The sequence below is a fragment of the Heteronotia binoei genome, chromosome 3 (assembly GCF_032191835.1).
Source record: "Heteronotia binoei isolate CCM8104 ecotype False Entrance Well chromosome 3, APGP_CSIRO_Hbin_v1, whole genome shotgun sequence".
NCBI lineage: Eukaryota > Metazoa > Chordata > Lepidosauria > Squamata > Gekkonidae > Heteronotia > Heteronotia binoei.
The window spans coordinates 178120590-178264768 of record NC_083225.1 but is presented as its reverse complement, the minus strand read 5'-3'; positions in this window follow the sequence as shown (position 1 = coordinate 178264768).

Below are 144179 nucleotides of genomic sequence, written 5' to 3'. Positions count from 1 at the left end.
GGCTCTGTATGTGACTTTTGTCGACCTTACCAAAGCTTTCGATACCGTTAGCAGGAAAGGCCGGTGGCAAATCTTGGAACGTTTAGGATGTCCCCCAAGGTTCCTCAGCATGATCATCCAGCTACACGAAGACCAGCGAGGCCAAGTCAGACACTGCAACGACCTCTCGGAGCCCTTCCCAATAGGCACAGGTGTAAAGCAAGGCTGCGTTCTCGCGCCAACTCTCTTTACGATCTTCTTTAGCATGATGCTTCAAAGAGCCACAGTAGATCTAGATGATGACGATGGTGTCTACATCCGCTATCGCACCGATGGCAGCCTGTTCAACCTGAGGCGACTAAAGACCCACTCCAAGACAATGGAAAAACTCATCCGAGAGCTACTGTTTGCTGATGATGCTGCACTCGTCTCCCACTCGGTATCAGCTCTGCAGCATATGACGTCCTGCTTTGCAGAGGCTGCCAAGCTATTCGGCCTAGAAGTTAGTCTGAAGAAGACAGAAGTTCTCCACCAGCCTGCACCCCAGGAAGATTATCACCCTCCCTGCATCACTGTGGGTGAATCAGTTCTGAAGACAGTCCAGCAGTTCAGCTACCTGGGGTGCATCATCTCCTCAGATGCTAAGATCGACAAGGAGATTGACAACAGGCTGGCAAAGGCAAACCGTGCCTTTGGCCGACTGCACAAAAGAGTGTGGAGCAACAAGCATCTGAAAAAAGGCACAAAGATCAATGTTTACAAAGCGGTTGTGATGACAACCCTCATCTACGGCTCTGAATCGTGGGTTTTATACCGTCATCACCTGCGACTCCTTGAGCGCTTTCATCAGCGCTGCCTTCGCACCATCCTCAACATCCACTGGAGTGACTTTGTGACCAACACTGAAGTCCTCAAGCGGGCGGAGGTTACCAGCATCGAGGCACTGCTGTTGAAGACGCAGCTGCGCTGGGCAGGACATATTTTTAGGATGGAAAACCACCGCCTTCCCAAGACTGGCCTGTATGGCGAACTCTCCACCGGCCATCGAAATAGAGGGGCACCAAAGAAGAGGTACAAGGACTCCTTGAAGAAATCCCTTGGCACCTGTTGCATCAACCATCACCAGTGGTCTGACCTAGCCTCAGATCGCAAAGCATGGAGGCACACCATCCACCAGGCTGTCTCTTCTTTTGAAAACGCACGCATAGCTGGTCTTGAGGACAAAAGGAGATTGAGGAAGAATCACACTGCTACAGCACCAACCCTAAATCAGACTTTTCCCTGCAGCCACTGTGGCCGGACCTGCCTGTCCCGCATTGGTCTTGTCAGCCACCAGCGAGCCTGCAGCAGACGTGGACTATTGCACCCTTCTTAAATCTTCGTTCACGAAGCCAAGCCGAGAGGGTATATATATATATATATATATAAAATTCCACATAATGAAGCCAGGGACAGATTGGGAGGAGTTCTTTAAAGGCCTGAAGGAAAGTCTAGTTTGCACACACAAAAAAGTTACAAAGAGAGAGAGAGAGAGGCAGGAAGGTTGTAGCAAAAGCCCAGCAGGAACTCATTTGCATATTAGGTCACACACCCTGACATCACCACTGTTTCACATAGAGCTGTTTCACATAGAGCTTTTTAGCAGAGAAAGCCCAGCAAGAGCTCATTGCATGTTGGGCCACACCCGCTGACACCTAGCCAGCCGGAACTGCGTTCCTGTGCGTTCCTGCTCAAAAAAAAAGCCCTGCATATGGGGATTAAAGCTCTTCAAAACAATAGACACAAGAAAATGGCCAATTAGACCATGTTTTGAGAACTCGGGGTTGTCTTGGAGGTTGCTAGGCAACCACAACAATATTGCCAGCCTTGGTTTCTATAAAGCAATGCTGTGAAGTTGGAAGGGGTGGCCTTGAAGGCCAAAGCAGTCCTACAAAGGTCCCATCCCCCTCCTGATATTCCTTGACTTTGTGGCATAGTGGCATAGTGATTACCAGGGGTCATTTTGTAGAAAAATATATGGTGGAGCTCATCCAGGGATTGTTATGCAGCTGCAATACTATTCAATGGACAAGGGGGTGGAACTCTCAGAAGGAGGCAGTGGAACTCTCAGAAAGGTTCAGGAGCTGTGAGCTCCCACTGAATCTGAGGCCTGGTGATTACAATAATGGACTCAGGTCCAGATCCCCACCCAACCTTCCAAGTTGGTACTTTGTAGGCAGGATTTTAATGATGGCAAGAAGTACTATGGTGAAGTATTGGACTTTGTCCATGATATCTATGGTGTTGTTACATTGGAAACAGCTTCCAGTCCCTCACAAGGGGGAAAGTGCAACGTATAAACATAATAAAGAAATACATTCATGCGTACATACATACATACATGCATGCATGCATGCATATTTAGTTAATTACATTTATATTCTGCCTTCCTACTCCCTTCAGGGCCACCAAGATGCCTTGAAACATAAAGGTAAGGAGAGAAGTGAAGTTTCTTGGTGAACTTCCAGTGGCAGAGGGTTTCAGAGCCTAGGTGCCTTCAAAAATGGCCTGAAGAGGACTGAGCATGCTCATTGCCCTCTAGAAGGCATAGAATGTTGAGGGCAGTTGAGTATCAATTAAAGGCGAAGAAAGAAACTGGAGGAGTAGGTACGAACCACCAAGAGCTTGCAGTACCTTGGAGAGCTAGATTTCAGTTGAGGAACATTTCCCCAATCAGCAATGCCCTCCTGATTGTTCACAGATCCCCCCCCCACTTGTAATGTCCCAGCTTCCTCCAACTCTCAACAAATGTTGGCCATTACCAATTTTGTATGTCAAAATGCATTTGCACATATGTCCAAGAGCTGGTAGACAAGGTTTGTTGAGGCTTGGCTAGGCACTCATGGGCAGGTGACAGGTGGCAGCAGGGGTTACTGAGTGGCAGCGGGTGGCAGGAGCAACTGGTAGACAGCTGGGCAGCAGGTTGATGGAGGAGAGCAGGTGCATCAGACTCCCTCCCCGATGACTGGAAGTTCTTCCCAGCCAGCCTTCATTAAGTGAGCCTTCACTCAATGTTGTTGATGTGTTCCAATTTTTTCTCTGCAATGCTGGGAGCAAGAAAGCTACTCAAATTCTAAGCCCATTGCAGTCAAAAGTTGTAGACAGGTTGAACTCTGAATTGGATTCCACAGTTAATTCTGCAGCAGGCAACAGACTCCAGCAAAGGTGGATTGAGAGGCACAAAGAGCTATGGAAAGCAGCCCTGCCCTGCTCCCCTCTGGTGGAGTGGAGAAGGAAGAAGAGTAGGCTTGTGTACCTGCCTCACACGGGGTGTGGACTGCTGGCTCAGAGTGGTGGTTCACACCCACTTCACATGGGGCTGAGGCCACGGGCTCACCGTGGTAGTTTGCACCTGCCTCCCACAGGGCTGGAGTGCCAGTTCATGGGGCTGAGTTGGGAGCTCCCATCCTTCATACTTGGCCAGAGGGGCCAGCACTGGCAGCTCCCACCTGCCTCACACAGAGCAAGGGCTACTCCTCACTTGGTTCTGGGCAGCTCCCCAGGTCACCACTAGGGCTTTCCCAACTGTTCTTAATGGCCCATCTGTCCTGAGCTCCAGGGATACATGAGCAGGGGTGGAATTCTAGCAGGGGCTCATGTGCATATTAGGCCACACACCCCTGATGTAGCCAATCCTCCTGGCGCTTACAAGGCTCTTTTTTGTAAGCTCTTGGAGGATTGGCTACACCAGGGGAGTGTGACCTAATATGCAAAGGAGCTCCTGCTAGAATACTACCCCTGGACTTGAGTGAATGTTCCTAATTTTCTTTCTTATTATTCTATTTCTATTTTGACAAGTGTGTTAGCTCTCTGCCCTTCCTTGTTGGTTTTATAGATTTATATGTGTTGTATATACATGTTGTATGCTTTCAATACTAAGAATGTAGAGTAGTTATGGTGGAATGTATACAACTAATGCACATATATGTATGTGCAGGGGGGTTTTTGTAGCAGGAACTCCTTTGCATATTAGGCCACACATCCCTGATGTAGCCAGTCCTCTTGGACCTTACAGTAGGCCCTGTACTAAGAGCCCTGTAAGCTCTTGGAGGATTGGCTACATCAGGGCTGTGTTGCCTAATATGCAAAGGAGTTCCTGCTACAACTCACCCCCATGTATATTGTATATCACTGTAATAAATTCTCAAGCTTACTGAAACGTGCATAAATGTAGCCAAGCTTCCAAATTTAATGACTTTTAGGAAAAAAATAATTTTTAATTGTTGTGGAGAGCTGTTTTTTTCAGGAGGTGACCTGTGTCCAATAGGAATCCAAGGCCCTGAACCGACTAGTGCAATGAAATTTGCATTCCCATCAATTGTAGAGACAGTACAAGGGTTGCAATTGGGGGAGAGGTGTCCCAGAGGCGCCTACTTAATTGTGGGGTGCCCCAAGGGGCAGTCCTCTCCCCGATGCTGTTTAACATCTTCATGCACCCCCTTGCCCAGATTGCCCGGAGGTACGGGCTGGGTTGTCACCAGTATGCTGATGACACCCAGCTCTATCTACTGATGGGTGACCGGACTGGAGACGTCCCTGAAAACCTGGACCGAGTGTTGCAAGCCGTGGCAGGATGGATCAAGTTGAGTGGGCTGAAGTTGAATCCAGCGAAGACAGAGGCCCTTTGCATGGGCCGCGGTGGACCAGGGGAGGAGATCTCCCTATCAGCCTTTGACGGTGCGTCACTGATACCAGTGCGCAGGGTCAAGAGCTTGGGAGTGCTACTGGAGCCTCCTTTGACAATGGAGGCACAGATAGCTGCCACTGCCAAAGCCGCCTTTTTCCATCTGAGGAGGGCGAAGGAGTTGGCCCCTTTCCTGGAACATGGTGACCTAGCAACAGTGATCCATGCAACGGTCACCTCGAGGTTGGACTACTGTAATGCCCTCTACATGGGGCTGCCCCTGTACCGAACTCGGAAACTGCAGCTGGTGCAGAATGCAGCGGCCAGGCTGTTAGTGGGACTACCACGGTGGGAGCACGTGCAGCCTAGGCTGCGGGAGCTGCACTGGCTGCCAATTGTGTTCCGAGTTCGTTACAAGGTGCTGGTTATTACCTTTAAAGCCCTATATGGCCGAGGACCTGCCTACCTTAGGGACCGCCTCTCTCTACATATTCCCCAGAGAGCACTGAGATCTAGCTCCCAAAATCTTTTAAAAATCCCTGGACCAAGAGAGGCCAAATTGAAAACAACTCAAGAGCAGGCCTTCTCAGTAACAGCTCCTCACTGGTGGAACCAATTACCAGTGGAGGTTCGAGCCCTGCGGGACTACAATCAGTTCCGCAGGGCCTGTAAAACCACCCTTTTTCAAATGGCCTTTCAAGACTGAATCTTGAAATGACATCCAGCCATCTGACATACATCCGATAGGTTTTGTACTATAGCACCTTAATTGTAAGTGTAATAGTTTTAATTAATTAATTAATTAATTTAATGGATTTTAATGTATTTTACTGTATAATGTATTGTAATCATGGTATTCTCCATGTCTGTGAGCCGCCCTGAGCCTGCTTCGGCGGGGAGGGCGGGATACAAATAAAATTATTATTATTATTATTATTTAGTAATTCTACTGAAAGGAGAAGCACTTCTGGCCAGCAACCTCTCCATCTTATGTGGGCTCAATTTCCATAAGTGAGAAGCAAAATCAAGGGAGAGGGGTGAACCTTCAAGGGTGAGAAGTCCAAACTCTTTTCTGAGTGACACCCTGGACACACTCAAATGACTCTGTTCCCTGTTGTGTGTATATGATCCTCTGCATGATCGGTGATGCATGAAGTATGATATAGTTAAGGAAGAAGAATGTCTTCCATCTACAGGGTGTTAATAAAACCAGCATGGACCATATGGTGGAAAGCCTAATGAAGTATATTAAGAACTGTTGTATGCTTCATGGAGGGGGTGGGGGGGTGGCTGTCTCTTCCTTTGAGAACGCACGCATAGCTGGTCTTGAGGACAAAAGGAGATCGAGGAAGAATCGTACTGCTACAGCACCAACCCCAAATCAGACTTTTCCCTGCAACCACTGTGGCCAGACCTGCCTGTCCTGCATTGGTCTTGTCAGCCACCAGCGAGCCTGCAACAGACATGGACTACTGCACCTTTCTTAAATCTTCGTTCGCAAAGTCAAGCCGAGAGAGATGCTTCATGATTTCTAAGAGCTCCCCCCCCTGCCCCATATGCAGGGGTGGAATTCTAGCAGGAGCTCCTTTGCATATTAGGCTACACACCCCTGATGTAGCCAATCCTCCAAGAGCTTTCAAGGGTCTTTTTTGTAAGCTCTTGGAGGATTGGGTACATCAGGGGTGTGTGGTCTAATATGCAAAGGAGCTGCTACTAAAATTCCACCCCTGCCCATATGATCACATAATTCCAAATCACAGCTGAAGGACTAAGGTGGGGGCTGGAGACAAACTCCATCACACATCTGCAAATATGTTGGTTTAGACCAGAAACAGAATGGGATGGAACTGCATCTGCTGGACACGATGTTTCAATTTCATTCACTCAACAACCCCTTAAACTGTTACAGATGATAAACAAACATCTAATTATGAGCGGGATACAATTTCAGTTCGGCATGCAGTAGTCTTCAGGGGAACTATGCTGTTGCTAAATCCCTGAGCATCATGCCGGACAGGTTATTGAACACTTCCCTGCTAATCAGAAGCACACCCGAGCCTGAAGTTCAAAACTGCAAGAAACAACAGATGCTTGTTTATAATTCCCACTAGCTCCCCCCTTTCCCTCTCCCCACCAGCCACAGGAAAAACTGGAGCATTAGATAATCATCTCTGTCTGTCAGTTTGCTTGTCTCATCATTTCTTGACATGTTTAAATGCCTAAACAGAAGCCAACAAGATGGTTCTCCTCAGTTCAAGCAACGTTGGCAAACGAGGGGACCTCCACTACTCTGGAGGACACATCTGGCCCTCAAACGGAATAGATAAGTACCAGAAGGGGAGCCATATTTGTCTCTGGGAGTCACAACAGCGAAGAATTTTGCAGCACCTTAAAGACTAACATATTTTTTGTGGCTTTAAAAGTTGCCATTATCCAGAGCATCAGAAGCTGAGGTAAAAGGAGCACCCATTTTCCATTCCTTTATGGCCAAGGAATGGCCTGTACATAATGTTTTATTTCTCCTCCACCCTGGTTTTCATTGTGAGAATTTCTAAAATTAATTCTGGAAGTAGAGCACTGCTCTTTGGTAGTTGTTTCCCCCCCCCCACCCCCCGGTGTCAGAATCTATATCCTGAATTTTCAACCCTTGCAGCTTCATGAGGTAGTCCCCAACAATAATACACAAAAATATTCTCTTTGTCCCTCACTTCCTCCCTCCCTGTCTCTCTACTTCTTCTTCTTCTTCAACACTGTGAACCGGTAAACCTGTGTTTATAGACTATGTGACTATATGGATTATTTCATCAAGATTCTTTTAGTGTGTATGTGCATGTGTATCTGTTTTAGTTATGCATACACGCAATCCTGTAAATTGGTAAAACACCACACACACAAAGAATCATGATCCAATTATACAAAAAAATATAATCAAGCTTGTTCCTTTGGGGTGCTTCATTAATGTGCCTGTCCTTACTGGTAATTCAGAAGGCGAAATGATGCCAATAAACTGAAAGAACAGTGGTCCTATGCACACTTACAGTGCTCTGTTCCAAATTCAAAACAAAGGCTTAGCTCTAGAAAAGAGTTTCCAGGACTGCAAGGATTTCCACCTGCAGAGCATGAGTTTACCCCCACCCCTTTCCCACAGCAGCCCCAAATGCCTCTCTACTCTTCTTTTTTAGGAGAGGAGTCCTGCATCCCCTGTTCCTGGCCTGGGGAGTCCTTGGGGAGGCCGAAAAATCATGTACTGTGGGTGGACACTGTTGCATGTATGGAAATGCTAGTCTAGATCCCAGCCAAATTGTTTATTTATTTATTTATAAATAAATAAATAAATAAATAAACCTCTCCTCAAGTGGACTTAGGGCAGCTAACAGTCAGTTCAGACGTTTAATTAAATTAAAAACATTCCATGGTGCTGTACAAACTTCGATATAGGCAGGCGCTTTCTTTCCTGGTAGCGATCCTTTAGTAATTGTAGCTCTTTAGAAATGTCGGGTGGCAGTCCTCTCCCGGTTTAGATGTTAAAGGCCTGTCGAAACAATTCAGTTTTGCAGACCCTACGGAAAGTAGAGAGATCCTGCAGGGCCCTTATGGCCTCCGGGAAGGCATTCCACATTTCGGGTGCTGCCACCGAGAAGGCCCTAGCCCATGCGGAGCGTAGCCTGGCCTCCTTTGGTCCAGGGATGGACAGTAATGGAACAATGACAGTTTCTTCATACATCAGTTTTGCTTTAAGAACAAGATCAGGTAATCTGAATTCTCAGTTCTGCAGGGCCTATAAAACTGCGCTCTTCTGCCAGGCCTTTGACAGTTAAGATCAGAGACTGCCACATTGAAGGAAATGAACTGAACCACCATGAAGCATAGATCCAATCTTATGTCTCCATGGAACGTCTGGATGCAGCAGTTGAAGCTATGAGATCAGATTTGAAAAGACGTGGACGGATTTCCCGCTAGCCTTATGCCGTTCTCACACTCATCTTCTCAGCGGGGCTTCTGTTGGATTTCACACTTTCTGCCCTGGGGCTGCAACTAGCTTCGCCTTTTTCGTGCAGCAAACAGAAACTGTTTTTTAGAAGATCTTGTTTGCTGTGTGAAAGAGGCGGAGCGACTTGCAGCCCCGGGGCAGATAGTGTGAAATCCACGAAAACCCTGCAGAGAAGAGGTGAGAGCAGCACAAGGGTAGTGGGAAATCGGTAATGCTGTCTTTCGCCCTCATTAAAGATACCATCATCTTATTGTCTGATATAGTACCTGTATTGTTTAATACTTTTATTGTGTTATGTTTATATCTGTTTAAAAATTGGTTTTATGTAGTGTTTTATTGATCCGTGAGCCGCCCTGAGCCTGCCTTGGCAGGGAGGGTAGGATATAAATCTAATAAATAAATAAATCTGGGACTCTACAATCTGCAGAGGAGACCAGGAGAACTTCAGAAGCATGTCAATTTGGTGTAGTGGTTAAGTGTGTGGACTCTTATCTGGGAGAACCGGGTTTGATTCCCCACTCCTCCACTTGCAGCTGCTGGAATGGCCGTGGGTCAGCCATAGTGCTTGCAGAGGTTGTCCTTGAAAGGGTAGCTGCTGTGAGAACTCTCTCAGCCCCACGTACCTCACAGGGTGTCTGTTGTGGGGGAGGTAGGTAAAGGAAATTGTAGGCCGCTCTGAGATTCAGAGTGAAGAGCAGGGTATAAATCCAATATCTTCTTCATCTCCTATTTCAAAGCAACGCTCCTTGGCTCCCACTGACCCCAGCAGATTTTACTAGTGGGAAAGTAGCAAATTTTGTCCCCAGCAAGCAATGACAGAGGAGTAGCGGTGGTGTCTCAAAAAACCTCTTATCTCCCAGGAAATTATAATGGGACTGGGCACAGAGACAAGAGAGCGAACAACGTAGGCAGTGATAACTTCATCATGCCATTTTCAGCTCTCTTCCCATTGTCTGCCTTTATCCACAGAGATTCGAATCCTGATATTTTTTTTCTATAGTAGCATCTTGTGGTGGAGGGGAGATGCATTTAGAATAATTATTCTCACATGTGTTCTCATCATACCTGTCTTGTTTTGCCTGGTGGGAGGTGGTGTCTTGCAGCTGTTCTCTGTCGATCCCCCCTGGAGTCGAGGAGCCGAGCGGACTGGCTGCCATTCAAAGGTTTCCTTTAATTTTATTATCGGGTTTGGAGATGTGATAATTGTAAAATCCCATGTCTTTGTCCTCTGCGCAAGCTCTTCTTTGTGATTTCTCAGCGACTTGAGAAACAGAAGCAGTTGCTGCTTGTTCGGCTGCTTATAACACAGCTGGGAGAATATTCGCGGAATGCGGAGGTTAGATCTGCCATAACTGAACTCCCAGGTCTTCTTCTTAAAATTATCCTTTGCAAACCTTGATGGAAAAGTTTTCAGAGATATTAACGGCAGCTGGGCCATTTTAAACTTGACTCTATGGGTCAAAATAAATATGCTGAAAATGAATATTATACCGAAGATTATTTATACTTGACATGAAATTCCTCTCTCTATACCTTGCAGACATAGTCATAAAATTAATACTTTGTTTTGGAAATTTATGTGGGGCTCCTCACCTCCTCGGATTTCTATAAAGAGGATGCAACTTCCGTTCAATAAAGGCAGATTTGATTTGCCCGACTTTATATCATCAAACATACTTGTAGGCTTGGACCAATTATTGAGATCGTTCCTTGGGCTCTTTCGGAGGCCTCTCGTCTGGTGCCCCTCTCTAATGGGAATGCACTAGGGTCTCCTTCTGCTACAATGGATCACATTTCTCCTGCAGTTTCTACAATTAGTGGACCACTGTGAATCATAGAATCATAGAGTTGGAAGGGACCTCCAGGGTCATCTAGTCCAACCCCCTGCACAATGCAGGAAACTCACAAACACCACCCCCTAAATTCACAAAATCTGCATTGCTGTCAGATGGCCATCTAGCCTCTGTTTAAAAACTTCCAAGGAAGAAGAACTCAACACCTCCCAAGGAATGTTCCACTGAGGAAGCGCTCTGTTAGGAAGTTCTTCCTAATGTTGAGCCAGAAACTCTTTTGATTTAATTTCAACACATTGGTTCTGGTCCTACCTTCTGGGGCCACAGAAAACAATTCTGCACCACCCTCTGTATGACAGCCCTTCAAGTACTTGAAGATTTCTCATTCTAAATATGCACCATGGGCCAATCCAGATCTAAAACCTGGGAAGAAGTCTTTTTTTTTTTTGTGGCAAGCTTGGACTGACAAGGAGATTTTTATATTGGGCCATTTGATAGATTCTAGAGATGAGTTTTTTGACATCTTTTCAGCCAACATCTACATATGCCTTGTTACCTCCTGTAGAATGACAGGAGGGTTGTCAGGTCCAACTCAGGAAATACCTGGGGAATCTGGGGGTAGAACCATGAGACTTTCCCATTCCCTAAAAATAAATAAACTACAGCATTGCAGTTCCCCTGAATACAGTCTTCATTTCCTCCTCCTCTTTTTTGCATTCAAAAAAAATGAAAGTGAACTCACACACACATATGCACCACCAGCCAAAATGAACAGTTTGCGTGTCCACACTTTTGTGATCTCCCTGAAGCAATGGTATAGATAGCTTTAAGAACATAAGAGAAGCCATGTTAGATCAGGCCAATGCCCCCCCCAAAAAATTATATATATATATATATATATATATATATATATATATATATATATATATATATATATATATATATATATATATATTACATATATACACACACACTGTGGCTAATAGCCACTGAAGGACCTCTGCTCCATATTTTTATCTAACCCCCTCTTGAAGGTGGCTATGCTTGTGGCCGCCACCACCGCCTGTGACAGTGAATTCCACATGTTAATCACCCTTTGGGTGAAGAAGTACTTCCTTTTATCCGTTTTAACCTGTCTGCTCAGCAATTTCATCGAATGCCCACGAGTTCTTGTATTGTGAGAAAGGGAGAAAAGTACTTCTTTCTCTACTTTCTCCATCCCATCCATTATCTTGTAAACCTCTATCATGTCGCCCCGCAGTTGACGTTTCTCCAAGCTAAAGAGTCCCAAGCGTTTCAACCTTTCTTCATAGGGAAAGTGTTCCAGCCCTTTAATCATTCTAGTTGCCTTTTTCTGGACTTTTTCCAATGCTATAATATCCTTTTTGAGGTGCAGCAACCAGAACTGCACACAGTACTCCAAATGAGACCGCACAATCGATTTATACAGGGGCATTATGATATTGGATGATTTGTTTTCAATTCCCTTCCTAATAATTCCCAGCATGGTGTTGGCCTTTTTTATTGCAAACGCACACTGTCTTGACATTTTCAGTGAGTTATCTACCATGACCCCAAGATCTCTCTCATGGTCAGTCTCTGACTTTCACACCCCATCAACTTGTATTTGTAGCTGGGATTCTTGGCCCCAATGTGCATTACTTTGCACTTGGTCACATTGAACCGCATCTGCCACGTTGACGCCCACTCACCCAGCCTCAACAGATCCCTTTGGAGTTCCTCACAATCCTCTCTGGTTCTCACCACCCTGAACAATTTAGTGTCATCCGCAAACTTGGCCACTTCACTGCTCACTCCCAACTCTAAATCATTTATGAACAAGTTAAAGAGCATGGAACCCAGTACCGAGCCCTGCGGCACCCCACTGCTTACCATCCTCCACTGCAAAGACTGACCATTTATACTCACTCTCTGCTTCCTATTACTCAGCCAGTTTTTTATCCACAAGAGCTTTACGTTGCTGAATGTAACAATCTGCTGTATTTCAACCAACTTACAGACAGAGCGGTCTAGGGAGTGGAGTTTTCCTGTATCCCATTCTCAGGTTCTAATTAATATCCCTTTTACTACACAGCTTCTGAAAGGAATGCAAAATGAACAGAGGAATTTTGGCTTCCTCTCTGTCTCACACACACGGCTCTTCCTGCTTGCCTCTTCCGCCACAGCTTCAGTCTTGCTGAGATTTAAACACACACACACCAAAACAAAAGCAGTTGCAAACTGAACCTGCCTGAGATCTAAAGGCATATCGTGGCTGTTGTGACAGCCCCCCTGCCCCCCACCGGCCAGCTGGCTGGCGGTGAGGAGGAGCCCGCAAAACCAGGGGATCCCCTGTTGGGATCTTAGAACTATATCAGCATTTGAGCACATGGGATATAGATGGCAACTGGATATGGAGTTATTTTTTAGAAATTTGAAAATCATTTATACTTATGCAAAGATCCGTTACCACTTTTGGTATAATTTTGTCTTGTCTTTACGTATTTTTTTTTAAAAAATATATTTTTAAAAAATCTTACTTAGTTGCTGGATTTTAAGGTTTTCTCTCCTTTTTTCTTTTTTTTTAAAAATTACGTTCTATGAATTTTTGTGCTTAGATGTGCAGCCAAGCAAACACACGAACACACCGAATCAGACCCTTGGTCTATCAAAGTCAGTGTCATCTTCTCAATTTGGCAACAGTTCTTCAGGGTCTCAGGCAGAGGTCTTTCACAAACTTCCTGGTCCTTCTAACTGGAGACTGCAGGGATCAAACCTGGGACCTTCTACATGCCAAGCAGATTCTCTACCATGGAGCCACAACCCTTCCCATTCTCTTCCTCACTAAGTTTCTTCTACAACAATCATCTGAAGTTGCCTTGGTAAGATTCAATTTGCCTGAGGTACGCAGGGTCGGCCCCGAGCCCTTCTGGTGTCCAAGGCACCACAGCTCCGCCCCTGCCCCTGAGCCTGCTGCTTACCCATGGCCGCACCTCTCATGAGTAGACCCACGAATCAGCAAGGAAGAGGCAGGACAGGCGAGCAGAGGATGGGGAGGAGGCGGGGTGGGTGGGAGGATGAAGGGAATCGACTGGAAGGAGGCAGAAGTGTTAGGGAAACTGCTCTCAAAATAACTTGGGGGAATTAGACTGAGAGACAGCTAGCCCCAAAAAGGAATCTTTGTTATCAATTGTATACCAGGCTCAACCGTTCAGAGAGTCAATGCTCAATAAGAGACTCTAATTTAGTAAAAATCAATTGTAATTTATTTAGAATAATATTTCTTTCATACAAGGTAAAAATACAAAACACTCACACATTCACACAGGTCTAGGAAATATAGATAGATCAATAGGGGAACATATATGGATAAACAGACAGGGTAATATTTACCATCGTAGTCTTCCAGGAAGGTTTCCAATGGCGACTTAAGAGGACAGGGGAAATGGACCCAACACTGTGGCCAGAATTGGGGATGGATCTAGACAGCGGGTAATAGGGGTTGCTGAATAGAAAGCACACATGAGTGGAGTTGGGTCAGAGGTTAAATAGGCTTCCTCAGACCCTTAGGGACTGGGAGGTCCAAGGGAGGAGAGATGGGAGGTTCAAGAAGGCTGGACATTCCTTACTGACACCTAATTGGATGCCTGCTTTGGCCAATGAACTTCACCTTAGTCCAGTGAACCTGGAAATTTCCAAGCTGCAATGCTGCTTGTGTTGGCCCCAGGGTACTTAGACTGGAGTAAGAATGGGAATGGCTGGATACTTAAGTTTAAATGGGATTAACTAGGAGGGTGACAATAGGTAATCAAATATTGGCCTAGGTACCACCCAAGTTAGACAAAAGACTTGATGACGACAGGAGATGTCCTACCTCTTATCTCATCTTCTGCTGGGCAAGATTTATTGTTCTGGTATTGCTGAGCAATTAGGATCAACAGTTGAGCTATTAATCCATTCTTAAAACAGATGGGTTGCTTGCAGGCTCAGGGTGTGTACGTGTGACTTTCCCACTAAGAAGGAATGAGTTCAGCCTGGCAGGGTAAGCTTGGGTCAGGAAAGCAAGCTGGATTCTGCTGTTGTTAGCTCTAGGTCCATGGAGCCAGGCTGGAAACATGGTGGCTTCTTCCACTGCAGTGGCCAAGACTGGGCACACAAGGAGCAGCTGGAGCATGTCTGTAGTTCTGGCTACCACTCTTCAGAGATGTAGAATGCAAAGCTGCCATATAAGCCTTAGAAAGTGTAAGCAAAGTCCACTTCTTAGAGCAGATGTGTGAGAGTCAAATCTCCAGGCACCCTGGCAACCATGCTGGTGATCATGATGTTCACATGTATGAAAAGTAGGGGGCTTTTCCTCACAGAAGGGGCGAGCGGAGGACGAGCAGAGGCAAGCAAGGAGGAGGGGAACAGGCGGATGGGCAGAGGAATTGGCAAAGTGTTTTGTCTATGGCATGGGGAGCGGGGAGGGCCAAATTTGGCACACCCACCCTGCTGACGCCCTAGGCAACTGCCTAGTTTGCCTAGTGGAAGGGCAAGCCGTGGATATATGGCTTCAGTAAGCATCCAAAGCAGAAGCTTTCCCCCCATATGAGGAAAAGTGTCCCTGTCATAGCTTGACAACACACTGCATTTACGACTTGTAAGTAGTATTCCGGTAACTGCTAGTATACCCGTTCGAAATGCACAAACAATCCCCTATGCATATGTTCCTTCCGAGGCTGCCTCTTGCTGAGTCGTGGCTCCAATTAAATCCTGGAACACATCTCCTGTGTGTGTGTTTTTTTTCTGTGCAGCCATAAAATTCTATCGCTTGCTAGCTAGCTAATGCCTTGAAGCAGTTAGCAGAAAGGAGAATGCCCTGGCCATCATTTGATATGCATCGAAGCAAGAGTTTGGTGGATCGAATTTACGACTGCGTTTTATCCTTGGCAGAAATCGTATGCCCTTTTATATATTCGGAGCAGGCAGAGCAGGGCAGAATGATGTCGCTTTGGACTCTGAGACTTAAAGCTTGGCCAAGAAAGCTTCGGGGAGTCCTTGTTCGGATGACACAGCTGGTAAATCTCTACCATCTCAGTTTCAGGTTGAGCTTGGGCTGGAAAGAGAGGCTTGCAATATACTTTGAACATGTAACCAAGGAAGTAAAAAAGAAGAAGAACTTAGAGGGAGAACATAAATTAATGCAATGGCACCAGTTTCGAGGAAAATGTATTTTAGACATTTAAGAGTAAAGAAATAAGGGGAATATAAACTATGTTAGATCCAGGTGGGTAGTCATGTTGGCCTGAAGCAATAGAATAAAGTTAAGAGTCCAGTGGCACCATTAAAACCAAAACTTAAAGGTGACACTGGACTCTAACTTAGTTCTATAGACTCTGTTATTCCCGACTCAATAAAGGAAGCCTTCAACTTGCACAACCTGAGAAAGGCTGTTTGTGATAGGATGCTTTGGAGGTCATTCCTGGAGCGCCGGGACCTAGCAACGGTGATCCATGCTATGGTCACCTCGAGATTGGATTACTGCAACGTCCTCTACATGGGGCTGCCCCTGTGCCAAATTCAGTGGGTGCAGCTGGTGCAGTACGCGGCAGGTAGGCTGTTATTGGGACTCTCAAGATGGGAGCACATACAGCCGGGGCTGCACGGACTGCACTGGCTGCCAGTAGTGTACCGAGTCCGTTACAAGGTGCTGGTTATTACCTTTAAAGCCCTATATGGCCGAGGACCTGCCTACCTGAGGGACCGTCTCTCCCCATATGAGCCCCAGAGAGCGCTGAGGTCAGCAGGGAAGAACCAGCTGAATATTCCTGGGCCGAGGGAGGCCAGATTGAAGACCACCCGGGATCGGGCCTTCTCAATTGCAGCTCCACTGTTATGGAATCAACTCCCGGAGGAGGTGTGGGCCCTGTGATGCTTAGATCAATTCCACAGGGCCTGTAAGAGCTACCTCTTCAAAATAGCCTTCACCTAATGCTGAGCTAAGAAAGTGTCGCTGGATATGTTTTTAGCCACAGAATGTATCAAAAGATCTAAGTTATAGCACCATAATTAATTTTAATACAATTTGTAAATGGATTTATGTTGATTTTATAATTATAAGTGTAAGTACTATGTATAATTTTATAATTTTATTGTATTGTATTCATATGTTGTGAGCCGCCCTGAGCCTGCCCTTGCGGGGAGGGCGGGATACAAATAAAAAGTATTATTATTATTATTATTATTATTATTATTATTATTATTATTCATCCATAGTCAGGACTGGCCCTCCAACTAGGCAAATTAGGCATTTGCATAGGGCGCCGGGCTGGGGAGAGTGCCAAATTGAGCCCTCCCAGCCCAGTGCCATAGGCAAATGCCCAAATTTTGCCCTGCGAGGGCTCCTGGCCGGCATGCAGTCTCTGTATCGTTCCCTGAGCATAACTCAGGGAGTGATACAGAGGCTGTGCGCTGGCCAGGAGTCCTCCCCACACCGCTCTGATGATTCCAATGATTCTGATCATCAGAGAGGGGCAGGGAGGGCTCTTGTCCAGCATGGTTTCTGTATTGCTCTCTAAGTGTTGAACGATGCTCAAAGAGTGATACATAGATTGTGTGCCAGCCTCCCTGCCCCTTTTTGATAATTCTCATGGCATGGTGCCATGGTACACCATGAACACTAGGGCCAGCCCTGCCCATAGGGTCATCACCAGGGCTTTTGTTGTAGCAGGAACTCCTTTGTGTATTAGGCTACACCCCACTGATGTGGCCAATCCTCCAAAAGCTTACAGCAGGGCCTGTTCTAAGAGCCCTGTAAGCTCTTGGAGGACTGGCTATATCAGGGGGATATAGCCTAATATGCAAAGGAGTTCCTGCTACAAAAAAAAAGCCCTGGTCATCATCATTCAGAAATGACTTGACAGCACACAACTCACACATTCCAGAGGCAGGGTAGGAAGCAACCCAATACTTCTTACCTGAGTCCAGGTCCAGAGGAGAGTTCTCCTCCTGCCAGCCTCCAATTACCATTGGCGGAGCCATCATACATAAATAATTGTCACGGTGAGGGGTCTGGAGACCAAGTCCTATGAGGAAAGATTGAAGGAGCTGAGCCCGTTTAGCCTGGAGAGGAGGCGGCTGAGAGGTGAAATGATCACCATCTTCAAGGACTTGAAGGGCTGCCATATAGAGGATGGTTTGAAATTGTTTTTTGTGGCCCAAGAAGGTAGGACCAGAACCAACAGGTTGAAATTAAATCAAAAGAGTTTCTGGCTCAACACTAGGAAGAACTTCTTGACCGTTAGAGCAGTTCCTCAGTGGAACAGGCTTCCTCGGGAGGTGGTGGGTTCTCCTTCCTTGGAGGTTTTTAAACAGAGGCTAGATGGCCATCTACACCAATGAAGATCCTGTGAATTTAGGGGGAGGTATTTGTGGGTTTCCTGCCTTGTGCAGGGAGTTGCACTAGATGACCCTGGAGGTCCCTTCTATGATTCTACGAAGGTGCAACCAACCAATGGCAAACCCCAGCAGGGCAAATGAGGATTTATATCCTGCCTTTCCCCTCAAGTGGGTTCAGGGCGGGACATCTGATGAAGGTGCATGCTTCATCATGAAAGTTTATACCAAGAATTAAACTTTGTTGGTCTTAAGGGTGCCACTGGACTCAAACTTTGTTCTGTTGCTTCATACCACGTGATGACTACCCACCCGAAAATAGCAAACAGTGATTATGCACTCATGAGGTGCTTTATTTTATCCTCTCCAACATAATGGGGGCATCGTCAACAGGTATGATGAAGATAAGATAAGATTCAAACACAGGTGAGTCAAGTGCCAGTGAAGCTGGAATGTAAGTAGAATTTCACGTAAGCTGCCCTGTTAATTATGAATTGCTCAAGGACTTGGTATTTAAACAGCGCATACATCAAACACCCACCAAAAAAGGTTAAAATAACTGTTCCAAATGAGCATGAGCAAACAATGCAATATTGTCACTCTTAATTACCTAATAGTGTTTTCTTTCGCACTTCCATACGGCTACCAGAAAAGCCGAGGGGTTTGAAATCAAAATCATTTGTACTGTGTTGTGTCCGTGGCATTGAAGCCTCTGGAAATGATCCGCTGATGCCGTGTCAGAGAATGTTCAGTTGTTCCCTGAAATACACAATTCAGTATTTCTGTAAAGGACAGGGTAGTCATCACTCCGTTATGGGTCAGCCTCGGTTAGTACTAGGGGTGGGCAAAAAACATCCGTATCGGGTTCAGGTATAAAGAACCTGAAAAATATCAGTATTTTCTGATATTCTCAAATCCCAGTACTGGTGTGGTATTCAGATTTGGGATTTTTTTTTTGAAATCCCATTTTTTTTTTGCAGCTGCATTATACCTTTGGGGACCATTATAGTTAATGCTTCCCATAGAGTATAATGAAGAATCACTGTGGGGGTATCTGGGGATCGGAGGGTATTTTTTGAGGTAGATTCACCAAATTTGCATCATAGCTGCCAGTACCTTTCCTCAACCCTCCCCCCCGCCAAGTTTCAAAAAGATTGGACCTGGGCGTTCAATTCTATGGCCCCCCAAAGAAGGTGCTCCCCATCCTCCATAGACTAAAGTGGAGAAAGATGTTTAAAGGGATCACAGTCCCTTTAAATGCCTTCTCCAAGCCACAACTCCATAAGTGAACTCCAAAGGCATTTTAAAAGCTTGCAGTCCCTTTAAACAGCTTCTTCAAGTGGTGAGCTCACCCATGAGGAGTTTAAAGAGACTGCAATCCTTGAAACCTTAACATTGTTTATCCAGCAGCCTTGAAAAATCCAAATATTTCATACTGTCTGTATGAGAATTTCTGTTCCGCCTGAGTAGTAGATAGGGGGCCCCTATCATCATCAAACTGGTCGTGCAAAGTAATGCACATCGGAGCCAAGAATCCCAGCTACAAATACAAGTTGATGGGGTGTGAACCGGTAGAGACTGACCGAGAGAGAGATCTTGGGGTCGTGGTAGATAACTCACTGAAAAAATGTCAAGACAGTTTGCAATTGCAATAAAAAAGGCCAACGCCACACTGGAAATTATTAGGAAGGGGATTGAAAACAAAGCAGCCGGCATCATAATGCCCCCCTGTATAAATCGATGGTGCAGACTCATTTGGAATACTGTGTACAGTTCTGGTCACCGCACCTCAAAAAGGGTATTATAGCATTGGAAAAAAGTGTAGAAAAGGGCAACAAGAATGATTAAAGGTTTGGAACACTTTCCCTATGAAAAAAGGTTAAAACGCTTGGGGCTCTTTAGCTCGGAGAAACGTCGACTGCGGGGTGACATGATAGAGGTTTACAAGATTATGCATGGGATGGAGAAAGCAGAGAAAGAAGTACTTTTCTCCCTTTCTCACAATACAAGAACTTGTGGGCATTCAATGAAATTGCTGATCACTCAGGTTAAAACAAATAAAAGGAAGTACTTCTTCACCCAAAGGGTGATTAACATGTGGAATTCACCGCCACAGAAGGTGGTGGAGGCTACAAGCATAGCCAGCTTCAAGGGGGGGGGGGGTTAGATGAAAATATGGAGCAGAGGCTATTAGCCACAATGTGTGTGTGTGTATTGGCCACTGTGTGACACAGAGTGTTGGCCTGATCCAACACGGCTTCTCTTACATTCTTATCATGATCTGCAACTTGTGTCTCACAACTTGGTGCACGCTTAAAGTCACTTGAGCCCTTTTTAAGATTGGCAATGTGTGGTGATTAACACGTGGAATTCACCGCCTCAGGAGGTGGTGGAGGCTACAAGCATAGCCACAGCATTTTATTGGAACAGTCTGGGGCAGTGATGCTCTGTATTCTTGGTACTTGGTGGGGGGGGGCAAAGTAGAAGGGCTTCTAGCCCCACTTGTGAACCTTCTGATGGAACATGGGTTTGGTTTGGTTTTGTTTTTTGCCACTGTGCGACACAGAGTGTTGGATTGGATGGGCCATAGGCCTGATCCAACACGGCTTCTCTTATGTTCTTTTATGTGTGCGTGCGCGTGTGTGGGCGGGGCAGCTGTCCCTTTGATAATGATAGGGGCCTCCTATCTACTACTCGCCTGCTTTTCTCCCTGGTTTGTTTGTTTTTCCTTTGATGATGCCCAACACATACAAAAACAAGTTTCAGATTTATTGAAATATATCTACTGCCTTTCAATGACCTGACGGTAATGGGAGGAGGAGGGGGTTGCCCTCTCTCATTTCAAGTGGGCAGAACTTTCAATCTGCAACACCACGTCCACAAAATATAACACCATCCCCGGCTTTCATACCAGGAATTCAATGATTCAGAGACCGCTGTATGTCAAAGAGAAGAAGTAAAATATTAATGCGACAGAAATGCTGTGTGCATTTCTTCTTTTCTTTTCTTCTCCCTGCGCCTTCCTCTCGCCATGTCCTGCCACCAACAATAGCCCCATAGGCACCCTCTATTAATATTTAAGCCCCAACCTTGGGAAAGTCTCTCTGGGTAGCAAAGTCCTCTTCTTTTTCTCCGAGTGGCTTTGTGGCAGACAACAATCTTCCGCTTCCTAACCCTGCAGGGTTCTTCCTAATTACTCACTGATGGCAGTAGGGTGACTGCACGGTGACTTTGGGTTGGAAAGCGTGCCTAGGATTGCTGCTTTGGTTGCTGTAGGCTAGTAAAAATCCATTGTGGGCTACTGAGGAAAACAGAGGCAGCGCTAAGCTTTGATTATTACAGATACCACAGGAGTGCTCGGAGAGGACCACTGTAATTTTGTTCACACAATCAGCGGCAATTCAAGAGACGTTGGCTTTGGAGTGATTCAAGGGCCTCTGAAGCAATCAGGGTTAAGACGTTTACGAGGCAGATGGAGCCGTGCATGCTCTGTAATGGCCACAAGACACTTGTGGAAGAGAATCACACTAGAAGGCTTATGCAGTGTCACATTCCATGGATCTCTCCTTACAGCTGGTGTGGCACGCATGTGGAAGAACTGGAGGTGGGAGGAACAAGAGCCAGTTTGGTGAAGTGGTTATGTGTGCGGACTCTTACCTGGGAGAACCGGGTTTGATTCCCCACGCCTCCACTTGCACCTGCTGGAATGGCCTTGGGTCAGCCATAGCTATCGCAGGAGTTGTCCTTGAAAGGGCAGCTGCTGTGAGAGCCCTTTCAGCCCCACAAACCTCACAGGGTGTCTGTTGTGGGGGAAGAATAAAGGAGATTGTAAGCCACTCTGAGACTCTGATTCAGAGAGAAGGGCAGGGTATAAATCTATGGTCTTCTTCTTCAGCATTGCACTGACACAGGACATGACTTCTGCCACAAAACCAGAAATGATGTAATTGCATTGCTGTGTCACTCTAGGATTTCCCAAAAACTCTATGGTTAAACCATATGGTTCTGGATTACTCCTAGAGCATCAAGCCACCATGATAATGCCACGTCTGATTTCATGCAGGAAGTGATTTTTTTGTGTGTGAGGGTGTGATGCCAAATCCTTCCCCCATTTTCTTCCATCAGTCTATTCAGTGGGAGGCAGAGAACAGGGGGGCATGCTGGAAAGTCTGCCACTATTGCTGGACCTCCCAACCACAATTACTTTGGCCATTGACCATATAACTGGATCTATGGTTAGGTGACTGGATGCACATGGATCAAAGAAGCCTGCAGAATTTACATCAATGAAGACCTCCAAGCAACCTCCCCCATCTCTGGGTACTTAATGTAAGGTGGGATGGTAGAGAGAGAATCCCATTTGCGGTATGGGAGCTGCAGAAGGCTCTGTAGTTTCTAGGTCTTGCAGTGATGATGTCATCACCTTGCACCATCATTGCCCAATTTTCCAGATGGATGGAGATTGTATCAAGCGATTCGGAGTGTGTCCCGGCCATGCCGGGCCTGCCGCTGGCGCTGCCCACCCCCGCCTTGGGCTGACACAGGGCCCCCAAGCTGCCCACAGGACCCCCAGACCACCCCCACACCTCCAACCCGAGAAAGCCGCCACCCCGGCTGCCCCCACCTACCTGGGGGGCGAAGGAGATGACGTCTGCCACCCCAGCAGCAATCCCAGGCAGCTGGGGCAAAGAATGGCTACATGAAGACACAGCGGCCAGGAGCCACCTCACCGACCGGTGGGCCTGGCCCCAAACATGGGCGCAGCAGTGCCTGGCCTTCCCTGGGGCTCCGCAATCCAGGGAGGATGAGGGAGCATTGGCCCAAGCAGTGCCCTGAAGGACACCCAGCCCCCACTGGCCCCAGCAGCCCCAGGAGAGGGAGAGAGCTTCTGGGCGTCATTGCTTAAGAAAGGGGTGAGGCCTGGGGAGACAGCCACTGGGGAGGGGGCATGGGAACCAGGAGGAGGATAAAAGGGAGGAAGGGTTGTCAGAGGGAGGTCGGTGATGATCTATGGTGCAGAGTGGAGGCCAGCTGAGTTGAGCACAACCAAAAAGAGAGAGAATAAGTGCAAAGGAGACAAGCATGGCCCAAAAAGGCTAGAGGGTGCGGTAACCCGGCCCAGCACCTTACTCTGAGACCTCCTGGCTGCCCAGGGGCAGGGCCCCGGGGTCCGCAGGGTGACAGCAGCCCGAGGGGCGGGGTCCCCAGACAAGATGGAGCATCACAGAGTGGTTTACGGATCAGATTTTGTGGGAAAGTGAGGAGTGTCTAACTTTCTCAGGTTGCACCCCATTCTGGTTCCTCTTTGGAGCTGGCCAGAGCAGCATATCTTGCTAATTATTGATGGGATAGTCCTAACAAAGAAACAAAGCTGATTGCTGGCCAGGAAACTCAAACAGAAAGCAGAGGTGTGATCCCAGTTCTTTTCCTACACCGAGATAATCAGTAAATTCCAGGATATCCTTCAATTCTAACTCCAGATACAAAAACTTGAAGTTTGGTTTTCACCTATCCAAGGGGAGAGAGAGATTCCTATTATGTTTTTCCTCCTAAATTCATTTTAATTTGGATTGTGCCTTCTATCTGCACAGGAGCCAGAGACGTTATAGCAGAACAATATAATTACTCAGCAGATCTCTCTGTGGAACTAAATGTATAATTATGAAGTTCTCCAAAGTATAAGGATTGAAACAACCATTCGGTGTTGGTAGCCAACGGAGAACTTTTTCTTAAATATATCCTCTACGCACTTTTCATAGCATGTACTTTACTCCCTACTTAACTTCCCATAAAGTGTAATTAGGTTCCGGGTAGGGTTGGAAGACACATGGCATATAATATATTAACTGCATTTCTTATTCATAGCGTCACAAAGGCACTGCACCAAGCAAATGCCAACAGTTTCTCTTGGAAATAATACAAATAATTTGTCACTGTTCATTGGGATCGTGTTATTAAAGAATGGCTGGCACTTGAATAAACTTATTTTAAAGAAATACCTGGAAAAGTTGATTAGGAGTTTGGAGCACTGAAATCTTCTCTACCCACCAACACAGTTAATGATCTAGGTACCACATTCAAGCAAGAGAAAAATGAATTGCTTTCATTATTCCAAGGTATCTGAAAAGTAACAAACTGGGGGTGGGGAAGGGACGAAGAGAAATAGTTTGACATGCCAGCAGTCACACAGATGACATCACCATCCTATGGGTCAGAGTGACTTCACATAGGGAAGGGGCCATGGCTCAGTGGTAGAACATCAGTGGTAGAGAGACAGTTTGGTATAGTGGTTAAGTGCATGGGCTCTTACCTGGGAGAACCGGGTTTGATTTCCCACTCCTCCACATGCAGATGCTGGGATGGCCTTGGGTCAGCCATAGCTCTCGTAGGAGCTGTCCTTGAAAGGGCAGCTTCTGTGAGAGTCCTCTCAGCCCCATGCACCTCACAGAGATAAAGAAGATTGTGACTGCTCTGAGACTCTGAATCCACTATCTTCTTCTTCATCATCTACTTGGCCTGCAGAAGGTTCCAGGTTCAATCCCCAGCACATCCAGTTAAAAGGATCAGATAGGAGGTGCTGTGAAAGACCTTCAACTGAGAACCTGCAAAGCTGCAGCCTGTTTGAGTAGATGATACACACCTCAACTGTCTGATTCAGTACAAGGTGGCTTCATGTATTCAAACTGTTTGATGGCTATGCACAAGGACAGAGGGGAAGGGGAGAGAATGCACGATCCAAACATCTTCCTTGTCAACATAGCAACAAACCATGGCTCTCATTCTGTCTGAACTCAGTTCAGACACTCAGTGAGTGAATACAGGGTTTCTTTCAACTGCATTTAGTTTGTGAAACCACAATTCATCTCACAGGTGACCACTCAAATCCTGGTTTGCCAAGACAAAGTATGAGTAAAATGTCTGCAATATGGGATGAGCAGATTTCCTCACTTCTGACAATTTACTACTCCAATTGCTCAGTCTCTGATGTATTCTTCTAAATGCTCTTCTAACTAAGACCGTTTCCAGGACCTTTTTTGGGCAGGAATGCAGTTCCGACTGGCTTGGCATCAGGGGGTGTGGCCTAATATGCAAATAGATTCCCACTGGGCTTCTTCTACCCCCCCCCCCCCAAAAAGCCTTGATGATCTCTACAATTCATTCCTGAAATGAAGCATGAACCCTTTGATGCTGCCAAGGCAGTCTATTGGCATCTAACCCACCCCCATCTGCCTTAATGATGGGCATGTGTACATTAATAAAACAGAAAAGTATTCTTGATACATAGCTTCACGATTCTTTTTACATGGTGTTTTACCAATGCACGCATGCATCCCTACATATTAGTCAAACACCACATCAAAAGCATCTTGGAACAGCTACAGTCACTTTGTAGTTCCTTTTTTGCAATGTTGCACACCCACACATCAGCAAAAAGACACCAAAAAGATAGGCCGTTTTCCCACTGACCTTACCTCGGAGCAACGTCCCTCTTCAACGCGCAGCGTCTGCGCGGATTTCCCACCAAGTGCTGCGCAGAACCAGGAAGTGCCGCGGCTTTTGCGTCGCAGATGTAAACCGCTAAAAACCAGTTTACATCTGCGATGCAAAAGCCGCGGCTCTTCCTGGTTATGCGCAGCTGTTGGTGGGAAATCCGCGCAGACGCTGCACGGTGAAGAGGGACGTCACTCCGGGGTAAGGTCAGTAGGAAAACGGCTATAGTTTTAAAAAGTGTTTTGCAGTGTTTTGTCCAAAAAATGCTGTCAACTTGCAGCTGACTTGTGGTGACCCAGCGGGGTTTTCAGGGCAAGAGACATTTGGAGCTGTTTTGCCATTGCCTTGTCCACATCACAACCCTGGTATTCCTTAGAAGTCTCCCAAGTCTTTGTTTGTAGCAGGAACTCCTCTGCATATTAGGCCACATACCCCTGATGTAGCCAATCATCCTGGAGCTTACAGTAGGCCCTGCAAGAAGAGCCTTGTAAGCTCTTGGAGGATTGGCTACATTAGGGGTGTGTGGCCTAATATGCACAGGAGTTCCCACTATGAAAAAAAAAAACCCAAACCCTGGAAGTCTCCCATCTAAATACTAACCAGCGCCAATTCTCCTTAGCTTCTGAGATCTGATGAGATTAGGCTAGCCTGAGCCATCCAGTTCAGGGCCACAATGTGTTATATCTGTCTGTCTGCCTGCCTGTCTGTTTTAGTGTTACCGGGTCTTCCCTGGCCCCCAGTGCAGAATGAGGGGTAGGACTGCTAGATCCAGGTTGGGAAACCCTTGGAGATCTGAAGCCTGGGGAGGAGTGGGGAACAATGCTATACAGTCCATCCTCCAAAGCATCCATTTTCTTCAGGGGGACTGATCTTTGTAGCCTGGAAATGAGCTGTAATTCTGGGAGATGGAGAACAGGTCTACCAGTGGCTACTAGCCATGGTGACTGAGGGGAACCTCCAGACTCAGAGGCACTAAACCTCCAGGAGGCAACAATGGAGGAGGCCTTGGTCTCTGTCTTGTTGTTGGCCCTCCAGAGGAATTGGGTGGCCACTGTGTGAGGCAGGATGCTGAGCTAGATGGACCATTGGTCTGATGCAGCAGGGCTCTTCTTATGTTCTTATGAAGGCCTTGGCCTCTGTGTCCTGTTGCTGACCATCCAGCTGTGTCCTGTTGCTGATGGATGGTGGCTCAGTGGTAGAGCATCTGCTTGGGAAGCAGAAGGTCCCAGGTTCAATCCCTGGCATCTCCAAAAAAGGGTCCAGGCAAATAGGTATGAAAAACCTCAGCTTGAGACCCTGGAGAGCCGCTGCCAGTCTGAGAAGACAATACTGACTTTGATGGACCAAGGGTCTGATTCAGTAGAAGGCAGCTTCATATGTTCATATGTCCATCCAGAGGAACTGGTTGGCCACTGTGTTAGGCAGGATGCTGGACTAGATGGACCATTGGTCTGATCCAGCAGAGCTCTTTTTATGTCCTTATGAAGGCCTTAGCTTCTATGTCCTGTTGCTGGCCATCCAGAGGAACTGGTTGGCCATTATGTGAAGCAGAATACTGGACTAGATGAACCATTGGTCTGATCCAGCAGGGCTCTTTTATGCGGTTATGAAGGCCTTGGCTTCTATGTCCTGTTGCTGACCACCCAGAGGAACTGGTTGGCCACTGTGAGAGGCAAGATGCTGGAGTAGATGGACCACTAGTCTGATCCAGTGGAACTCTTCCCATGTTCTTATGACTTTCTACTACAAAATAATTGAGAGTTCCTAATACAGCAGCTTCCTTTCGGAAGCAAGACACAATCATTCATAACCCCTGGATCTGGAAAGAAATGTGGACAGGAAGGATTTTCCAAGGCATCCCCTTTGGTAAAACACATGAACTTGGAGTGTGCTAAACACTGTAAAACCGCCCAAGTCAAATGAAGCTTGGCAAGTCTCACTGTCTTCATCCTTCATCATGAACAGAAATCTTCCTACAGTTTTGCACAGGGCTCTTCAGGCACAGCTGTGCTTACTTTGGCAAGAGCTTGTACAGGAAGCTACCCTGGCACTCCTCGCCCATCGGGTGCTGATAAGAAATGATGGATTGGTGCATTTGCACCTCTTAATGGAGTCTCTAATTCACGTTGAGTATATTCATCCCTTTTTGTACCTATTAATCAGATGAATGTGAAGTATAAACATCATCTTCATAGTTAAACATAACCAAGTAAATTTCTCCCTATAACACTCTAATTGGCCATTTTCTGATCAACAGAGCGAGAATAGATTGAAGTAATCCCAAGGACCAAGGGTCTTATTCAGTATAAGGCAGTTCCATGTGTGTCCTGTTTCCCAAAACAGCCAAGCACATGCCTCCAGGATGACCTACAAACAGGACACAGAGGCCAAAGACTCCCAGTTGTTGGTCCAACTAGGGTTGTCAATTTCAGCTCGGGAAATTCCTGGTAGCGAGCCCTGGGGATGGTTGAGTTTAGGGACCAGAGGATGCTCAGCAAGGATGTAATGCAGAATCCACCCTCCAAAGCTGCCATTTCTTCCAGGGGAACTGGTCTCTTTTGTCTGAAGAGCAGTTGATCTCTATAGTCTGGAGATCAGTTGTAATTCCAGGAGATCTCCAGGTCCCACCCGCAGCTCAGTGCCAGAGAATCTGTTGGGTGCGCAGAAGGTCTCAGGTTCAGATAGCCAGTTTGGCGTAGTGGGTTAAGTGCATGGACTCTTATCTGGGAGAACCGGGTTTGATTCCCCACTCCTCCACCTGCACCTGCTGGAATGGCCTTGGATTAGTCATAACTCTGGAAGAAGTTGTCCTTGAAAGGGCAGCTGCTGTGAGAGCCCTCTCAGCCCCACCCACCTCACAGGGTGTCTGTTGTGGGGAGAGAAGATATAGGAGATTGTAAGCCGCTCTGAGTCTCTGATTCAGAGAGAAGGTCAGGGTATAAATCTGCAATTCTTCTTCTTCTTCAATCTGTGGCACAGGTTATGTGATGAGAAGGACCTCCATCTGAAACACTGGAGAGCTACTGCCAGTCTAAATAGGCAATACTGACCTCGATGAGCCAGTAGCCTGATTCAGTATAAGGCCACTTCATATGTAGTTGCGGCCTCTTCATGTTTTAGTTTCTGATTCAGTTTAAGGCCGCCTCATGTGTGTGTTCACCTGGAGGCTGGTGGCCCTAGAGTCAAGGCAGATTGCACAATGAAGACAGTGCAAAAAGAATGTTATAATACATACAACCAGGCCTCAGATTCAGTGGGAGCTCACAAGAGCACAGCTCCTGAACCTTTCTGAGAGTTCCACCTCCTCAATCTGAGAGCTCCACCTCCTTGGCCATTGAATAGTATGTGCAGCTGCATAACAATCCCTGGATGAGCTCCACCACCTATTTTTCTACAAAATGACCACTGCATACAACCAACATTGCAATTAAATTGGATTCCAAATTCAGCAGCAGTACAGAAAACAATCAAGGCAGCATTCATGTAGACTTTCATCCCTTAGCATTCTCGTTTCTTTCATGTATCCCTCATCTCATCCCTCCCCATACAAACTAAATGGGTGATAACAGATGGGCAGTTTGGGGCTGTTGGGAGGCGTCCTGAATTGGGCCGGCTCAAGAAGAGCTATCCTAAAGCCTCCACATGCTCCCCAGTGAAGTGCCTGCATCCCATCTGCCAGGCGGCCGGGCGCCTCCAGACGCGGAGGTGCCTCAGAAGCCGGACCGCTCTTTCTTCCCCCAACAAGTTAAGCGCTCAAGCACTCATGAGCTCAAGAGCTCCCAATAGTTTTTAAGAGGAAAAAAAGGTGGAAGCGGCTTGGAGTGGCTTGGGGCTTTCACAGTCAAGTCACCTCATATCCGCCCTGCTGCTTCCAGACTTTGATGGGGTGACTGGCGGTCAGCTCAGATATTTGCTACCACTTTGGAAGTGGTAGTTTTTTGAGCTGGCCTTCTAGGGTTGCCAAGCCTCCAGGCGGGGCGGGAGATATCCCACCCTGGAGGTTCCCAACCCACTGGTCAACATTGGGCTGGAGGGGGAAACCTCCCCCAACATTGCCAGCCACTCTAGGAGGTTCCAGAAAAACTCTATGGTTTTCCTGGATACCCTTGCAATTTGGGAGGGAAAACTTTATGGTGAAAAAGTCCCCCGCTGAAGGACACGGGGTCCGTGGCAACCCTGCAGCCTGTGGAGGATGGAGGACGAGGTGAGTTTGGGATGGGGACGGGCAGCAGATGTTTGTGTGTGGAACGATTTTTGGGTCAATTTCAGAGCTGTCTCTGAGTCGGCCCAGTCTGTAATCGCCCAATATGTACTTTTTTCTTTTCTTTTTTGCTGTCAAGTCACAGTCAACTTACAGTGACCCTGTAAGGTTTTCAAGGCAAGGTCAGGAATGGTTTGCCATTGCCTGCATCTGTGTACTGACTCCAGAATTCTTTGGTGGTTTCCCATCTAAATACTGGTTAAGAGAGATGAACTCTAATCTGGAAGACTGGCTGGGTTTGATTCTCCACTCCTCCAATCGAAGCCTGCTGCATGACCTGGGGCTAGTCGCAGTTCTCTCAGAGCTCTCTCAGCCCTGCCTACCTCACAGGGTGTCTGTTGTGGGGAAAGGAAGGGAAGGCGGTTGTGAGCCACTTTGAGACACATGAGGCCTGCTGGGTGACCTTGGGCCCGTCACAGTTCTTTCAGAGCTCTCTAAGCCAGCAGTCGACGTTTCTCCAAGCTAAAGAGCCCCAAGCATTTTAACCTTTCTTCATACATCCCTGAGTACAGCTTTTTCAAAACTGAGGACCATAGGGTCACTAATATTTGGAACAAAACTGGAGGGGGGTTTAAAATGTCATTCCTCCTGACCTGATGACGTGGTACCAAAAAAACTTTTTAAATTTGATTTGCCGAACCAACTTAAAAATGTTTATATGAGTCTTGAAGGAATTATACTTAGGTGTCGGTACAAAACCTAGTCCATAATTAAGATAAGAACATGTCTCTCTGCTCTTGTGAGAGATCGGGACGATAAATTAATAACTACGTCTTCCACTGGTTTCACCCTGGGCCGTGGCATAAAAAATAACAATCTCTAGATTGGTCTTTAAAGCGGCCCCTAAAATTACCCCTGCTTCTGCCAGATCTCTGGTAATTTCTAGAAGGGCTTCGCTCCTCCCCAGAAGATGAGCCTGATTCATCTGCCTCCAATGTATCTACATCTGAAAAAGAGCATACAGGGCGTGCCCAAGAGACTTTCTTTTTATTTGTTGTAGGAATACTGGACCACCAGCTGTAAATATTTCCTGCCGCGTAGTCCTTTAGGTCCCTATTTAATTTTTTTAATTGTAATATCTCTAGTCTTAATTTCAAAATCATGCACTAAGGCAGTAATAGAGTCAAATTTCTTTTTTGAGGATATCTTCAGAATAATTAGCTTTAAAATTGTCCTCCATGTTAGAAATATCTTCCTTAAGTTTAAACACTTCCAATTTGGACCACTCTGTAAGTGGCCCTGAGCCTGCTTGTGCGGGGAGGGCGGGATACAAATAAAAAGTATTATTATTATTATTATTAGTAGTAGTAGTAGTAGTAGTAGTAGTAGTAGTAGTAATAGCATCAAATCAACTGAGCATTTATTTAGTATAGCCGCCCATTTTGTTTTAAATTCCTCACTAGATGTGAACATGGCAAGTGGTTTATTAATGCATAGCCCTCTAGGAATCTTGCTGGTACGACAATACTCAGTGAGAGAGGAGACATGTAGTTGCAAACGTACAGCTTTCTTATGAGAAAACAGTTGATCCCAACTGATATCTAAATTGCCTTCTTCTCCCCTAATTAAAAGTGTGTCTGTGAGGATCCTGGCTTTATCCTCCTCAGTATATGCAAATAAATTTTCAAAACTAGCCATAATTCTCAACAATAGACAGATAATACAATAGAGAGAATCATTGAGTAGGATGAGAACCCAAAGAAAAACCGTGACAAAATAACAAATGCAATCATAAATTCACTTGTAATTATCAATGTATGGATGTGATTATCAAAGATTTCAGGTTTTCACGGCTGGTAACATCATTAGGGTTTGTAGAATCTTTCGGGATCAAGTGCCGTGTTCTACTGGAGAAAGTTTTCCTTCCAGACGTTTCGTTCTCAGCTGCGGAGAACATCCTCAGTGGCGTTGCAGCCGGAGCAGGCGCTCAGACCTTCTTGGCTGCTGTGCATTGAGTGGAGCCAGGGCTGCTGGAGAGCTATTTCTAGGCTGGAGGGGGTGTGATGAAAGGGCAATTGGTTGTGGATGTGCCCATTGTGGTTGTGCCCCACCAAACAATGGGCACATCCACAAACCAATTGCCCTTTCATCACACCCCCTCCAGCCTAGAAATAGCAGCTTTCCAGCAGCCCTGGCTCCACTCAATGCACGGCAGCCAAGGTCTGAGCGCCTGCTCCGGCTGCAATGCCACTGAGGATGTTCTCCGCAGCTGAGAACGAAACGTCTGGAAGGAAAACTTTCTCCAGTAGAACACGGCACTTGATCTCGAAAGATTCTACAAACCCTAATTATGGATGTGATTACTAAGAGCCAGCATGGGTTTCTCAATAACAAGTTATGTTAGACTAACCTGATCTCTTTTTTGGAGAAAGTGACTACCTTGCTGGATCAGGGGAATTCTGTAGACATCGTTTATCTTGATTTCAGTAAGGCTTTTGATAAGATTCCACATACTATCCTTTTTGACAAGTTGGTAAAATGTGGTTTGTATCCTGTTACCGTTAGGTGGATCTGTAACTGGTTGACAGATCACACCCAAAGAGTGCTTGTGAATGGTTCATCATCCTCTTGGAGAGGAGTGACAAGTGGAGTGCCTCAAGGATTTGTCCTGGGACCTGTTTTGTTCAACATCTTTATCAGTGATTTGGATGAAGGAACAGAGGGGATGCTTATTAAATTTGCAGATGATACAAAATTGGGAGGGATTGCAAACACAGAAGTCAGAAACAGGATACAGGATGACCTTGACATACTGGAAAACTGTGCTAAAATCAATAAAATTAATTTTAACAGGGATAAATGTAACATTCTGCATTTAGGTAGGAAAAATTCAATGCATGGTTATAGGATGGGGGAGACTTGTTTTAGCAGTAGTATGTGCAAAAGGGATCTAAGGGTCTTAGTGGATGATGTCCCATCCCCGGGACATGGGATGGAGACGGTGTTGGTTGCCCTAGTGGATGACCTTCAACGGCATCTGGATTGGGGTGGCTCAGCGGTGCTGATGTTGTTAGACCTGTCGGCTGCGTTCAACACGGTCGACCATCGGCTACTGACGTGCCACCTCGCCAACGCGGGGATTCAGGGGATGGCCTTACAGTGGCTTTCCTCTTTCCTGGAAGGTCGGGGACAAAGGGTCGCAATTGGGGGGGGAGCTATCCCGGAGGTGCACACTCGATTGTGGTGTGCCCCAAGGGGCGGTTCTCTCCCCGATGTTATTTAACATCTACATGTGGCCTCTTGCCCAGATTGCCCAAAGGTACAGGCTAGGGTGTCACCAGTATGCTGATGACACCCAGCTCTATCTACTGATGGATGGCCAGCCGGTCTGCGCCCCGGAAAATCTTGATCGGGCACTACAGGCCGTGGCTGAGTGGCTCAGACTGAGTGGGCTGAGGCTAAATCCTGCAAAGACAGAGGTCCTTTGCTTGGGTCACCGCAGGCCGGGAGGGGGAATCCCCCTACCAGTTTTTGATGGTGCGCCGCTGACAGCGGCAGACAGGGTCAGGAGCTTGGGGGTGCTATTGGAGCCTTCCCTAAAGATGGAGGCTCAGATAGCAGCCGCTGCCAAGTCCACGTTTTTTCATCTTAGGCGGGCAAGGCAGTTGGCCCCCTTCCTGGAGCGCAACGACCTAGCAACAGTGATCCATGCTACGGTCACCTCGAGGTTGGACTAATGCAATGCCCTCTACATGGGGCTGCCCCTGTCCCGAACTCGGAAATTGCAGCTGGTGCAGAATGCCGCGGCCCGGCTGTTATTGGGTCTCCCAAAGTGGGGACACATTCGACCGGGTCTTCGGACCCTGCACTGGCTTCCAGTGATATACCGAGTCCGGTACAAGGTGCTGGTTATTACCTTTAAAGCCCTATATGGCCTGGGACCTGCCTACCTGAAGGACCATCTCTCCCCACATGTTCCCCAGAGAGTACTGAGGTCCGGAACACAAAATCTCCTCACTATCTCTGGGCCAAAAGAAGCCCGCTTGAAATCCACCAGAGAAAGGGCTTTCTCCGTTATGGCCCCTACATGGTGGAATCAGCTGCCGGAGGAGGTGAGGGCCCTGCGGGACCTTGTTCAGTTCTGCAGGGCCTGTAAGACGACCCTCTTCCGGCTGGCCTATGACTAGCTAAGATGAGAACTCAATGTAGCTTACCAGACTTCTGTTTTTATATGTATTTGGAATGTTTACTGGTTTTTAAGGTTTTAACTGTTTTAACTGTCTAATGGTTTATATATTTAAATACTGTTTAATTTTTATGTTGATCAATTGCTGGAAGCCACCCTGAGCCACTTGTGGGAAGGGCGGGATACAAATCATAGATAAATAAAATAAAATAATAAAAAAAATATGCTGAGCATGAGTCAACAGTGTGATCCGGTGGCTAAAAAGGCAAATGTAATTTTGGACTGTATCTAAATAAGTATAGTGTCCACATCACGTGATGTGATGGTATCGCTTTACTCTGCTCTGGTAAGACCTCACCTGGAATATTGTGTTCAGTTTTGGGCACCACATTTTAAGAAGGATATAGACAAGCTGGAACGGGTCCAGAGGAGGGCGACGAAGATTGTGAGGGGTCTGGAGACCAAGTCCTATGAGGAAAAGTTGAAGGAGCTGGGGATGTTTAGCCTGGAGAGGAGGCAGCTGAGAGGTGATATGATCACCATCTTCCAAGTACTTGAAGGGCTGTCATATAGAGAATGGTGTGGAATTATTTTCTGTGGCCCCAGAAGGTAGGACCAGTACCAGTGGGTTGAAATTAAATCAAAAGAGTTTCTGGCTCAACATTAGGAAGAACATCCTGACCATTAGAGCGATTTGTGAGTTTCCTGCATTGTGCAGGGGTTGGACTAAATGACCCTGGATTCTATGAACAACTCTATGATTCTATGATTCTATGAACACATGGAACTGCCTTATGCAGAATGAGACCCTCGGTCCATCAGAGTCAGTACTGTCTACTCAAACAGGCAGCAGCTCTTCAAGGTCTCAGGCAGAGGTCTTTGAATTCACCTCCTAAAAAAGGTAAAGGTAGTCCCCTGTGCAAGTACCAGTCGTTTCCAACTCTGGGGTGATGTTGCTTTCACAATGTTTTCATGGCAAACTTTTTACGGGGTGGTTTGCCATTCCCCAGTCGTGTACACTTTCCACCCAGCAAGCTGGGTACTCATTTTACCGACCTCGGGAGGATGGAAGGCTGAGTCAGCCTCGAGCCAGCTATCTGAACCAGCTTCCGCTGGGATCGAACTCAGGTCATGAGCAGAGGGCTCTGACTGCAGTACTGCAGCTTTACTACTCTGTACCACGGGGCTCTTAGTCCTACCTGGTGCTTTTAATTGGATATGCTGGGTATGGAACCTGGGACCTTTTGCATGCCAAACAGATGAGAGCCAGTTTGGTGTAGTGGTTAAGTGCGTGGACTCGTTATCAGGGAGAACCAGGTTTTACTCCCCACTGATGTGATCTTGAGTCAGTCACAAGTTCTTTCAGAGCTGTTCCTCTCAAGAGCAGTTTCTGGGAGAGCTCTCTCAGCTTCACCTACCTCACAGGGGAGGGGAAGGGAAAAGAGGTCGTAAGCCGCTCTGAGACTCACTTGGATAGTGAAGATAGAGTGTAAAACCAATTTTCTACTCCTCTTCTTCTCCTTCCCTACCCCTGAGCCACAGCTCCTCCCTCAGTGCCGTATTCTCTGACCAATGGGCTCTTCAAAAAATGAACATGGTAAGTTTAATGTTCATGCATGAAAACTGTCAAATAACAGCCTTGAAGCTCACTTAGCACACCAGTTCATCCAGCTCTTTTGAGAGGGATCTCATCGTATTAATGAGGTAAGGTTGCAGCAGCTACAAGGGCCCTGCATTTGACAGCCCATTGAAATGCGATGGGAGGTAGATAAAGAGAGTGAGTTAATTAAAGGACCTTCTGTCTTCATCAGAATCAGAAATAAGTATTTGGGAACGATTTTTGGAAATGAGAAGTTGCCGCTTTGGAGCTCGATTTCCTGTCGCTCAGGGGAAATTGACACGCAAAGGATGTGATGTGTATGTTTAGCATGTCAGCAGCCAGGATTCTTTGGGGTTGTTAGGAAATGAACTGGTGGCATGTGTGTGTTTGGGAAGGATAATAATACCGATGGTGTGGCTGGTATTAGGAGCAGAAGCTAAGTAAAGGCTTCCTGGATCACGCAATATCTACATTACATTGCAGATTTTGAAGGGCAAATATAGAAACATAAAACCCTTCATCCGAAACATGAGAAGAACAATAAGTGGAGGAAATAGACTTTGTGACAGGCAGGGTTGTCCTCCATCCTGAAATGAAACTCAATTTTTTTTACCCCTGTGGAAATGTGTACATGAATGAAGCAAATAATAAATGGTTAGAGTTGCGCTGAAGAAGGCAGTTGTAAGCCACTTCTGATCAACTCTTACCTTGAAAACCCCATGAAGATACAATCTAAAATGAAATAGGACATATTGGAGGTCATTAATTCATAGGGTCACCATGAGTCAGAAGCAACTTCACTGCCTTTCACACACACACACATGATTAGATGGATCATGACCGCAGCTGACTGGAGTTGTTCCTATAGCAACCCTAACCCAATATGTTTCCATAGTTAATATATGAAAGCAATTGCCCTCCAGATTATAATACCGAAATTTCAATCCAGAATATAGAATATAGAAGACAGATAGTGTGCTGTAGTGGTTAGAGTGAAAAACCCAGGGTTGAATCCTCACTCAGGCACAGAATCTTGCTGGGCAACCTTAGGCCAGTAACTCACCTTCAGCTTAACCTAGACGCACAAGTTTGTTGTCAGGATAAAATGGAGGAGGGGATAATGACATAAACTGCCTTGGGTCCCACTGAGGAGAAAGATGGGGTAGAAATGAAAGTAAATACCTACATCTGAATTAAGCCAACCCTCATATCTGCAGGACCACTTCTTCTATATTTCAAAACAACAGGTGTGTGCTCATCTGTTCAGGGTCTTTTGTGGATACCAACCGGAAAATGGGCAACATCAACAATTGCTCTAACATGGGCTTTCTCTCTGGTGCCCCCCATCTTGTGGAATGGTCTGCCAGAGGAAACCAGGAGAGTTCCCATGCTTCTGTCATTCCACAAACTATGTAAAATGGAACCGTTAAGGAAGTGAAACTAATAGAGCTATACTAGAACAGAATGGTTCAGGGTGTTGTTGCATAAAAAAGAACTGTGGACTATGACACCGTGTACAGGATGTATTATCTGTTGGCTGCGCAAACTACCCTGTTGTTATTGCATTGTTTTCAGCTGATGTAATACCAGATTTCTGCATTGTTTCAGCACTTTGTATCATATCTAATATGCTATGCTTGTTCAGAGTCCTGAAACTGCAGTCCTAGGACATTGCTAATTGGATGTCTCTGAATGTTAATTATATCAGTCTACACTTTGAGACTCAGTGAGAAAGACAGACAAAAAATTAGTAAATAAATAGGCATGGCCCTGGCTGGATAGCCTGATATCATCACATCTCAGAAGCAAAGCAGGGTTTGCCCAGAGTAGTAGTAGTAGAAGAAGATTTGTTTTTTCTCTACTTTTCTCTATGTAAGGAATCTCAAAGTGGCTGACAACAGGAATGTTGTGAGGTAGGTGGGGCTGAGGGAATTCTGAGAAACTATGACTGCCTCATGTGTCTCAAAGTGGCTCACAATTCACCTTCCCTTCCTCTCCCCACAACAGACACCCTGTGAGGTAGGTGTGGCTAAAGCAAGCACCTGCTGGGTCAGATTAGAAATCATATTTGACCCCATATCTGATACAAGAGTCTTAGGAATTCCCCAAGTGCAAATAACATTTAAAAGGGCTTTAACCAGATTTGCAGCAGAGGTAGTAGGCATTGGGGTGGCTATAACCATGTGTGAGGCATAATCAATCACGGTGCAAATATATTTCTTACCTCCACGTGTTGGCTTATTAAATGGGCCCACCAGATCAATACCAATTTTCTCAAAAATAGCAGAATCCATAGGAATACTCTGCAAGGTGGTGTCAGAACTCAAGAACTTCAAACGGATCCCATACTCAGTTACAAAGCTAGGATTTTATTGAAGAGAACTAGGTGCTGGAAAAGGCAAGATAACAGTAATGGCGAGAGCCAGCATCAGCTTGATTTTATACACGTAAAGCAAACATCTCACAAAGCCACAATTCACATTGTAGGGCGCAGCTGTCTTCTCACCATCACTATCAGTAGAGAGGATGCCTCCCTACTCCGAAGGCCATGCTGTTCGGCTTCAAAGGGTCCCAGTGTGAGAATGTGCAGAGACAAGACATAATTCATTCTACAGCCCCAAATATTTTGGATACCAGTGGGGCAAGGTTAATTACTATTCAGGCACTCTGGGTTAAGCAGAGGTTACAACATGGAGTCAGTTTGGTTCAGTTACAATACAGCTCTAAGACACAGTAAAACTACCATACAGCATTGGTCACATTATAGGGGACCAGCAGCAAAGATACAAGTTCTGACATACTGCCCCCCCTAAGCGCCCCCTCCCGCGGGAGCGGTCTTGGGCTTGTGCGGGTACAGTAGGTGAAACTTTTTCAGCAGTTGCGGAGCCACTACATTCTGAGATTCGACCCACTCGTCACAGCTCGGGGGGAAGTGTTTCCACCTGATCAAATAATACAGTTTCCCCCGTTTGACTCTGGAGTCCAGGATCTCCTGGACTTCATGGTGACTCTGACCCCTCACTGTCGTCGGAGGGGGCGGTGGGGCCCTGGGATGGAAGGACGTAGCACCAGGGTCTTTCCGAAGCAAGCTGCAATGAAAAACAGGATGGATCTTACTTAGAGATTTGGGTAGTTCGAGTTCCACCGTTACTTTATTTATCACCCTTTTGATTTTGAAAGGTCCGAGGAACTTCAGTGCCAGTTTGCGGCAGGACTGGGGAAGGGGGAGGTTTTTTGTTGACAGGAAAACTGTATCCCCCACCTTTAGATCCCACTCCGGAGAGTGTTTTTTGTCAAATTGTTTTTTGTAGGCTTTTTTCGCTTCTTCCAGGTTTTCCTGAATTCCCTTCCAGGCTTCACGAAGTCCCTCCCACCACTGTTGGCATGATGTCGGTTGGGATGGGTTGGCTGGGAGGGCGAGCGTGGGGAACGGCTTGCCCTCGTAACCATTGATGATTTGAAAAGGGGAGGTTTTGGTTGAGCTATGGAGGCTATTGTTGTAGCCGTATTCTGCAAAGGGGAGGAGGTCTACCCAGTTGGACTGTTGGAAATTAATGAAACAGCGGAGGTATTGTTCTAGAAGGCCATTAACCCTCTCCGTCTGTCCGTCCGACTGGGGGTGGTAGGCAGAACTCAATCCTTGCTCAATGCCAGCTAGTTTGCAGAACTCCCGCCAGAAGTTGGCAACGAACTGTGTTCCGCGGTCACTAATGACCTTGTCTGGGAATGAGTGTAGGCGTACAATGTGAGTGAAAAAGAGCTGGGCAAGTTTTTTGGCGGTAGGTAACTGTTTGCAAGGAATGAAGTGAGCCTGCTTTGAAAAGGTATCGACTACGACCAAGATGACTGTTTTGCCCTGCGAAGGCGGGAGCTCTACAATGAAGTCCATGGAGACTACCGACCAAGGTCGAGTGGCTGTAGGGAGGGGGACTAGGTGGCCCGGAGGTTTGCCCCCCCTCCGTTTTGCCATGAGGCACGTGGGACATGACAGTACAAACTCTGAAACATCTTTTTTCATTTTCGGCCACCAAAATTGGCGGGTGAGCAAGTTGAGTGTTTTAACATAGCCAAAGTGGCCGGCCAAGCGACTTGAGTGGCAGCGGTCCAAAACCTCCTTCCTGAGGGGATCGGGCACATAGATTTTTTCATTATGTAACCAGAGCCCGTTCTCGGCTTTGACCAAGTTGGGGGGGCGGTCAGCTTCTTGTTTGTACTCCGAGAGGAATCGAGAAAGTAATTCTAAGTCCGGAGGGTTGGTCTGTTTACCGGAGCGGGTGGTGACCCCCCCCGCGATGGCTGAGGGGGAAATTAGTGAGTCCACCACCTCCTCCCTGAGACTGTCGTGTTGGGGCAGGCGGGAAAGGGCGTCCGCTAAAAAGTTCTTTGAGCCTGGGATGTGTTTCAACACAAAATCAAACTTAGCAAAGAAGCCTGCCCACCGGATCTGTTTTGCAGTCATTTTGCGACGCCCAGTGAGGGCTTCCAGGTTTTTGTGATCGGTCCAAATTTCGAAGGGGACTCTCGCTCCTTCAAGCCAGGAGCGCCAGGTTTTTAAGGCAAACATGACTGCAAACGCTTCTTTGTCCCAGACCGACCAGTTTCTTTGTTCATTGGAAAATTTCCTGGAAATATAGGCACATGGTCGGAGCACCCCATTTTCCCCCCTCTGCATTAATATGGCTCCTACAGCGGCGTCGGAGGCGTCGCATTGGACCACGAAGGGCTTTAGTTCGTCAGGATGAGCCAGCACGGGTTCGGAGGTGAAGAGGCGTTTTAGCTCAGTGAAAGCTTTTTGACAGTCAGGCGTCCACGTTAGGCGTGCGCCGGGTTTTTTAGCCTCGTCACCCTTCCCTTTGGTTTTGAGGAGTTCTGTAAGAGGGAGCATGACCGTGGCGAACCCCTTTATGAAGTCGCGGTAAAAGTTAGCGAACCCGATAAAACTTTGTAACTGCTTGCGGGTTCGAGGGGGTTCCCAGTCTAACACCGCTTGGACCTTTGCGGGGTCCATGGACAATCCCTCCCCCGACACCCGGAAGCCCAAGTAATCCAGTTCGGTCTTGTGGAATTCACATTTCGACAGTTTGGCATACAGTTTGTGTTTACAAAGGGTGCTTAACACTTTTCTGACCAAAGGCACATGAGACTTTAGATCTTGTGAATAGATAATGATGTCATCAAGGTACACTACCACCCCCTTGAACAGGAAGTCCCGCAGCACTTCATTGATAAAGTTCATAAAAACGCCCGGGGCTCCCTGTAGCCCAAACGGCATGACAAGGTACTCAAATTGTCCCAGTGGGGTGTTGAAGGCTGTCTTCCACTCGTCCCCCTCTTTGATGCGGACGCGGAAGTACGCGTCTCGGAGGTCGAGTTTGGTAAATATTTTCCCCTTTGCTACAGTGTTTAATAAGTCCTTTATCAACGGGATCGGGTAGGCGTTGGACATGGAAATCCCGTTTATCGCACGAAAATCTGTGCAAAGTCTAAGAGACCCGTCCTTTTTCTTTCGGAATAGGACGGGGGCGGCATGGGGAGCTGTGGCTGGTCGAATAAAACCACGCTTTAGATTTTTGTCCAAAAACTTTCGGAGTTCAGCCTTCTCCGCCCAACCCATGGAGTACAATTTCGCTTTGGGAAGCTGCTGCCCTGGGATTAGCTCAATGGCGCAGTCTGTAGGGCGGTGGGGCGGTAGCTCATCCGCTTCCTTCTCGCTAAATGCCAGCTTTAAGTCTCGGTACTCCTTGGGGATGGAGGCGACTTCCTCAAGTGTGAGGCACGCCCGCATGTTTTGGGGGGGAGCGTGCGGCCCCCACTCGGGGCGCCAGTGGTGATGCTCGCACCTCCAATCCGGGAACCGGACGATCTGTTCCTCCCACCTTATGTCGGGTTGGTGGCGGGCGAGCCAAGCTGAGCCTACTACCACGTCGAAAGAGCAGGAGGGGGCGATTACGAAAGTCTCAATTCCCCAATGCTCCTCGGTCCCTACCGGGACCGCCTGAGTTTCTAAAATACATGGTTCCCCCCTCATGGGCCCCCCGTCCATTTGCTGGAACTGCATCGGTTGTGGCAGGGGCGAAGTGGCTAATCCCAGCGCCTCAACTAGGCGGGGGGTGATCAAGTCCCTGTTACACCCTGAGTCGATTAGTGCTCGGGCGTGCATGAATCTCTTTAGGTTCGGGTTTAGGAGGGTAACGGCCATAAAAAGTAAACCCCCAGTTGCTCTCACCGTGAGGAGTGCCGGCTGTTGTTGGACCTGCTTTGCGGCACCCATTAAAGCAGGTCGCTGTCGTTTCCCGCCGACTCGGTATCGTCCGACTCCTCGGTCGATTCTTCGACTGCCGCCAGGCTGGTGGTAAAATCCTCGTCAGTCGCCAAGGAAGTGGCGACGGAGCCCCGACTGGGCCCCTTCGATCGGCTGCTCTTCTTCTTCTTCGGGCCCGGGGTGGTTGGCCGCGCCGTGGGTGGTGTGGATCCCGCTTTCCCAGGGCAGTTAGCAGCAAGATGATTTGGGTCCCCGCATTGGAAGCATTTGCGGGCGGGAGACGGGGTGGAGGTCGTCGGGGCCTTCTTCCCTTCAGATTTAGTTGGGGTGTGTTTGGCTCCCTTCCTCGCTAGTTGCTGTCTCCTCATCCCCACGTGTTGGAGGTTGGTCTCCACCTCCCCGGCCAGTTGGATCCAGCCGACCAGCGTGTCGGGCCTTCCCTGACTGTAACAGCGGTCGAGGATGCTCGGATTCAACCCATTGATGAACGCGGTGTATTTCATGACCTCGTTCCATCCCCTCGCTGCCGCACAGTACCCCAGGAATTCGGTGGCGTACTCGCGGGTGGAGCGGTTGCCCTGTTCGATGCGTTGGAGGGCAGCGACCGCCTTCTCCTCCCGTAAGGGATCTCCATACTGGCGGAGCATCGCGTGCAGGAACCCTGCCACGGTAGCTAATTCGGGCTTTCTTCCCATGAAAAGCCCCACATACCACTTGCGGGCCGCCCCTCTCAGTCGAGACGCGATGTGGTACACTCGGCTGGCCTCGGTAGGGTAGTCGGCACCCCAGTGGGTGAAAAACGTGTCGCACTGAATAGTAAAGTATTCCACGTCCTCCGGATTCCCATCGAACGTAATCTTCAACTCTCTTCCCCGTCCCTCGGCCCCTCCTGGCGCTCGCGGCGCCCCAGGTGGCGGCGCTGGGCCCGGTAGGGCCGGCGGGATCGGGACGGGTGGTGCAGGCGGCGCCGGGGCGGCCGGGGCCCCTGGTGCAGGTGGCGCCGGCGGTGCCGGGGCGGCCGGAGCCGGCGGAGCCGGAGGTGCCGGGGCTGCTGGGACCGCTGGGGCCGGCGGCGCCGGGGCAGCCGGAGCTTGCGGGGCGGGGGCCGGCGGGGCGACGGGCGGTTGCCCCAGCGGCAACACTCCATACGGTATCCCCAGGACCGCGGTTTGCAAAGTGCGGAGCTGGTCGTGGATAGCGCCCAGGTTCTGCTGCATCTCCTCGGCCATCGTCACGCGGGAACGGTGCACATCGCCGTGGATCTCCCGCACCCAATCGAATAATTCGTTGCGGAGGGTCCGGATCGGGTCTTCCCCCCCTCGGGGCTCCGTGCCCTCCGCCTGGCCCTCGTCGTCGTCTCCTGCCCCTCCTTCGCCCAACATGCTTCGGTACCGCTGCTCCGCGGCGTCGATTGCTGCCGTGGACTTCCGCGGGCTCCAGGTTCGCGGGGCCGGGAATGCGGCGTCGACCGAGAAGGGCGCTGGAACCTTAATTTTGCGTCGGACCCCCGTCACGTTTGGGTCGAGCGGCGGGTCCTCCGATGGGGTGGTGGGCTCTCCGTCGTCTGGTACTTTTGCCGCCATCGAGCCAAGCCTCCAGTACAGATAAGCCACGAACAATGGGATTACTGTTATAATGTCAGAACTCAAGAACTTCAAACGGATGCCATACTCAGTTACAAAGCTAGGATTTTATTGAAGAGAACTAGGTGCTGGAAAAGGCAAGATAACAGTAATGGCGAGAGCCAGCATCAGCTTGATTTTATACACGTAAAGCAAACATCTCACAAAGCCACAATTCACATTGTAGGGCGCAGCTGTCTTCTCACCATCACTATCAGTAGAGAGGATGCCTCCCTACTCCGAAGGCCATGCTGTTCGGCTTCAAAGGGTCCCAGTGTGAGAATGTGCAGAGACAAGACATAATTCATTCTACAGCCCCAAATATTTTGGATACCAGTGGGGCAAGGTTAATTACTATTCAGGCACTCTGGGTTAAGCAGAGGTTACAACATGGAGTCAGTTTGGTTCAGTTACAATACAGCTCTAAGACACAGTAAAACTACCATACAGCATTGGTCACATTATAGGGGACCAGCAGCAAAGATACAAGTTCTGACAGGTGGTTGGGGGGTTATCATTAGAATAACCAACCACCTGACACGTATGACAGCTCTTAACATAATCCCATACTGACTTATAAACCCCTGGCCAATGGAAATACCTAGTTACTTTTTCCAATGTCTTTTTTTATTCCTGCATGGCCAGCAAACACAGACATATGTGCTAAGTCCAAAACTTTACCTCTAAACCCACTAGGGACCACACGCTGTTTTCTAGAGTCACATTCTTCAGGAAAAGCTTTTGGTTTGTGTTCCCTAAAAAGCAAATCTTTTTCAAAATAGAACCGGACATGAGCATCTGGATTACAAGGTTGCTCTGCAAGAGTATGGCAGGTCTCTAAGGTTGGATCAGTCCTATGAGCACTTTTAAAATCTTCTAAACCTTCCGTTAAAGAAGGGAGAGCAAAGCTGCTTGTAGACAACGTTTCCACTGCTACTTCTTCACCCTTCCCCAATTGACAACCTGCCTGCTCCAGATTTAGAGCCGGCTTCAACTCAATTGGCATGCAGGGGAGATTGTTACTAGAAGATACAAGACTGCTGCTCTCACTCTCAGTCTGAGTTTCTACAGACTGATGGGTTTCACCAGACCAAGCAGGGTTAGATAACAAGGTATGTTTATGATAAAGATACCCAAAGTCATTACCCAGCAACACCGGAATTTTACAGGCTGCATCTGGATGTACAATGACCTGCAAAACCATCTTCAGTCCTTTATACTCCAATTCCCCTTTAGCTTTGAAGTTTCGTACATTAATAATTACAAGTGAATTTATAATTGCATTCGTTATTTTGTCATGGTTTTTCTTTGGGTTCTCATCTTACTCCGTGACTCTCTCTATTGTTTTTTTCTCTAACATTATGGGCTTTCCCAGTGACTCTTGCCTAATTTGGTGTAGTGGTTAAGTGCGCAGGCTCTTATCTGGGAGAACCAGGTTTGATTCCCCACTCCTCCACTTGCAGATGCTGGAATGGCCTTGGGTCAGCCATAGGTCTCACAGACCTGTCCTTGAAAGAGCAGCTCCTGAGAGCTCTCTCAGCCCCACCTACCTCACAGGGCATCTGTTGTGGTGGAGGAAGGTAAAGGAGATTGTAGGCCACTATGAGATTCAGAGTGAAAGGCAAGATATACATCCAATATCATCTTCTTCTACTCAGCTGACCAAAGTGCAATAGCCTCAGTTTAGTCACTTAAGCTTCTCAAAGGTGTAGCAACAATATGTATCAATATCAAGCTTTCTTTGTGCAAAACTGTGCTGAAGTTGTGTATACCTTCCTATTGTAACCACATAGGATGGACATTGCATTGCATGGTCAAGACCCCTGTCTTTACCAGAGTACAAATAATAACTTAGTCTTGAGCTGAAATCATTCAATGGCTCCTTATTTCACCTTGGATCTTGATTTCTAAGTATCTTTTATTTATGTGGAATATTTCTCAATAGTGGTTGCCTACAGTGGTTGACTTCAGGAATCTAAACCGGACTCATCCATGTTTTAATTCATCCCACATTGACAGTAATGCTGCCCAATGGTTGCATGTTTTATTTATAGTGTGGAATGGCAGGGTTGACTATTATCTGAATTACAGCCAGGGTGCATGGTAGAGAAGAGTATATTAATGTTATGGTTGACTATCCCTGGTATTCAAAGGCCTTTGAAGGCAGAGATTCCATATCCCTATTGCAGTTGTCCTCCAAAAATCATCCAGTCCTTCCAAAACAGTCTATATTCAGCTATATCACCAAACTCCAATCTAGTGTCCTATCTGGATGCTGGGCAATTCACTAAGTTTGACTTGGGGAAGGGGGGGGGGTGGAACTAGGATTCTAAACCAGCTTGTAAATCTTGGTCGTATCACTGATAACTTGTTTCATCTCTGTAGGGGAAACCCAGTTTGATCCTGGTTTGTAGGTAGTGATGGCCCTAGGAAGAAGAAGAAGAAAGAGGAAAAAGAAGACGACAACTTCACTTGGAGTCTCAGAGTGGCTTACAATTTCCTTTTCCTTCCCTTCCCCACAACAGACACCCTATGAAGGTAGGTGGGGCTGAGAGAGCTCTTTCAAGAAACTGCTCTTGAGAGAAGAGCTCTGAAAGAACTTGTGTTGTGACTGACCCAACGTCACATCAGCAGGTGCATATGGAGGAGTGGGGCATCAAACCCGGTTCTCCCATATTCGAGTCTTCACTCCTAACCACTACACCAAATTGGCTCATTAAAACCAGGTGAAGGATAGCAAAAAAAGAAACCTTGCCACTCTAATGCAATCTACTATGGCTGCAGACAGATCATTTGTGAAACTTTCTCCCCCTCCCCCCAAAAAATATTGCTTTAATTCAGCAATGAGCACACAGCAAACTTTATCTCTTTCCTCCCCCCCACAACTGTTAGTGCATCAGTGGGAATTCTTACAAAAATCACAGCCTGGTACTTTGAAGTAATTGTTTGATTTCATGCCATGCATAATAAGAATATAAAAGTTTGAGTTATTGCCATTTTAAGACTGCACAGCCGTTCATGCAAAAAGACTTGCTTCCCCATTGTCTGCATTGTACCCTTGGAAGATTATCACATATCTTGGATAAGGGTTCTTCTATTCTGCCTGCCAGAATCATAATTTTTTGATTGTGAAACGTTGAACTGTTAACAATACAATTTTAATAGTCAGCATTTGCAGAATGGAGATTAGTTCAAATTCCACACGGAGATAGGCAGTGAGCATTGATGAAATTATTAGCCTCATTTCTCTGTACAGGTATAGGAAGTTGCCTTATAACTAATAAGGTTGTTGATCCAACCGACCTTGTACAATCTGCTATTGCTGACTGGGAACAACAAAGTGGAACCTAGTTCCTTAGGAAGGCAAAACACAAGCTCTATTTCAGGGGTCCACAGGGTTTTTGAATCTGTAGGTAGCTTTGGATGTCTGACACCGGGTGGTGGGCACAACCACAAAATGGCTGCCACAGAAGGCACAGATAACCAGAAAATGGCTGCCGCAGGAATCAGAGCTGTACATACATACAGAAGAAGCCCAACTGTAAAGAAGAGGAAAGGTAATAAAAATGATGGGAAGAGGATCAAGTGAGACAAAATCAAACCCACACTTTGGTGGCAGCCCCCACTGAAATGTTATTTTAATCTGCACAGCCAATCAGATTTCCTATGAGCAATCAGAAGCCTTTCTCGAAAGAGTCCCTCCTAGCTCCACCCAATTTCAAAATCACTTGGTGGGTGCCAAAAAAGGTGTTGGTGAGTGTCATGGTGCTCATGGGCACCATCTTGGCGGGGGGGGGGGGGGGCTCTGCTCTACTTAGCTATCTCTCCTAGCTGTAAGAGCACAGTGGGAGGCTTCTAGCCCCACTAGTGGACCTCCTGATGGCACTTGGGGGTTTTTGGCCACTGTGTGACACAGAGTGTTGGACTGGATGGGCCATTGGCTTGATCCAACATGGCTTTTCTTATGTTCTTATGTCCTCATACTTTTAATTCGAGATGCTAATTAATGTTCTGTTCACTCATCATGAGCAGGAAGCTAATTATCTGCCAAGTAAGCAGTTCAGCTCTTTACAAGCAGCTCAAGATTGCTTGTTGGGTTCCTTTTTGCATATTCAAACAATGCACTGCACTGCAATTGGCAGTATTTCTCATATGCACATAGTTTCACACAGCCTGATAGGTGTCCTAGTCTCTCCTTCTAGACCTGTCCTTGCTTCTCACTGCTTGTGAGGCAATCATATAAACAAACAGTGAACAAATTATGCAGTCAGCCAATGATTATAAGAACTATTTTCTTTGTGAAAGAAAGAAAGAAAATTAATGGATGCAGCATGATGTAGCAGTTAGAGTAGTAATAATCATCATCATTGTATGGCATTGTGTGTAGCATAGCCAGAAGACCCTAAGGTTGTTTGGCAGCTGGAAGTTCTAGCTCTTTAATGTGTTTTGCACCACTAAATGGTGAGCTAGACTTGGTGTTTTTTTAAGGCTAGAGACTATTCAGAGGTGGTTTGCTATTGCCTGCCTCTGCGTCATGGCCCTGGTATTCCTTGGAGGTTGCCCTTCCAATTCCAAGCTAGGGTCAATCTTGCTTAGCTTCCAGGATCTGATGAGATCAGGCTAGCCTGGACTATCCAGGTCAGGGCAGCAGTTAGTGTTAAACTAGGGTTTGGAACACCCAGGTCTGAATCTCTGCTATGCAACGGAAGCTCCAAGGGAATTTTGGGCAAGTAACTTTTTCTCAGCATAGCCTATCATGTAGGGTTGTTGTGAGGATAAAATGTCAGATGGAAGAATGATATTGTAAGACACTTCAGGCCTACGTTGGCAGAAAAAGCAGGGTATTCGGTATTCAGGTAAATAGTATCCCCTCACAACATTTAACTTAATTATCATGGAGCTGGAGACAAAGCTTTAGGAATTGAGAATGTTTAGCGCAGAGACAAGGAGATTGAGGGGTGATATGATTAGTCTTTTTAAGTAGAGACGGCCACCTGGAAAAGGAGTGGACCTGAAGCCTCCACATGGCACATGGCATGCCCCCGAAACAGGGACGGGCTGCGTGCACCCTGGAGGAGCTTCTGCAATGCTCGTGTACCTCTCGGTTGCTCCCCAGGCACTTCCTGCCCTTCCAAACGGCTGGGGAAGTGTCTCAAAGTCGCCTCGGAAATTAGGCACCACTTACAAAGTGGTGCCTTTCTGGGGAAACTTCAATCCCGCCCTGGGTGGGCTGCAGTCGGGACAGGGATAGCAGGCAGATGTGCACATGTGGACATGTTTTTTTGATCTACCTGCCTCCCATTCCCGGGGCAGCTTAAAATGACCATCTGTTATCATCCTTAAAGTCCCACTCCTGTGAGGGGCTGTCCATAAACATATGGATGTAAACAAAAATTCTGGAATCCCCTGTTTCGTGCCCCACCACTTTTGCAGGAGTGGTTTTCAGGGACTGAGAAAACCTATCCAGAACTCAGTTTCCCACCCCTCCCACAATTTGTCTCAGCACTACATATAGAGGTCTCAAGAACATTCCCAGTTTTTTCACTTGTTCTTGCTAATAGAGCTCATCCTTCAGAACACATTGTTAAATAAGTGTAAGAAACTAAATTTGTTTGCTTAATGATCTAAATGAACAGGCCAAACCGAATCACAAACTAATCACACTGTAAAATATTCATTCGGCTGTATGAACTGTTGAACTCCTCAAGCTGATGGACAAATTAAAAACTGACAAATCACCCAGGCTCAGATGGCATACATCCAAGAGTGAACTTGTGGATCTCCTGACAAAAATATGCAATCTATCACTAAAATCTGCCTCCGAGGACTGGAAGGTAGTGAATATAACTCCCATCTTTTAAAAAGGTTCCACAGGAGATCTAGGAAATTACAGGTCAGTCAGTTTAATGTTGATATCAGGTAAATTGGTGGATTTTGTTATTAAAGATAGAATTAGTAAGCACATTGATGAACAAAAGCTATTGAGGAAGAATCACAATGGATTCTGTAAGGGAATACCTTGCCTCACTAACCTTTTAGAGTTCTTCAAGAGGGTGAACAAGTATGTGGACAAGGCTGACTCAGTAGATGTTTTTTACCTAGATTTCCAGAAAGTTCTTGATAAAGTTCCTCATCAAAGGCTCCTTAGTAAGCTCAAGAGTCATGAGGTAAAAGGACAAGTCATATTGTGGATTAAAAAACCAGTTATTTAACAGGAAACAGAGAGTGAATATAAATAGAGAGTTTTCACAGGGGAAGATGGTAAGCAGTGAGGTACCGCAGGACTCGGTACTAGGTCCACAACTTTTTAACTTGTTCATTAATGATTTGGAGTTGGAAGTAAGCAGTGAAGTGGATAAGTTTGCAGATGACACTAAGTTGTTCAGGGTGGTGAAAACCAGGGAGGAATCTGTTAAGAAAACCAGAGAGGAATCTCCAGAGGAATCTGTTGAGGCTGGATGAGTGGGCATCAATGTGGCAAATGAGGTTCAAGATGGGCAAGTGCAAAGTAATGCACACTGGAGCAAAAAATCCTGACTATAAATACACATTGATGGGGTCTGAACTGGCAGTAACTGACCAGGAGAGAGATCTTAGAGTCATGGTAGGTAACTCACTGAAAATGCTGACTCAGTGTGTGACTGCAATACAAAAAGGCAAATACTACCCTTGGGATTATTAGGAAGGGAACTGAAAACAAATCAGCCAGTATCATAATGCCCCTGTTTAGGTCTATGGTGCAGCTTCATTTGGAGTACTGGGTACGGGTCTGATCAACACATCTCAGAAAATATATTATAGCACTGGAAAAGGTGCAAAAAAGAACAACTAAAATTATTAAGAGGGATGGAACGCTTTCCGTATGAAGAATGGAACAAAGCAGTAGACAAGTGTCACCTTTAAGACCAAGTTTTTTTCAGAATGTAAGCTTTCGAGCATACGAAAGCTTACATTCTGAATAAAACTTAGTTGGTCTTAAAGGTGACTTGTCTACTGCTTTGTTCTATGGTTTCAGACCAACATGGCTGCCCACTTGGATCTATCGTTATGAAGAATGTTTAAAGAGTTCTTTAGCTTGAAGAAACAACAATTGAGGGGTGACATGGTAGAAGTTTACAAGATTATGCATGGGATAGAGAAGGTAAAGAAAGAAGCCCTTTTCTCCCTTTTTCACAATACAAGAACTCCTGGGCACTCAATGAAATTATTGAGCAGCAGTTTTAGAACAGATAAAAGGAAGTACTTCACCCAAGGAATAAATAACACACGGAATTCACTATCACAGGAAGTGGTGGCTGCTACAAGCATAGACATAGGCCACTGTGTGACACAAAGTACTGGACTGGATGGGCTGTTGGCCTGATCCAACATGGCTTCTCTTATGTTCTTATCTTCTTAAGCCTGACCATGGGATTTCAGGCCAATATTCCTTTTTAAAAAATGAATCTCAGGTACTATTAATGCAAACAAATGATGCTTATGAATTAGATATGCCCCAATGGTTTCTGGACAGAAGAAGGTAGTTTTGGAGGGCAGTCACATTGGTCCAGTACAAAAGAACATAAGAGAAGCCATGTTGGATCAAGCCAATGGCCCATCCAGACCAACACTCTGTGTCACAGTGGCCAAAACTTTCAGGTGCCATCAGGAGGTCCATCAGTGGGGCCAGGACACTAGAAGTCCTCACACTGTTGTCCCTCCTCAAGCACCAAGAATACAGAGCATCACTTGTCCCAGAGAGTTCCAACAATACCCTGTGACTAATAGCCACTGATGGACCTCTGCTCCATATGTTTATCCAATCAACTCTTGAAATCGGCTATGCCTGTAGCCGCCACCATCTCCTGTGGCAGTGAATTCCACATGTTAATCATCCTTTGGGTGAAGAAATACTTATCTGTTTTAACCTGACTGCTCATCATTGTACATAACTATGTTTTAACTCATCATAAGTACATAACTATGTGAATGTTTAGATTTTAATTATGTAAATTATGGAATGTCTAATTTTTATGCATAATTTTATATTTTTATGTCAGTTTTTATATGTTGTAAGCCACCCTGAGCCACCTGGTGGGAAGGGCGGGATATAAATCTCAAATAAATAAAATAAATAAAATAAATAAATTGTTCCACTTTACAAGAAAGGAAAGCCAGAAGATCCTTCCAATTACAGACTCATCAGTCTATTTTCTAAAATTAGCAAACTGTATGTTAGTCATCTTCAAGACAAATTGGTAGACCGGTTATCCAGTAATGACATCATTCCAATGGAACAAGCTGGCTTTATGGAGGGTAGATCCACACTAGACCATTGTATGGTCCTTCAGCATTTTATCGAAAAGTACGGTGACAAAGGAACCTCCTCCCCATATGCGGCCTTTGTGGACCTTAAGATTGCTTTTGATTCCATCTCCAGGGTCAAGTTGTGGGATAAATTAGAGTCATCTTTAATTGATAAAAGACTCCTTTTTTAAATTAGATCTATATATCAGAATACCACCCTAAGAGTTAAATATAACAAGAAGGGACAGCTCACGGAACCCATTACCACATGGAAGGGGGTCAGACAAGGATGTCTCCTTGCCCCTTTACTCTTTATTTTCTATATAAAGGATATAGTAAAGCTGTTTAATGTAAATGAACATCATCCACCCAAATTGACTCACAAACATATCTCAGTGTTGCTTTACGCTGATGATGCCGTTCTTCTCTCAAGAACTCCAGTGGGATCAAAAAGAGTTCTTAGTAGCATTGCTACATATTGCAATGAACAGCAGCTTGTGATTAACTATGATAAAACCAAGGTAATGTCTTCTAATAAATCCCCCAAAGTGAGACACTGGTCAATGAATGGACAATGTCTGTCCCAAGTTTCCTCATTAGATATTTGGGGATGGTGGTACAAGCCTCTGGTGCCAGGGAGACCCACAGTAGTTATGGGCAAAGGAGAAAAGACGGCTTTGGGTATTATAAAGTTCTTTAGGTCAAAGGGGGGGGGACTTTTGTTCCAGCTGTCCTTAAGCTTTTCAAATTTAAGATCATACCACATTCATTCACAAGCACATTGAAAGCACATTGCAACTCTGCATTCTGACTTCATTCATTTAAGTAGTCCTTGTAACCATTTATATGAATATAACAAAGATTTCCATTCAAATTCTGTCTGAACAGACAAGCTTTGACACTTGAAACCTCAGATTCCCAAAACCAAGACAAATGAATCACTGGACATAAGATATTCTTGCTCACCTGTTCATTTTCAACACTGTATATGCTGTTAAGTGCCATCAATTCCTGTCTGATTCGGTAGAAGAAGAAGAAGAAATTGCATATCCTGCCCTATATGAGAGTGGCTCACAATCTCCTTTATCTTACTCCCCTACAACAGAGGCCTGAGAACAAAAGAAGCAATTGAGCTGGCAAATGGTTACTTTTATGGCTCTGAAGGTGTCAACAATAATAGGTCATTTTCGCACTTAGCGTTTGCTCCCCTTATTCCACGGCGCAATTATGTCCGGCTCATTTTCCTCGTTTTCGCACATGGACTCATTTGCGGAGTCGCTTTCCATGAAGCTCCGGCTCAAATCGTTTTCCCACTGGCATCGACTTGAGTTCGATGCCCTGTCAATCATTTTTTTTTTAAGCGCAAGTCTGGTTGCGTAAGGACGTAATAACGTAACATCGAGCAGTCACAGCTGTTCCCTCCCCTTCTTTTCGTGGACAAACCGCATCACATGTGCTGCTGCTGCTTATGGATTGGCTGCAGCTGTAGTATCCTCCACAGCCCTTTGTGTATTAACAGAAGCATTCACAGTGGAGAATCCTAGCACTAGATTCCCCCCCCAAATTCTGAAGTTGCGAAATATCGCAATAACGATGTGTGTGTGTGTGTGGCAGCTTCTTCCTTTCCCAGCCTCGCTCCCTCCCGGGTGGCGAAGCTGGGATTTCCTCCGCGCTCTTTCCCCTCCCTGGCTGGCGCTTGCAACGGGGACCTGATTCCTGCTGCCAGAGCTCCCCCCCCGCCCCATTCTCTCCTTCCCCTTCTGTGGCGCGTGTGAAGAGCGAGCTCGCGTCTATTTTCTAACCGAGCGGAATGTAGCCAGGGAGAAGAATTCAGGACTCCAACTTCCCATTTTATACATGGCGATTTTGTGCAGGTCCAGAAATCCTGGTGGCACAGCTGAGGGAGGCATTGCCTTTTTAAAACACACACACATGAACGCTTTGGCCCGCGCCGGCACTAGATTTCCCCCCCCCCAACAATGTATAATGTAGTTGCGAGATAACGCAACAGCGAAATAACGCAACTAAAGTCAATAATAATAATAATAAAAAATTCTAACGAAACCAATTGAAGTGGCAATTGAGGCTATTCCAGGAGGGTTTTTTTTTTCTATTTGTTAATTTCGAAATATCGCTATTACGCAAGAAAGATGAAGTTTAAAAAAAAATGGCCCTGCGGCACTTTTGGGAAGCGCCGCGAACGGCTGATGATTGGCCAAGGGGGTGGATGGGGTGGGAGGACGGAAAGGGAGAGGGTGACGCCCACAAAGCAGTCGATCCGGCGTGGATGGATTTCCCACAGCAAACTCCGCAGAGTGGATCCGGTGTGGATCCGGAGGTTTTCAAAAACTCTGGAAGGAGGTGGATCTAGATACTCTGGCGTGAAACCCCTGCAGCACCGGAGCAAGACGCAGCGCTGGAGCAACAGGTGCGAAAACCAGGAAAAGATCCGGAGGTAAATGGGGTGCTACGCCAGAGTAAACGCTAGTGCGAAAACGGCCATAGTTTCAGGGAGACATGATCTGCAGCTGGATTGGGAATCACCAGAGTTTAAACAACGCCTGACATTAGTCTGCATTGAAAACACCAACCGAAAGGAAAATTACTGAAGAGGCTGTGTGAGGAGGCCTGTAAAAAATGCAAGGAGGCACCTTCCCCTCCAACCCCTTGAGAGCTACTGCGCTGTACAGCAATCAGATGGGAGTGGATCACTTACTCTGTTTAGTTTGTGCCAAGTGGCCACAAATTCCTCCCAAAAGAGTTTAATTTGGTTTTGAGAGCCAGTTTGGTATAGTGGTTAAATGTGTGGACTCTTATGTAGGAGAACCAGGTTTGATTCCCCACTCCTCCACTTACAGCTGCTGGAATGGCCTCAGGTTAGCCATAACTATCACAGGACTTGTCCTTGACAGGGCAGCTGCTGTGAGAGCCCTCTCAGCCCCACCTCACAGGGTGTCTGTTGTGGGGAGAGAAGATAGAGGAGATTGTAAGCCGCTCTGAGTCTCTGATTCAGAGAAAAGGGTGGAATATATATCTGCAGTCCTCTTCTTTTTCCAAAAAAATGCCCAAATACAAATAATGCTGCTGATTCAAACTGATCTGCAGCCATTAGTGTCCCTAGGGACTAATTAGACAAACACTGAAGGGTAGGATGCTACTTGAAACAAAACATTTTGTGATGACAGAAGTATATGATTTGTGAGTGATCTAATTGACTATTGAAATAATTGCCTGCTGAGTGGAGCAGTTACACAGGAAGGATGGGGAGTAGCAGACCTTAACCAAGATGTGGGAGAATATACATGTGGGAAAAGCCAATTGCACTGTGCTGAATGGTTAGAAATACAGATGGATCAAAACCTAAAGTTCATCATGAATTTTGGCTAGTTCACGTTTGTCATAAATTTTTGGCTAGTTCATGTTTCTTGCTCATAACAAATGAGTTTGACACCCCTGCCCTAGCAGGTGTGATAGAGAAAATACCTGGAGATTTTGGGGGTGGAGTCTGCAGAGGGCAGAGCTGGGGGGGACAGATCTCAGCAGGACACCATGCCATAAAATTTATGCTCCAAAGTAAGCGTTTTCTCCAGGGAAACTGAAGCCTTCTGTCTGGAGATCAACTGTAATAGGAGATCTCCAGGTCCCACCTGGAAACTGGCAACCCTTACAGATTCCTTCTGCAATTGCCAGCACCTTCTACTGGTGCAATGAGGCATCCCCACAAGCTACTATGTTAATTCATATGGCAACCACACTAGAAACACTGTACAGCTATGTCAAGTACTGGTTTATTTAAAAATTGCAAATTGAAGAATCACCATGAACTGTCACAAATTTGATGCTGTTCATGGTGGTTTAATTGGATTTAAAACCTTGCTTTCTGCTGTTCATGGAAAAAGCTGAGCATTGGAGATTTCCCTGCTGGGACCCATTTAAACCCCTGCTTTCTGCACCACGCAAAAAAATGTAGGGAGCAGAAGCAAGGTTTTAAATGGCTCCAAGCTACTTCACACCCTTATTTCTGCTCACAACCGCTTTTGGCGAGGAGCAGGTAGCAGAAAGCAGGGGTTTAAACTTTAAAAGGCTCACAAACAGATGTAAAGTGGTTTGGTTTGCAAACCCAACTTCTCAGTTCACGTAGGCTCATGGTTCACTTTGTGTTTCAGTCATGAACCACGAACTGAACCGAACCACAAACATGTGGTTTGTGCCCATCCCTAGCGAGGAAGAAATGCCATGGGGAAAATCTATCAAACACCCACAAACAGATCACTGAACTGTCAAACTGATCTATCAGGTGTCTATTCGCAACTGGTGAACAGGGTGGGAGCCAAACTTGCAGGCGTCTGAGCTCCCCTAACTGTAAGGTCCTAGTGCAACACTCCCAACTGCTTCACTGGGTTTCTTTAATACTTCATGATAAACACAGCAGAAATCAACAAATCTTCTTGTGGTATTCTTCAGGCTTTTTTAAAAAAAGCCCTTTATTATATTCATTTTTAGAGATCGTCCTTTCTTTCTCTGGCTATTGTTGACTCATCTGTTTTGACAAAAAAAAAAAAAAAAAGAGCCAGTGTATCAAGGGTGGAATTCTAGCAGGAGCTCCTTTGCATATTAGGCCACACCTTGCCGATGTAGCCAATCCTCCAAGAGCTTACAAAAAAGAGCCTTGTAAGCTCTTGGAGGATTGGCTACATCAGGAGTGTGTGGCCTAGTATGCAAAGGAGTTCCACCCCCCTGCAATGTATTATAATGTTCCATGCTGGACTACGATCGGGGAGACTTCAGTTCAGCTTCACTTATGCCATGGAAGCTTGCTGGGTGACCCTGGGCCTGTCACACACTCCCAGCCAAACCTACCTCACAGGGCGGTTGTGTGGATTTGGAGAATGATGTAAGCCACTTTGGACCCCAATGGGGGGAAAGGCAGCGTATAAATGCAGTAAATACATAAATGCATTGTTGTGGGTTCTTGGGTCTTTTAGAAGCCCAGTGATGGTTGAAGGGAGCCACCACATCACACAAAACAACTGAACAGTTCTTCTTCAGAGTGTATTTTTATTTATTAAAACATTTATACCCCACCTTTCCTTTTGGTTGAAGGAGACTCACAGTAATAATTTAAACATGCCCAGCTAAAACTAAAGATAAAATAACAAGGCCTAAATCCCTCTCTGTCTTGGGCAGTGATGCTCTTCTTGGTGCTTGGGGTGGGGGCAACAGTGGGAGGGCTTCTAGTGTTCTGGCCCCACTGATGGACCTCCTGATGGCACCTGGTTTTTTTGGCCACTGTGTGACACAGAGGGTTGAAGTGGATGGGCCACTGGCCTGATCCAACATGGCTTCTCTTATGTTCTCCCTCCTCTTCTCCTTAAAAGCTGCTTGCTATTCAAACCCTCTCAAAAGGCCCTGGCAAACATTTCACTCAGATGCCAATATTAAATAACAAGTCTTTTTCCAAAATCTGCTATGTTAAGTTCCTGTTCAAACAGAGTTCTAACCCTCTAAGAGGAAAATAATAATTTAGAAACATTCTGAGGAGTCGCTCACAGTATTTTCAATTTTTATGGGCCAATTAAGATCAGCAGGCATCCAAGGGAAACATCATATAAACGTCTGAATGCTTTTGGGATTTTGCCAGCAGAAGATATCCGCTTGTTTCAAACCTCGCGATATCAAAGCTATTGTACTCAGAAGTCCCCTAATGTGTCTTGCACACCAGAAATAGGAAGTGGGCATCTAAAATTTCATGATTGTAGCTCTCAGAGGCTACAGCTGTTTTAAGCTGAAGAGAATGAACGGAGACTCGAATTTTCACAACTGGACATGCACTGTCTTATTGGCAGGAACTTATAAAAACCTGGGGAGGGGAGTTAAAAGGCAGAAATGATGATATGAAATCTATACTGAAGTCTTTAAAATGGAATAGACAAATGCGTAGTTGTCAAGCCCACCTCCTGTCAAATCCCATCTATCTACGGTTGTCAGAAACTTCGATAAAAAGCATATGCTTTGCATACAGAAGGCCCCAAGTTCAATCCCTGGCATCTCCACTTTCAAGGGTCTCTAGTTTTAAGAATTCCAAGAAGTAGAGATGAGAAGGAGTATTTAATAATTTGGAGAAATGCTGTTTGTAAAAGTGACCTTGGCTGAGTACAGACCGGCAGCTCCATATATAGAAGGCATCTCAAATCGTGCAGCTCCAAAATGGAGCAGACAAATCCCACACTCCATATATCATGCAAGGTACTTTGGTACATTCACACAGTTGTTGCACACCATCCCTTTAGTGCAGTTTGGGTTTTTTTCCCCTTACATTTTTAGTAGCCACGTGCATATGCCAATTTGGTGTAGTCGTTAAGTGCAAAGACTGTTATCTGGGAGAACTGGGTTTGATTCCCCACTCCTCCATTTGGAGCTGCTGGAATGGTCTTGGGTCAGCCATAGCTCTTGCAGAGTTGTCCTTGAAAGGACAGCTGCTGTAAGAGCTTTCTCAGCCCCACCCACCTCACAGGGTGTCTGTTGTTGGGGGGGGGAGGAAAAGGAGATTGTGACCGCTCTGAGATTCAGAGTGGAGGGCAGGATGTAAATCCAATGTCGTCATCTTCCTTGTCTTCTTCTTCTTCCACTCATTCACTCTGTGGCGGTGATTTTTTTTTTTTTTTTAAATACATCTGAGTGGCTAGAGTGGATAGCCAGATTCGCACCGACAATCCCCCTTGCTTGCACACTCCCACGATCAGATGCCAGGAAAGTGGGAGGGGTGCAGTAGAAGAGTTTGCTACCACTTCCCAACTGGTAGCAATTTGATCCATCTCAGAGACATCCAAGGATGGGGTAAGCATGAGGACTGAACAGGCAGCAGCTATGCCTCTGACCTTGACTTTTGAATCTAGGGGGATGTGCCTTTGTCGGTTTAAATTGACCATCTGAATCCAGCCTTTCAGATCAACATCTGAGGACCTGTAACATGTCCCACCACTCTTGAAAAACTGATGGGCTGTAATGGGATGACAAGGAAGAAGAAGACTGCAGATTTATACCCCGCCCTTCTCTCGGAATCAGAGACTCAGAGAGTCTTACAATCTCCTATATCTTCTCCCCCCACAACAGACACCCTGTGAGGTGGGTGGGGCTGAGAGGGCTCTCACAGCAGCTGCACTTACAAGGACAACCTCTGCCAGAGCTATGGCTGACCCAAGGCCATTCCAGCAGCTGCAAGTGGAGGAGTGAGGAATCCAACCCGGTTCTCTCAGATAGGAGTCCGCATGCTTAACCACTACACCAGACTGGCAAACAGGAAGTGTTCTTTTCACACATACCAAAGCTGGGAAATAACGTGTTGCCTTATTCATAAAAGGTAAACTTGCATATCCGGTAGGGTTGCCAGTTCCAGATTGGGAAATACTTGAAATTTTGGGGGTGGAGCCTCAGGGTGAGGGGGTGGGGGCGTAATACCATAGTCCAACTTCCAAAGCAGCCATTTTCTCCAGATGAACTGATCTCTGTTGCCTGGAGGTCCGTTCCAATGGCAGGAGATTTCCAGCCATCACCCTGACAGGAGAATCACAGGTCACATGCCCTTCTCAGCATACCAGAAGCAAGCAGGAAAAAGAAATGGGCATCAAAAGAAATGGGCATCAAAAGAAATGGGCATCAAAAGCCTTACCTTGTAGATGTTTAAGATGTGCACTGCCTCTTTAAGAGTGGGAGAGGTTTCTTCTTTGGCGGTTTTGGTACAGAGGCTAGATGGCCATCTGACAGCAATGCTGATTCTGTGAACTTAGGCAGATCATGAGAAGGGGGAAGGAAGGGTTGCATCAGTGCTGAATTCTCATGGCCCGTCCTTACATGCCCAGCGAAATGCTGATTACCACTTTGGGGTGAGGCAGCAATTTTTCTCCATGCCAGTTGGAGGTGGGTTTTTGTGCCATTTTCTGGCCATGGAGCAGGAGTCACTGGAGGTATGGGGGCGGTATTTGTGAGTTTCCTGCATGGTGCAGGGGGTTGGACTAGATGATCCTGGGGGTCCCTTCCAATTCTGATTCTATGATCCTAGTAGACCCCACAGCAAGCAGGAGAGTTGGAAGGACTCAGTGTTTCCCTTTTCCTGCCTGCTAGCAGCCTACAGGAGTGTAGAGCCTATGAAGAATCTACAGAACCAGGCAAGAACAACCATGGCCTAGAATTCTAGAATCAGCTTAGTTCAGCATGGTTATTCCTTATTCCAGTAGCCAAGTTACCTGCCCTACAGTTATTGCTAATGCAGAGGCCTTCAGCCAAAGGCAACTGGGTGTTTGTTGCTTGCTCCACTATGCTAAAGAACTGACCCTTCAAGTACCTTCATCCCAGGCTATTAGGATATTGACCTACAGTCACTAGGCAAACCTAGGCACCAGATTATGAGGACTATCAAAAAGGCGAGAGAGCAACATCCTCGGCTAGCTTGAAGGGGAAATTGACATTAAATGTCTTTAGAGTTTCCAGGTCCCTCCGAGTCGTCACAAAGGCATAAGAACATAAGAGAAGCCATGTTGGATCAGGCCAATGGCCCATCCAGTCCAACAGTCTGTGTCCAACAGTTAGTGGCCAAAAAACCCCAGGTGCCATCAGGAGGTCCATCAGTGGGGCCAAGACACCAAAGCCCTCACCTGTTGCCCTTCCCAAGCACCAAGAATACAGAGCATCACTTGACCCAGACAGAGAGTTCCAACAATACGCTGTGGCTAATAGCCACTAATGGACCTCTGCTCCACATGTTTGGGGAATGGGGGATGGGACTGCCAGATCGAGATTACGAAAGTATGAGAGTTGGTGATGGAGCCTAGGGAGGACAGTGACCATGGTGCAATACAATCCTGTAGAGTCTATCCTCCAAAGCATCCATTTTCTCTAGGGGAACTGATCTCTATAGTCTGGAGCTGTAACTCCAGGGGATCTCTAGGTCCCACTTGGAGGCTGGTATCCCTAACTGGCATTAGAATCTCCATAGTTGTGGACTTTGATCTTCTGTAGCTGCACCATGATGGAACAAGGAATGACTTCAAAAAAGCTTATCTATTTTTACGTTGTTCATTGTGAATGCCCAGTCATTAAAAGATTCATTACTGAACTTTTTTTTTGTCTATTAAATGGTGGCACCAAAGTCATAGTTAGGTTGCCAAGTCCAATTCAAGAAATATCTGGGGATCTTGGGACTGAAGCCAGGAGACATTGGGGTGGAGCCAGAAGCAAGGTTGTGACAAGCATAATTGAACTCCAAAGGGAGTTCTGGTCATCACATTTCAAGGAACCGCACACCTTTTAAATGCCCTCCCTCCATTGGAAATAATGAAGGATAGGCGCACCTTTTGGGGGGGCCCTAGTCAAATCATTGCGAAACTTGGAGGGTATTTTGGGGAGAGGCACTGGATGCTTTACTGAAAATGTGGTGCCTCTAACGAAAAAAGCATAGCCCTCCAGAGCCCCAGATACCCACAGATCAATTCTCCATTATACCCCATGGAAATCGGTCTCCATAGGGAACCATGGAGACCCCAGCAGATATTTCCTTCCCTCCCACTTTCTGATGACCCTGAAGCAAGGGGAGGGCCTCCAAACTGGGGGATCCCCTGCCCCCACCTGGGGATTCAGCAACCAAAAAGAATAATGCGAAATTGTAGAGCAGGAAAAAAAGCCGTAAGAGCATCTGCGTCAAGCCAGCCTCCAATTCTAGAAATTCAATGTTTTATATAGCACTATACTCATAGAAAAATACAGTGTATTACAAAGTGCAAAAGGAAATCACACCCGAGTAGACCATTCATGCACTTATAGTCAAAAGTCTATTATTTAAAGCTGGAATCGGGAAGTGGTTTGATGCGCCGTGAAAACAGAGTCCAATGCTCCAAATCTTCTTTTAGCCAGTATAAAGATAGAATGCAGCAAGGCATAAGATCGCAACAGGGATGCACCTAATGACCTGTTTCACACGAGGCTTCAACGAGCTTCAAAACAGACTAAAACGATTCATGTGGGAGACCAACGCTCCTACATTCTGCTGTCTATCTGCTATATAAAACATTGAATTTCTAGAACTGGAAGCTGGCTTGATGTGGATGCCCTTTCGGCTTTTTTCCCTGCCCCCACCTGGGGATTGGCAACCCTAGTCATATTTTGCCTAGGGCTCCCAAAAACCTGGGCTGGCCCTGTCTCAACCTTACAGATGAAGGGGCTGACTCAACACGCGGTTGATGTTTTCAGCAACAGACCTGAGTTCCTTGTCACGTCACCTGAACACATGAAGCTGCTTTATACTGAATCAGACCCTTGGTCCATCAAAGTCAGTATTGTCTACTCAGATTGGCATCGACTCTCCAGGGTCTAAGGCTGAATTCATTCCCACCTCCTCTTACTTTATCCTTTTAACTGGAGATGCCAGGGATTGAACCTGGGACCATCTGCATGCCAAAGAGAAGCTCTGACAGTTAGCCACAGTCCATGGTAGCCTCTCCTAAGCAGGGGTGGAATTCTAGCAGGAGCTCCTTTGCATATTAGGCCACACACCCCTAATGTAGCCAATCCTCCAAGAGCTTACAAGGCTCTTTTTTGAAAGCTCTTGGAGGATTGGCTACATCAGGGGTGTGTGGCCTAATATGCAAAGGAGCTCCTGCTAGAATTCCACCCCTGCTTTTACACAAACGTGTTTGAACTCAGAACATAACAATGCATTTTATGCCAGATACAGATAGTACCACTATTTATTTTATTTTATTTTATTTTATTTTGGGGGGGGGGTTGATTCATTCTCCCAGTCATTATATTTGTTCAATGAGAGGGGGGGGGTCAAGTGAATAGCACGTTGGATTGGGATACAACCTAGTGGCACTGCAAGAAACAGCTGGCAAAAATGTCATGACTTCTAAGCCTTTGAAGTATAGGATTCATAACTTCAGCATAGCTAGATTCCAGTCCAAGAGCACCCTAGGGACTAACAACATTGCGGGAGTGTATGCTTTCCAGCTTCAAAGCTCTTTTTACCTTTCAAAAGTTTACAGCCCCCAGATTTAGTTGGTCTCTAAGGTGCTGTGTGTACATAAAGTACCTATGGTAATCCTGTAGGGCAGGGGTGGCCAAACTGTGGCTTGGGAGCCACATGTAGCTCTTTCACACGTATTGTGTGGCTCTCAAAACCCCCACCACCCCACTGACTGGCTTGGCATTTGTCTCTTTACATCACTTCTCCAATCCAAGCCGTCTGGCAGCTTGGAGAATGCATTTAAAGTTAAAGTTGCTTTCTTTCCACATCTCCCTCCCCCCCAATCTATTTTCTTTCCTTCCTTCTGGCTCTCAAACTCCAACGTTCATGTCTTGCGGCTCTCGAACATCTGATGTTTTCTTTTCCCTGTGCGGCTCTTACGTTAAGCAAGTTTGGCCATCCCTGTTGTCGGGTTTTCAAGTTCAGCAGAGGTGGTTTGCCATTGCCTTCCTCTGCGCCGCAACCCTGGACTTCCTTGGTGGTCTCTGATCCAAATGCTAAGCGGGGCCCACCCTACTTCGCTTCCAAGATCTGACAAGATCAGACTAGCCTGACCCATCCAAGTCAGGGCCTCTAAAGAACAAATGGACTTGAATCTAGCTGTTCTACTGAAGAGCAATATAAGAACAACGTTCTGTGCGCTGATCGCAGATTTCATTCGCTCGGCCTTGAGAAACAGACTCATGTGAATGAACTTCAGTCGTCTCAGCAGCAGTCTCCCCCCACCCCCGCTCCAACTAGAAGGACTGAAGATCAGATTCAATTACAAATATGCTAATTTGGCAGGAAGAAAAATTACATTTTGGGATGCAGTGTCATTACATATTAAATTATTCCGGCTGCCCTTTGAAAAAGCTCCATTGTACTGATCGGTGTTTATTTTAGAATTCTCATTCGTTTTGCTAAAGCTACAGGGGAAACGTCCCGGCGGCTGTGTCCACCGCTCATTTCGACTGTTAATTTCAACCAGCAACATTTATATCCCACCATTCCACCAGAAAGATCAAGCATGAATGTTGGTCCATTTTATTCACATTACAGCGTTGGTGGTGGGGGGAGGTAATTTAGGGGCAAATTCTGTGATGCTGGGGATTCTCTGTAATGTTGGGGATGTGCAGTCAGATCCCCAAATGTGTATTTTAGCTAAAACACTTACAGGAATGGGGAATGCTAAAATAGATTGGGACTACTACTACTACTATAGGAGTCCTGTGGTGCAGAGTGGTGAAGCTGCAGTACTGCAGTCCAAGCTCTCTGCTCATGACCTGAGTTCGATCCCAGTGGAAGGTAGCCGGCTCAAGGTTGACTCAGCCTTCCAAGATTGGTAAAATGAGTACCCAGCTTGCTGGAGGGGAAGTGTAGATAACTGGGGAAGGCAATGGCAAACCACCCCATAAAAAGTCTGCCGTGAAAATGTGATGTGACGTCATCCCAGAGTCGGAAAGGACTGGTGCTTGCACAGGGGACTACCTTTACCTTTACTACTACTAGTCAGAAGGAGACAGTTACTCTTCCATCTACAACATTTCTTCAGCTGGAAATGCCCCATTAGAAAGGGTTAGGTCTCAGGATGGGGAAAACAACAGGCTTCATATGGATTCCTGTCTTTTTCTCTCTTCTTTAACGTAACTGGAGAAGGAGCATTTTTCAGGCAAGGTAACAGAGCTGGAGGGGGGGGGGAGAGAATGAATGTGTCCTTCCTAGGGTTGCCAACTCCAGGCTGGAAAATTTCTGGAAATTTGTGGATTTACTCTGAGGTGAGGGAACTCAGCAGGATGTGACACTGCAACTCACCAAAGCAGCATTTGTCTCTAGGGGAACTGACCTTTGTCGCTTGGAGACTGGTAGAGACAAGAAGAAGAAGATGATGATATTTGATTTATATCCCGCCCTATATTCTGAATCTCACAGTCTCAGAGCGGTCACACAATCTCCTTTATCTTCCTCCCCCACAACAGACACCCTGTGAGATAGGTGGGACTGAGAGAGCTCTCACAGAAGCTGCCCTTTCAAGGACAATTCTGCAAGAACTATGGCTGTTCCAGCAGCTGCAAGTGGAGGAGTGGGGAATCAAACCCAGTTCTCCCAGATGATAGTTCGCGCACTTAACCACTACAACAAACCAGCTCTCCAGGAGATCTCTAGGCTCCACCTGAAGATCGGCAACCCAACTCCTTCCCCAGTGCCCTAGATCTTATACAGTTTTAAACAATTTTATTGATAACATATGGTAACAATTTCCGTTAATAACTTCTTTTCATCTATCCCATATGCTTCTTTCTAATCACCCCTCCCCCCGTTACTTGATCCCCGCCAGTGTTATTTACTCAAAATACTAACATTAAAAGGTACCGTTAATTACTAAGAACTAAAATTAATATTCTTCTTTCTTCTAAATTTTAATCATTATCAAAAATTGTCCAAAGTCCTTTTACTTTCCACTCGTCTTCTACATAACTTCTAAATTTTTTCCACTCCCTTTTAAAATCTTCTAAATCATAGTCTCTTAAAGTTCTTGTTAATTTGTCCATCTCACTCCATGTCATAACTTTTACAATCCAATCCCATTTTTCTGGTATTTTTTCTTGCTTCCATAACTGCACATATAGTGTCCTAGCAGCTGAAAGCAAGTACCAAATTATAGTTCTATATTCTTTTGGAAATTTTTCCATTTGTAATCCCAACAGAAAAGTCTCTGTAGCTTTCTTGAATTCATATCCCAAGATCCTAGAAATTTCTTGTTGGATCATCTGCCAATACTTTTTCGCTCTTTCACAAGTTCACCACATATGGTAGAAAGAACCTTCGTGTTTTTTGCATTTCCAACATCTGTCTGGCATCTTGTTATTTATCTTTGCCAATTTTTTAGGAGTCATATACCATCTATACATCATTTTAAAACAGTTCTCTTTAATACTCTGACATGTTGAAAGTTTCATAGAGTTCTTTCATAAATATTCCCATGTATCCATCTGTATTTCTTTATTTACATTTATTGCCCATTTAATCATTTGAGATTTCACTACTTCATCTTCTGTAGACCATTTTAAAAGTAACTTATAAGTTTTTTTGAAATTAATTTTTCATTATCTCCAAGCAGAACTTTTTCCATTTCTGTTTGCTCTCGTCTTATTCCTTCAGTTTTAATATCATTTTCCACCAAACTCTTTATTTGTTGGATTTGAAACCAATTGTATTTGTTATTCAACTCCACAGCAGTTTTCAATTCTATTTTGCCACTTTGTATTTTTAATTGTTGATTGTATGACAGCCATTTTTCCTCACCTGTCTCAGCTGTTATTTTTATCACTTCTGCTGGCACTATCCATAATGGTTTTCTTTCATCACCATATTTCTTATATTTCATCCAGGTAGTCAACAAATTATTTCTTATATAATGGTGAGGAAAAAAACTATCCATCTTTTTCTTCCCATAATACATGCCAGCCGAATTTATTTCCATGACCTTCCAACACTAAAAGTTTTTTATTCAACAGCGTCAACCAATCTTTTATCCACACTAAACAAACTGCTTCATGATATAATCTTAAATCTGGTAATTAGAATCCTCCTCTTTCTTTAGCATCTATTCAAACTTTCATTTTAATCCTTGGTTTTTTCCCAGCCCATACAAATTCCGAAATCTTCCTTTGCTATTTGTTAAATTGTTTACTGTCTTTCACAATCGGAATAGTTTGAAACAAATACATTATTCTCAGCAAAATATTCATCTTAATTGCAGCTATTCTTCCAAGCAATGACAAGTTAAGCTTATTCCATTTTATCATATCTTCATCCATTTTACACCATAGCTTTTCATAGTTACTTTTTGAACAGGTCAATATTCTTCATTGTTATTTCCACACCCAAATATTTTACTTTAGAGGTAAATCCTGTTAGTCTCTGCAACTGCTTTTGTTTATTTACTTGCATATTTTTACATAAAAATTTTGATTTTTCTTTATTAACATAAAATCCCACCAGTTCTCCATATTCTTGTATTTTAGCTAACAACAAAGGTGTTACTTGTGTAGGATTTTCATTTATAAACATTATATCATCTGCAAATGCTCTATATTTGTAAATAAATTCTTAACTCTAAACCCTTCTATTTCTTTATCACCTTGTATTTGCGTCAATAAAATTTCAAGAGTCATTATAAACAACAAAGGTGAAAGCGGACAACTTTGTCTTGTACCTTTGCTGATTATCATTTCCTCTGTAAGATCTGCATTTATACATAACCTTGCACATTGTTCAGTATATATTGCCTTTATCATTCTTATAAAGTTTTCCCCCAACTCTATTTTCTCCATTACTGCAAACATAAAGTCCCAGTTCAAATTGTCAAAAGATTTCTCTGCATCCGCAAAGAATAATGCAACTTCCTTCTCTGGATGTCTTTCATAATATTCTACAATATTTACAACAGTTCTAATATTGTCTCTTATTTGCCTTTTAGAGAGAAATCCCGCTTGGTCTTCCTTTATGAAATTTATCAAATATTGTTCAAGTCGTTCTGCCAAAATTCTTGTATATGTCTTATAGTCATTATTTAGTAATGAAATTGGTCTGTAGTTCTTTACATTTGTGACATCTCTATCTTCCTTAGGAATCAATGAAATTACAGCTTCCTTCCATGTATTTGGTATTTTCCCTTTTATTCTTATCATATTCATTAATTTTTGAAGTTTCGGTACTAATTCTTCTTTAAAAAAATTTAAAATTTTTTGCCATATATCCATCTGGCCCAGGTGCTTTTCCAATTTTCATTGCATTAATCGCTGCTTCAATTTCTATTTTTTCAATTGGATCATTTAAATTTTTTTCATATATTCAGTTAAGGGTGCTATTTTAATCTTTTGCAAATATGCTTCCATCCTTTCCTTTTTTGCTTTAACACCTTTAAATAATTTAGCATAGTACTTGAAAAGTTCTCTCTTTATTCCTTCTTGATCTACCATCTCTCTTCCATCAACCACAATTTAATTAATAATTTTACTTCCTCTCTTTTTCTTCAGTTGCCAGGCCAAATACTTGGTTTATTCACTCCCTCAAAGGACTTCTGTTGTAATTTTTTCAAATTCCATTCCAATTCCTTATTTAACAAATGTCTCATTTGTGCTTGTAGTATTGTAATCTCCCTTATAATTTTCTTTTTCCCTGGCCTTTTCCTCAGTTCCCCTTCTTTTTTCTTTATTTCATTTTGAATGTCCAACATCTGTTTTTCTTTTGCCTTTTTGTCTTTATTGTTTAATGTAATCAATATTCCTCTCATTACGGCTTTATAAGCATCCCACACCATCTGAAATTCTATATCATCTTTATCATTTATTTGGAAGAAAGCTTTAGTTTCATTTTCTAGAGATGTCACTAATTCTTTATTTTGTACTAGATCTTCATTTAATTTCCATCTTCTCGCTTTTTTTAGACAATTTTGTAATTCATAATATTGGGTTATGATCTGCACCTATCTTTGGTAAGATCTCGATTTTCTTAGTAATAAGGCCTAAGTCCTTTGTACCCCATAACATGTCAATTCTGGAAAAAGTATTATGTCTTGCTGCAAAAAATGTATAATCTCGTACTTCAGGATTAAATTTTCTCCATATGTCTTCCAAGTTTTCTTGTTTAACCAGTTCAAATAAGGATTTTGGCAATTTTCCTTCTTTATTGTTATTTTTTTTTCCCAGATCTGTCCAGTGTATTCTGAATTGTTCCATTAAAGTCTCCCATAATCATGATCTGCTCATACGTCACTTCATCAAGTTGTTTTATAATGTCTTTTAAAAAAAACATCTTTTGCACCATTTGGTGCATACAGTCCCAATAATAAGGGGTTTTTTTCGCATTTATTATTACTTCCACTGCCACAAATCTTCCATCTTTATCTTTAAATATTATTTTTGGGTCCAATTCTTGTTTAATATAAAAAATCACACCCCTTTTCTTCTGTTCAAACAATGAAAAAAATCCAGTACCAATTGTTTATTCCATAAAAATTTATAATCCTTTTGTTTAATATGAACTTCTTGTAAGCAAATTATATTACAGTTTTGTTTTTTAATCCAATGAAATATTGCCTTTCTTTTTTGTGGTGAATTTAGTCCATTTACATTCCAAGATAATAATTTATAATCCATCATGGTGCAAATTCTTTATTCTCTTCATAAAATTTATTCAGTTTCTGTATATTTGTATTTGTAATCCTTCTTCCTTGTAGCTCAAAGCTCAAACCTTCAGGTATTATCCATCTATACCTCATTCCATTGTCACATAGTTTTTCTGTTAATTTCTTATATATTCTCCTGTCATTTATCACTTGTCTTGGCAATTCTTTCATTATTCTTACTCTGCTTTCTCCCACTATCAATGTCTTTTCAAAATGTTTATTCAAGATTTTCCCCATTATTTTTTTTGTCATATATCCTATAACCACATCACTTGGTAAGTTATTTTTCTTGGCATATGATGAATTCACTCTATACATATAATCATACATATTTCTAGTCCCTTCTGGATCTTCCTCCAAGAAATCAGCAATTATTTTTATTACATGTTCTTTTAAGTCTGTCCCTTCTTCTTCAGGTATTCCTCTCAGACATATTTGTGTCTCCATCAATTTACAGTCATGGATTGTTATTTTTTCTTGCATTTTTAATAAGGTGGAATCCTGGAGTTTAATTTTCCCTTTTACCTCCTGCAGTTTTTTTGAAACCACCACTGTTTCATTTCTAAGCTCTTCCATTTCTTTTTTAAAGTCCTCAATATCTTTTTAAGTCCTTTTTTGCAAGCATTTATCATCTTTTCCACCCCTTTCATCATCCTAGCTTCCATTGCTTCCAACTGATCTTGCATCTTCTCCAATGAGGCAGCCCTCTGACATTAAAAAAAAGCGAAAAAATTTATATCACCAAATTAAATTTCAACTATCAGGTTTGATAGATTAGAACTTGCCCTTTCAAATGAGCCTAATTTCACCATCCACCAACCTTCCCAGGCTCAGATATTATTTTTTTAAAAATTTAGCCTCCCAGTAATGGCCACCGATGTTTTTCTATGGTAAAACAATCCTAGAGTAGGTCCACTTCTTCAATAGTTACTTCCTGCTTTGCTTGCCCCAAGTCACGTTCTCGCTGGTAACAAAGTCTCACGATACTTGAAGTATTTCCTGTGTTGACCGTAGAAACTGCAGATCTCTGACGATGGTGCTTTCACTCCACGATCGCAGGTAGACAAAACAATAAATTCCTTTCCAATTTTTAACACTGTCCTTAATTTAACAAAGTCCAAAATTCACCCCTTCTCCTCTTCTTCTTCCAAGCTTTCAAACTTTCTCCTTTCCACCTCCTAATATTATTTTGTTTGCTTTAAAATAGTCCCGAAATGGTAGATAGCAATCAGTACCTTTTTCTAAGGTTATCCAGATCAACACTGGTCTCGTACAGCATCAGATGTTTAGCAGTCTCAAAGAAGATTAGGATCTTGTCAAGCTTATGTCAAATAAATGACTCTGTAAGCTTCTGCAGTTGATGAATATGCAACTCTTCTCCAGGGATCCCTCAAAGCCTCAAAGGAGATTCCCCCCCCCCCCCCCCGGGACTCCCTTTTAGCCAAGATAAATCACGTCAAAGTTTCCTGTGCATATCTTGGACTAATCTCTCACTGAGAAAAGTAGGCAGAAGGCAAAAATTTGCTACCTTGAACAGAAGCTCCAGTCAGGCCCCTTAGAGAGGCAGGTCAGCTTAGCATTCTCCAAATCCTGGAAGTATCCACTAGATCTGATCCATAAACCCCCCTACAGCTGCTTGCTGTTGGCATCTATCCTACCATTGTGCTCAGCAATGTTCAAATCCTTTCACTGATTTAAGGGCTCAAGGAAAGCTGGTGTGGTATGATCTTTAGAACTAGTTTCAGAGGGTAGCCATGCTGGCCTGCCACAGAACAGCTAGATTCGAGTCCAGAGGTACTTCAGAGACCAAGATTTTTAAGGTGTGACTTAATTTTAACTTCCCTTCGTCAGATCTAGGAGCTGGGAGATCCAGGTTTGAAACCCCACTCATTCCACGGACACTTGGTGGGTGATCATTGGGCACTCACATTCACTCAGCCTAACTGACCTCACAGGGCTGTTGTGAGAAGAGGTGGAATTCTAGCAGGAGCTCCTTTGCATATTAGGGCCACACACCCCTGATGTAGCCAATCCTCCAAGAGCTTACAAAAAAGAGCCTTGTAAACTCTTGGAGGATTGGCTACATCAGGGGGTGTGACCTAATATGCAAACGAGCTCCTGCTAGAATTCCACCCCTGGTTGTGAGGATAAAATGGAGGAGAGGAGAATGATTTAAAGCTGCTTCAAATTCCCATTGCAGAGCAAGGAGGGTTTATAAATGTTGGAAGTGGAGGACTTTGTGCCATCTCCTGTCTCAGACCAAAGAGTTTCGCCAGCTGGAGAGGTCAGGACACACAGAGCATCCTTTCCTTCATGCTATCTGATTCTTTCCTGTGAAGTAGAATGCTATGCTTAGGGGTGCAATGTCCTCATTTTCGTCTCTCACACTTTCTCTTTCTCATGCACACAAAGAAGATGCGTGATCTCAAGAGGGGATTGGATCAACTTACGGAGCAGAGGTCCATTAAGTGGCTATTAGCCACAGCATATTGTTGGAACTGTCTGGGGCAGTGATGCTTTGCATTCTTGGTGCTTGGGGGGGCACAGTGGGAGGGCTTCTAGTGTCCTGGCCCCACTGATGGACCTCCTGATAGCACCTGTTTTTTTTGGCCACTATGTGACACAGAGTGTTGGATGGGATGGGCCACTGGTCTGATCCAACGTGGCTTTTCTTTTGTTCTTACATTCTTCAGCTTGCACCATGGGGGCTGGACATGTGGCCAGCATCCGACACCATCGCGTTAGCAAGAATAGGTAACCTGTCCCTATCTCTTACCCGCACACTCCTGCGTGTATTTCCTTTAATAAAAGCTGTTTATTAGTCTTAGAACTAATAGCTGAATCCAGGTGATTTTGTTAAGTCTGTTGGCACGCCTAGCCCCAGCTCTACTGCATTAAAGCCCTGAGCACTCTGCTAATTTTACGTGGCTCTCTGGCAGTACCAAGTCCAGAGAATCCAACAATAAATGAAATCAATCAGTCAGTCAGTTCCTCCCATGGAACAGCTGGTTAAAGAAGAGCCAGTTTGGTGTAGTGGCTAAGTGTGCGGACTCTTATCTGGGAGAACCGGGTTTGATTCCCCACTCCTCCACTTGCACCTGCTGGAATGGCCTTGGGTCAGCCATAGCTCTGGCAGAGGTTGTCCTTGAAAGGGCAGCTGCTGTGAGAGCCCTCTCCAGCCCCACCCACCTCACAGGGTGTCTGTTGTGGGGGAGGAAGGTAAAGGAGATTGTGAGCCGCTCTGAGACTCTTCGGATTGGAGGGCGGGATATAAATCCAATATCTTCATCTACCTCATAGGGTGTCTGTTGTGGGGGAGGAAGGTAAAGGAGATTGTGAGCTGCTCTGAGGCTCTTCGGAGTGGAGGGCAGGATATAAATCCAATATCTTCATCTTCTTCTAAATTGGGAGATGTTGCCTTAGGCTGGAAGAAAGCTTCATTGAATGGGCTGGTAGGATTCATGCTGATATATTCTCCCTTACATGTCCTAGGCTTCAGAATTTGTTCTGGAATATTGTATCTAATAAAACGAATGGACATTTCAACATTGTCTTACCTTGCACACTGTCTCATCCAGTGAGCAATCGCTGAATCACTGGCTAACCCGATAATGTTACAACCATGTCAGTTGATGCTACACATCTCATTTTCCTCAAATGCTTCCATTTCATGTGGCAGTTTGAAAGTGGGGGGGCGGGGGGGAAACCAAACCTTCGTTCATCTTGCCACATTTAGTACCTTTCAAATCCAATCCGGTTCCTGGAAGTCTAATTAAAGATCAATGAACCAAGCGCTTTCAAAGGCAACCAGTTTAATTGACATAATTGTATGATTTAGACGAATAACGAACGTGCTAATGCTAGTGTAACGTTAAGCGTTCAACTTGCTTATCAAAAGTCAATTAAGACGTAATTGTAAAGCAGCAATCCACACATAGTTGGAAGGAAAAAGTGTCCTCCTTTTTCCAAGCACAAAATAAACATGAACAAAAAATTATTTCAGCTCGGTTTAAGAAACGCAGTTTGATGGAGAGGAGGAATCAAACCGAAGCTTTTCTCAGATCATCACACAGAATGCAGAAGCAGCAATTGTATGTTTTATTTATAATAACATAAAGGAGAGCAGGGTACTGTGAAGTTAGAAACACATTAATAGAGGTTAATTCCAGTCACCAGTTTTGGCAACCACTACAGACATGTCAGGCTGGAGCCTCTCTTCCTAGTATTACATTTGCCCTTCATTTCGTTATCTGTGCACAATTTTGTAGGAGCAGCGAGTGGGGTTGACAGGTCCCCTGGCCACTGGTGGCAGATGGGGGATAGGGTTGCCAAATGCAGGTTGGGAAACTCTTGTAGACAGGTGTGGAATTCTAGCAGAAACTCCTTTGCATATTAGGCCACGCACCCCTGATGTAGCCAATCCTCCAAGAGCTTACAAAAAAGAGCCTTGTAAGCTCTCGGAGGATTGGCTATGTCAGGGGTGTGTAGCCTAATATGCAAAGGAGCCCTGCTAGAGTTCCTCCCCTGCTTGTAGATTTGGGAGTGGAGCTCAAGGAGGAAAGGGATCTCAGTGAGGTACAATGCCATAGAGTCCATTCTCCAGTGCAGTCATTTTCTCTAGGAGAACTGATCTCTGTAGTCTGGAGATTCCTGTGCACTGATTCCTGTGAATCCCCAGGTCCCACCTGGAAACTGGTACCCCTAGTAGTGAAGCTGAGGCTAAACAAAAAAGACATCTTGTGGCACCTTCAGGACTGACAGATTTCTTGTGTTAAGCTTGTGAAGGTTAGAATTCACTTAATGAGATGAATGGGGGGAAGGGTGCATGTGTGAAGTGCTATCAAATTGCTTCCAACTTATGGCTGCCTTTTGAATTAATGACCTCCAAAATGTTCTGTCATTAACTAGGGTTGCCAATCCCCAGGTGGGGTCAGGGGATCCCCCGGTTTGGAGGCCCTCCCCCCGCTTCAGGGTCGTCAGAAAGCGGGGGGAGGGGAGGGAAATGTCTGCTGGACACACTATTATTCCCTAGGGAGATTTATTCCCATAGAAAATCATGAAGAATTGATCCGCGGGTATCTGGGGCTCTGGGGGGGCTGTTTTTTGGGGTAGAGGCACCAAATTTTCAATATAGCATCTAGTGCCTCTCCCCAAAATACCCCCCAAGTTTCAAAAAGATTGGACCAGGGGGTCCAATTCTATGAGCCTCAAAAGAAGGTGCCCCTATCCTTCATTATTTCCTATGGAAGGAAGGCATTGAAAAGGTGTGCCGTCCCTTTAAATGTGATAGCCAGAACTCCCTTTGGAGTTCAATGATGCTTGTCACAGCCTTGATCTTGGCTCCACCCCTAATGTCTCCTGGCTCCACCCCCAAAGTCTCCTGGCTCCACCCCCAAAGTCCCCAGATATTTCTTGAATTGGACTTGGCAACCCTATCATTAACAGCCTTTGCCTAGGTCTGGGAGCCATGGCTTCCTTGACTGAGTCAATCCACCACATGTCAGGTCTTCCTCTTTTCCTGCTGCCTTCAACTTCTCCTGTTGTCTTTCCAGTGATCAGGGGTGGAATTCTAGCAGGAGCTCCTTTGCATATTAGGCTACACCCCCTGATGTAGCCAGCTTACAAGGCTCTTTTTTGTAAGCTCTAGGAGGACTGGCTACGTCAGGGGCATGTGGCCTAATATGCAAAGGAGCTCCTGCTTGAATTCCACCCCTGTATAGAACCGTGCACTTCATGGCTTGGGGGAATGGCATTGTGGGGGATGAGGCTGAAGCTCCTGAAGCTGAAGGGCCAGAGGTGGAATTCTAGCAGCAGGCCCGTAGCCGCGAAGACCCATTAATCTTTAAGACTAACCCACTTTAAGGCTAACCAAGTTTATTCCAGGACAAGCCTTTGTGAGTTGGAACTGCAAACTGAGCCAGTTTGGTGTAGTGGTTAAGTGCGCAGACTCTTATCTGGAAGAACCAGGTTTGATTTCCCACTCCTCCACTTACAGCTGCTGGAATGGCCTTGGGTGAGCCAGAGCTCTGGCAGAGGTTGTCCTTGAAAGGGCAGCTGCTGTGAGAGCCCTCTCAGCCCCACCCACCTCACAGGGTGTCTGTTGTGGGGGGAGAAGATATAGGAGATTGTAAGCTGCTCTGAGTCTCTGATTCAGAGAGAAGGGCGGGGTATAAATCTGCAGTCTTCTTCTTCTTCCCCACAACAGACACCCTGTGAGGTAGGTGGGCCTGAGAGAGCTCTCTGAGAACTGGAGGGAGGGACGGTGGCTCAGTGGTGGAGCATCTGCTTGGTAAGCAGAAGGTCCCAGGTTCAATCCCTGGCATCTCCAAAAAAGGGTCCAGGCAAATAGGTGTGAAAAACCTCAGCTTGAGACCCTGGAGAGCCGCTGCCAGTCTGAGAAGACAATACTGACTTTGATGGACCAAGGGTCTGATTCAGTATAAGGCAGCTTCATATGTTCATATGTTCAACTGCTCTTGAGAGAACAGCTCTGAGAGAGTTATGACTGACACAAGGTCACTCCAGCAGTTGCATGTGGAAGAGTGGGGAATCAAACCTGGTTCTCCCAGATAAAAATCCACACACTTAACCACTACACCAAACTGGCTCTCCAAACTGTTTATATCAAAGTAAAAACAAGACACAAAAGGTGCGTTCACACTACACTAAATAATGAGTTTTGCAACTGGATTTTTGCTATTCTTACGCAGTAAAAATCCAGTTTCAAAATGCATTATTTAGTGTGGTACGAATGCACCCAAAAATCATAAAACCAACAGCCATGGAATTATCAATATTAAACCAATCCATAGAAACAGTACTAAGCAGCACAATGAATACACATGAATACATGAAGCTGCCTTGTAATGAATTAGACCATGGGTCCATCATGGTCTACTCAGATTGACAGCGGCTTAGTTTCTACATCTGACAAGATCAGGCTAGCCTTGGCCATCCAGTTCAGGGCCCTGCATGTTAGAGGGGATAAACTACTGACTTTATCTTCTAGAGAGCCATGCCAAGTCAATTTCTAGGTTTCTTTCATTCAACACCACCTGTCACACACATGTTTTGGCATTTTACCATTCCCCAGTCTGCCACTCCTTCCTTCCTTCCTTCCACTCATCGCAGCCTATTCACCCATGATGTGCCACCAGGGCATGATGGAAGGGCTACGTCAAGAGTGTCAAACTCATTTCTTATGAGGGCTGGATCTGACATAAATGGGACCTGGTCACACCGGGCCATGTGTGTCATAAAATGTAATGCCAGGAAGCAGAAACAGACACACAAAATTAAAGATTTGTTTCTTAAAAATAAAACATGCTTAAAACATTAGTACCTTTGCAATATTTTTTTTTAATTTAACAGTCTCCGATAACTGACACTGGAGAGCCAGTTTGGTGTAGTGGTTAAGGGTGCGGACTCTTATCTGGGAGAACCGGGTTTGATTCCCCATTCCTCCACCTGCACCTGCTGGAATGGCCTTGGGTCAGCCATAGCTCTGGCACAGGTTGTTCTTGAAAGGGCAGCTGCTGGGAGAGCCCTCTCCAGCCCCACCCACCTCACAGGGTGTCTGTTGTGGGGGAGGAAGGTAAAGGAGATTGTGAGCCGCTCTGAGACTCTTTGGAGTGGAGGGCGGGATATAAATCCAATATCTTCTTCTTCTTCTTCTCTTGTTCTGAATGACTGCACCAAAAACTGGAGACAATGTCTGTGCTGTAGCAATCTTGAGTATGCAGTTCAGGTGTGTATCTGTAAGTTGCAAACCTACTTTTGATTTGCTCGTGAGCCGGATAGGACCCCTCTGGGGGCCTGATTCGCGCCCCCCCCCCCCGGGTCGCATGTTCAACACCCCGGGCTATGTCCTTAACTCTCCACAGCAGATAGAAGGTCATTCACTCTACCAAATTGTCTATCCCGTTTTTGAGAACCCCCGCTTCTCCAGCTTAGCAACGTGCTGGATGTGAGCGGCTCCATTTGCAAACAGCAATAACACTCAAGTTCCCCTCTGGAGCATCTGACAGCCCTAATTAACAGAGGTACTTCCCCGACTGTCTTTCATGCAGGTCTAAAAACAAACATTAAAACTGCTTGAACGGCAGCAGATTGCAAACCACAGTGCAGAGGCTGCTGAGAATTCTCCCGCCCACTATTAACACGACAGGTAAGCGTTTCCAGCTATTTTGTATCCTCTTTGCAGAGACAGGCAGATTCAAATGAGGGGAATCGTACACAGGGCTCTTTGTAAAGGGAAGACCTGCACAATTTACGGCTCAGCGAGAGCGACACAGCTTTCTTCTGAGTGATGTCATGCTGATAGAGGGACACTTAAGGGTGAGATTTTAAATAAGAAAAAAGCTCTCCACAGATAGGAGGCTACCACAAGCAATCTGCCATAATCCAGGTGACTTCAGTGCACCACAAGTGTGAAAGAAAAATATATTTTGATTAAAATAAAATGCAAAACCCTGAATGGAGGAGGTGTCATAGCTACACTTCCCACATGACGGCAAGAGAGTAAAAGGAACCAAGACCATAAAATCATAGAGTTGGAAGGGACCCCCAGGGTCATCTAGTCCAACCCTCTGCACAATGCAGGGAATTCACAAATATCTCCCCCTAAATTCACAGGATCTTCATTGCTGTCAGATGGCCATCTAGCCTCTGTTTAAAAACCTCCAAGGAAGGAGAGCTCACCACCTCCTGCGGAAACCTGTTCCACTAAGGAACAACTCTGTCACAAAGTTCTTCCTAATGTTGAGCCAGAAACTCTTCTGATATAATATCAACCCGTTGGTTCTGGACTGACCTTCTGGGGCAACAGAAAACAATTTCGCACCATCTTCTATATGACGGCCCTTCAAGTACATATCACCTCTCAGTCATCTCCTTTCAGTGTCAAGCGTCGGTATTTCTCAATAAGCAGTCTTTTGTTTTAAATCAAAGCTGTTTTATCGTTAGAAACTCAAGAGCTATACCAAGGACACAAGCCTTGGGAGTAATGACATATACACCGTTACACGGTTGCTATATAGGATATCTTCAAAGGTTACCATACAGATGCATAATTGAGTCACGAGTTCAAAGGTTGCTAAACAACTATCTATTTTATTACTAAGCTATTAGAAACATCTCCCATTCTCACACTATTCTGAAAGCAGATAAGAGTTGTCTGTGTGAACCTGTGGGAGAGGCGACTTGAAAGTACTACCAGCCCGGCTGTAGCATAAACATCCTTGGCCAGATGGATTTATTACTTGCCCAATGGTTGTAAATAAGGGGGGAGCAGAAGAGAGCTGGTGACCTGCTCTTTGTCTGAAAGAAAATCACGATACAGAAAATAGCGCGCTTGACATGCAAGCTAAGCCCAGCTCCTTTAGCCTTTCTTCATAGGACTCGGTCTCCAGACCCCTCACCATCTTTGTTGCCCTCCCCTGGACTCATTCCAGCTTGTCTAGATCCTTCTTAAAATGCAGTGTCCAAAACTGAACACAATACTCCAGGTGAGGTCTTACCAGAGCAGAGTAAAGTGATACCATCACCTCACATGATCTGGACATTATACTTCTGTTGATACAGCCGAAAATTGCATTTGCCTTTTTAGCCACCACATCACACTGTTGATTCATGTTCAGCGTATGGTCCACTAAGACCCCTAGATCCTTTTCCCCTAGTCCACCTAGACAGCCCTTCAAGTACTTGAAGATGGTGATCATATCACTTCTCAGCCGCCTCCTTTCCAGGCTAAACATCCCCAGCTCCTTCAACCTTTCCTCATAGGACTTGGTCTCCAGACCCCTCACCATCTTCATCGCCCTCCTCTGGACTCATTCCAGCTTGTCTATATCCTTCTTAAAATGCGGTGTTCAAAACTGAACACAGGACTCCAGGTGAGGTCTTACCAGAGCAGAATAATGCGATACCATCATTTCATGTAATCTGTACACTATACTTCTCTTCAGTGCTTTTGTGTAGGAAAAAGCCCAGCAGGAACTCATTTGCATATCAGGCCACACCCTCTGACACAAAGCCTGCTGAAACTGTGTTCCTGTGCATTCCTGCTCAAAACAAGCCCTGCTTCTCTTAATACAGCCCAAAATTGCATTTGCCTTTTTAGCCACCATATCACATTGTTGACTCATATTCAGCAATGTGCAATGGCATCCCACAATGACTTCGGGGGAAAGAATAGGTCACTTTTTGGAGCTTACATGAGCGGCAGCAGAAACATATATTTCCATATTCTGACTTTCTTCAAAGTTACATTTTGTCAGTATCGTTGGGCAATGTCATTTTTGGAACACAGAAGCATTGTTATGGGGCGGGGGATTTCTTTTTCCAAAAATGCACTTGTTTTAGTTATAACCAGTGATTTCTCTTGTTCTCTCTTTTCAAAGAAGGATTTCTCATTGATTTCTCTTTGCAGGGAAATCAGTGCCTCCTTTTGTAACTTCAGCCCTTGCGATTGTTTCATGTCCTGCACCACAGAACTGTGGTCTAGCAGGACAGGAGGGTTTGGAAAGACATTTCCTGCCTCTGAGCATCCATAGAGTGAAATTCTGAACCTTTGCCAAACTTCCCTTCCTGCACGTTCTATCTTCACATTTCTCTTTTAACAAAATGGAATCCATTAAAGACTTCAAGAAAGAAAAGAGGGAGGAAAAGGGCGGGGGGAGAGGAAAAGATAACAGTTTGTTGGAGTTCAGGGAGAAATTCGGTAAAGAGGCATTATGAGAATGTCTCAGTTTCTTAAAACAAACCAACACTGTCTTTAAACCACAGCAAGAACGAGAATCTCTAGACACCTGACTCATCTACAGAAAGACTTACTTGACAGAATTAGGGGGTGGGCTGCTTATTAATACAGGAATGCAGAGAAAGTGAGGCGAAAGTTGTGGTTGATTTATTTAAGAATATAAAAGAAGCCATGTTGGATCAGGCCAGTGGCCTGATTAACTCACTTTATTAATTAGCCAAAATGAACAGTTTGCAACCCCACACTTTTGTGATCTCACTGGGGCAATTTATTAATGGGAGTTGCTGATGGACCTCCTGATGGCCCCTGGATTTGGGCCACTGTGTGACACAGAGCGTTGGACTGGATGGGCCACTGGCCTGATCCAACATGGCTTCCCTTATAAACTCCTATAAACTACAGTAGTCCTCCCACTGATACCCCCCAAGCACAAAGAATACAGAGCATCACTGCTCCATGGTCAAAATAACAGCTGGCTGGGGAGGATAAACTGTAAAAGAAATGTGCCAGTGTGCTATTTGAAGGGCATGGCAATGGAGATAAATATTCAACTTGCGGCGGGGGGGGGGGGGGGGACACCCAGCTTTGGTGTAGTGGTTAAGTGTGCTGACTCTTATTTGGGAGAACCGGGTTTGATTCCCCACTCCTCCACTTGCAGCTGCTGGAATGGTCTTGGGTCAGCCATAGCTCTTGCAGAGCTGTCCTTGAAAGGGCAGCTTCTGCCAAGAGCTCTCTCAGCCCCACCTACCTCACAGGGTGTCTGTTGTGGAGGAGGAAAAAGAAAATTGTAAACTGCTCTGAGACTCTGAGATTCAGAGTGGAGAGTGGGGTATAACTCCAGTATCTTCTTTTTCTTCTTTATATCCCTTTGCATTTTTTTTAAACCAAAACAGCTATCACCTTTCACAATTGGAAGAGACACAAGCACCCTAATTATAGCATGGCCTGCCCATTAGCGAAGCCATGCAAAATTAAGCCATTATAGAGAAGACTCTTTTTTTCCCCTTTCAATTTACAGCCAGGATTTATACTTCTCATATATATATATATATATTTTTAACAGCTTCAGCACTTGATCTAGAGAATCCAAGTTAAAGTGACATTGGGCGAAAATAAAACGTCCTCCTGCAATATTTCTCCCCAAGTGCTGGGTTATTACATCTCTCTGTGTTGTCTCTGACAGAGAAGCCGCTATCCGCCTTCCCTCTGTTATTTCAAAAATGGTTGCCCCCCCCCCCCCCATGACATTGGAATATAAAGGGGTTGCAGAAGTTCAGGGCAGGGTCTGCGGCCCTAATTTTCGACAGCCCGTGCAGTTTCTCACTCAGGGCAGGGAAACGGCAGCCCGATAATATCACTTGGAGTTTATATTGTGCAACAAAAAGCTCTCTGCTTGCCACTTTCAGAGGATTTCATTATTAGGGGTCTGACTGGGAGCAAAGAACCTGGCTAGTTTTGGGGGTTTTTAAAAAGAAAAGAGCCCTGAGCTGTTTAAGTGCACAAAGGAATCGCACAACGCTTTTCAAGTTGAAATTTCAGCTTCGAGGTATTGAAATCAGGAAGTCCCCTTCATTTTCGATATCTTAATGTGAACCATTAATGTGAAGAGCCCCGTGGTGCAGAGTGGTAAGCTGCAGTACTGCAGTCCAAGCTCTGCTCACAACCTGAGTTTGATTCCGGAGGAAACTGGGTTCAGGTAGCCGGCTCAAGGTTGACTCAGCCTTCCATCCTTACGAGGTTGGTAAAATGAGTACCCAGCTTGCTGGGGGGAAAGTGTAGATGACTGGGGAAGGCAATGGCAAGCCACCCTGCAAAAAAGTCTGCCGTGAAAACACTGTAATCCGACGTCACCCCAAAGTCAGAAATGACTGGTGCTTGCACAGGGGACTACCTTTACTTTTTTAATGTGAACCCAGGGGGGCAGGGAGGGAGAGATGATATTAGAATAGGGCTGAGCAGGGCTCTTCTTTGTAGCAGGAACTGCTTTGCATATTAGGTCACACACCCCTGGTGTAGCCAATCCTCCAAGAGCTAACTGGGCTCTTAGTACAGGGCCTACTGTAAGCTTCAGGAGGATTGGCTACATCAGGGGGTGTGACCTTATATGCAAAGCAGTCCCTGATACAAAAAAAGCTTTGGGGCTGAGATAGGGTTGGCATCTTCCAGGTGACCTCTGAAGATCTCCTGGGATTACAACTGATCTCCAGATGACAGAGATCCATTCACCTGGAGAATGTGGTCCAATTGAAGTCCTTCACCTTCCCAAAATCTGCCCTCTTCAGGCTCCACCCCCCAAATCTCCATTTATTTCCCAACTCGGAGCTGGCAAACCTAAACAGAGCTGTCTCCTCATTTGCTGTGAACATTCCTGACAGCATGAAAAGGCTGCAACTATGAAGCAGCCTTATACTGTATCAGGCCATTGGTCCATTGGGGTCAGTATTGTCTATGCAAAACGGCAGCAGCTCTCCAGGGGCCCGAGTATTAGTCTTTTATTTGGCCTACTGCCTGGTTTCTTTACCTAGAGATGCCAGGGGTTGATAGGGTTGCCAATCCCCAAGTGCGGGCAGGGGATCCCTCGGTTTGGAGGCTCTCCCCCCACTTCAGAGTCATCAGAAAGCAGGAGGGAGGAGGGAAATAACTGCTGGGCATGCCATTATTCCCTATGGAGACTGATTCCCATAAGGTATAATGGTGAATTGATCTAGGGCCTTGGAGGGCTGTTTTTTGAAGTAGAGGCACCAAATTTTCAGCATAGCATTCAGTGCCTTTCCCCAAAGTCCCTCCATGTTTGAAAAAGATTGGACCAGGTGGTCCAATTGTATGAGCCCCAAAAGAAGGTACACCTATCCATTATTTCCAACGGAGGGAAGGCATTTAAAAGGTGCGCAGTCCCTTTAAATGTGATGGTCAGTGTTATGTACCAGTCTGGGAGACGCGCGTAGGGCAACATAGTTTATTGCATGGTACAAACACGAGGTAAGAGAGAGAACACGCGGGCCGGGTCCCGCATATATACAGATCCGGAACTATTCACCCTGCTGGCCAGTCCAATGCTGGCCAGCCATATTTCCCGCCACTCGCTGTGATTGGCGGATGACCAGCGCTCTTCGCGGATGCATCGGGTTGTCACCTTTGCCTCCGCGGCTTTAGCGGACTAACGTTTTATCGATGGTACGTCATAACGAAATGGTTGCGCTGTCTGGAATGATGGCGTTCTACGAACGCCATACACTACACCCCTCCCCCCTCAGTTAGTAACATAGTCCTGTAGGTAGGTGGGAGGCCGGCGCTCTCGAGTCGAACGTCGTGGGGTGGCTTGCGGAGTCGTGATGACTTTGGGCCCCGGCGTCTCCTCGGGAGCCTGAGCATCCGAGGGTTGCGGGGCGAGTTCGGGGGCTTGGTTGGCTTCTGTAGGAGGCGGCAGCGACATGGATGGCGGCGGGGTTGTGGTAGGCTCCTCGGGTTGGGCTGCCCCTCTTGTTTCTGTGGGTGCTTCGGGTAGGGTCCTGCGGCGCATCTGGTCGATGTGCCGGCGTAGGATCTGGCCCCCCTCAGTGGATACTTCATAGTGACGGGAGCCCACGACCCGTAGCACCCGCCCAGCCACCCATTCGGGTCCCGCGGCGTAGTTGCGGGCGAACACTGGATCCCCAGCAAAGAACCCCCTGGCTGCCTCGCGGACCTCGGGGGACCCTCGTGTGTCAGCGGCCCGGTCGGGGTGCAGCCTGTCCAGCCTTGTGGTGAGCTTGCGCCCCATGAGGAGCTCAGCTGGACTGACCCCTGTGGCTGGGTTTGGGATGACCCTGTTGTCAAAAAGGAATGCGGCCAGCCTGTGATCCCAGTCGCCCTGCACGATCCTGCCCAGGGCCTCTTTGGTAGTGCGGACCATCCGCTCAGCCTGGCCGTTGGTGGCGGGGTGAAAGGGGGCCGACCTGATGTGCCTTATGAGGTACCTCTGAAGGAAAGCCTGGAACTCTCCCGAGGTGAAGGCGGCCCCGTTGTCCGAGACCAGGGTGTCTGGGATGCTGTGGGTGCATAGGACCCGGCGCAGGGCTCGGATGGCGGCTGCCGAGGAGGTGGATGCTACAGGGAGGACCTCTAACCATTTTGTGTATGCATCCACGATTATAAGGAATATCTGCCCCTGGAACGGCCCCGCGAAATCTATGTGGAGCCTGGACCAGGGTTTCCTAGTGGTTTCCCACCTTGTGGCCGGGCGCTGGGTGGGTCCGGCCGCGATTCCTGGCACGCACTGCATCTCCGGACCCAGTCCTCTATTTCTCCATCCATTCCCGGCCACCACACATAGCTCCTGGCTAGGGCCTTCATCCTCACCATGCCCGGTGCGTTTCATGTAGTGATGCAAGGACCCTTTTCTGAAGGGGAGGGGGAACCACCACCCGGCTCCCCCATAGCAGGCACCCCTTGTGGGCCGCGAGTTCCTCCCGCCTCATTTTGTACGGTTTGAACTCTCCCCCCAGGTCCCTCTCTGGCCACCCCCTCACCACCCAGTCGAGCACCCTCGCTAGGGTTTTGTCTTTCCCTGTGGCCTTTGCCACTTCGGCAGCGTGTATGGGCTGGTCAGGGAGTGCCTCTATTGACATCACCTGGTAAGCTGGTGCTGGGTCGGGCCCCGTGTCCAGCAGTGGTAAACGACTGAGGGCATCGGCGTGGCCCATTGCCTTGCCCGCCCTGTGTACCAGTGTGTAGGTGTATGAATTTAAGAATTGGTTCCATCTCAGCACCCTCTGAGACAGGATTTGGGGGGTTTGCCGGTCGGGGGCTAGCAGACCCAAGAGAGGCTTGTGGTCGGTCGCTATCGTGAACTTGCGACCATACAAATAATCGTTAAATTTGTGAACCCCCGCTACGATCGCCAGGGCTTCCTTATCTATTTGAGCGTAATTACGCTCCGCTGACGTTAAGGTGCGGGAATAGTAGGCGACCGGTACCTCCCGGCCGTCCGATAGTTGGTGCCCCAGAACAGCGCCCACCCCGTACGGCGATGCATCGCATGCCAGAATGACTGGAAGGCGCTCATCGAAGTGGTGAAGCACCGCGTTAGAGACCAGGACGTCCTTCACTGCCTGGAACGCAGCGGCTTGCTTCTTCCCCCACACCCAAGGAGCTTTTTTGTCCAGTAACCGGTGTAGGGGTTCCGCGATGGCCGCTTTGTGGGGTATGAACGTGTGATAAAAGTTGAGCACCCCCAGGAAGCTCTGTAGCTCCGCTTTACTCGTGGGGGCCGGGGCTTGTACGATGGCCCTGGTTTTCTCCTCGGTCGGGTGGATTCCCTCTGCGTCCACGGCGAATCCTAGGAACTCCACCCGCGGTACCCCCAGCAAACACTTCTCCCTCTTCACCTTGAGTCCAGCGGTTTGGAAACGACGGAGCACCTCCCTGAGACGGTTGCTGAACTCCTCAGGGTTCGGGGCGGCGATTAAAACGTCGTCGAAAAAGGGCTGGACTCCTGGGATCCCTTTGAGGAGAGCGTCCATTATACTCTGGAAGATCTCCGGAGCTACGCTGACCCCAAACTGTAGCCGGTTCACCTTGAACGCCCCCCTATGGGTCACAATCGTCTGTGCCTTGGCCGTTTTGGCGTCCACCGGAAGCTGCTGGTAGGCTTGTGCCAAGTCCAGCTTCCCGAAAATTTTGGACCCCGCAAGGGCGGCCAGGACGTGGCTGACAACCGGCACTGGGTAGGGGTTATCCTGGAGCGCCTTGTTGATTGTGCACTTGTAGTCGGCACAAATCCTCACGTCCCCATTCGGTTTGACCGGAGTCACTATGGGGATTTCCCACATGGCGTAATCGACCGGCTCTAGGACCCCTTGTGCTACTAGGCGGTCCAGCTCAGCCTCGATTTTAGGTTTTAGGGCGAAGGGGACTCTCCTTGCCTTAAGCCGGGTTGGTCTGACCGTGGGGTTGAGCGGCAGGGAGATGGCCGGGCCCTTGTAGCTACCCAACGACCCGTCAAAAACCTCTGGGAATTCTCGGCACACCTCCCCGAACCCCCCGGCCATGGTCGTTTGTGACACCTCAACTCTGATTCCTAAGGGGCCGAACCACGTGAGGCCCAACAGGGTCGCCAGTGGTCGCTTGACTACCAGGATATCTAGCGGGCCTCTGAAAGACCCTCGCTCCACGCGCACCCTCGCCCACCCCGCGATCTGGACCGGGTTTTTCTGGAAGTCCCGCAGTACAAAGTCGGCCGACCGCAGCTGTCTCTTGTAGCCGGGGTGTAACCGCCTCAGGGTCTCCTCCGCAATTATGGAGATGGAGGAGCCCGAGTCCACCTCCATGAGGCAGGGGGCCCCCTCTATGCGGACCGACACCTTAATCTTGTTGGGGGTGGCCAGGGGCAGGTTCAGTACCTGTAGCGTGGTGGAGGCCGTGGAGTGGAACTCAGCGGCCTCGTGGTGCGTGGTTGGCCGCGGGCGGTGGGGCTTGGCTCGGCAAGCCCGCGCTATGTGACCGGTCTTCCCGCAGCTCCTGCAGTCCCAGGTCCTGTACTTGCAGTCCCGCCGGTCATGGGGGTCGCCGCAACTGGCGTAGTTCGCTCCTTCGTTGTTGCGTTGGTTCGATCTTTCGTTCGCCCGGGGCCGCTGTGGGGCTCGGGAGGCTGGTCTTGCCGAGCGGTGCATCTGGAGCGCTTCTCCTTCGTCCGGGTGATGGGGGTCCAGCTCCTCGTGGTGGACGGCTTCCGACTTGGCCCTGGAGAACGTCCGGGAGGCGCGCTCGAAGGCCACGGCCTCGCTGAAGGCGCCCTGAAGCGTGAGCTCTTCCTTTGCGAAGAGCTTTTGCTGGAGCCTCTCGTCACGGAGGCCCCAAGCGAACCGGTCGGCCAAGGTCTCTTCCAAATTCGGAAAGTTGCAGCTTCCGGCGATCTGGCGCAGGGCGGCCAGGTAGTCTGCAGCGGATTCTCCCTGGGCCTGGTCCCTCTTGTGGAAGAGGAACCGTCGGGCCACCCGCGACGGCTGCGGCAGGAAATGGCCCGTGAGGAGGCGGACGACCTCCGTGTACGTTTTCTCCGTGAGGCGGGCGGGCGCCGAGAGACCCTTTGCGATCTCAAAGGTGGCGGCCCCGCAGACGCTCAGGAGCACGTCCCGCTTCATGCCGTCCTCGGTTACTCGATTCGCCCTCAGGTAGCAATCGACTCTCTCCGAATAGGATTCCCATCCCTCGGGCTTCGTGTGGTCGAAAGCTTCGATGTGACCGGTGTTCCCGCTGGTACTGGTCATGGCGGCGGTCGTTGCGAAGTAGCGATACAGCGATGAAGCGATGGGACGACGAGTTGCCCGGGCGTCTCCTTCGTAGCCCTTGTCGAAGGACTAAAATCCCACCTTCGTCGCCACTGTTATGTACCAGTCTGGGAGACGCGCGTAGGGCAACATAGTTTATTGCATGGTACAAACACGAGGTAAGAGAGAGAACACGCGGGCCGGGTCCCGCATATATACAGATCCGCAACTATTCACCCTGCTGGCCAGTCCAATGCTGGCCAGCCATATTTCCCGCCACTCGCTGTGATTGGCGGATGACCAGCGCTCTTCGCGGATGCATCGGGTTGTCACCTTTGCCTCCGCGGCTTTAGCGGACTAACGCTTTATCGATGGTACGTCATAACGAAATGGTTGTGCTGTCTGGAATGATGGCGTTCTACGAACGCCATACACTACAGTCAGAACTCCCTTTGGAGTTCAGTTATGCTTGTCACACCCTTGCTCCTGGCTGCACCCCCAATGTCTCCTGGTTCCACCCCCAAAGTCCCCAGATATTTCTTGAATTGGACTTGGCAACTCTAGGGGTTGAACCTGAGACCTTCAGGGCACAAGGCACATGCTGTTCCACTGAGCCACAACTCAAAAGAAGAGCAGTCCCATAGCAACAAGACCAATAGGATTTCCAGGGGATAAGTTTTCAAGAGTCAAAGCTTCCTTGGTCAGATATACATATAGGGAGAAAATCAGGTCCTCCAGTAAACTTCAGGGTGGAGCAGAGATCTGAAACTAGCTCTCCCAGATTCTCAGTCGAATTATTATACCATTGATGTTTAAGGTATATTTGGGTGTTCATTTTCTGGAAAGCAAATTTTGAGAGAAGTACAACCTTAAAAAAAAAAAATAAGATTATCAATATTCCCAGGATACAGGACTTTCTTTGTAGCAGGAACTTCTTTGAATATTAGGCCACACACACACACACGATGTAGCCGATCCTCCTGGAGCTTACAGTAGGCTCTGTAAGAAGAGCCCTGTAAGCTCTTGGAGGATTGGCTACATGGGGGGGGGGGGGGGCTAATATGCTACCAAAAAAAAAAATCCTGCCAGGATGGGTAACTAACTACACATCTTTAAGATAGATCCAGGTGGGCAAGCAGTGTTCCCTCTAAGCTGAGTTAGTGTGAGCTAGCTCACAGTTTTTTCAGCTTCCACCTCACACATTGTTGTCTTCGCTCAGGAAGGATGGCCCCAAAGCATACTAACTTATGCAGTAGCTCCCAACTTTAATGCCAGTAGCTCACAAAGTAGAATTTTTGCTCACAAGAGTCCACAGCTTAGAGGGAGTATTGGTGGACAGCCGTGTTTAGGGTTGCTAAGTCCAATTCAAGAAATGTCTGGGGACTTTGGGGGTGGAGCCAGAAGACATTGGGGGCGGAGCCAGGAGCAAGGGTGTGACAAGCATAATTGAACTTCAAGGGAGTTCTGGCCATCACATTTAAAGGGACCGCACATCTTCTAAATCCCTTCCCTCCATAGGAAATAATGAAGGATAGGGGCACCTTCTCTTGGGGCTCATAGAATTGGACCCCCTGGTCCAATCTTTTTAAAAGTTGGGAGATAATTTGGGGAGAGATACTGGATGCTATGCTGCGTCTGGTGCCTCTAACTCAGAAAACAGCTCCCCCCCCCCAGAGCCCCAGATACCCGCAGATCAATTCTCCATTATTTCCTAAGAGAATAAATCTCCATAGGGAACAATAGAGTTCCCTCCTCTCCCCCCGCTTTCTCTTGCTTACACACACACGCTTAACTGTCTCTGGTGCCTCCACAATGAGGTCTGGAAAGTACAGGGGCTACGCTGCTCTCTTTTACACACACACTCACTTGTCTGAAACGAAAGCAAAACAAACGGAGGGGTTGCACTCTGAGGAGGTCTGCTGTTACTAACACTTCGCCATGAGGTACTTCCTGCTTCCTGCTCCAATTTAAAGGCACATACACATTTTCAAACCAGACCTGTTTGCAGGTCCTGCCAGAGACCTAGAGGTACATGGTGGCTGTGGGGGAGGGGCTTCCCCCAGCGGTCAGCTGGCTGGGGGTGGGGGAAACCTGTAAAAACGGGGGATCCCCCGTTGGGACCTGGGGATTGGGAAGCCTAGCCATGTTGGTCTGAAGCAGTCAAACAGATTTTGAGTCCAGTGGCACTTTTAAGACCAGCAAAGGCTTATTCAAGGTATGAGCTTTCATGTGTATCTGAAGAAGTGTGCTTGCACATGAAAGCTCATACTGTTGAATAAACTTTCATTGGTCTTAAAGGTGCCACTGGACTCAAACTTTACTCTACACAGCTTTAAATTCATAGGAACTCTAGCCCCAAAGTCCACTGCTTGTCTGAAACTTCTGCAGGATTCTGAGGGAAGGGAAATACGATACCTCGACCAGACTAGCCAAATTTCTCCAGCAAATTGGCAGTTCCGCAATACTGATTACTTCTCAATTTTGTTTTCATATCCTAGAGAGACTTTTAATTAGCACACTAGAAGGAGTCGACCGGCGTTATAATAAAATGAATCCCCTTCTATCTTCAGCAGCGTATTTGCATGGAAAGTATTTGATTATATTTTATTGATTTCAAGGCTGCCATCTGCAGAGCTGCTGCTAAAAAGACATTCAGCACTAAAAGGCATTTGCATGGTTCATTGTGCATGGGTGAAATGAAGAGTGTCCTACAGTTCTTCCCTTCCCTTTTTCTCTCAAGTAACCCCATAAAAAAAGTCTGCCATGAAAACGTCATGATGTGATGTCACCCCAGAGTTGGAAACAACTGATGCTTGCACAGGGGACTACCTTGACCTTGAAAGGGCATCCCAGTTGACTCAAGAAGCCTTAAGGCACTAGGAAGAGTGAAGAAAAGTATATTTTCCTCAACTTTTCATAACAATCAGATTAATTTGGCTCCCCTTCCCAACGAATATCTGTCTCCTGAAGAGAATATATATATATTGGTAAATGTCAGGGGTCATTTTGTAGTAGGGCTGCCTGTCAAGCATGGTAGAATTCCACTGGTAATTAATTGTTTTAGGGTCCTCCATTAGCTGGTCTATGAAATATCATGGAGGACCAAAGCCTGTTAACTCTGTTATTCTTTCCCCCTCCCCCTTTTTGCTTTATTGCTTGTGGAGTAGAGTAGAGACAAACGAAACTAAATTGAGAAAGAATAATCAGCACCTTCCCATACATTCCTGGTTGGGAGTGTGAAACATCTGGGGAAAGCAAGGACGGAGTACTGATAACATTGTGAGAATGTAGACATTTATGATAGTTTATATGTTAGAGCGCATCCCTCGCCCCCACCCTTTGGAATCCTTTGAAGTATGCCTTAAAAGTATTGTATCAATGTATCTTTAGTATCACTCTCAAGAACCTGTTCTAGAAGAAAGTATTGGTCTATCAATAAACGTAGTTTTGTATCAAACTTGACTCGTAATTGAAAACCACAAGCTTGACACTGCCAAGATCCCGGGCTGGGTGGAGGTTCTCTCACACTGGAGATTCCCAACCCACCAGCCCACATTGGACTAGTGGGGGGATCATCCCCTGGCGTCGCCAGCACAATAACATCATTCAGAAGTGACATCATCGCACTGGCAACATTGCGCCCCAGCCGCTCTATGAGCATCCGGGAAAAATCTATGGTTTTCCTGGACACTCTAGCAATTTGGGAGGAAAAATTAAGAGTTTTCCCTCCAAAACGGCTAGAGTGTCCAGGAAAGCCATAGAGTTTTCTCAGACGCTCCTAGGCTCTCCTGGACGCTCCTAGACTCCCCAAGCCACCTGCCACCCAAAATCACATAAGAAGTGGAGAAAGGGTGGTGCAGGCTTCTCCAGGGGTTAAGGAGGGCTGTTGGGGGTATGGCAAAGCTCCTGGTGGCTGGCTGGCTGCCCACTCTCCTAATCCAGGGATTGTTATGCAGCTGCATTTACTATTCAATAGACAAGGCAGGTAGGTGAGGAGGAGGGGGGCGTCAGAAAGGTTCAGGAGCTACACTCCTGTGAGCTCCTGCTGAATTCAAGGCCTAGGTATTCCAGTTGACTAGGAAGCCTTTAAAACTACAAAGGTTTTACTAGCTATTTTCCTTGACTTTTCACTGCAATCGAATCATTTTGGCTCTCCCCTTCCCAACAAATATCTGTCTCCTGAAGAGAAGATATACTGGTAAATCTCATCATGCATACTGTTAGGGTTGCCAGCTCTGGGTTAGGAAATACCTGGAAAAACTGTGGGTGCAGCCCTGTGGAAGGTGGAGTTTGGGGAGGAGAGGGGCCTCAGCAGGTTATAATGCCACAAAGCCCACTCTCCAAAGAAGCCATTTTCTCCAGGGGAACTGATTTTATCATTTGGCGATCAGTTGTAATAGTAGGGTATCTTCAGCCCTTCAAGTACTTATCACCTCTCAGTCATCTCCTTTCCAGGCTAAACATGCCCAGCTCCTTCAACCTTTCCTCATAGGACTTAGTCTCCAGACCCCTCACCATCTTCGTCGCCCTCCTCTGGACCCATTCCAGCTTGTCTATATCCTTTTTAAAATGTGGTGCCCAAAACTGAACACACTATTCCAGGTGAGGTCTTACCAGAGCAGAGTAAAGCGATACCATCACTCACGTGATCTGGACACTATGTTGATACAGCCCAAAATTGCATTTGCCTTTTTATCCACCACATCATACTGTTGACTCATGTTCAGTGTATGGTCCACTAAGACCCCTAGGTCTTTTTCGCACATATTGCTGCTAAGACAAGTCTCCCCCATCCTATAGCCATGCATTTGATTTTTCCTACCTAAATACAGAAATTTACATTTATCCCTGTTAAAATTCATTGTATTGGTTTTAGCCGAGTTTTCCAGGCTGTCAAGATCATCCTGTATCCTGTTTCTGTCTTCTACTGTAACATCCCTGGAGAAACTGACGTTGGACAAGTGTGTCAGTTTCCCAAGCTAGCCAGGCTGTGGAAGTGTGGGAAGAGGTTTTCTCCTGACATTGAGCTTAGCACGAAATGGTCAAAGATTGAGGTGAGAGCCCCAGTCCCATGTTAGAGAGTCTACACCTGTGTAAGGATACATGTGAAGAGGATAGAGTTGCCAACTCACAGTTTGGAAATTCCAGGAGATTTGGAGGTGGATCCTGTGGATGGTGGGAAGATGCCTCAGCAGGGTACAATGCCATTGAGTCTACCCTCCCATTTTCTCTGGGGGAAGGGGAACTATCTATGTTGTCTGGAAATCAGGCCTCATTTTGGGCAGGAGCAGAGCTCCAGAACCTCTAAATTGCATTGTGCTATTTCTTTCTTAAACTGCCTCCCCCCAAATACTTGCCTCTGAGCTCCATTGTTCAAACCCCCTGTGAGAATTTTGATGAACTCTAAGATCTGACAAACTTTCTAATATTTCCTCCTACAAAAAATGGGAAAATAACCAAAACATATAAAGCGGACAGATAGAAATCTTTCTCATGCCACTGTGGCCAGAAAGGAGAAAGTAATCTAAAACGTATGATGGGAGTAAAGTTTTATGTTGATAATTATAATTCATTGTCATCACAACCTTTATTGGCATAACAGAATCAATCAAATGAATTGCAAGAGAATCTATGGACCAAAGGAACATCTGGAACGGGTCCAGAGGAGGGCGACAAAGAGGGGTCGGGAGACCAAGTCCTATAAAGAAAGGCTGAAGGGGCTGGGCATGTTTAGCCTGGAGAGGAGGTGGCTGATAGGTGATATGATCACCATCTTCAAGTACTTGAAGGGCTGTCATATAAAGGATAGTGCAGAATTGTTTTCTGTGGCCCCAGAAGGTAGGCCCAAAACCAATGGGTTGAAATTAAATCAAAAGAGTTTCCGGCTCAACATTAGGAAGAACTTCCTGACCGTTAGAACAGTTCCTCAGTGGAACAGGCTTCCTCAGGAGGTGGTGGGTTCTCCTTCCTTGGAGGTTTTTAAACAGAGGCTGGGGGTCCGTCCATCTGACAGCGATGAAGATCCTGTGAATTTAGGGGGAGGTATTTGTGAATTCCCTGCATTGTGCAGGGGGTTGGACTAGATGACCCTGGAGGTCCCTTCCAACTCTTTGATTCTATTGATCAAGGCAGATAGTCGCTAAAAAGATGGTCGCACTTGGGGGCAACAGCTTTAACAGGGAATGCATTTTCAACCAGCAGGGCAAAATAAAAGAGCTGGCAAAAAAAAAAGGCTTCTTAATGTGGCTCCCTCACTGGTCCCAACTGTACCTGGCCCTTCCTTCATCCAAACCACCCTTCTTGGGTGAGTAGGGTTGCCAAGTCCAATTCAAGAAATATCTGGGGACTTTGGGGGTGGAGCCAGGAGACTTTGGGGGTGGAGCCAGGAGACATTAGGGGCGGAGCCAGGAGCAAGGGTGTGACAAGCATAAATGAACTCCAAGGGAGTTCTGGCCCTCACATTTAAAGGGACGGCACACCTTTTCAATTCCTTCCTTCCATAGGAAATAATGAAGGATAGGGGCACCTTCTGTTGGGGCTCATAGAATTGGACCCCCTGGTCCAATCTTTTTGAAACTTGGGGGGTATTTTGGGGAGAGGCACTAGATGCTATACTGAAAATTTGGTGCCTCTACCCCAAAAAACAGCCCCCCCAGAGTCCCAGATACCCGCGGATCAATTCTCCATTATTTTCTATGGAAATAATAGAGTTCCCAGCAGACATTTTTCTCCCCCCCCCCCCGCTTTCTGATGACCCTGAAGCGGGGGGAGGGTCTTCAAACCGGGGGATCCCCTGCCCCCACCTGGGGATTGGCAACCCTATGGGTGAGGGATCCTCTCCTGCTGGCAGCTGCCGCTCAGCTACTGAGATCCTAGGAGAAGAATGCCTTCCATCTTCAGGGTAGAGGCCTTATGTACTTTCTCTCAAGGCCCAGCCTCCTTGGATGTGATTGGCCTTCCCTTTCGCTCCAGTTTCACTCCAGTCCAATCACAAAGCTTGGTGGATACCTGGGAATTGGAGTCTTTGAAGAAAAATTCAAGCAAGGCCCCAGGCCTCCCAAAGGGAAAGAGGTCTCCTTTAGATCTACAAGCGGCTAATTCTCAAGCTCATTCATGACAACTATGTACAATATTTTCCTTCATTCAAAGTTGGTTTTCAAGAATCGTTAGAGTAGCCACTGATAAAACAATTCATAAAAGTTATACAATCAATGTTAAAAACAATAACGATGAAATCATTGTGTAAATGCTACAACAAACCCCAGTAGAGCAATAAAACAGAGAAACAGCAGGATAAGCTAAGAGCTATTATCGGAAAAACTTTCAGCCCCAAAACAGCTGAAAAGTAATCTGATGTCCTTGCTTGTGTGAGAAACCAAAGAACAGAGCCCTCATTATGAAAACCTTAAGATCTGACAACCATTTTACTTGGCATCAGTGATACTCTGTATTCTTGGTGCTAGAAGGGCAACAGCGGGAGGGCTTCCATAGTCTTGTTCCCACTGGTGGACCTCCTGATGGCACCTCGGGGTTTTTGGCCGCTGTGTGACAGTGTTGGACTGGATGGGCCACAGGCCTGATTCAACATGGCTTCTACTGATCCAACGAGCATCTGTATGCGGAGGCGCGCAAGTGAGATATCTTGGTGGTGTGAACCCACCAAGCCACCCCAAGCCGCTTCTGGCCTTTTTTGGCCTTTCAAGCGCATAGGCACATGGATGCATGAGTGCACATGTGCATAACCAATACATGAATGGGCGGGGGGGAAAGAAACCCAAACTAAGCTACAGGGATGGTGTGAAATAGCTGTCCGATTGCTCCAAGTCGCCCCATGGATGGGATGGGAATGGCTTGAGGGGAGCGCGTGAACATATGAACATAAGAGAAGCCATGTTGGATCAGGCCAATGGCCTATCCAATCCAACACTCTGTGTCACACAGTGGCCAAAAAACTAGGCGCCATCTGGAGGTCCACCAGTGGGGCCAGGACACTAGAAGCTCTCCCACTTTGCACCCTCTTCCCCCAAGCACCAAGAATACAGAGCATCACAGCCCCAGACAGAGCGTTTCAATAATACACTGTGGCTAATAGTCACTGAGGGACCTCTGCTCTATATGTTTATCCAATCCCCTCAATGGTTTAGGATGCTTCTTTCTGAGCCGGCCTGATTTGGGATGCCTCCCATGTGCCTCCAAACTGCCTGTCTGTAAGCAGCCTGTGTGTGTCTGTTTATTGGCTGGGTCTGTGCATTGTACTCCTAATTAAAAAAAAAAAAATAGAAGAGACTGTGGATCTTCCTTTCCACCACCAACTGTCTGGAGCCCTCTCCATTCCCTTTTTTATTCATTTTATTCATTCCTACATCTGATTTTTAAATTGGAGTTTAATAAATTTTGCTTTTGTTTTGTTTCGCATTGTTTGAAACTAGCCGCCACCTGTAATTCAATAACGTCACATTTTTAAAAAATTCAATTTCATTTCATTTGCTGCAAATATTCTTTAGAGTATTCATCTCTTGCTAAAATCTTATCTGCTGCCGTATCAGAGATTCTATTGTTCTCATATCAGTTCTCGTATCTCTTATTCTGTTGGTTTGATTGTAACTTGGAATTCTGTTCTACAGCAGCTTTGATTGCTTTTGTCATTTTTTTGATGGCATAACTTGGCATAGGTTTGAGGGGCCATTCCCAGACTGGAGCAGCTTACAGGCAGTGATCTCTCTAAGCTGAGTTAGCACAAGCTAACTCACAGTTTTTTAGCCTCTGGCCCACACATTTCTGTCATAGCTCAAGAAGAAGAAGAGATTGGTTTTATACCCTGCCCTTCGCTAACCAAAGGAGTCTCAAAGCAGCTTACAATCTCCTTTAATTTCGTTTGCTGCAAATATTCTTTAGAGTATTCATCTCTTGCTTCCCTTCCTTTCCCCACAACAGACACCCTGTGAGGGAGGTGGGACTGAGAAAGCTCTGACAGAAACTGTTCTTGAGCAGAACAGCTCTGTGAGAGTTACGACTGACCCGAAGTCACGCCAGCAGTTGCATGTGGAGGAGTAGGGAATCAAGGCCGGTCCTCCCAGATAAGAGTCCATGCACTTCGCCACTACACCAAACTGGCTTTCTAAAATGCCCTGGAGTCCATCCTCCAAACCATCCATTTTCTACAGGTAAACTCATTTCTGTACTCTGGAGATGAGCTATGATTCTGGGAGATCCCCAGGCTCCACCTGGAGGTCGGCATCCCTATGGCTGCTGCTGAACATGGAGGTTCCCTTTAGTTGCCACAGCTTGTAGCCACTGATAGACGAATCCTCCGTGAATCTATCTGCTCCCTTTTTAAAGCTTTCTATGCCTGTGGCCATTGCAGCATCCTCTGGCAGTGAATTCCAGAGTTAAATCGCTCACTGTGTAAAAGAAACAGGGCTTTTAAAAAGCAGGAATGCATAGGACTGCAGCTTGGCACAAGGGGTGTGTGGTCTAATATGCAAATGAGTTCCTGCTGGACTCTTTCTACCAAGGGGGGGGAAAGGTCTGGAAAGAAGTATTTTGCTTTTGCAGCCAATTTTGCTTAGTTCAGCAAATGTTCTTCCTCCCAGTTCTCTTGGTTCATTAAATTGGCGCTTCTGTTACTTTCATTGTTGCACTGTGCTCAGCTTGGCTGTTCTATCGAATTCCCATGAATCTTTGCATTCGTGCGATTAGCTGGCCGGCTTTTTCTCACCACCCCGTCCCACAGCTGCACTAACAGATTTGTTTCCCTGTTGGCTTTCTCACCAAAAAGCATCAACACATCTTTGATTTTTTTAAAAAAAATCAAATTAGAATGTGGGGAAGGCAGGGGGGGGAGTCACCTGATCTGAAGGAGATGAGCGGTCCGTAACTGGCAGGCGCAAATGCAATGCAAATGGACGGACCCTCGATGTGCCCATCTGTGAAAGACCACAGAATCTTGTTTCTCACCAAAAGAGAGGCTTTGTACTTTGACTTGTTACAAAGACATTTCAATAATCAAAACATTCTTTATCTCAGGGCCTGATCCAGACAGTAGTAAGCTCTTAGGATGCTATCAAAAAAAGATATAGCATTGGAAAAAGTGCAGAAAACGGCAACTAGAAATATTAAAGGGTTAGGACATTTTTCCCCATGAAGAAGGGTTAAAACACTTGGGGCTCTTTAGCTTGGAGAAATGTCGACTGACGGGTGACATGATAGAGGTTTAGAAGATTATGCTTTGGATAGAGAAGGTAGAGAAAGAAGTACTTTTCCCCCTTTCTCACAATACGAGAACTCGTGGGCATTCAATGAAATTGCTGAGCAGTCAGATTAGAATGGATAAAAGGAAGGGTGATTAACGTATGACAGAAGGTAGTAGCAGCGACAAGCATAGACACCTTCAAGAGGGGATTGGATAATCATATGTTGCAAATGTCCATCAATGGCAATTGGCCACCAGGTATTGATGGAACTCTCTGCCTGGGTCAGTGTATTCTTGGTGCTTGTGGGGTGGGCAACAGTGGGAGGGCTTCTAGTGTCCTGGCCCCACTGGTGGACCTCCTGATGGCACCTGGGTTTTTGGCCACTGTGTGACACACAGAGAGTGTTGGACTGGATGGGCTATTGGCCTGATCCAACATGGCTTCTCTTATGTTCTCATCACACTGGGAAATTAATGCAATTTCATCTCAGCTCCAAAAAAGCCACTTGAGTTTGGTCCATTTCCAAGCTATCAGACAGCTGGTCAATGAAGCTGCAGGATCATGACAGTGGCCTGTGGTTGGCCATTCACACTGCTAGTGTGCCTCAACCATGAACCCACTGTGGAAAGGGTTGATTTTTTAAAAAATGTCCCCCGGTGTGTGCGCTGAAGCAGAGAAGTGCACAAGTGGTGTGGGGTTAGGAATAAAAGAACCAAACCCAACAGAAACGGCTTGGCATGATCACATTGCTCTTCCGCTTATGAATTGCTCCTGGGCATTCAGATGACCAGAGAATATGGGAACTAAAAGTGATTCAGAGGGAAACTACCAGGAAGATCCAGGTGGCTTTTTAATCTGGATAGGAGGCGTCTGGAGATGGGGTGAGAACGGATGTGGCTCAGAGGGCAGATGTGCTGGTGTGATCATAAGAACATAAAAGAAGCCATGTTGAATCAGGCCAGTGGCCCATCCAGTCCAACGCTCTGTGTCACACAGTGGCCCAAAAAAACCCAGGTGCCATCAGGAGGTCTATCAGTGGGGCCAGGACACTAGAAGCCCTCCCAATGTTGCCCCCCCCCCAAGCACCAAGAATACAGAGCATCACTTGCCCCAGACAGAGAGTTCCAACATTAAGCTGTGGCTAATAGCCACTGATGGACCTCTGCTCCATATGTTTATCTAATCCCCTCTTGAAGTTGTCTATGCTTGTAGCTGCCACCACCTCCTGTGGCAGTGAATTCTATGTGTTACTCACCATTTGGGTGAAGTACTTCCTTCTATCGGTTCTAACACGACTGCTCAGCAATTTCATTGAATGTCCACGCATTCTTGTATTGTGAGAAAGGGAGAAAAGTTCTTCTTTCTCTACCTTCTCTATCCCATGCATAATCTTGTATACCTCTATCATGTCACCCCTCAGTCGACGTTTCTCGATTTAATCTGAATGGGAGGCATGGCTAGGTTGGGCCATATCTCTTGTATGATAGCACTCTTAGTTTCAAGGAAAGCAAGTGAATCAAGCCTGGCAGAAGGAAAGAATACTCCCCCCTGGTGGCCAGGGGGGGGCTGGCAACCCCTAAGAAATAGTGCCTGAAACTTGTTATAAAAACGGTTTCAAAATTCCATGCATTTATTCCAAATGTTATTTTTAAAAAAGCAAGATCTATCAGTTTGATGTGTGGCCTTAACTGATAATGGCCTTTCTCTCCCATATTTCTGCAACACAATAAACCTTTCTGTTCCCCCCAACTGTTCCTTCTGTGAAAGTATTGATCTCAATTCCCAGCGTTTCATTAGTACTACTTTGGCAACCACCAAAAGATGCATAATGAACTTTCAATCTTTTGTTCCGGAGTAGCTTTCAAACTATTCAGCCAACCAGCAAGGGTCTTACTGAAATTCTTATTTCCTTCATATGCTCTGTTCTTTCTGTCTTTTAAAACATGGGGGGGGGTTTTGAATGAATGTGTTAAGGTTTATTTCTTCCTGTATTTATTTCAGATCCCCCTGATGAATCTTATGCAATAGAAAGGAAATACAGCAAAAATTATTCTTCGTTATCTTCCAAATGGCAAAAATGGCTGCCGCTGTCATCAAGTATAAAAAGTTGATGGGGTGTGCTGACCAAAGGTTGCCTGATCTGTTACTGCTCCTCTCTAAGTCACTTCTCATTTGTAAGAGAGCCAGTTTGGTATAGTGGTTAGGTGCGCAGACTCTTATCTCGGAGAACCACGTTTGATTCCTCACTCCTCCACTTGCACCTGCTGGAATGGCCTTGGGTCAGCCATAGCTCTCGCAGGAATTGTCCTTGAAAGGGCAGCTTCTGCCAGAGCTCTCTCAGCCCCACCTGCCTCACAGGGTGTCTGTTGTGGGGGAAGAAGATAAAGGAGATTGTAAACTGTTCTGAGACTCTGAGATTCAAATTCAGAGTGAAGGGCAGGGTATAAATCCAATATCTTCTTCTAAATTGTCTCTGGACTGTATGGTATTCCTTTCATATTAGTAGGCATAGTTTTAATGATGACTTTGTATTTTAATACTTCCTGTAAAAACATCCAATTAAAATATTTTACTATTTTTCAATGTTTATCTTGTCAGGCATCTGCATTTTACTTTGTCTTGTTGCTGTGACTTTTTTTTTTGCTAATGCAATAACGCTTGATTGATTGAGCCATCACCCCCACTTTCAAACAGGAGATGCTGAACATATCCCAGTGCCAATGCTTGCTGTGTCCCAAGAAGGAGCTGGCATCCAAGTTGGTGGTATACTACATAATCCTAGCTTTGCAGTCAAAGCTCGTGTAGTTGGTATCCAAGTATCTGGAAGACTACAAAATTCTTAGATGAAAGAACATTGCCACCCCAGTCGGAATAACGAGACAGACAACAAAATATGGATTAAAGGGCCACTTTATTAACTTTAAACGGCAAGGGAAAAAACAGTGGGGACAAGTTAAGCCAGGGGTCAACCAGACCATCTCCTTAACCTGGAACTGGGCGAGCCCCAGGCCCCGGGTGGGAGCCAACCCAATGGCTGAAACCTGGCCGGCCAGCCACAAGATCCCGTTCACCTGAGCTCCACCATCCCCCAAGCCGTACAGCCTGGGATGTGGACAATTCCAAGTGACGGGATCCCAAGGCTCCCTGGAGCCAACCTTGGGCTGTACAGCTTAACGGTCACCCCAGGGACACCATTCACCCAAATGGTGCAGTGCCACGGGAGCTCACCAATACCCCACACAACACGTTCCCAACAATAAATAGCCAGTGACCAACCAATTGCCAGTGCCCATCGACAACAGTACAAGGTAAGCAAAAGCACGCCCCAAACCGGCCAATATGTTTGAAGGTGAAAAATTCCTATCTGGCTCCTAATAAGGCGACCAGCCTAATGCCTGCACTGCACGACGGGCGGGCAGGCTGAGAGCGAGAGTCCAAACTGCACCACGGGAGGCACACCCCCTCCTACAAAAGGGAAGAATCCACTGTCTCCTCCTTCCGGGGAGGCAACAGACGGCCCCCAGCCTAAAGCGGCTGATCGGCCGCTCGGCTGGGTGGGGGCCGAATTGGTTCTAATTTCAAAGCCACACCCTGTGGGGTGATGCTGGTTATTCAACTCCACCCACACCCATTTATGATCAGTTTCTTTCTTGTTGCCTACTTACTGGCTTACATTAATCACCATGCTGGCTGTGTCTGCAGTCTCGTTTAGGCTTTTTGCTGGATATGCATAACCTATTCATAAAAACTTGCTCTGTATCAGAAAAAGAGCCCTGTGGCGCAGAGTGGTAAAGCTGCAGAACTACAGTCCTAAGCTCTGCTCACAGCTAAGTTCGATCCTGGCAAAAGCTGGGTTCAGGTAGCTGGCTCGAGATTGACTCAGCTTTCCATCCTTCCGAGGACAGTAAAATGAGTACCCATCTTGCTGAGGGAAAAGTGTAGATGACTGGGGAAGGCAATGGCAAACCAGCCCACAAAAAGCCCGCCATGAAAACGTTGTGAAAGCAATGTCACTCCAGAGTCGAAAACGACTGGTGCTTGCACAGGGGACTACCTTTACCTTTATCAGAAAAAAAAAGCATCATAGCTGGCTTTTGCCTACATTAACCAGGCCAATACAACCTCAGTTGATACAGTCAAGAACCTGGCCTTTACTAAAACTTACAGAACTTTGCCTTTACAGGGGGAAAAAAAAAAGGATTCACGTTGAACTAAAACAGATTGGAGGCCTATGATGGTAAACCAAGAACAGATGTAGCAACACCCGAGATCTGCGTGGGGGGATCAGTAACCTGACAGTTTTGAGCAGTCAGCTTGGTAGAATTCTCAGCACATTCCTGGCTGTGTCATCATTTTATCACACTTAATCAGAACCGCGCCAAGCTGATGTCTTCTCCCAGGCGCCCCAGTGGGACGCATATGGTTTTGCTTTGCTACGAAGCCTCGGGGGCAGGGATGGGTTACCGTACGAGTACCTCCTCCCCTGTCTGCTCTACCTACTCCTGTTTTGTCAAACATCCATGTTCAGCTGTCAACGAAACCAGGAATACTGCTGAGATCGCTACAATTTGAGTCAGCCCAAACGTGCAATTTCTCATGAGCGTCGTGCAAGGTAACAGACCTAGGCAGGGCGGCATGGGCTATGAGCGAGGGTGGGTGGGGGGAATCCGCCCTGCAATGAGACAAAGCAACCACTGCGACAGCCTAAGCTAAATTCTGTGACATGCAAAAATTACGCAAAATGAAGCACATTTGCATGGCCTCACATTGATCCGCATGCTGCGTTTTTCTTGTTCTGGTAACTGAAGGGACCAAGGAGGGACATAAGGCGAGGAAAGGCTGCTGTCAGAAGATGACAACTTATTCAGTAAACTCCTCTGACGTCTGACATTTCCCTAGGCACAGCCCGCTCTTAGAATTTCTTTACTATAAAGACTAGGAACTTAAAAAAAAAATACGACTGAGATTTTCAGACAGATTGATTTTATGGCCAACAACATATTCTGTGGGTTTTCCTGTGCTACACAAAGACTTCCATGCTAAGGATAAATGGATTGCATTTTTGTTCCATTACTGAATTAGAATTTCTTTGTGCAACAGACTCCATTCCTGCTTAATTCCAGTTTAACTAGGCAAATTATTAAAATTAATTCCAGAACTGGAGCATATAACGTTGCTGACATTTTTCAGTGATGTAGCATGTGACATAAGGCTGCCAATCCCCAGGTGGAGGCAGGGGATCCCCTGGTTTGGAGGCTACCCCTGCTTCAGGGTCATCAGAAAGTGTGGGGGGGAGGAAATGTCTGCAGAGCATTCCATTATTCCCTTTGGAAAGCGATTCCCATAAAGTATAATGGAAAATTGATCCATGGGTATCTGGGGCTCTGGGGGGACAGTTTTTTTGAGGTAAAGGCACTAAATTTGCAGCATAGCATCTGGTGCCTCTCCTCAAAATATCCACCAAGTTTCAAAAAGATTGGATTGGGAGGTCCAATTTTATGAGCCCTAGAAGAAGGTGCCCCTATCCATTATTCCAAATATAGGGAAGGCATTTAAAAGGTGTGCAGTCCCTTTAAATGGGATGGCCAGAACTCCCTTCAGAATTCAGCTGTGCTTGTCCTTGCTCCTGGTTCCACCCCCCAAAGTCTCCTGGCTCCATCCCAAAGTCCCCATATATTTCTTGAGTCAAACTCGGCAACCCTAGCATGACATGACACTGTGCCCCCCCCCCCATCCCCAATTCATGCCCACAAACCTCCTGCAAGTTGCTGGGTACTGCCTGGCAACCCTCATTCTTAGATTCTTCCACTTTCCCACTTCTTTCATAACTTACAATTTCTTCCATTTGACAGTTTATAAAGGAATTCATGCCTTTGAATAACTAGCACGCCAACCTTTTCTCCCCTGTTTTGAAAAGAAACCTGTGGCTTTGACATCCCAGGTGCAGGTTTAATTGCCCCAATTAACTAGCCAAGGTGATGGCAATCAATTTGAAGTGACACAACTCCCTCTCTTTTTTTTTTCCGGAGTGGCTTCCATGCATGCTAAGTAACACTCATCTAAGCGGGAATATTAATTCAGAAACACACAACGTCATAAATGCCAGCACTTGGTGTGAAAATTATGCAAAGCGTTTAAGGTCCTATAAAGAATGCAGTAAAAATCTTGAACAAACCCATGTCCAGCGAGTTCAGTTGCTAAATCAGCATTAAGGCCTTCTGTTGAAAATGCTGGCTTGTTCAATTCATTGACTTTAATGCCTCTGGAATGCCTGGGTCTTTTGTGTTTGTGTTAGACAAGCCACTCTGAGGTGGGCCCACCACTGAAGTTTATTCCGACGAAATTTCAAGGTCAAGAATGTAGGGCAAAGCTGTTCACAAATTTGTCTCAATTTATCAGATTTCCCAACATTTTGAAATAACAGAGGTTGCTAGGTAAAGGTAAAAAAGGTAAAGGTACAATTACTGTACAATTACTGAGTCATTTCTGACCCATGGGGTGACGTTATATTAGGACGTTTTCATGGCAGACTTTTTACGGGGTGGTTTGCCATTGCCTTCCCCATTCATCTACACTTTACCCCCAGCAAGCTGGGTACACATTTTTCTGATCTTGGAAGAATGGAAGGCTGAGTCGACCTTGAACCGGTTACCTGAACTCAGCTTCTGCTGGGATAACAAACTCAGGTTGTGAGCGGAGTTTGGACTATTGTACTGAAGCGTACCACTCTGCATCACAACAAACGGCAGGGAATGGTGGGGTAAAGTTGCCAAGTCCAGGTTGGGAAACTCCTGGAGATTTGGGGGTGGAGCCTGAGGAAGGCAGGGACCTCAACAGGGCACACCATAGATTGCCCTCTCCAAAGCATCCATTTTCTCCTGGAGAACTTACTTCTGTCATCTGGAGATGAACTCTGATGAAATGAGTTCCCATCTGGAGACTGGCATCTATAGGTCTGAACCAGAATTTAATTTCTTGCAAGTCAAGATCATTTATCATACTTTTTAAGAATCCTGCCCTTCTTCTCTGGATCTCTGGGATCTGTCCTATATTGGGTTACGCTACCCTACCCACAGCTGAATTTGTACAGAGATTAAAATATAGGTCAAGGCATCTAATTATGAGAAACCTCTAAATGGAACAAATAAAGAAATCCCCATGTTAAAATAATAAACACTTTGTAGGTAATGCTTTGGGCCCAACAAATGTGATAACTTCCTGTTATGTTTTCCAGCTTCCAGGTGGGGCCTGGAGATCTTCTAGATGTATGCCTCATCTCTAGACTACAGATCACCTGAAGAAAATGGCTGCTTTGATGGGTGGACCCTGTGGCATTATATCTCACTGAGGCCATGCCTTCCTCAAACCCTGCCATTCCCAGATTCCACCCCTAAATTTCACACCCCAGAATCGGCAGCCCTATCTGAGCAGGTTCTCCTCAGTAGTGCAGTTGGAAGATGGAGGGAGAGGGCTTTCCACTTGAGCTGGCTCCAGGCTGTGCTTACATATTTCCTTTCTTTTACAAAAAATATTTATCTCCTGGTTTTCTTCCCATTCCACTAATTCTACCATAGAGTTTTGCCCAAAAAAACCCAGAGCATCACCTCTCCCATGTCCCTGACGTGCCTACGTTACTTCCGGGTCACATAGGCATGTCACATTTATTTTCAGTGTTCCTTCTTGCTCCTGGTAAGTTCACCCCTCATCCCCCACCAACAGGTCCAAGGGACCTGGCAACTCTACTTCAAGGTTTGCACCAGAAGTGACATTGAAGTAACAGTGTTACTTCATTGAGAATGTGCACTTCTCTCTAACCAACCACCAGTTGCCACCACTTAGCGGGCAACACCTGTCTTTCAGTCAGTCAATCTCTCTCTCTCTCTCTCTTTCTCTCTTTCTTTGATCAGCACTACATGTATCATTAGCACTGCTAGTGGTTACTTAGACTACTAGAACTTAAGTTCATGGGCAGTATGTTTTTTTTAATATCCTCAGCTGCCATCGAGTGATTACAATCCTGTCATAGTTTTACAAGAAAGCAATGACCTTCTATAGACACAAGCTTTTCTCACTTGGACAACAGACTCCTGCATTCTTACTGGAGGCACATTTCAAAGATTAAAACAGCCATGAAACTCAATACTTTTTGCGGCGAGGGGAAAAGAGACAGTGTAATTTTGTGATGTTGAGTTATGATAATTCAGTGGTTGGCTGAGTTGGCTCACTTTATTGAGTACATTTAATTCCAAGGCGAGCTCTTTCAGGTACTGAGACACTTACAACCCTGCAGGGTAAGAAAACACCACCACCGTTATCATGATTTTAATTAAAAGATTGATTAGTATAGGAGCGTGCTGCTGTTGCAATAAGTTTTAGTTAGTCTCGGGACACCAATGAGTGTTTTATTATTGCTTAAATAAAGAGGCCCAATGGAGCTAGAAAAGGGTTTTTTGTCCTTATGAGTTTCTGAGATGCCATGGCTATTTTCTGAGGCATCAGGAAGGCATAACATGGAGTCACCCCTGACTTTCAACTCGAGAGAAATCTGAGGGGAAAATGGAGGTCCTTGCTCATTCCAAATGTCTGAAGGACTTGGTGGGAACCTACAACAGTTAGAGGTCCATGATTTTTTTTCCCCAGGGGAGTTTGATACATGGCTAAGCTGAGCTATTTTGCTTAAGATTTAATTTGAATTTGCAAGGTTTCTTCTGTTCATTCAAACAGCTGAAAAAACATTGAGGGTTATGAATACATTTTGATAACAGTAATAACAATTGTGAGCAGACTCTCACATATTCCCTAAATTTCATGTAAAACATAATTCACCCTGAATTTCTCATGGGGGTGGGGATGTCACACATGTTTACTTTCTACGAATCCCATTTAGAAATTTTATGTGAATAAAATTATGCTTTTTCATCATTATGCACCTCAGTTTTTTACTTTAGGTGAAATTCACTGATGTTCTAGTCCTGGATTTATTCAACTTTGACTACAGTATGCCATGTGCTTAGAGATGCCAACCTTCAGTTGGCGCCTGGAGATCTTCCAAAATTACAACTGACCTCCATATGACAGAGATTCCCCTGAGGAAATAGCTGTTTTTAGAATGAACTCTATGGCATATACCCTGCTGAGCTCCTCCCACTCCTAATCTCCCCTCCAGGCTACATCCCCACAATCTCCAGGAATTTCCCAACCCATAGATACAATCTTGCCTGTACTCTCAATTGGGTATCCATTAACAGTGCCAGCATTAGCAGTAGGTGGGGTGAGCCGCATGCCGAGACCAACCCCACGTGAAACAATTGTGAAGGGGGCGGGGTTTCCCCTCACACTGCAAACTCCATACCACAGTATAGTAGGAAATGGCAACTTTCTTAGAATCATAGAGTTATTGAACCATGGTGTTGGAAGGGGCCACACAGGCCATCTGATCCAATCCCCTGAAAAAGAAGAAGAATTGCAGATTTATACCCTGCCCTTCTCTCTGAATCAGAGACTCAGAACAGCTTTTTTTGTTGTTGTTCAGTCGCACAGTCGAGTCTGACTCTTTGTGACCCCATGGACAAAGTCACTTCAGGCCCTCCTGCCTTCCACCATCCTCCGAAGTCTGCTCAAATTCGTGTTTGTTACATCAGTAACACTGCCCAGTCAGTGGGACATGGTGATTCCTGGATATAAGTTATATTGGAAGGATAGGGAGGGAAGGGTTGGAGGTAGGGTGGCTCTGTATGTCAGAGAGGATATACGGTCCAGTAAAACTGAGGTCAGAGAATTAGATTCACTTTTAGAAATGCTTTGGGTTGAAATAGAGGGCCCAAAAGAAAATTTAATTATGGGAGTTTGTTATCGCCCACCAAATCAAAAGAGAGAGGACGATTATAATAGAAGATGATGATTTTGGATTTATATCCCGCCCTATACTCTGAATCTCAGAGTCTCAGAGCGGTCACAATCTCCTCTACCTTCCACCCCCACAACAAACACTCTGTGAGGTAGGTGGGGCTAAGAGTGCTTTTATAGCAGCTGCCCTTTCAAGGACAGCTTCTATGAAAGCTATGGCTGGCCCAAAGCCATCTCAGCCGATGCAAGTGGAGGAGTGGGGAATCAAACCCGGTTCTCCCAGATAAGAGTCCACGCACTTAACCACTACACCAAACTGGCTCTCTAATATGATGGAAGGCTTAAAGATAGTGGCTAAACGTAAAAACTGTGTCGTATAAATGGGCAGTCTTTGCAGTGGAGGACGTCCCCTTCTTCTTTTGCCTTCTGTCTTTCCCAGCATCAGGATCTTCTCCAGTGAGTGCTCCCTTTTCATTTGGTGGCCAAACTATTGAAGCTTCAGCATCTGACCTTCCAGGGAACAGTCTGGGTTGATTTCCTTTAGGACTGACTGGCCGTTTTCGCACTAGCGTTTGCTCCGTCGTAGCGCCCCATTTACCTCCGGATCTTCTCTTGGATTTCGCACATCTTGCTCCGGCGCTGCGGTTTGCTCCGGCGCTACAGGGATTTTACGCCGGAGTATGTTTTTCAGCATGTTGCCGGAGTTTCCGAAAACCTCCGGATCCACTCCGGATCCACTCAGCGGAGTTTGCTGTGGGAAATCCATCCACGCCGGATCGACTGCTTTGTGGGCGGCACCCTCTCCCTTTCCGTCCTCCCACCCCATCCACCCCCTTGGCCAATCATCAGCCTTTCGCGGCGCTTCCTCGAAGTGCCGGCGCGGCCATTTTTTTTTTTAAACTTCACAGTTTTGCGTAATAGCGATATTTCGAAATTAACAAAGGGGGAAAAAAAAACCCTCCTGGAATAGTTGCGTTATTTCGCTGTTGCGTTATCCCCCGCCTCTTCTCCCTTTAGGGGCCCCGGTGGGGGGACCGCGGCAGCCCCCCCAGCAGGCCTTTTCCAGCCAGTTCGTTTCGGGTCTAGTTTGGGGAGGGCGAGCGGGAAGGAGGCGGTTTCAGCGGGCCGGCGGAGGGGCCCCGGCAGCTTCGACTCTCCCCAGCTCAAACCCCCCCACTTCACTTCCATTTGCGCCCCGCTTGACCCCGCCGGCTTCCCGCTGCCGCCGCCGCCTTGGCAAAGGGAGCCCAGCCGCCCAGAGACATTTGGCGGCGGCGGCGCTTCTCCATTGTTGGGGGGGGGGAATCTAGTGCCGGTGCGGGCCAAAGCGTTCATGTGTGTGTGTTAAAAACGGAATGCCTCCCTCAGCTGTGCCACCAGGATTTCTGGACCTGCACAAAATCGCCATGTATAAAATGGGAAGTTGGAGTCCTGCATTCTTCTCCCTGGCTACATTCCGCTCGGTTAGAAAATAGACGGAGCTCGCTCTTCACACCCGCCACAGAAGGGGAAGGAGAGAATGGGGCGGGGGGGGAGCTCTGGCAGCAGGAATCAGTCAGGTCCCCCGTTGCAAGCGCCAGCCGGGGAGGGGAAAGAAAGAGAGCGGAGGAAATCCCAGCTTCGCCACCCGGGAGGGAGCGAAGGGAAGAAGCTGCCACACACACACACACACAAACCCCTCGATTTCTCTCTCTTCGTTATTGCGATATTTCGCAAATTCAGAATTTGGGGGGGGGGATATAGTGCTAGGAATGCTTCTGTTAATACATAAAGGACTGTGGAGGACTCTACAGCTGCAGCCAATCCATGAGCAACAGCAGCACACGTGATGCGGTTTGTCCACGAAATGAAGGGGAGGGAACAGCTCGATGTTACGTTAGTACGTTAGTACGTTAGTACGTCATTACGCAACCAGACTTGCGCTTAAAAAAAAAAATGATTGACAGGGCATCGAACTCAAGCCGATGCCAGTGGGAAAACGATTTGAGCCGGGGCTTCAGGGAAGGCGACTCCGCAAAGAGTCACTAGTGGGAAAACGAAAAAAATGATCCGGAGATAATTGCGCCGGGGAATAAGGGGAGCAAACGCTAAGTGGGAAAACGGCCACTGATTTGATCTTCTTGCAGTCCAAGGGACCCTCAAGCGTCTCCTCCAGCACCATATCTCAAAACCATCTATTCTTCTGCGCTCGGCCTTCCTTATGGTCCAGCTCTCACAGCCATACATTACTACTAGGAATACCATCGCTTTGACTATACAGACTTCTGTTGGCAGGGTGATGTCTCTACTTTTTATTATACTGCCCAGGTTCACCATAGCTGTCCTCCTAAGGAGCAAACGTCTTTTAATTTCTTGGCTACAGTCACCATCTGCAGTGATCTTGGATCCCAGAAGTGTGAAGTCTGTCACTACTTCCATGTCTTCCCCTCCAGGAATTTCCCAACCCATAGATACAATCTTGCCTGTACTCTCAATTGGGTATCCATTAACAGTGCCAGCATTATCAGGAGGCGTCAGGGCAGCACAGGGGGTCTGTGTGTGTGTGTGGGGGGGGTGTCTGCTGCTGGGCTGCTCACTCCCAGACACACATTCCAGCCGCTGTCTATGATAGCGAACTCCTGCACTTGGTACTTCCTGCTTGTCTGCCTGCCATTGGTAGAGTCTCTGACAGCGGGAGGGTGTGAGGGGATTGACGGTTTCTCTGTGGTCCCGTGTGGGCCTGTCTCGCCCCCACCCCCACCTCACTACCAAGTCAGGCTTCTCGTGCGCGCATGCCCAGCCTCACTCCTGTTCCCTCTCCGTGTTGGTGGGACATCTCTCCTTTGCCTGTGATGGTCTGCCCATCATTGGCTCCATTCTCTGTTTGGGGGCGGGTTGGGGGTGGCTATCAGCCTCTCTGGGGCCGCCTTTCCCCATCCCTGACTGTCATGAGCCGTGGCACATGCGCCAATGGGGGGGGGGTGGACTGGCCCTCCACTCCGGCTGCCTCTGCCTCCCTTGCGTGCCTCCGCTAGCGGTGTTGCCATGGCGACCGTCTCCCTCATGGCAAGCTATGCCTCTCCCCTCCCCACGCTCCAGCTTGCCGAAGTTCTCAGGAAGTCTACCAGCGGTGTGGCAGCTACGCCACAGACGGCCGCCCCTTATCTCTGGATTGGGCTGCCCATGTGTATTGACTATTGTCAGCGTAATTCTAATCTCAAATTTAATAAAGTTATTAAATTTATTCTTTTTTTAAAAGAGTGGAGTGATCCCTGGTTTGTTTAGAGTTGGATTTTGGTACTTGGTAGAGTATCTCTGCTTTCTAAAACTTGAAGAGTCAGTTAAATTCAAGGATTTAAATTCAAGGAGTGTTTAGCAGACACTGAAACTAAAACCTCTCATCTCAAAGATTCTAAGACCTTGTGAAAAGCTTAAAACTCATACTTACTGAAAACATATGAACTGGAGTTTGTGAAATTATTAAGTTACCTCAGAGTTGTCATTGATTCACCTCAGTCATTTTACCCCTGATTTTACCTGACCTTTCCCCCTCTACGTTGAATGAAATAATTTGGTTTTGAACTTTCAAAAGCCTCTCATGAGCAATTTTCAGAAGTTAAGAAGGTGGTTTTGTCTCAAGTTCCCTCAAGTCCCTGGGCTGAGACAGCATTAAAATATAATAATGTGAAAGGGTGGGACAGCCATAAACCTTCAAATAAAGAAGAAAATAAAGGAGCAGATCAGCCAGAAAGGAGGGAAAACGAAGGGAAAATCCTGCGTGTGAGGGAGGGAAGAGGGTGGGATCACCATAAAAACCCTTTATGGATTATTAATCAACATCTTGATTATAAGCAATGTCAGGACTTTTTTTGTAGCAGGTTCTTCTTTGCATATTAGGCCACACATCCCTGATGTAGCCAATCCTCCAAGAGATTACAGTAGGCCCTATAAACTCTTGGAGGATTGGCTACATCAGGGGTGTTTGGTCTAATATACAAATGAGTTCCTGTTACAAAAGAAGCAATGGAGCCCTAACAGTGGCAAACAAGAACAATCAAGAGGCTGCCTTCTGCTGAATCAGACCATTGGTCCATCAAAGTCAGTATTGTCTAGTCTGAGTGGCAGTGGCTCTCCAGGGTCTCAGGTAGAGCTCTTCTGCATCACCTTCTACATTTTCCTTTTAAGTGGAGATGACAGGAATTGAACCTTGGACCTTCTGCATGCCGAGCAGAGGCTGTACTATCTAGCCACAGCCCCTCTCTGGCCAGGGATGTTGGGTGTGCTTTGCTATGCAGCCCAATCTCGTTCTACAAAGGATGCAGAATTTTGTAGGGTGGTCCCATAGAATGAAATGCGGCACCTCTTGACCCATCTCTATCTGTATCCAAAAGACATTATGTACATACACCGCAAGTTGATTGCAACTTGATGGGTGTTATTTACAGGGCTTTTTTTGGTAGCAGGAACTCCTTTGCATATTAGGCCACCCACCCCAGATGTAGCCAATCCTCCAAGAGCTTTTAAAGCTCTTCTTACAGGGCCTACTGTAATCTCTTGGAGGATTAGCTACATCAGGGGTGGGTGGCCTAATATGCAAAGGAGTTCCTGCTACAAAGAAAAAGCCCTGTACATAACACCCATCAAGTTGCAATCAACTTACCCCAGCAAGGGGCTTTCAAGACAAGTGAGAAGCAGAGGAGGTATGGCATTGCTTTCCACTGCAGAGCCTTCCGTGGTGGTCTCCCATCCAAGTGCTGACCCTGCTTAGCTTCTGTGATCTGACAAGGCCATGCTAGACCATGTTGCTTTCCCTCCTGTCAAAGGGCATTATCATCCATCAAAATGTTCCTTGCAGCTCGAAGGGAGGTTGTGCGTTTTATGCAACTCCTATAATACAGAACCCGATTTCACTTGTGCCGCTTTGACTTATTTCCTCAATATTTGATAATATTCTGTGTGGCATGATGAGGGCTGTTCTTTACTCATCGTTTCTGTCTTGTTCTGCCAATCGATATTAAAGATTTTGCCCTTACAGGAGTTAAGAGACCTGTGCTTAGCGATTGAATTACTTCATGGTAATCTACTTGCCTTGAGCTATTATAACATTGGAGTTAATAACATTGACTAAATGGCATTTGAATTTGATGCAGCTGTATGATTCATATTAATTTAACTATCTTGATTGCTGGGAAAAAATACTAATGATTTTTTGTACAACTTCCATTTCTATGATAAAGAAGCGTCGCTCTAGCGCAATGAAGAATGCGGTGGAAAAAATGGGAGACAACTTCTTCTAAAATTGAACACATCCCTTTAAAAGTCTATTTTCTTTTCTCCAATAAGGCCGTCAGGAATATCCCTGTCATATTTGATATACAACAGCTCTTCTTTTTTAGATTTTAGTCTAGCATGTTGTTTTGGAAAACCATCAGCCAGGTCTCTAAAGGAGCGTTTATTTTGCCTCGATTACGTTTGCAATATAAAATTAGACTATTTATTTATTGTATGGCAGAGTTATACCCGGGAAGCATATAATAATATGAAATTAGACTGTTGGCTTATGAGGGAATTGCAAACATACATTTTTTGGAAATTATGTCAGGGTGAATTGTAGGAAATTCTAGTGTTTCCAGAAATTCCTAGAGCTACCACTGTTGCTTCTGTGTTTCCCCTGGAAGTGACATCATCACACAATTCCACTACTGCACAATGTACCTGCCCCCAACCCTCCCACCAGTTGCCAGACTGAACCCTAGTTTGTTTCTGAGGCTAAGATATTCATAAATATTAAGATCCTTTGAAGGCCATTTTCATTAATTGTGAGGAGTTTGCTGCATTGGATTGTCTCAGTTATAGGATTCCAATGCTGCCTAGACAAATGCTGGGAGATTTGGGTGTGGCATGTGGGGAAGCTGGAGTTTGTCAAGGATGTCATGTCACTTTGGTTGATGCTCTAGGAATTTGCACTGATTTCTATGGTAAAAACCAGGGCTCTTTTTCTAGCAGGAGCTCCTCTGCATATTAGGCCGTGCCCCCTGATGTAGCCAATCCTCCTGGAGCTTACAGTAGGCCCTGTACTAAGAGTAAGCTCTTGGAGGGTGCCTAATATAGCTCTTGGGGGTGCCTAATATTCAGAGGAGCTCCTGCTAGAAAAAGAGCCCTGGTAAAGACTATTGAGATTCAGGAAAATCCTTATAGCATTGCTATGGAGGCCATTTTTCCTTCTGCTCAGTTTCTCAAGAGCAAGAGAATTCTCTGTGGGCCCCAGACAATTGGGAAGGCTGCTTATGTCCCAAGTCTACATCTGAGTGCAGCTAGCATTGCAATAGAAGAGAGTGAGTTATAAAGCCAGACTCTTTATAGTAATGCTTGTCCGTGATATATAGGAAAATGTCTGTGAGTTGAAATTGGCCTCTTACCTCTTATGAGAAACTGTATAGATGTTGGAGGTTTTTAAACAGAGGCTGATGGCCATCTGACAGTGATGTTGATTCCGTGAACGTGAGAGGGAGGATAGGAAAGATTGCATCAGTGCCTAGCTCTCGTAGTCCTTTCTCACACACCCAGGAAAATGCCAACTTTGAGGTCAGGAAGCAGTTTTCTCCAGGTCAGTTTGGTCAGGGATCCTGGAGAGGGTTGGGGGGGGGGGGTTGGCCACCTTCTCAGCATGGTGCAGGGGTCATTGGGGGGGGGGGAGTAATTGTGAATTCCGTGCATTGTGCAGGGGGTTGGACACGATGTCCCTGGAGGTTCCTTCCAACTCTATGATTCTGTGATTCCCATGCATTGTAGCAATGGGTCTATGTATGGATTTTTTTGCAGTCAACATTTAAACGGCCCCAATCCAGTGCAATGCATTCCTGATGAAGTCATTGAAACAACAGAATCAAAGAGTTGGAAGGGATCCCCAGAGATCTAGTCCAACCCCCTGCACAATGCTGGAAATTCACAAATACCTCCCCCTAAATTCACAGGATCAGCATTGCTGTCTGATGGCCATTTGACAATGGTAACTCTCTTCCACGGAGCATGCCTGGCTATCTCCCTGTTTGCCTTCCAAAGATTTGCAAAGACACTTTGGGTACAGAAGTCATTGGGGAACTGACAAGGTTGTTTTTAGCAGCTGGGAAAAGACTAGCCTGCCAGCTATGAAAGCAACCAAACCAGCCCACCCACAAACAGTGGTCCAACCAGGACTTTTTTTGTAGCAGGAACTACTTTGCATTTTAGGCCAAACACTCCTGTTGTAGCCAATCCTCCAAGAGCTTACAGTAGGCCCTGCACTAAGACCCCTGTAAACTCTTGGAGGATTGGCTACATCAGGGGTGTGTGGTCTAATATGTAGAGGAGTTCCTGCTACAAGAAAAGCCCTGAGTCCAACTATTCCAGAATGCTTTTTCACATGTAATGACCAACCCGTTGCCCTGACAGACCAACCAATAGGGCATAGGCCAAAATCTCCCTGATTATGTCTCTTCTTAACCCTAATTGTCATATCTTTACTTCCTCTGGATGTGAAGATTCTTTTTCTTATTCCAGTGGCTAGTAGTCATTGATAGACCTTTTTGTCCCCAACTCTGTCTAACCTTTTAAAGCCATTTGTGCTAGTGGCTGTCACCAATGTTCCCTCTAAGCTGAGTTATAATGAGCTAGCTCACAGTTTTTTAGCCTCTGACTCACACATTTTTGTTTTAGCTCAGGAAGGAGAGCCGCAGAGCACACCGATTTATGCAGTAGCCATATTGCTTGATCACAACTTTAATGCCAGTAGCCCACAAAATGGAATTTTTGCTCACAAGACTCCACAGCTTAGAGGGAGCATTCACTGTCACCATGTCTATGGGTGACCTGTGGGATGGCTGAAGAGCAGGGAAAAGTGGGGAATATGTGACATTGCCTGCACCTCTATGTCACTTCTGGGGGGAAACCTGGAAGTGACGTTAGGTAGCTCTAGGAATCACCAAAAACTCTGGTAAAACCATAGGGTTTCTGAGAACTCCTAGAACTACTCTGTCACTTCTGGGTTTTCCCTAGAAGTGACATATAGGGATACTGCCAACACGGTTGTTTTTGTTCAGTTGTACTCCTGCTGCTGTTCAAAGCAGAGGCAAGCAGCTTGCCACAGCACCTGCCCCTGCCGTTACTTGTGGTATTCACCTGGCAACCATTGTGAATGCCACATGTATTCCTTTTACTTCCTTTTATCCATCCTATATCTATTCCCTATCAACTTGATTGGGTCCTCTCTAGTGCTAGTCCTGCCTCCAAGACTTCCTGCCAACTCTGTGACACCGGAACCCCAAAGTCATACAACCCCCTGCTGCTTTGCTAAGAATCTAGGCTGCTAGATGTAGTGGTTAGGAGCAGCGGACTCTAATCTGGGAGAACTGGGTTTGATTCCCCACTCCTCTACATGCAGCCAGCTGGGTGACCTAGGGTCAGTCACAGTTCTTGCAGAGCTGTTCTCTCAAGAGCAATTCTTGAAAGAGCGCTTTCAGCCCCAGGGTGTCTGTTATGGGGAGGGGAAGGGAAAGGCGATTGTGAGCTGCTCTGAGACATCTGCGTGAATTGTGGGATAAAAATCCAGTTTCCTCCTCCCTAATTATAACTGCACAGCTTTGAGTGCCTTTTTGGCAGAAAGGGGGTTAATTTGTTTGAAAAAAACAATGAGCAAAAACAAATGCTGCCACTAGAAATTCATCCAGATGCCTATAAAGTTCTGGAATTAAAGGTTACCCTTTTGAGCGCTGGAGCTTTGCAGTGTTTTGAGAACTGGAAACAAACATCAGGAACATTTTCCTGTCAAGAAACATCGATTGAGTTGAGAAGGAACCTCCCCCCACACACACACACTTTGATTTTTATCACAATGGTCAAATGCATCCAAGGCCAGGAAATTAAAAACTCAACATTTCCGGACAAGCAAGCTTCAGAAATCTTAATTCATTTACCCTACACGACTGCTCGTATTTTTTGGTGAAATTTATAGAACAGGGGCACATCCGAGAGTCGATGGCGGTCTCTGCCAGTCTTCAGCCCTCCGTAAAACTGGATTTTGTGCACACTAATCTAATTGCCAGCTGGAGAAGTCTATCTTTATCCACCAGGTTCTCATGAAAACGAACATGGAAAGAGGTTGGCAAGTGGGCAAATGATTGTGTTTTCTTTGTGAGCGCTGAGGGAATTGTCGTCCATTCTGGGGGCCTTGTTTAAAATGAATTTTTCTGTGCAGCCCTGCCAGGTGGACGTCTGTTTTTAGCATAATCGTCAAGGTCCATGCATTTTGTTAAAACAATATTTTCTCATATGTTTGGCATATCTGCACTGGAAAATAAAAAGCTGCCTCTCAGTAGGATAAGTGTTAAAGAGCTGGGGTTGGAGTGGGAAAACATGGAGCTTAAAAATGGATGTGACACAGTGAAACTTAGCCTAAGCATATGTTACTAGAAAGAACACATAGTTGCCCCCTATTTATTTCTCTCTCTCTTTCTCTCTCTTGCCAGTTTGCAGAATGCGACCTCACAGCAGCTGGTGGGGAATCGATCGCTTTAACTAAACTGAATACCAGTTTGGTGTAGTGGTTAAGTGTGCGGACTCTTATCTGGGAGAACCAGGTTTGATTCCCCACTCCTCTACTCGCAGTTGCTGGAATGGCCTTGGGTCAGCCATAGCTCTCGCAGAGTTGTCCTTGAAAGGGCAGCTTCTGGGAGAGCTCTCTCAGCCCCACCTACCTCACAGGGTGTCTGTTGTGGGGGGAGAAGATAAAGGAGATTGTAAACTGCTCTCAGACTCTGATTCAGAGATAAAGGTGGGGTATAAATCTATGGTCTTCTCTCTCTCTCTCTCTCTCTCTCTCTCTCTCTCTCTCTCTAGTCTCCTTGAATCAGATTTTAAAATATAAGCTAATACCCACCTAGTTTTCTTTTACCCTGAAAAGCCCTATCTACATTAATTTATTATTAACTCTGATCTGAGATCTGAACTTGACAGACCTCAGAAGCTAAGACTGGGAACCCACCAAGATAGACTTTGCAGAGGAAGGCAATGGCAAACCACATGCTCTATCACTTGCCTTAAAAACCCTGTCAGGGATTCACCATGTCAGCTGTGATCTCATGGCACTTTATACACTCACGTGATGATGATGTTAGGGATTATTAGGAAGGGAATTTAAAGCAAATCAGCCAGTATCATAATGACCTGACCCTGCATGAATCGATGGTGCAGCCTCCTTTGGAGTACTGTGTACAATTCTGGTCACCACACCTCAAAAAAGATATTATAGCATTGGGAAAAGTCCAGAAAAGGGCAACTAGAATGATTAAAGGGTTGGAACCCTTTCCCTATGAAGAAAGGTTAAAACAGTTGGGGCTCTTTAGCTTGCAGAAACGCTGATTGAGGGGTGACATCAGGGCTTTTTTTGTAGAAAAGGCCCAGCAGGAACTCATTTGCATATTTGGCCCCACCCCCTGACAGCATCATTGTTTCACACAGGCTTTTTGTAGAAAAAGCCCAGCAGAACTCATTTGCTTATTAGGCCACACCCCCTGACAGCATCATTGTTTCACAGGGCTTTTTTGTAGAAAAAGCCCAGCAGAACTCATTTGCTTATTAGGCCACACCCCCTGACAGCATCATTTTTCACAGGGCTTTTTTGTAGAAAAAGCCTAGCAGAACTCATTTGCATATTAGGCCACACCTCCTGGCAGCATCATTGTTTCACAGGGCTTTTTTTGTAGAAAAAGCCCAGCGGAACTCATTTGCTTATTAGGTCACACTCCCTGACACAAAGGCAGCCAGAACTGCGTTCTTGTGTGTTCCTGCTCAAAAGAAGCCCTGGGTGACATGATAGAGGTTTACAAGATTATGCTTGGGATAGGGAACATAGAGAAAGAAGTACTTTTCTTCCTTTCTCACAGTACAAGAACTCATGGGCACTCAATGAAATTGCTGAGCAGTTGGGTTAGAACGCTTAAGAGGAAGTACTTCTTCACCCAAAGGGTGATTAATACATGGAATTCCCTGCCACAGGAGGTGGTGGCAGCTACAAGCATAGATGGCTTTAAAAGGGGATTGGATAAACATCTGTTGCAGAGGACTATCAGTGGCCATTAGCCACAGGGTATAGACAGAACTCTCTGTCTGGGGCAGGTGATGTTCTGTATTCTTGGTGCTTGCGGGGAGGCAACAGTGGGGAAGGCTTCTGGTGTCCTGGCCCCACTGGTGGACCTCCTGATGGCACCTGCGTTTTTTTGGCCACTGTGTGACACAGTGTTGGACTGGATGGGCCATTGGCCTGATCCAACATGGCTTCTCTTATGCTCTAATTCAGGCATCTTTTAAGGGCCAGGGAGAGAGAGGGGGTTTAGTTTTCGTTTTAGCTGAGGATGTTTTACCTATTCATTAAATGAATAGGTAATGAATGAAAAAATAAAACAAAGAAGTGAATGAATTCCTGTGTTGGCTTTAGCAGCCATCCATCTTGGCAGTACCCCTGGCCGGATCTAGTGATACCGGAAAGTCGTGCCATCTCAGACCAATCTGGGTGGAAAGATTAAAACCCAGCTTGGATGCACTGCTATTTTAATCTTCTCTTGGTGCATCGGAAATGTGCCCTTGCATTCCTGCAGGTCTCTATTATCAATGTGCATCCCTATTGTTGCATCTCCCCTGTGATGGTTGGAGCTTTCCAGAAAAGCAGATTTAATTTCGAGGCCCTATCTATCAGCATGACTCTGCAGTTATTCCCTAGCTTCGTTATGAAGACCACCTTTATGCACAGAATAATTTCCCTCCTAATTATCTGCCACTGCTCTAACATACCTTATCCTGTTTTGTAACATTCAGAAAATCTAATCTAAAAATCTGAAGCTCGTTATGGGTTTGCTTTTATACATATATCAAATAGAATGTTTTCCCAAAGTTCTAAGGGTTTTTTTTTTTCCCCCGCTATTGGATCCTTTGTTGTGTGTTCTGCAATTATTTCATGGTCTAGTTCTTTCTTATGGTTAGATGGCTGACTGAATATTCTCTCACTTGTGTCCCTTAAATTTTAAAACATGCTATCAGTCTGCTATGGTCTAAGAAGCACAATTTATGGGAGAACCCAAATGTATTTAGTCCCAAAATACTTTATCTCCTCAAAACTTTTTTTTTGAGGATGGTGAATGTTTCCCAGATATTCCCAAACATAAATTTGCTGAGTATTCTCCAAGCACCTGAAGGCATGATAGCCCAGGCTAACTTGATCATGTCAGATCTCAGAAGCTAAGCTGGGTTGGCCCTGGTGAGTATTCGGATGGATGACCACCAGAGCTTTTTTTGTAGCAGGAACTCCTATGCAAATTAGGCCACACACCACTGATGTAGCCAATCCTCCAAGAGCTTACGGGGCTCTTAGTACAGGGCCTACTGTAAGCTCCAGGAAGATTGGCTACATTAGGCACCTTTTTTTGGGGGGGGGGGGGCTCATGGAATTGGACCCCCTGGTCCAATCATTTTGAAACCTGGGGGGTATTTTAGGAAGAGGCACTGAATGCTATACTGAAAATTAGGAACCTCTACCTCAAAAAACAGCCCTCTGTGAGCCCCAGATCAACTCTCTATTATTCCCTATGGAAATGTCTCCATAGGGAATAATAGAGCTCCCAGCAGACATTTCCCTCCCCGCCCCGCTTTCTAATGACCCTGAAGCGGGGGGAGGGCCTCCAAACCGGGGGATCCCTGTCCCCACCTGGGGATTGGCAACCCTACTTCGATACCACTTTCCACCACTGCCATCCTACCCTACCACTTCTACTGGTGGAACAGCTATGTAAACCAAAGATAGGCTGGAGGAAGACTTCTGTCTTCCTGAGCGGAGTGATAAGTAATAGGTGTGAAGATGATCTTGAGGCAGGTTCATATGGGGTAGGGTTGCCAACTACTGGTTGGGAAATACCTAAAGATTTTTGAGAGTGCAGTCTGGGGGAGGAGTTCAGCAGGGTATATTGCATAGAGTCCACCCTTTGAAACAGCCATTTACTCCAGGGGAAATGATTTCTGTCATCTGGAGAGCAGTTGTAATTCCAGGTGATACCAGGCCCTATCCAGAGGTTGCCAATCTTAAACTAGATTTACAGTAATCTCTGGCCTAGGCCATTTAGAATTTTAAAGGTCAAGGACAACACGCAAACAAACTGGTGGCCAATAAGTTCCTTCAAAGCAGGCAAGATATATTATCTCAGGAATGGTTCCAGTTTCCTCAGAGCTGCATTCGGAAACAATAGAAGATCCCAGTTTTAGAAAAAGAAGAAGAAGAATGCAGATTTACAGCCTACCTTTCTCTCTGAATCAGAGACTCAGAGCAGTTTACAATCCCTTATCTCTTCTCCCCCCACAACAGACACCCTGTGAGGTAGGTAGGGCTGAAAGGGCTCTCACAGCAGCTGCCCTTTCAAGGACAACTCCTGTGATAGCTATGGCTAACCCAAGGCCATTCCAGCAGCTGTAAGTGGGGGAGTGGGGAATCAAACCTGGTTTTCCCAGATAAGAGTCCACACACTTAACCAAACTGGCTGTCCACATTTGGTAGACTCTCATAGAGCACATTGCAATAATCTAACCTACATGTGATCAGAATCTAGATCATTGTTGGCACATCTCCCTGCCCCTATGGATAATGCTGGAGAATCAGCTGTAGTTGGTTAAAGGCGGTAGTCTGTTGCTGTTGTATGACATTGTGTGTAGAGTAGCCAGGAGATTCTGAGATTGTCTGGCAGCCTTAAATTCTAGCTCATTTAGCATTATTCACTACTAGGTGGCATAAGAACATAAGAACATAAGAGAAGCCATGTTGGATCAGGCCAATGGCCCATCCAGTCCAACACTCTGTGTCACACAGTGGCAAAAAAATTTATACATACACACACACTGTGGCTAATAGCCACTGATGGACCTCTGCTCCATATTTTTACCTAAACCCCTCTTGAAGGTGGCTATGCTTGTGGCCGCCACCACCTCCTGTGGCAGTGAATTCCACATGTTAATCACCCTTTGGGTGAAGAAGTACTTCCTTTTATCCATTTTTACCTGGCTGCTCAGCAATTTCATCGAATGCCCACGAGTTCTTGTATTGTGAGAAAGGTATTGTATTGTGGCAAGTTAGACTTTTTGTTTAGGGCTGAGAGAGCTCAGAAATAGCTGTGACTGACCCAAGGTCACAACTCGCTTCATGTGGAGGAGGGGGAATCAAACCCAGTTCTCCAGACAGAAGGTCACCACTCTTAACCACTGTACCCCACTGGCTGTCTCCTACCTAAGGAATCCTCTTTCAACTTAAGTGGATCTTCTGTCAGAGGGAGGAAGACCCCTTAAGCTGGAGGAAGGTTTCAGGTTTTGCTCCCTGGAGTGGTAAGACAAAGGACATTATTTACAAGAGCTGAAACTCGGGCATCCATATGTGGCACTGTTGCTAGTACCACTATGCCTGCTTTAGGGTTTATGGAGACAGGTTGGGGCACAGATATATCAAGCATTTTCCACAAGAGAACTATAGTGCATAGGTCTGCCTAGGTACTTGGTATGATGGAGGAACAGGGTGTGTGAAAGTAGCTTGTGCCTGGGCATCTTTCAAGCTAGCTGCTACATTATGGCCAAGACAACAAGAGCCAGTGTGTGTAGTGGTCAAAAGTAGCAGACTCTAATCTGGAGACCTGGATTTGATTCCCTGCTCCTCCACATGAACCCTGCTAAGAGCCAGTTTGGTGTAGTGGTTAAGTGTGCGGACTCTTATTTGGGAGAACCGGGTTTGATTCCCCACTCCTCCACTTACAGCTGATGGAATGGCCTTGGATTAGTCATAGCTCTGGCAGAGGTTGTCCTTGAAAGGGCAGCTGCTGTGGGAGCCCTCTCAGCCCCACCCACCTCACAGGGTGTCTGTTGTGGGGGGAGAAGATATAGGAGATTGTAAGCCGCTCTGAGTCTCTGATTCAGAGAGAAGGGCGGGGTATAAATCTGCAGTCTTCTTCTAATTGACCTTGGACCAGTCACAGTTCTCTCAGATCTTTCTCAGCCCCATGTACCTCACAAGGGGTCAGTTGTGGAGGGAGGGAAGGAGATTGTAAGCCATCTTAAGTAGCTTAAAGAGATTGTAAGACTCCTTAAAGAAAAACAAAATATAAAAACCTGCTGCTACTTCTTCTCTCTTCTCCTCCTCCTGTGAAAAGAGTCTGTTCTTCATACAGTTTTTTCTTGCAAGGATGGTTTTGCTTACGCCTGAAGCTATCATTTATCAGTATCATTGTGAGAATACAAATTAATATTACACTTAAGATCACCACCACCACCACCAAATCTGGAGTGAGTTTTCTGCCTCTTCTTCATTAAAGCTGGACAGATAATGAAAAATGATGCCTCTGTTCTTATTCATGTAGACTGTTTTGCAAAAAGGAGTTGAAAAAGTTCTGCAATGAATATCCCCCAATTATTAGGTCTGTAAACATATTTTGAATACTAGAAAGGAAAAAGGGGAGGGGGCTGAGAACCCTATAAATAATGCATGTAGGCATTATTACAGAATGCAGTGGATAAATTGTGTAATAAATATTATTCCCTGCTACCAATTTGTGTTTTAAGAGTGAGAGATGGCTCTCGGAAGAGTTTGGCCACATCTTCCAGCAAAGAAAGGCTGAGGATGGAACATCCATTTGTAGAATTACAAACATGTGGAGAGTCCATAGACAACCATCGTGCATCTTCATTCAAAAAACCTTTGGCTGTGGTTCAGTGGTAGAGCATCTCTTTGACATGCAGAAGTTCCAAGGTTCAGTCCCCAGAATCTCTGGTTCAAAAGAATGGGGCATAGGGGGTGTGAAAGACTTCTGTCCAAGGCTCTGGAGAGTCACTGCCCATCCAAACAGACAATACTGACTTGGACAGACCAGTGGTCTGATTCAGTATAATCAGGGGCCATTTTGTAGAAAAATGGGTGGCTGAGCTCATTAGCATAACTCATTAGCATATCTCCCCCGCAGCCAAAAGCAACCCAATGCAAGAAAGGAGAGCCCTGGGTGAGCAAGGCCTGCTTGGGCTGGCTAGAGATCCATGTGTAGGTCAAAAGGCCAGCAAACCACCCGCTGCCCAAAATCACATAAGAAGTGGAGAAAAGGTGGTACAGGCTTCTCCAGGGATTAATGAAGGGTGTTGGGGGCATGGCAAAGCTCCTGGTGGCTGGCTGGCTGCCCGCTCTCCTAATCTAATGATTGTTGCAGCTGCACCTACTATTCAATGGGCAAGGTAGGTGGGGAGGAAGAGGGGGAACCATCAGAAAGGAACAGGAGCTGTGCTCCTGTGAGCTCCTGCTGAATCTGAGGCCTGAGTATAATGTAGAGGATGGAACTTATTTAGACTTCCACTTAGCAGGAAGAGCATACTTAGACCTTTTCTGCTTGCTGGAATTGCTCCTGGTTTTCTTGGGAGTCAGTCCACAAGCGTTGCAGTCAGCGGGTGCTATCACACTGGGAAATTGGTGCGATATTATCTCAGCCCCCCCAAAAGCTGCTTGAGTTTGGTCCATTTCCGGGCTATCAGACAGCTGCTGTTGAAGTGGCAGGATCACAACAGCAGTCCATGGTTGGCCGTTCACTAGGGTTGCCAAGTCCAATTCAAGAAATATCTGGGGACTTTGGGGGTGGAGCCAGGAGACTTTGGGGGTGGAGCCAGGAGACATTGGGGGCGGAGCCAGGAACAAGGGTATGACAAGCATAATTGAACTCCAAGATGGACAATTATGCCACTGATGGACCTCTGCTCCATATTTTTATCCAATCCCCTCTTAAAGCTGGTGATAAGTCCTCAAGTGACATGTGGATCCACCCCCCAATGCAAATCTGCATTCTGCCATGGTCCTGCATCTGGCTGAAATCCCAAAGGCTTTGATGACCAACCCTTTCCTATTGGCAGCTCTTTACTCAAAGGCTGCCGGGGGGGGGGGGGGGAGCCTGCAATTTGCGGACGCTAAAGCGGGGAAGCCAAAGCCCAGCGACTGGCGCCCTAGAAAAAGGCTGATGTTTCCCCAGGAGCAGGCATTGCTAAGCGGCAGGCGAGCGGAAAAGGCCGGCGCGTTGAAGGGAGCCAGGCCTGGGAGTGGGAGGGAAGCTGAGGAGAAGCTGCCGGTGATTCCGGCCGGGCGAAAGCAGGCGGGCGCGTGTGAGTGGCAGAAGCGAGGAGGGAGGCGCTAGCGGGAGAGCCGAGCGAAGAGCCCTCGAGCCAATCCGGCCTGTCTGGAGCACCAGCCAGCACGAGAGGGAACGGGGCAGGGAGAAAAGTTGGGCCCTCTTGGCCTCCCTTTGGGCGCCGCCGGGGGTTCCTTCTCCTCTTCCTCAGCCAGGCCTTCTCCCTTCGCTTCCTCCTTCCCCACCTCATCACGCGATCCCCCCTTCCCTGTCGCCGCTCAGCGCCCGCTCTGCCAGGGGTTTCCTGAAGTGGCTCTGCTGCAGCCCCTGGTAGGAAGCGAGGGCACAGGGGGTGGTAATGCGGCTGGAGCCGTCGATGCCTGCGGAGTGGCTGCCGGCGCCAAGCGCGGCCAGCAGCAACGGAGCAGGGGCTTCCCCCTCTGGTCAGCTGACGCGGCGGCGGCGCGGGAAGCAGTTCCCCCCACCCCCCACCCCCGCCTCCAAATGTTGGTGCGGCCCTGGTGTTGCTGCGGCGGCGGCGGCCCGGCGCTGTGAGGGGGAAGCATCGTCCCCCCTCCCGCTTCCAAATATTTGCAGACCGGGGGAGGAGGCTCAAAATCCAGTGTTCTCCCGCCAGGGCGGGAGATTTGGGACGCCTACCGTTCACATTGCTAGTGCGCCTAGGGTTGCCAATCCCCAGGTGGGGGCAGGGGATCCCCCGGTTTGGAGGCCCTCCCCCTGCTTCAGGGTCGTCAGAAAGCGGGGGGAGGGGAGGGAAATGTCTGCTGGGAACTCTGTTATTCCCTATGGAGATTTATTCCCATAGAAAATCATGGAGAATTGATCCACTGGTATCTGGGGCTCTGAGGGGGCTGTTTTTTGAGGTAGAGGCACCAAATTTTCAGTAGTAGAAGAAGAAGAAGATGAAGATATTGGATTTATATCCCGCCCTCCACTCCGAAGAGTCTCAGAGCGGCTCACAATCTCCTTTACCTTCCTCCCCCACAACAGACACCCTGTGAGGTGGGTGGGGCTGGAGAGGGCTCTCACAGCAGCTGCCCTTTCAAGGACAACCTCTGCCAGAGCTATGGGTGACCCAAGGCCATTCCAGCAGGTGCAAGTGGAGGAGTGGGGAATCAAACCCGGTTCTCCCAGATAAGAGTCCGCACACTTAACCACTACACCAAACTGGCTCTAGCATCTAGTGCCTCTCCCCAAAATACCCCCCAAGTTTCAAAAAGATTGGACCAGAGGGTTCAATTCTATGAGCTCCAAAAGAAGGTGCCTCTATCCTCCATTATTTCCTATGGAAGGAAGGAACTGAAAAGGTGTGCTGGGAGAACCGGGTTTGATTCCCCACTCCTCCACTTGCACCTGCTAGCATGGCCTTGGGTCAGCCCTCTCCAGCCCCACCCACCTCACAGGGTGTCTGTTGTGGGGGAGGAAGGTAAAGGAGATTGTGAGCCGCTCTGAGATTCTTTGGAGTGGAGGGCGGGATATAAATCCAATATCTTCATCTACCTTACAGGGTGTCTGTTGTGGGGGAGGAAGATAAAGGAGATTGTGAGCCGCTCTGAGACTCTTCGGAGTGGAGAGCAGATATAAATCCAATATCTTCTTCTTCTTCTTCAATTCTTCAATATCTTCTTCAATATCTTCTTTTATCAGTATCACAGCTGCATTTTTTTAAAGGCACTAAATAGCGAAATAAGATTGCAATGATAGGTTAAGCTGGTTCCCTGAATTCACAGCTTTCATTTAAAAAAAATTCATGCCGTTCCCTTGCTGAGATATGTCTTTTTCCTTATATATCTGCAAGGGAGAGGATAGAGACTCACTTCTTTTTTAATGAATTCAGAGAACCTGCTTAACCTATTGTATCTGTTATGTATGTGGACTCTAGTGAAGACTTAAGAGGTTGTCCCTGCCTGGCTCATTGGAGCCATAAGAATGGAGCTTGGGGACAATAAGCAGCAGGATCCAAATCCCTGCTTCCCTGCTCCAATCACGGGCCCCCTGCTGGTTTGAATTATCCAATAACATGCTTGCGCAGGAACCCTGAGTTCTATATAAGTTGGCCCCGTTAGCCCAGTTCTCCAGTCCTTTTAGTGCAGCCCTATACTTGCTGTACTTAATAAAGAGCTGTGGTCACTACCACCTCTCCTCTTCTATGAGTTGAACCCACTATAGTATCCTAGACAGCCCCACTCCTGCTGTCAGCTGCTGAACCACAGCCACCTGGGCTAACCAGGAGCCCTGAGGGTTCTAAACCTGTTACCAGAGGCTTTTAGCCTTCCAGGTTCTTCTCTGAGATTATCTGCAGGTGCTCAGTAAGAAACTCCAGACACCACAAGATGGGAAATGTTCCAGTTTAGTAAACTGCTCAGGTTACAAAGAGCGCGCGCTGGACTGGAAGCATTCTTAAGGCATACACAAAAGCAAATAAAAGAACAACCCTTGCTCGTCACAGTTCTTGCATGCAGGCTTGAAAGAGAAAGTCCATCTTGTTCCAGGCAGTCCAAATTGTAGGAGGACCAATGACGCAGCCAGGGGTGGAATTCTAGCAGGAGCTCCTTTGCATATTAGGCCACACACCCCTGAGAGCCAGTTTGGTGTAGTGGTTAGGTGTGTGGACTCTTTATCTGAGAGAACTGGGTTTGATTCCCCACTCCTCCACTTGCAGCTGCCGGAATGGCCTTGGGTCAGCCATAGCTCTCTTATCTGGGAGAACTGGGTTTGATTCCCCACTCCTCCACTTGCACCTGCTAGCATGGCCTTGGGTCAGCCATAGCTCTGGCAGAGGTTGTCCTTGAAAGGGCAGCTGCTGCGAGAGCCCTCTCAGCCCCACCTACCTCACAGGGTGTCTGTTGTGGGGGAGGAAGATAAAGGAGATTGTGAGCTGCTCTGAGATTCGGAGTGGAGGGCAGGACGCAGCCCCTTCTCAGCTGTTGATGGAATAGCCAGCCTTCTCACTCCCCAAATGGGGCATATTTTCAAACCTCCTCAACTCAGCCCATGAGCCGATCTGCCAATCAGGACGTTCTTGGCTAACTGGCACAAGCAGATTGAAACAAATTAAGGGAAATGTGATAAATTTAGAACTATGCTGGGTAAAATCCCATGGTCAGAAATACTTAGGAGGAAGGGGGTTCAGGAGGGGTGGGAGTTTCTTAAAAGTGAAATACTGAAAGCGCAATCACAGACGATTACTATGGCCCTGGAAGGTAGGACCAGGACCAATGGGTTGAAATTAAATCAAAAGTTTCCGGCTCAACATTAGGAAGAACTTCCTGACCCTTAGAGCAATTCCTCAGTGGAACAGGCTTCCTCAGGAGATGGTGGGCTCTCCTTCCTTGGAGGTTTTTAAACAGAGGCTAGATGGCCATCTGACAGCAATGAAGATCCTGTGAATTTAGGGGGAAGTGTTTGTGAGTTTCCTGCATTGTGCAAGGGGTTGGACTAGATTACCCTAGAGGTCCCTTCCAACTCTATGATTCTATGAAATTCTGAAGGATGGTTATCTTAATAGCAAAAAGCCATAGGAGAATGCAGTCAAAGCAAGCATATTGCCTCTAGCAGGTCAGGCCAGAGGTCTGCAAGAACTTACAGGCTAAGAAAACTGACAACCTGCAAGGTAGGTGGGGCTGAGAGAGCTCTCTGAGAGAACTGCTCTTGAGCAGAACAGCCTTAAGAGAACTTGTGGCTGACCTAAGGTCATATCAGCAGGTGTATGTGGAGGAGTAGGGAATCAAACCTGGTTCTTCCAGATAAGAGTCCACATGCCTAACCACTACACCAAACTGGCTCCCTATCCTCCAATATCCTGTCTGATCACCTTTTAAAGCTGTGTCTGCTTGAGGCCATCATTACATCCCCAGGCAGTGAAATCCAGTTTAATTACTTGTTGATTCATCTTTTATTTCACTGTGCTGAAACTGTAGCCCTATAGTTTGAACCAAGCACAGGTTAGTCAGGGGCACACAATCCTGTAATACAGGGGTGGGATTCTAGGAAGAGCTCCTTTGTATATTAGGCTACACACCCCTGATGTAGCCAGTCCTCCAAGAACTTACAAGGCTCTTCTTTGTAAGCTCAAGGAGGATTAGCTACATCAGGGGTGTGTGTAGGCTTCCCAATCCCCCGCCCCGGGTGGGGGAACCCCGCTCGCCAAAAATTCGGAAGCGGGGGGGAAATGGCGGCCCTTCCCACCCAGCCCCATCGCAGCAGCTTCTCCTCGCCCCTTCCCTTCCCCTCCCACCCAGCCCCATTGCAGCAGCTTCTCCTCGCCCCTTCCCTTCCCACCCAGCCCCATCGCAGCAGCTTCTCCTCGCCCCTTCCCTTCCCACCCAGCCCCATCACATCAGCGTCTCCTCACCCCTTCCCTTCCCACCCAGCCCCATCGCAGCAGCTTCTCCTCGCCCCTTCCCTTCCCACCCAGCCCCATCACAGCAGCGTCTCCTCGCCCCTTCCCTTCCCCTCCCACCCAGCCCCATCTCAGCAGCTTCTCCTCGCCCCTTCCCTTCCCACCCAGCCCCATCACAGCAGCGTCTCCTCGCCCCTTCCCTTCCCACCCAGCCCCATCGCAGCAGCTTCTCCTCGCCCCTTCCCCTCCCACCCAGCCCCATCTCAGCAGCTTCTCCTCGCCCCTTCCCTTCCCACCCAGCCCCATCACAGCAGCGTCTCCTCGCCCCTTCCCTTCCCACCCAGCCCCATCGCAGCAGCTTCTCCTCGCCCCTTCCCTTCCCACCCAGCCCCATCGCAGCAGCTTCTCCTCGCCCCTTCCCTTCCCACCCAGCCCCATCACAGCAGCGTCTCCTCGCCCCTTCCCTTCCCACCCAGCCCCATCACAGCAGCTTCTCCTCGCCCCTTCCCTTCCCTTCCCCTCCCACCCAGCCCCATCGCAGCAGCTTCTCTTTGCCCCTTCGCTTCCCCTTAGGCTTCCCAATCCCCAGGTCCCAGCTGGGGATTCCCGGTTTTACAGGCTTTCCCCAGCCAGCTGGCCGGCGGGGGAAGCTCCTCCCCCACAGCCACCCTGTACCTCTAGGTCTTGGGCAGGGCCAAAACAGGTATAGTTTTAAAATTGGAGCAGGAAGTACTTCATGGGGAAGGGTTAGCAACAGCAAACCTTGTGAGAGTGCAGCCCCTCCGTTTGTTTTGCTTTCCTTCCCTTGTAATGGCTCACATCATCTGCCCAACCTGATAAACACCCCCATTTGACTGATAATTACCACTTACTGGACAAATGAGTGTGTGTGTAAAAGAGCAGCGTAGTCCCTGTACTTTCCAGACCTGGTTGTGGAGGCACCAGAGACTCCTGCTTTGTTCTACTGCTTCAGACCAACACGGCTGCCCACTTGCACCAGAGACAGTTAAGCATGTGTGTGAGTGAGAGAGAGAAAATGGGGGGGGGGAGGGAACTCTATTATTCCCTATGGAGACTTATTCTCATAGGAAATAATGGAAAATTGATCCGCAGGTATCTGGGGCTCTGGGGGGGGGGGCTGTTTTTTGAGGTTGAGGCACCAGATTTGCAGCATAGCATCCAGTACCTCTCCCCAAAATACCCCCCAAGTTTCAAAAAGATTGAACCAGGTGGTCCAATTTATGAGCCCCAAAAGAAGGTGCCCCTATCCTTCATTCTTTCCTGTGGGGGGAAGGGATTTAAAAAATGTGTGGTCCCTTTAAATGTGGTAGCCAGAACTCCCTTGAAGTTCAATTATGGTTGTCACACCCTTGCTCCTGGCTCCACCCCAATGTCTCCTGGCTCCACCCCCAAAGTCCCCAGATATTTCTTGAATTGGACTTGGCAACTCTAGGTGTGTGGCCTAATATGCAAAGGAGCTCCTGCTAGAATTCTACCCCTGCTGTTATATAATGTACATGGATGGGATGCAGGGGTGGAATTCTAGCAGGAGCTCTTTTGCATATTAGGCCACACACCCCTGATGTAGGCAATCCTCCAAGAGCTTAACAAAAAAGAGCCTTGTAAGCTCTTGGAGGATTGGCTACATCAGAAATGTGTGGCCTAATATGCAAAGGAGCTCCTGCTAGAATTCCACCCCAGATGGGATGTTTGAGAAATGAGCTGTGTTCATCTGCTGTATCCCCAATATTATGGAGAATGCAATGCAATTAGCCTTCCCTTGTAATGGCTCACAGCATCTGCCCAACCCGATAAACACCCCCATTTGATTGATAATTACCACTTACTGGACTGAAGAACTGTTGATGGGATTCCCCGGTAGAAAAAGACCCTGCACCCGTCTCCAGTTATCACATCATTATGTGCCACGGAGGAGGGATGTGGATTTGAAAACCATAAGTATAACAGGTAATCTAAATGCTCAGAAAGCACAAAACACATTTTTTTAAAAAAAAAAAAGCACCAATTGAACACATAATAATGTGGTCATGTAGTTGCATTATGGATACCCAAATGTACAATTTTCTGGGGGCTGGGGGGTGAGATTATTTGTATTCTTGCAGACAGACATTTCTTCTCACTTATTTTGTTTCCAATGTTTCCAATTTGTTTGCTTCTTTTGTGCCCTTTTATTAGCCCGTGGCGCAGAGTGGTAAGCTGCAGGACTGCAGTCCAAGCTCTGCTCACAACCTGAGTTCAGTCCTGGTGGAAGCTGAGTTCAGGTAGCCAGCTCAAGGTTGACTCAGCCTTCCATCTTTCCAAGGTTGGTAAAATGAGTACTCGCTGGAGATAAAGCACAGATGACTGGGGAAGGCAATAGCAAACCACCCCGTTAAAAAGTCTGCCAAGAAAATGCCCTGATGTGACATCACCCCACAGATCAGTAACGACCCGTTGCTTGCACAGGGGATTACCTTTACCTTCTTACTATCTTTTATTAGCTTTTATAGTCCATGTACGTAACCTGTGCCATTGATGTGTCAAAATAACACCAAAATAATATGACAAATGCAGGAACCATGCAAACAGAAGAAACAGAATACCCCAAAAGAAGACCTTATGGGCTTGATCTGCACGAGGAGCAAACAAAACTGAAAGGGGGGTTTCTAAAACAATTGAGCTATGATACTGATTCCCACCCTCATTTGATGGATTTGGCTCAGACTCACAGTATTATTGATTGCTGTCGTTGAGGTAGGGAAATAATGTCCATCCCAGAATGAATTGCCTGGTGCCCTTATTTGTTTCTTTCATCACCATCCACCCAGCTGTCATTTATAAATACAGCTTCATGGCCCAAATGGCTAATTCCCTTCTTGAAATAGGAAGAATGTTGGTCAGATAATGAGAGAACCATATGACTTCTGACAGACTCAAGCCCATAGGTTATATATATTCTGCAAACATATTTGTGTTGTTGGTGCCGAAGGGAAAAGAAAAGCAGACTCAATATGGTGGGAAGGACTTATTGTTGGGGGTTTCTGCTGCTTCTATTTGTATAAGTTTATTTCTTTTGAAGTGATTAATATTGGGGTGGGAGGGAATGGTATCCATGCTACCATCCAGTGGTGTAATCTAACTATATCCTCCTCTTACTGTGACGTCAGATTAAAACGGGTGGGGTGTTTCTACCCCGCAGATTTTTCTTCTAACTTCATTTGTGATTTGTGTCCTCATTTTAATCAATTAATTTATTTCTTTATTATGTTCAATTTCTATCCCGCCTTCTCCGCAAGCAGACTCAGGGCGGCTGGCAATCAATACCATAATGCCATTTAAAACCAACAAAATACAATTTAAAACATTTTAAAACATTCTGTGGTGCTATACAACTTTGGTATGGCGAGATCTTTCTTTTTTCTGTTAGTGATCATATAATGTTCGTAACTTCTCAGCAGTGTGAGGTGGCAGTTCTTCCCAGTTAGGTGTTGAAGGCCTGTCAGAACAGTTCGGTTTTGCAGGCCTTGCGGAATTGAGAAAGGTCTCGCAGGGCCCTTAAGGCCTCCAGGATGGCATTCCACATTTCTGGAGCTGCCACCAAAAAGGCCTTGGCCCGTGTGGAACACAGCTGGGGCTATGTGTAATGCACTATTAAGTTGAAGTCAATTTTATTTTATTTTATTTTATTACATTTATATCCCACCCTCTCCTAACGGGCTCAGGGCAGCTAACAACAGTTAAACAACATAACGTTAAACTAAAGGTACAGTAAAATAATTAAAACATTTCAAACAGTTCATACAGTTTAAACATGTCGTACAGTTTCAGGTTTACTCCCTAGGATCCAAGATGGCGGATTTTAGTTCTTATTGAGCGCTATGTATGATGCTATTATAGGATGTTTATGGTAACCCCAGCAAGGGACTTTTATAGCAAGTGAGAAGCAGAGGTGACTTCCCATCTCCTTCCTCTGCAGAGCCTTCCTTGGTGTTTTCCTACCTTGGTTAGTTTCTGAGCTCAGACAATGCTACCTTCCCTCCCCAACTAAAGCTAGAGATAAACAAATGCTCTCGGTTTTGTTTTGCTGTAGAATTAAGGGTTTGTCAATCAGACTGGGTATTTATTTCTGCTGTTGGTTTTGAAGACTGGTTTGTCCTGCATAACCACCAAGATCTAGTTGTTTTAGCTTTGTAGGTGGAATCATTGAATGGTGGTTAACTCAGATCATACTGTGAGTTATGTTCCTGAATTAGCCCCGTGGTGCAGAGTGTTAAAGCTGCAGTCCTGCAGTCATAAGCTCTGCTCCCGAGTCTCGACCTGAGTTCGATCCCAGCAGAAGCTGGTTTCAGGTAGCCAGCTCAGGTTGACTCAGTCTTCCACCCTTCTGAGGTCAGTAAAATGAGTACCCAGCTTGCTGGGGGGAACGTGTAGATGACTGGGGAAGGCAATGGTAAACCACCCCCCAAAAAAGTCTGCCATGAAAATGTTGTCAAAGCAACGTCACCCCAGAGGCGGAAACGACTGGTGCTTGCACAGGGGACCTTTCCCTTTCCTCCCTTAGTTTTATATGCTATTATACTTACAACGTACACAGTTTAAATGTATAACACAGGAATAATATATAATGCTGGTTTTCTGATAAACGAATAACACTGAAAAATTCATGTTGTGTGTCTTAGCTGCTCCTGAATCTGCCGAACGAAAGCTTTCAGATAAACTGCAGTAAAAATTGAGATAGTGTCAGAATTCAGTAAACATCAGTAAAGCTGAAGAGAGTTTGTGGTTGCCTGTAACCCTATGGGGTCCATCCTAATAAAAGGCATTATGTAACTTTTGTTTTGGGTACCAATCCGTGTTTGTGGCATCATATTTCAGCAAATGCTGCCTCAAAGGACCTTTTGGCTTTGCAGCAAAACATAACAATAATGAGGCAAGGGCATTTTAAATAGCTTTTTCTTGCCCACTTTTCAAAGAGCAGAAACGAAGCAATCACTGTGAATAATGGCTACCAACGCTTTATCATGCCTGTTTTGAATTGTCTGCTTTGAATGTTTTCTAGAGGACGTTAAATGCTAAAATCAGGGTGTGTGTGTGTTTTTTTTAGCAGGAACTCCTTTGCATATTAGGCCACACACCCCTGATGGAGTCAATCGTCCAAGAGCTTACAGGGCTCTTCTTACAGGGCCTATCGTAAGCTCCAGGAGGACTGGCTACATCAGGGGTGTGTGGCCTAATATGCAAAGGAGTTCCTGCTGCAAAAAAAAAATCCCTGGCTAAAATAAAAACATAGGGCTCAGCAGCATCCACGCACAGTATCAGACTAGCCATAATTGAAGTCACAGTGGATTCTAGGTACAAGGACCGTAGCTTAGATGTGGTATAGTCATTATACGGGTGACTGACATTGTGAGACTATATTCCTCCTGTCTGTTGGCATAAAGGCTGAGTATAACATTTCGGGCATAATGGAAATGTCTTCAGCAGTAGGGGTTACGGACCAATTCTATTACCTTTAATATTTCCATTGTAGCTTGTCCTCCTTGCAGATTAGAAATCTAATTTAATATCCTGAGTCATTTCCTCCTGGATTCGAGGGAAGGCAACACTTCAGCTAGCAACCCAAATATTAGCTTTGTCTCCTCCGCAGGAGGAAGATCCGTGGGCTGAGGTCAAAGCATATGATGAGACCATAGCTCCGTTCATATTAGGATGACCGGCCTCCAGGTGGGGACTAGAGATCTCCTGGAATTACAACTGATTTCTAGATTCTAGAGCAGTTCCATGGGAGAAAACGGCAACTTCAGATGGTGGGAAGAGGAAGAAGAGGAGGAGACTGGATTTATACCCACCCTTCACTTGAAGTCTCAGAGTGGCTTGCGATCTCCTTCCTTTCCTCTTATCTTCTCATAATGTGATCACAGTATAGTAGCCTCAGTTTAGTTCTCTTAACTTCTAAGGCTTGATTTGCTCTAGAACCCATGTAGAAGGGGTTCATCTAGGATGATCTAGTCCAGTGGCTAAATTGTGGCTCAGGAGTCACATGTGGCACTTTCACACATATTGTGCAGCTCCCAGAGGTTAATGCAGGCCTACTGTCAGGTAAGCATGCTTAGTATCAGGACCTCAGTCAGCCTCTAAGCACTAAATCATAGTGCTTTTTCAGCCATGTGTGAAGCAGTGAGGGAGGGGGAAACAGGCAGGCTTGCAAGCTCTTCTCGTCCACCACAGAGGATGCCTGGAGACCTAGAGCAGGGGAAAAGAGCACAAGAGCTGAGGGAGTCACTGGTAGGCAAGGCCGGATCTAGGGAGGGGTGGAGAGGGTGCTTGCCCCGGGCGCCACTGGAGGGGAGGGCGCCAAATTGGATATGGAGTCTATTCTATTTTATGGACCCATAAGATAAAATGGGCCCACAAGGGGGCATCATTTTTTTAATTTTGCCCCCCCCCCAAAAAAAAATGTAGATCCGGTCCTGCTGGAAGGAGGTACAGAAGTTAAGAGGGCAGTGCAGGATTCCCCCTTTGTTTCTTAGCTCTTGTAGGAGTAGTATTTATCAACCTTGGTTTCAAGGCAAAGATGCAAACATGGTCAGTGATTTACATGGTATGTGTGTGTTTCCTTCTCCTACTGGTGCCAAAAAATAATTCCCTAACCTTTCCCAATGCTGGTCTTATGTGGACTGTTACTCCCAGCTTTTTTAAAGTTTCAGTTCAGTTTCAGTTTATATCCCGCCATTCCCACCGAAGCAGCTCAGGGCAGCTCACAACATAAGATCTAACATAGATTTTGGTTTTAAAAATACATCAATTTACAACAATTAAAACAGTAAAATAATAAAACAAGTAAAACAGTGATCTGTCAGACTACTACACTACAACCTTCTATAAAGTTTCCAATGCCAGTTAGTTATAGGCCAGCCAGAAGAGGGCTGTCTTACAGGCCCTGAGGAACTGGCCAAGGTCCCGCAGGGCCCTCACCTCTTCCAGCAGCTGGTTCCACCAGCAAGGAGCCGTTACCAAAAAGGCCCTGTCCCTGGTGGATTTCAGACGGGCCTCCTTTGGCCCGGGGATAGCAAGCAGATTTTGAGAGCCCAATCTCAGTACTCTCTGGGGAACATGTGGGGAGAGACAGTCCCTAAGGTAGGCAGGTCCTAGGCCATATAGGGCTTTAAAGGTAATAACCAACACCTTGTACTGGACTCAGTACATTATTGGCAGCCAGTGCAGATCCCGGAGCCCTGGCCAAATGTCCTCCCATCTTGGGAGCCCTAATAACAGCCGGGCAGTGGCGTTCTGCACTAACTGCAACTTCCGGGTTTGGCACAGGGACAGCCCCACGTAGAGGACATTACAGTAGTCTAACCTTGAGGTGACCGTTGCATGAATCACCGTTGCTAGATCGTCATGCTCCAGGAAAGGTCTCCTTCAAGCATGTCTCCTTCAAGCATGGTCATGTTGAAGAGTGCATACATATGTATTTTATATTTATGTGGAAAGAAAGTATTAAGAGTTTTAATAAAGAGGCATCCAGGTGGGCAGCTGTGTTGGTCTGAAGCAATAGAACAAAGTTGGACTCCACTAGTACCTTTAAGACCTACGAAGTTTTATTCAGAATGTAAACTTACATGTGCATCATCTTTCTTCCTTTCAGCTTTCTTCATTGTCCAACTTTCACAATCATACCTAGTAATGGGGAATACTATGGCTTGAATTAATGTGATCTGGGTCACCAGCAACACAGCCTTACACTTAATCTTCTCTAGCTCCCCCATGGCTGCCCTTCTCAGGCCCAACCTCCTCCTGTTTTCTTGGTTGTGGTTTCCCTTTTGGTTGATGATGCGGCCAAGGAATAGAAAAACCTTTAACTATTTCAAATAATAAGCATTATTAATTTTGACAAAGATATTTTTCGCGCTAAATGCCAAAAGGGTAGTTCATCAGTATCTATGACAACTCCTTTAAAATCCCTTAATTGCAGGATGTATTACAGCATTATTCCCTCATTCATCAAACAGGGATTGTCTGTTGGATATCTTCATGATTAACTTGTGGATTTCCTAATGGAACATTAAAGCTCCCAGTTTAATTCATTCTGAGGCCAGTCCATTTATTCCAGGTGTTGGTGGGTTTTTCATTTGAGCTATGAATTTTTCCGCTGCTTCTGCCTTGATGAATTTTGCACGCTCTTTTCTTCTTATTTATTTATTATTTATTTCTCGGATTTAAATCCCGCCCTCCCCACCAAAGCAGACTCAGGGCGGCTGAGTGCCGCTCAGGAGTGCCGCTGTTTAGCAGGTAATATTTTCCTCTCCATTATTTAACGCCACTTTTTGCTGTTTGGCCACCAGCTGGTGATTCTTAGGCAAGCGCACTACTGTGCTGCTCCCATTCTTGTTCAAGAGGCTTACTCAGAACAACAGCAGTCTTTCACTTGACATGCTTCCTGGTCTTGCTCAGCTTGGCTCTGTCTTAAACCTGCATGCCTGTCCATGCAATTTATCTTGCTCCACTTTGGTGTAGTGGAGGCAGTTTGGTGTAGTGGTCAAGCGTGTGGGCTCTTATCTGGGAGAACCAGGTTTGATTCCCCACTCCTCCACTTGCAGCTGCTGGAATGGCCTTGGGTCAGCCGTATCTCTCGCAAGAGTTGTCCTTGAAAGGGTAGCTTCTGAGAGAGCCTCTCAGCCCCACCTACCTCACAGGGTGTTTGTTGTGGGGGAGGAAGATAAAGGAGATTGTAAGCCGCTCTGAGACTCTGAGTGGATGGTGGAATATAAATCCAGTGTTTTCTTTGTCTTCTTCTTTACGTCTTTAGCCCCATTCACATGTTACACCAAACACACATTCATTCTGCATAAACTGTTTGTAACAACATTCACTTTACAAAAAAAAAAAAAAACTTGCGGAATGGAGAGAATGTTTATTAAATTTGCAGATGATACTAAATCGGGAGTGGTTGCAAATACAGTAGAAGACAGTCAGAATACAGGATGACCTTGACAGGCTGGAAAACTGTTCTAAGACCAGTAAAATGAATTTTAACAGGGATAAATGTAAAGTTCTGCATTTAGGTAGGAAAAATCCAATGCATCATTATAGGATGGGGGATACTTATCTGGCAGTAGTATGTGCGAAAAGGATCTAGGGTCTTAGTGGACCATATGCTGAACATGAGTCAGCAGTGCGATGTGGTGGCTAAAAAGGCAGGTGCAATTTTGGGCTGTATCAACAGAAGTATAGCGTCCAGATCACATGAAGTGATGGTATTGCTTTACTCTGCTCTGGTAAGACCTCACCTGGAGTATTGTGTTCAGTTTTGGGTAGCACATTTTAAGAAAGATATAGACAAGCTGGAACAGGTCCAGAGAAGGGCAACAAAGATGGTAGAGGGTCTGGAGACCAAACCCTATGAAAAAAAAGGTTGAAGGAGCTGGGTATGTTTAGCCTGAAGAGGAGACAGCTGAGAGGTGATAGGATCACCATCTTCAAATACTTGAGGGGCTGTCATAGACGATGGTACAGAGTTGTTTTCTGTTGCAGCAGAAGACTGGACCAGAACCATTGGGCTGAAATTAAATCAAAAGAGTTTCCAGCTAAACATTAGGAAGAACTTCCTGATGGACTGGTTCCTAAGGAGAACCGGCATCCTCAGGAGGTGGTGGGCTCTCCTTCTTTGGAACAGAAGCTAGATGGCCATCTGACAGCAACAGGGCATTTCTTTTTTTTGTAGCAGGAGCTCCTTTGCATTTTAGACCACACACCCCTGATGTAGCCAATCCTCCATGAGCTTATAGAGCTATTATTACAAGGCCTAGTGTAAGCTCTTGGGGGACTGGCTACATCAGGGGTGTGTGGCCTAAAATGAAAAGGAGTTTCTGCTACAGTAAAAAGCTCTGGACAGCAATGCTGCTTTTGTGAACTTAGGCAAATCACAGGGTTACCAGATTTCCTTTTTTTAAAGGAAATGTCCTCTTTTTGTGTGTGTGTTTATCCTCTTTGGGGCTCTTTTTAAAGAACTGAAAAAATGTCTCCTTTTAGGATTGGAAGGTTAGGGATCTTCATAGTAGCAAGTATCACAGCTAAACCAGTAGGAGTATTTAAAATGAGATATGTCTTAGAGATAGGGCTGCCAAGCCCTCGGACTGGGTGGGGGTTCTCCCACCCTGGAGGAGGTTCTCAACCCACTGGCCCACATTGGGCCAGCTGGGGGGAACCTCCCCTGGCATCACTGGCACAATGATGTCACCCGCAAGTGGCATCATCACGCCAGCAATGTCATGAACTGGCTGCTCTAGGCATTTCTGGGAAGACCCTATGGTTTTCCCGGATGCTCTAGCAATTTGGGAGGGAAAACTCTGTGGTCCCCTGGAGGACGCAGGGGACTTGGCAACCCTACTTAGAGATCACTTGTTTGAAGTAGACAGTTGGGAAATATGGCCTCTTTTTTGCTTTTCAAAATATAGTAACTGTAACTTAGGCCAATAACTTCCACATAGTTTAACTCCCCAGCTTGCCAAATGAGCTAATAACTCCCACAGAGATTTATTTTTTCTCACTTGCCACTTAGGCAAATAAGTTATCAGAGCATTATGCCTCTTACCTTACATTCCTTAACTTGGTGGCACAGGCCCGTAGCTACATTAGGGGCACGGGGGGGGGGGGCACGGCCCCTCTGTTTAACCCCCGCTTCCCTCTATAGGGCCCCTCCATTGGAGCCACCCTCTAGGAACCCGACGCACTTTCTTTCCAAGCAGGGTCTGCTGAGTGGAGGTGGTAAAGCAGAGTTAAAAGGGGGGGACAGCGAGAGACTGAGCAAGAAAGAGAGAGAGAGCAACAGCGCGTGGGGGGGAAAGCGAGAGAAAGATGGACAACGAGAGAGAGCGAGGGGGAGAGTGAGAGAGAGAGCGACAACACCTGCAGGCTGCAAATGCCACAGACATCTTGGGGCCCGCGTGAACAGGGGCTCTGTGCTACCACAGGCCCTTTCCCAAACTGTCCTCTGCCTCTGAGGTGGCAGCGGCAAAGATCTGGAAAGGCAAGCGAGCTGAAGGAGGAAGTGGTTGCCTGTTGGGTCAAACAACTTGCATCCTAAAGTGGGGGGAGAGAGTTATGTCCTTCCTGAAGCCCTCAGCAACAAATGTAGGTCTGCTCAGCATGGCATGACTGTTTGGAGGCTGTCACTCAGCACTGGCAGCTTAGTTAAAACGACAGCGACTTTGCCGAGGACTGAAGCACACCGCGATATCATGCTCCTCCCTGCTATAATAGCACGTTCCAACCCGACCTTCTTAGAGGGCTGAGAGAAGTAACAAATGTTACTGCCCGAGCAGAGGGGGAGACTGAGAGGGTCGCTACGAGCCTCAACCCCGCCCATCAATGGTCCAACCCACTTCTGTAAGAGGCTGACTGTTCCGCTGACTGCCAAGCGATTCATGGGGGAAAGCATCATTTTTCAATACAAGGATTTTAGCTGCCTGCCGTAGCAGACTGAAAATTAGTCACTTGTGATCCTTCAATGTAACTGGTTTTGTAGGAGCACTGCAAATGCGCATAATAGATGTGACAAGGTTGGGGAGGAGGCTTCTTCCCTGTTAGCATTCCCCCTTTCCCCCACCCCCACTCCACGGTCAGACTCTGGCCGGCTGCAGGCTGCTGAGGCAGGCATGGGCTTTCTCTTGAGTAGTAGGGGAAGTGATCCTCACCTGGGGGCAGGTGGAGGTCGAAAGCAGAACCGGGAAGAAGCAGCCAAGCCCTGCGTCCCCCCCACCACCACCATTTTTTTTTTCACCTGGGCCCTCCACCCAAAATTTTCTGGCTACGGGCCTGTGGTGGCACAATCCTTTCTTCCCCTCAGTGCCTATACTGTGTTTTCATTTCCTCTTTACATTTTTTTACAAAATACATCTGTATTGGAATTATCACAGCATGACACTTGAAAAACTTTTCCTATTGTGCTTTTATTTCCCCCATTTTTTAAAAAATTATCCCATAAGCATCCCAATTTGTATATTTCATTGGTTTATTACGGCTTCTCTCAAACCATCTAGGGGGGAAAAATGAGGGAAAGGTCGTCTGCTTAAGATGTGAGCCATTTGGCTGGAATCAAGGGACCGAAGACAAATGGCAGTGATATCTCTTTCCCTTGTCATCTTCTGGGAATGCAAGCCGGGCTTGTTCATCAACAAGATTCACACTTCAGACTCTTGGGCAAGTTGTCATATCTGCTGCCGGCTCCCTTGATAATTTCGCCTTGATTCAGTTTGTTTTGCTTGACATGATGTGTGTTTTAGCATCACGTGACCTGCCAGTGGTCATGTCCGCAGACTGTTCTCAGGGTCCCTCTGTGCAGACACACTCAGGCATGACTCTTTAGCACTCACAGGAGATACTAGATTTCACGCAGGGACTCACATCTAGTAACTACAAGAGGTTAGGGAGGAAAAAAAAACACTATTTGGCAAGGGAGATATATTTTTTAAAAACTTAAACTGGGTTCCTTAATAGTGGAACTAAGGTTATTGAAACAGTCAGCTGTACCTTGTTTAATGTTTTATTAGAGCTTTAGAGTACCAGAATCCAGTAGGGTTGCCAAGTCAATTCAAGAAATATCTGGGGACTTTGGGGGTGGAGACAGGAGACTTTGGGGGTGGAGCCAGGAGACATTAGGGGTGGAGCCAAGATCAGGGTTGTGACAAGCATAATTGAACTCCAAAGGGAGTTCTGGCCATCACATTTCAAGGGACGGCACACCTTTTCAATTCCTTCCTTCCATAGGAAATAATGATGGATAGGGGCACCTTCTTTTGGGGCTCATAGAATTGGACCCCCTGGTCCAATCTTTTTGAAACTTGGGGGATATTTTGGGGAGAAGCACTAGATACTGTGTTGAAAATTTGGTGCCTCTACCCCCCAAAAAACAGCCCCCCCCCACCAGAGCCCCAGATACCCGCAGATCAATTCTCCATGATTTTCTATGGGAATAAATCTCCATAGGGAATAATAGAGTTCCCAGCAGACATTTCCCTCCCCTCCCCCCCCCCCCGCTTTCTGACGACCCTGAAGCAGGGGGAGGGTCTCCAAACCGGGGGATCCCCTGCCCCCACCTGGGGATTGGCAACCCTAGAATCCAGACTGGTTCTAGCCCACGTCCTTCTACAGACTGTCACAGGCTGCTAAGGATCCTGGTGAGCCTCCTTCTTCTGCCTTTGTTTCAGGGCAATTATTCTGAATAAAGTTATATTCTGATTACCTAAGAAGGCTCAGTATACTCCTGAATGACTGCATCTTAGATGGGTTGAGCTAAGGGTTATTGTAAACCAGTTTAATCAGTAAAGCATCTAGAAAGCATAATCTACTCTATTTACCTGCAAGAAAGATTAAGGTTGACAGTTTTTTTTTCTCCTAGAAGCAGGAACTCCTTTACATATTAGGCCACACACCCCTGATGTAGCCAATCCTCCAAGAGCTTACAGGGCTCTTCTTATAGGGCCTATATAGGAGAGCCAGTTTGATGTAGTGGTTAAGTGTGCGGACTCTTATCTGGGAGAACCGGGTTTGATTCCCCACTCCTCCACTTGCACCTGCTAGCATGGCCTTGGGTCAGCCATAGCTCTGGCAGAGGTTGTCCTTGAAAGGGCAGCTGCTGTGAGAGCCCTCTCCAGCCTCACCCACCTCACAGGGTGTCTGTTGTGGGGAGGAAGGGAAAGGAGATTGTGAGCCGCTCTGAGACTCTTCGGAGTGGAGGGCGGGATATAAATCCAATATCTTCTTCTTCTTCTTCTATTGTAAGCTCTTGGAGGATTGGCTACATCAGGGATGTGTGGCCTAATATGCAAAGGCGTTCCTACTACAAAAAAAGCCCCAGCCAGAACAACTCATGTAAGGTTTTTGTTTTGTTTTTTTAACTGGAAATGACATGAGGACACAGCCAGTGTTACACCTTCCACATCCCCACCCACAGCCTTCCAGCCAACTCCAGGATCTGCCCGGCAACCGTAGGACAGGGGACAGACTGGTTTCCACAAATAAACAGTGTGACCAGACAGAAGAAGAACCAATCAAAAGGCAATGTAGAGCTAGGTCATCTCGCTCTGAATTATACTTGTGTACCATGTTTTCCTTCCCAAGCCGGATCAAACTTTTTATCCAGAAAGTTGGATATTTGAGTTCGGACTTTATAGGTTAATGAATCACAGTGTGAAACAAAAGTTTATTTAATCTTCTGTCAAATCCAAATTAGATTTGTGCTTCCAATCTGAGTCAGGCACAGGTGCTAAATATAAAATTGGCACTGAATTCTTTTAACATTGATTTAAAGCTGACAAAACCAGAATGCGTATTACTGAACTTAACACTGTAGCATTTAAATTAGGCACCTGAAGAACTCCCTCCACTTCCCCCACCCACCATCACCCGAGACATTTCACTAGTTTTTCTTGCTTATTTTCCCCTGAAGTAGGAAAAACTAGAGGGCCCATTGGAGGCCAATATGGCTACCCTCTGGAACTACTTACCTAACGTGACCCTCAATAAAAATATCACTTTATGCAACACTCAAGAAAAAAACTAAGGAATGTTCACTCCAGGCTTTGAGATATTTTCCTAATTCCTACGAAAACCTCATTAGTTTCCCCTCAAAGTCATCCATTTTACTCCTGACCAAAAACTTCCAAAGCGAGGTGAGTCCTGAAGTTCTCAAATGATATCCAGACAACAGAGATTAGTTTCCCTGGAGAAAATGGCAGCTTTGGAGGGCAGACTTTATGACATCACATCTCCAGTAAAATCCCTCCCCCTCCCCAAACTACACCCATTCCAGCCACCCCCCCCCCCTCAGATCTCAAATTGGCAACCCTACTGGTTTGTGAATAATTTAAATGAAGCTAAAGCCAAGAGATGGTGTAGTGGTTAAACCAGTTAACAAGTTCCTGATTCAAACTGTGCTTTTTCCAGAAAGTTCTTCAGGTCTGGCCAATGTTGTTCTCACACCACCATAATCATAACACCCCTGAACAGAAGGTTAGACTGAGAAGTACTGATTGGCTCAACGTCACCCAGTGAGCTTCATGGATGAATATTGATTTGGTTATGGGTCTTCCTAGTCCCACTTCAGCCCCACCTACCTCACAGGGTTGTCTGTTGTGGGGAGGAGGGAGGTAAAGGAGATTGTGACTGCTCTGAGACTCTGAGATTCAGAGTGAAGCGTGGGATATAAATCTTCTTCTTCTTCCATTTCAGCACTGTGGTTCCCTGTGCTGAACTCACTAAGGGCCAGACAAGACGTTATGTCTTACATGATTTCACCTCAGGGACTTGTAACCATATTACAGCTGCAAGTCCCCTTGACAATTCTTATGTAAAAAGCTCAAAGAGGCATGATTCTGATTGGGACTACAGCATGGGGGAACAAGGGGTTCCTGTCAGCCCTAGGGTTGCCTGGAAGGCAGGCACCATCATGCCTTGTTTTCCATTCATGATGGGTGGAAAAGCAGAGCTGAGATGGTGGGATAACAGATTGAGAAAAGAGGGGGAAGTGGATGGGCAAGGGGGAGGTGGGAATCAGTGTTGGGGATAAGGGGCAGGGAAGAAGAAGATATTAGATTTATATCCCACCTTCCACTCTGAATCTCAGAGTCTCAGAGTGGCTCACCATCTCCTTTATCTTCCTCCCCCACAACAGACACCCTGTGAGGTGGGTGGGGCTGAGAGGGCTCTCACAGCAACTGCCCTTTCAAGGTCAACCTCTGCCAGAGCTATGGCTGACCCAAGGCCATTCCAGCAGCTGCAAGTGGAGGAGTGGGGAATCAAACCTGGTTCTCCCAGATAAGAGTCCGTGCACTTAACCACTATACCAAACTGGCTCTACTACTGGGAAGTAGTGCAAGGAAGGGAAAAGGTGGGAGGAGGAGGTGGCAGCTGGAGGAAAGGATACAAAAAATGGATACAAAAAATTGAAAAATGTTCAATGTGGCCAAGTGCAAAGTAATGCACATTGGGGCCAAGAATCCC